The following is a 109,409-nucleotide window of genomic DNA, read 5'->3' as shown; positions in this document are numbered from 1 at the left end:
CAGAATTTCTAAAAGAGAAAAGGATGAGAAAACGGTAAGCACCAAGAAATTACTTTCATCCGAAACACTATAAGAAATACAGGGGGGGGAAATAACAGTGAGTGATTAGATACTGGAGACACAGATCTGATTTTTAAAGGGACAGATTGGTGTGAGAGCGCTTCCAACTGTAGTGATAATTTCAAAGGTGACCGGCAGCGCAGAGCACACGAAGGTGTTGGGTGGCACTGTGCTCATGCCCCCAGCTGAATGAGTTTCACTAAAGCAGAAACTGTAACTGCACGGTACCTCTGCCGTGTGGTCTGTCACAGAGTTAAGCAGAATATGCTGAAGATCTCCAGGGGCAGAGGCATGGGAGGAATGAAGGATATTCCTTACAAAGGGGCTTAGTTTTCTTAAAATGTGCCTTACTTTTCTTTTAAGGCTGTGTATTACATTCTTACACAGCAGAAACCCTGAGAATCGCAGAATTACATTGAGTTAGAAGGGACCTCAAAGTCCACTCAGCCCCAATCCTCTGCTGTGGGCAGGACTGCCACCCACCAGCACGGGCTGCCCAGGGCCCCATCCAGCCTACCCTTGAGTGTCTCCAGGGATGAGGGTCAGAAAGCCAGAGAGCAGGCTCTGAGTAACCCAGACTTTGGGAAGCTGAGATCATTCCGGAGAGCTCAGCCAAAAGCCGAGGCAGTGTATACTCTGGTAAACTGGACAGGCTGTGGTGTCTCAGAGGGCAGAGCGGAGGTCTGCCCTGCGACAGGGGGTTGGCAAAAGTGGCAGCACTGTGGGCAGCCGGGTGTTCCTGGTGAGTTGCTGGCAGCCCTGCCCTAAGGAGCAGCCCCCAGGCAGTATGGTGTGCACTAAGTGCCCTGTGACCATGGGGGCTTCCCTGTTCCACAGCACTGGAAACCAACCCCAGGCTGCTCCCAGGCTTTCTTTTGTGGAGAAATTACATTTTGAAGGCTGAGGGCTGGGGCCAACACTGGGGCTGCAGCCTGTCCTGGCTGTGGAACTGGACCCATGGGCCCTGCTCACCCCCCCACACTGCTGAACTTGGAATAGTAGAAGGGCGGGAATGGCAGGCCTACAGTTTTCCAAACTCCAGCAGACATTTTTCCATTAAGGCAAGCCATCCCAACAGAACTGCATTGCTTCATCTACAAGCACAGTGACAAACCCAACCTTTTCAGGCTTGCTGCTATTTATACTCCTAAGAACAATACCAATGCAATAAAACTTTCCTAGCAGAGTTAGAAGAGGCACTCTGTGGGAAGAGCAGCGCAGTTCCCAAAATTCACAGTTAAGAGACTTCGGTAACTTCAACAAAAACTTTTGTTTTGCGTAAGAAAAAGAACAAACTCTTACGAAACCACATTGGGTGACACCTCCTGGCTGAACCATGCTTCTCTCCCAGGGGAAGGCAGTTGCACAGTGATGGGTGTTTTCCTCTTGGATCTTGCAGCTGTTGTAGGAGATAATAGTGCCCATTGCTCCCTCACACAATTGCACAGGAGTTGCTCACACACCAAAAAAAGGGTTAACAATTTTGTTCACATCACAAACACTGGAGAAAAAAATGCACAAGAGATGCGTAAAGCATGAAAGACTTCTCACAAACGCAAGCACCCTTTGATACAAACCATGAACTTTGTGGTGGAGATGGTCCACCCATCACTTTCCAGCGCTGTAAGGGGAAAAAACGTGTCCAAGGTGGAGAATCAGCCCACATCCATCTAGAGGAAAGCTGGTTGTCAATCAAGGAACCGCTGAAGCTGTGTAAGAGATAATCTCATGTATATATGAGAGAGAGAAAGTAAATCATTCGGAACTGGCAGTGACAGTGAGCTTCATTCAGAGCAATGTCTCCCTTGAACACAGCACTTGGCTAAAGGGCAGACTGCACACCGCCTGGCTGATTAGTGCAGAATTATTTTAAGCCTATAGGGTGAAGGCTTTTCCAGGTGCTGCTGCAATCCATGGCTGCAGGTGCATTACCAGCAAGTGTGGCACCATGCACCTGTGAAAAACGCTGCAAAGAGCAGTACATAGCAGTCACTGGGAAAAAAAAAAATCTCCTATTAAACCTATGTAAAAGGCATGGAAACTGTGTGAGCCCCGCATGATGGATGGGCAAATAGCAATGTGTATTACATTGGCAAAAGTATCGATCTATGAAGCATAGGCAACCATTTTTAAATTGTATTTATACTTACAGCTGTGTATCTTAACTGCAGTCCCACTTTAGGGTTGATGAGTGCTGGAAGTGAAAGTGGGAAAATGGGGGTTGGGATAAATGCAAATGAAAAGGAAAGGGCTCCTCGGCTTCCCTGGGAAGCTGTGACCAGCAGAGATGCGCTGCCGATGGCCCCTGGCTCTGAGTCAGCTCTGCACTGCAGGAGGGGCCGCAGCAAAGCGCTTCCCTTCACAGAGGTGCTCTCAGAAGAAGTGAAAAGACAACAACCGCAACCAAGAGAAATGAGAGAGAGACTCTTTGCTGTGAAGCCTGTATGCTTTTCCAACTGGTCTAATAAAAACCGTGCCCTCCAATTTTCTCTCCCAAGAGAAGTGAGAAGTTTCTATGAACTTGACTCAGACTGTTTGGAAATTTGGCAGTGTCTGCAGATACCAGCCTGCCAGTGTGGAAAAGTAAGCTAAATAATTCTGCTAATGCCCTGAACACAGCACTGGGAAAATAGGCTCATTTTTTTTGTTGTTTTTTTTTTTTTCCCCTAAAATTTTGTTTTTCTCCCCTCAGGCGAGTAACTTCAAGCATCAACAGACACAAGGCAAAACTCACTGTAATAATACCTGAAGGCATCCTGGTCCTTACTTGTGTCAGTTTGAGATTAACAGAGCATTTCACACTTGGGTTGAAGGTAGGGCAGGGGAGCTCCAAAGCAATCCTAACCAAAGCCAAGATAAATCTTCCTGAAGAGCATCAAGGTAGAACTGCTCCACCTCCATTCCCAGAGGTGCCAAATGTTTCTTCCAGCTCCAGTGATTAATTACTTCATAAGAAGAATTTGTAACTTCTCGAAATGCCAACCAGAAAGCAAAAACAATGGTGTCTTCTTCTCTGCTCCCCCCAGCAAAAGAAAATAAAAATGCAAAACAACTACATCAAATGCACAGTCAGAGAATTAGAAATTGTTATGTGAGCTTCCATGTGGTTAATCTGTTTACAGAGATCAATTAAATTGTAGGTATTTTCCATTGCACCACTTAAAAATAATTTTAAAGCACTTGAGAAACAGGGTGGGGAAAAAAAGGACAAAAGAATAAAAAACTTTAAAACTTTAAAACTTTAAAAAAGATGAACCAATAAATCAAATCCAGATAAAGTACATACTGAAGCTCGGGAGAACTTGTATTCCGACCTTGACTGGTGCCTTGCTTTCAGAGGGCGGTTATTCTCAGAAGATACACTGGAGCCATACATTTCCCCTCTCAGAGCTACTCTGTACCTCTGATACCCTCTCAGAAAAACATGGGAGTGCATAGGAACAATAAATATACAATTTCTGGTGTATTTACATGACTGTGCTGCTCTCCTAAGTGCAGCTTCATAAACATCAACAAAACAGGCATCACACTCTTCTCTCTCACCATAGTCAAGCAGGTTAGAACAAAAGGCTTGTTCTCACCTTCCAAGAGTTTTACTTGTTTGTTTTCCTGTACGTTGAGCATTTTAACCAAACGTTTAACAGCAACCAAATCATTTCACGTGCCTGAGGAAATGCTTGGCACTGCTGGAGGCACAGGAACGTTTCCACCTTCCTCTTGAAGCAGCTTTGGCCCTAGACCAAGACAGAGGAGTGCTGCTGCTCCTCTCATTTGCACTGGTAGTCATGTTATCCAGGAGCCCACACTGCTGGCTCAGCATTTACAAGGCAACATCAAGTCCAGTCTTCCTGCCCTCAGCACCCTGTCTGCTCAACATAGGCAGAACTATGGACTCCAGTTGGGTTTATTCCATGTAGGTATCCTCCCAGTATAACAAACTTCCAGATGGATCTACAGCCTAACTCCCTGTCCCTCTCACCACCCTGATATCAGAATCTGGATTTACATCAGTCCTTCTGGTGGGGAACTGAAAATGAATTCAGAAGTAGATAAAGGGTATTTCGTTTCATTTTCCATGGGTGAAAATAGACTCTCGTTGTTCTCTGTTAACAAGAAAGTGTTGCATTGGCTAAGTAATTTACAAAACATTTTATAAAATGTTATAAGATATATTTGTGTTAATTAGTAGTGTACAACCAATATCCAATATGCATGGATTTCCTGCACATAAACTAAGTCACATAAGAGAATAGTCAGCATGCACCTAGGCCAAAGCACACCACCAGCACTGAACGTTGTAGGAAGTGATGGAAATCAAACTTTTGTATGTCTGTGGGATACTTCATTTTCTACAAATTGCCAGAACATAGTTCTGTGCTGAGCTGCTCTCTAGCAAGAAAGCCTCAATGCATGGGTAGGTGTTAGGCTGCCTGCAGTAGGGCTGAATCATAATTAGGTGACTCATTACAGTACAATAGAGAGACATCATCACTTGGCCTCCTCTCCCTATCTTCCATCTACCCCTAGGAGCATCCTCCAGAGGGTCATGCCAGGAGCAAAACGCCATCTCTAATTTCTGACAACACGCTAAACCTATATGTTCCCCACAGCACTAAAACCTTTCTCTTCCCATCTACACACAGGTCCTACAGACATAACCTGTGGGCCTCAATTAATGACAAATTCATGATATATAAAGAATATAAACATTGTTTATTAGAGAAATCTCTCTAATTTTAAATGCATGCAAACTACAGCTGAGCAAGTAAAAATAATGATAACCATTAAAAACAATGGAGTTACATACACTGCTTTTTCAAAATAAATGAGTAGTCAAGGCTTTTGGTTTTGGTACTTTCTGGTACACCAAAATGTCTGAAATTCTGACCCCTCTAAATCACTGAATCATTAAGATTGGAAAAGATTGATGATCTACTAAGATCATCAAGTCCAGCTATCAATCAGCTTCTTACAGTGCCATTAAAAATTCAACCCATGTTTTGAAGTAATAACTCAAAGATTTTGGTGATTATACCAAGCATCTGGATGAATTTGATAAAATAAAATAGTTAGCCTCCTCTTGTATTTCTGCATCTAAAAATCAACTCCTCTACTCCTCCTTTCATAGGGCAAAGATAGATCTTTTTATTTGGACAAGGGGCAGAGCACAGGAAGCCAACCAGCTCCAGAAAGAGCAGTGTGCAGCAGGTAGATTTTCAGCACAGTGACACCACTGAAACAACAGGAGTCATACAGCTTCTCTCTCCTGTGTTTTAGTTATTTCAAACAGGAAAACAAACCAAGGTTATTTGATTAAAGTCATTTTTTTTACTGGTTATAAGATAGTAGATAGATTTTTAGTAGATTTTGTTGGTTAATTAAATGTTCTCCATAGTTATCTCCACATAATACTGAATTTTTGACAGTGTATTTTAACTGGTTAATGACTTTGATATTAACATCTTTCTTACTAAAAAATAATTATCAGCCTGAGAGTATACCTCTGGATCCTCTCTCCCTTAAAGCAAACTGGGTGAAATCAGCATGGAGGCCTTAAATACAGTAATGCACTCACTAGGCTGGAATTACCTTCCTGAGACCACCTAAGGTAAGCCCTGACTCCAGAACAAGACTGGACTTTATCTGGGTCAGAACTGAGAGGCTGCCTAGCCCTACGAAGCCCATCAGCATTGATTTATTTTCTGTTCCCCTCTTCATTTCTCCCTTCTCATAACACTGACTCTGATCCAATACTATGCTCCCCCTCAGATAGCTCTGCTGGGTCACCAGTCTTAATATAAGGCAATTTAGGAGCACAACTGCTGTTCTGAAACTTACACATCTGTCTGACCAACTGAAAGCCAGCACAGATGCTCCCTGTGGGGCAGGAATGCCATTCTTGGTACCTCACCTCCACTGCCTTGCCCTCCTTGCTGGTCAAGTTCAGGTAATAATTGGTGGGTAAAGGTGGACAATCTTTATTTTTTTCTTAATTGGACAAATGTATACAGAGAGAATAGCTTTATTTTCCCTCTCTTATTTATATTATAAAACAGAAGGAGAAAGGAAGGTGGGACTTTGTGCCTTTGGGGAAATACGTTGATCTGCATGAGAAAGCACATCCCCAGGCTGTTCTCTCTATGCAAACAGGCTGAATAACCTGTCCAAACTATAAATACACAAGGCACAAAAATATAGCAGAAAGGGGAGTTGCCAAATATACTGCATCCTTTGGTCAACAGTGGTAGCATCTGTCTTCCCAATGACTTCTGAATATTATCACACGATTGCTCCATCACGTAAAAGTTTCCAGAATTCTTCAACACAGCAAACCATTGAACACTGTTCTCTTTCCACTGAAGTCAGTGGTAAATCTCTGAATGCAAACAGAAGTAATCTTGCTTTTGAGAAGGAAAACATTCATCGATAGCAAAAATATCCCTCTCTGGCACTCTGCTGAGATGAGGTTTTCTACTCAGAACTGAAGCAATACATTTTGCTCTTACAAATAGCAAACCCGCTGCTTCTCCTCCCCAAACATTTGCACATGCACATCTTGGCTTGTGCCTAAGCAATGAATAAAGTTGTAATTAAATGTAGAGCTTACATATAAAGCACGTTCACATGAAGTACATGCAGATTGAGGAACGAGTGGCTTGCTTGCTGATTTGAAAATACACTTACTGTAAGATTTCCAAAAGATGGTATTTAACATTGTCGTCATTAAAATGTCTGGATTTTTCAGCTGGATTTTTTAGATTGCTTGCCGTGATCACAGGTGTTCTTGTCCAGTTTCACACCTTGAATTACAAGCACAGTTGTTGCAAAAGCAAAAGGAGTATGACAGAATACAACACAATTAAAATCCTTAAAATAAACAAATGACATCATCTCTTGAAATTGGCAATGTCAGCAATGGAACACTAACTTCAAGAGGCACTCAGCTGACTCAGCTGCAGAGGAACACAGATATGCCAGACCATAACATCAAGTGTAGAAAATGTCATGGCTATATAATAGAAAAGGGGTAAAAAAAAAAACAACACACACACAAAAAAGGGTAGATGTGGCACAAAGGGACATGGTTTAATGGGCATGGCGGTGATGGTTAGAGTAGATGATCTTAGCATTTTTTTTTTCCAACCTTAATGATTTTATGATTCTGTGATCGTAACTAAATAACCTTCCAGCATGAAACAGCAGAGAGAACTGGCTGTGCCACCAGTGAAGGAGGCCAGAGCTGCCATGCCACATTCCCTACTCCAGAGTCTGTGTACTGAAAAGATAGTTAAGAAACAGAAAATATATGGATAACAACCAAAACACTCCCTGAATGCCTGGAGAACCTGAATCTTTTTGTAGCTCTGAGTTGAAGGTAGGAGATGAGTTGATCGCAGCCTCTATGTATCTATGAGATAACATTAGAGTAAAAAGATAATCCATAAATAAAATACTACCCAATTGCATCACTGAAAGCTGAAACTATTCAAAGTCAGAAGAAGGACAATTGAATGGAAAAATAGTAAGTACAAACACTTCCCAGAAGGTGCAGCGGGCAGCGTTGTCTTCTAAGCAGGACCTGTGCTCCTCTACACAGGTACATGCCAGCTCAACCAAAGCTGTGATTTTGATGCTGAAATTCCTGTGCAATATTCCATGGCCCCCACAACTCTGGTGATTGGAGACCTCTGGAGAGAGGTCTGTGCTCAATGGTTTAGAACCAAACTATAATCGGGAATGAAGGGATAACGATTAGATCATGTCCTGTCTAGTGTTACAGACTCCCAAGCTCAATTTGGTCACTCAAATGTTGCTTTAAGAGAATTATTTATCAATTTATATTCTTATTCTTTTAAACTATAGCTGTGTTATGGATAGAGCGTCATCAGTGCATATTTTTTTTGAATTGTTCATATTTTTTCAAAGATATTATGCAAGTACTGCAGAAAAAAGAATAAGTATCACTGAAAGATTTCTGGACATCCATAACACAGTGGATCTCAGACATATATTTTAAGCATCAGTAGAAAAACAGCAGTCAAATATCTCCATGTGAGCACTAACTGTAAAGATTTTCAGCTGCCTGATGTCCAAAGGCAGAAACATTTTCAAATTAGGGCTCACTTCACCAAATTTAATCTTCCAAACATAACTAAACAAATCACTGTTTGTAGCACATGATATCAGTGCAAAGCACAAATACACATTATTTCAATTTTTGGTGACGATGGGTTTGCAAATACACCCACGAGACCGAAGGCCGAAACCCATACTTAAGCAATCCTTCTACACATGGTTGTACCAGGACACAATATCCATAGTTTATCTGCAGAGACTCCTGGCTGGAGCTGTATTTAGCACTTCCTGCTGGGTGTATGGATTTGGGTCCTTGTCTGCTTTACACTCCATCAGATCACTCTAGGTGCCCTAAACTACGCTGATTTAAAGGTCATCACAAAAGTCATGCAGAAACAGCTGCCTGTTTTCTGGCTTTCATTTTAACCGAGGTTTTAATTCCTTCTCTATTAGTCATAAACCATGATATTAGCAAAATATCATAGATAATCCCATTCTGCCAAAACACTGCTGAGTTGTGGGAGAAAGAAACTACTTTTCGTAACTGGATGTGCTTTGAGCTTCCAGGAAGGGTAGGCAGTTCTTTAGTATAAAAAGCTGATAAGTGGGGAAAAAAAAATAGATTTCATAAAAACAAAACAAAACATTTACTTTTAACTATGAGGATAAAGACTGATTACTTGATTGCTAAATTGTCTTTGGGTCAGGCTGTGTGGTCATGGTTAGGAGCAGAGGAAAGCAGGAAGAGTTCTCACAGAAGTGCCAGAGCAGGAGCTGCCCTTCACCCAGTCCCAAAGACTATGAAAAAGAGGCACACAGATAGGAAAAATAGCTCTGATTCTACTCCTGCAGACTTTGGGTTAAGAACTGGCCAGGCTGCAAGCTGTAAAACAGCAGGAGCATTCCTTCTGCAAAGCCAGGGCTGCAGGGCGCTTGCAGGGGGATGGAAGAGGGAGACATTGCAGTTGCATAAGAAAAATAATAACCGTGCAAATTCAAGAGCAGTGCTTTTTGTACAGTCTGGATACAGGAGTATCCATGTACAAGGCAGTCTCCTCAAGTCTTCCCCCTCATAGAGGTAACATCAAAGGCACCTCCCAAATAGTACTTTTGCAAAGGATTATGCTTTTTTTCCTGAAATGTCTGCCTGCCTTACTTCAGCACAGACATTTCAAGCAGTTACCTTCGGTGATGCTATGGCCTGTGAAACACCTTGCAGAGAACACTTCTGCACTCCAAGATTTATGATACAGCATTTTGAAGACAATGACACACTACACGTGATCAAAGCAAGAAAATAGCCTTTTATTTTCTTTTCTCTCCTGTGAGAAAAAAACAGTCCCCCTGTGATCAACTGGAATGGACACAAGTATCACTCAGAAGGCAAAACTATGGGGGAATTCTATTAGAGAGGAGCTCTGTTTCTCACTTGGGAAAGGATATACAATAAAGTAGGAGAGGCCCCAGAGGCAGCAGCATTCAGCAGTCTCTCTGGGCCCAGAAAAGCCCACATTCCTGCAGGGACTAGGGGCACTGCACTTCCAGCACCTCACTGTGGACTTGTGTACACCCTTTAAAAACATCATTCCCGATACCAACACGCTTATCAGCATAACTCACTAACAGCATTTGCCTTCTGACAGACCCTTGCCCTCACTTTCACAGGTCTCCTTTAAAATACAAACACCACTATTGCCAGTAGACATGACTCACTCTGGCAGTACAATGCTCTGGAGCCCACATACCTGGATCCACAGCAGTTCTGATTGTGAAGCAGAGCTCCTCAAGGAGGACTTCAGTGCTCCTCCCCAGAGCCTTTGTGGGAGCTAGAGGAAGCGGTCACAGTGCATAACCAGCTATGGTCACAGCCTCAAAAGGTTTATGTGATAACAATCCTGTTGTCGACCATTCTTTCCTGCCCGGTAGCACAATGTGTCATTTTGAGTAAGTCACTGCATTTTGTGAACCTTAAATCATAATGTCTGTTTTGTTTAGCTTCATTCTTCTCTCTCTTCCTGTAAGACTGACACCACAGTAGCCAAACTCTGTGTTCCACTGAACAGATGATCTCCAAGTAGTGAAATCTGGTTCCAAATCACTGTACTGTAATTTCACAGCGCTAAGTATAGGTCAGATTCTGACTCCTCAGCATTTTTCAGAACCTTCTGTATTATTTTAACACCATACTTTTGTTACATGCAATCCAAGGCTCTGGTAGAATAAGAAGTTACAATTTCAACCCAAACTTCCCTGCAAATTGCTGGTTTACATACACACAGCCTGTTGCGAGGCTCGCAGATTTCTCTGTTAAGTACATCAACACTAGTTCAAAAGAAATAAAAAACAAAAACCTTCAATTACTTGTTTATTCTTTTTGTGCCGCTTCCAAGGTAGTGATGAGAAAAAGTATTTTTTTTTAAATAAAAAATAAAATAAAACAACAACAACAAAAAACAACCAAAAATGCCAACAAAGCAACAACTAACCTTAAGGATTTTCCAGTCATTACATCTACAGCTGAAGAGCTTGGGTTTTTCTATTCCCCCACTCCTTTGTATCACCAATCTGGGCTCTTACAGCTGATAGAAAAAATACTGTCAGTAGAATTGTAGAATCACTCAGGTTGGAAAAGACCTTAAAGATCATTGAGTCCAACCACAACCTAACCATACTGCCCTAACTCTAACAACCCTCCACTAAATCATGTTCCTGCGCACCACATTCAAACGGATTTTAAACACATCCACCTCCCTGGGGAGCCTATTCCAGTGTTTAACAACCCGTTCTGTAAAGAAGCTTTTCCTGATATCCGACCTAAACTTACCCTGGCTCAACTTAAGGCCATTTCCCCTCGTCCTGTCACCTGTCACCAGTGAGAAGAGACCAACCCCATTCTCACTGTAAGCACCTTTCAGATATTGGAAGAGACCAATAAGGTCTCCCATCAGCCTCCTTTTCCCCAGACTAAGCAGCCCGTTCCTTCAGTTGCTCTTTGTATGCCATATTCTCCATGCCCTTCACAAGCCCTGCTGCCCTTCTTTGGCTCTGCTCCAGCACCTCGATGTCCTTTCTGTACCGAGGTACCCAAAACTGAACACAGTACTCAAGGTAAGGCCTCACCAGTGCTGAGTGGGCAGGATGACTTCCCTAGTCCTGCTCACCACACCATTCCTGATACAGGCCAAGATGCCACTGGCCTTCTGGTCACCTGGGCACACTGCTGGCTCATATTCAGCCAACTGTCCATCAGTACACCAAGGTCCCTTTCCATCAGGCAGCTTTCCAGCCATTCCTTCCCAAGCCTGTAGTGTTGCCTGAGGTTATTGTGACCAAAATGCAGGACCTGACACTTGGCCCTGTTGAAACACACAGTTAACATCGGCCCACTGATCCAGTTTATCCAAGTCCCTCTGTAGTTCCTTTCTCCCCTCAGGCAGATCATCACTCCCTCCCAGTAGCCTGATGGCTTTGCAACTTGTCCAGGTTGGTCTGACCTTTGAGGGAAAGGCAGTTGAGATAGAAACACACACAGATTTGTATGCTTCAGGCTCTACCACTACGCTGTTGCATAGTGCGTGTCAGAGTTTCAAGCAGGCAGGAGGTTTTTGCTGTTGTGTTGGTGTTTTTTTTCTAATAATTTTTTCCCCCATCACTACCTTGGAATCAGCAGTGTTGTGAGGTGCCATAATTACCTCTTTGCTGCTCTGACACAACACCTCCCCACCAGCCCCGGCCTTCTGCCACCCTGCTAAGCCCATTTCATCTCATTGCTCACAGCACTCAAAAAGTACTTTGCTCCCCACTAAAATCAAATCAGTACTATTGGCACTATGATGACTAGTGGTCATTAAGTACTACACAGCACAGCAGGAAGTACACTCTAATGCACATCTATGGGAAAAAAAAAAACATACACAAAACAAACAGCTCCTAAAACAACTGTTGCTAAAAGCTCAGTTAAATATTCTTAACTTTACATTCTCATGTCTCATTTTAATTTACAAATCATATATATATTACATATATACATACACACAAACCTTTTTTTTTCCTTTTTTTTCTTGACCAGACAAATGGATAATATTGTATTTTTTGCCTTTGTTAAACATTTATGGGCTGAATTTATTAAAAACTTCATCAGAAGGTTCTCAATATACACATATTGCAAAGTGTATCAATGAAAGATTGAAACCCAGGATCCTTCCTCTTCACAGATGTGGGCTAAAGTGTTCTTTGTTACCACCATGACTTATTTGGGGTGGAAAAGCCTCAAGGAGAAGCCCCACAAACAGATCCTCTAAACAGCCAGGAATTGGCCTGTTTCTTGTACTTTCTTCAGCCAGTCAGCAGCCCCACACACTGGGCCATCACTACTGTCCCTTTAGAAAGGCCTCAAATCGTCAAGGCCCTATGCTGAAAAGCCCCTGTCCTGACTCCATCAAGAGGGACAAACAAAGGCCAGCCCAAATCTAGGTCTTCAAAAAACAAAATGGCCTTGACTTCTGCTCCAGTCCTCCTCTGATTTCACTCAGAACATACCGCTCCTGAAAAATATCATAATTGGGAAACCACGTAAAGTTCAGGGATCTGAGCACTTCCCTAAACTCGTAACAAAAGGATTCCACCAGATTACTAAGGTCTCAGGATACAAATGAAATTCATCATACAGAGAAGCTCCTACTTTCTTCCTCACAGAGCTGTGAAACAACAACAGAAAGGGTATTTTTATGGCTATGGAAAAGGACAATTTTAGAAGGCTATTCATAGAAGAGCAATTTTCAAAATTTGAGTCATGTGTGCTGGGTGACAGTCAACCACAACCCACTGCACAGAATAATGTTGTATACTGTATCCAGTACAAATTCAGTACAAACCTGTATATCCATATGCACTTTGTTGCCTGTTTTCAGGTGCAAATCCATCATCCTATCAGAGATGTGGAAATAAAAACAGAACAGCAGAACAACCAAACACTTCACTCCTGTGTCTGCCAGAAAAAAAACAGGATGAATGATCTTCTTCACCAAGAACAACTACTGCAAGATCGAGGCTATGACCCACTGAGTTCACAACTTATTGCGTTGATGGTGTCAAAGTGCTCCATCGCTGAATGCCTTTGACACTGAGTGAACGTTTGCTCCCAGTCTTGAACTCCTTACCTTGCAGAGCAACCACATAGTGAACCTAACTGTCCTTATTCTCAGAAAGAAAATTAACACAATGAATTGGCACAACTTTAAGGCAAAGCTAGTATGGCAGCCCAAACCTGTATGGGCTGCCAGATTAAGGCTGGATCTTTGTCCACACGGACTGCTACAGTGTGTCCAAAACTGAAGTTCATAAAAATCATGTTGAAGTGCACATCTTTCCAACTGTTGTACGAACAGAAGAAATCAGTGCAACAAGCAACAACAGCAAAAAAAAAAAAAAAAAAATCACCCCAAAACTCTTTTTTTCTCTGAATAAATCAAGAGCATATAATCCACTCTCCTCAATTTATATGGAGCAGAAGTAAATCCCAAAATAATCCCAAGATAAATTTTATATTACAAATATATTTAACAGATGCTATACACTTCAAACAGATTTGGAGAAGGTAATTTCCACACTTTACTGAAAAAAATAGACAACAAAATTGTGAAAGAAACTTCTACAAATGGAATCATGAAGATATTCTTGACTCATCTTAAGGCACTACGGACTCTCGCAAGGGCTGTTCCCACATTCATCTGCAAGGAAACCATTGAGAGATACACAAAAGGCTCTTTCCAATAATCCACCCACATTTTCTCACTGTAACTTCAGATTCCGCAGGTGCTGTGACACTTGATTTCATACAGTGTCATGGAGGGCAGCGGCTGATGTTCAAGTGTATCCTCTGCTTTAAATGAAAAATCTGCTTTTGCCTTGAGACCTGAAAATTAATTACCCCCTGTGCTTTTGCTGGGCTACTCAGGTGTGATCCTGCTCTTTTCCAGAGATACCACTGTGGGTCAGCAGTGGAAAAAAAACTTCTGTGTGAGTGGACAGCTGCTCATTGCTAAAGAGACCACTCCTGGAAAGATTAAGATTCACAGTTCTCTGCTTGATTTACAAACTAATTTATCAACTAATAAAAATCATGTAGATTGGGAACAAATATTCTAGCTTCTGTATGCTTAAAATTCTTCTTTCTCTATTTTACATAAAGACTACTTTAGCTAAAGACATCAAAACTAAGTATGACACAGAATAAGATTAATCTTGATGTGTTTTTGTCACCTTACAAAGACACTTTAAATCTACTTTTTAATAAGCATTTCTAATCTTCCCAGCTTCTTCAACCTAATTCTCTCTGACAACACAGCGGCTGGTCTCCATGATTGTATTTATGTATTCTTCATCTGGTTGAATAATAGCTGTCAGGGAACAGACAATGATATTTCTTGCTACTTCAGTGATGCTTTGTGGCACTGAAGTACTTGAAGAAAGAGACACAAAGGTTCTCCTCTTTTGCTAAGCTTCCGGAAGCTAATTTTGGGTTTCCAGTTCCTCTTTGCAGAGAGAACATTCAAGCTGATGTGAGTGTGGGTGGGAGCACGCACAATACAGATGGTAGGTAATATATTTAACCATCCTTTCTGCAAGCTGCTTCCTAATGTTCTCCCCTAAAGCAGAAAAGATGTGTCAGCTTGTGCCCATTCACCTTTTGCAGACAAAGGTCTACCCTACAGGCAGGGCTTGGGGCAGCTGAAGCAGTGGCCCACGCAGTGGCTCTGAGCGTAGTCAAGTCCTCTCTCATAAGCTCCAAGCAATTTTTTGGTTTGTTTCTGAGTAAAGACAAAAAGCTGTACTATCATTTGGACTTCCTGGATTATTCAGTTTGCAGCTTTCTTCCCATTCTTATTACCACAGACAGTTATTCTTCAGACTTCAGCATGCATTGCCAAAGAGCAAATGTCTTCTGCTTAAATATTAAAGGAAAACATATTCATGAGCCAGACCAGGACGAATCTTGAAAAACATGGGAGGGAAAGTGAACAGTGCTACTAGCAACTTTTTTTTTTTTTTAAATATAAGATTTTTAAATTATATACTCATAGGTTTGAAAACGTTACTTCGTTAAACAAAGCTACAACTGCAATCTGATTGTCTTATGCTAACAATCCTTGTATTTTCTAGGTATTTTTTTCTTCTATCAGAAATACCTCTATCAGTAGTACCAGAAAAGTTCTGTGTTTGCAGGCAGAGACATGCTTATAAAGGAACAGACACTGTGACTGAATATTTCTTCTTCAGAGTATTCTTAAAAATATCAATAAATGGGATAAATCCCCTTTGCCCTGAATACTTTCCTAATATTTGGAACAGGAACAAAATAATTGCAGCTGAGTTTACCCTAATCATTCAAAATTGCCAGAAGGAGAAGTACACCATCCATGGTCTAAATAGCAAGTTATGACATCATTTACTGTTCTTGTGGTATTCTACTCGAGAGAATACAAATTGTCTTTTGAAAATGAACATTTTGTTACTCTTTCTGGTTGTTTCTGGGTTTATAGAGCTCTTTATTGTTATGAAAGCACTTGGATTCTTTTATCTCTGAATTCAGTTGAATCACACAGAGAATTAAACAAATGCCCTGTTATCTGCATGCTTCACAAGCAACATCAGAGACACACACAAGCACAAAGATGTCTGAAAGCTGATGAGTTTCAGGTATTTATTCTTGCAACACTATGTTGCAACAGCATCTAGGATGGCTCTGCAGGTAGGCATCTCAACAGAGAATAATTACGCCTCACCCCACAGCAGCTTTGGTTATGATGCTTGTGTTTAATTGCAAACTGAAAAGGAAAGCTGCATGCTATACATTTAAGCATCACTTAGCACTGCAGGTATAGCTAAGAAACAAGGTCATCAGATGCTGATGTATAGCAAAACAAGAGCTTTCTGCTCTTTCCTCCCTCAAAAATCATCTGCTCCTAAAAACATCAAAAAGGTTCAACCAGAACTAAATAAAAGCAAAGCAAGTCTTTTCCAACATGATACCCAACAGCACAACTGATCTTTGAAACAGCCCAAATTAATGACCAGCTGCAAACATGTTTGGTCTTTCAAACATTTGCTAACAGACATGTTACATCCTCATCTTCCTCTGCTGTACCTTTTGACCTCTTGCTGCCAAGACTAAAAACTGTTTTGTGATTTCAAACTATTTTGGATGTCCAAAATCTAACCCTCATTTCTGATATCAAACATTTGCATGGAGTTCATGTGTAATGTAAGAAGGCTTAGACATGAAGTTTGGTGACATCATACACCCTGTTGATTATCAAGAACGATTGCCAAGGGGGAAGGTGCAGTGAAAAACAAAACAATCCACGCTACCACAGAATCTTTAAAGAGCTGTCTTACCCTGTGATTTTCAGCTCTTTGAAAAAGCAGGAAAGAACAGAGAGGCACCCCTGGTGTGTGGGTTAAGATAACTACAAAAGAACTATTCTTACCAAGTTCCTTCAGTAAAATGAAGAGTGCTTTGATTGCATTTTTTTTTTTTTTTTTTTTTTTTGCCTCGCTAATCTCACATACTGATGGATAATTTCAAACAGCCAAAATATTTCTTCTAAGAACACTGATTCATACATGTTAAATCCAGCTGGTTTTTTTTTGTGTGTGTGTGTTTTTTTTTTTTGTTTTTTTTTTTTTAGGTTCTTGACAACTATCAACATTTTCTTTAAATACTTGGAAACTGCATTATATGATTAGGAGTGCAAATATGTACATGAGAGAAAAGGCAGAAAGAGAGTGACTCCATTAAGAGCAGTTTAAAGAGGGGTATTTATGGCTCTACCCTCCCTCTCCTACTCCCCCCTCCCAGGGTCTACACGCTAAATACAAAACAAAACACAGAAATACCATAACACTTTCTGCCTAATCAAAGTATTAGCATCACTAATTGGTAGCATTACCATGGCTGGCACTGGTCTAAAGTAAATCTGATGGTTATTTAAGAAGAAAGGGTATGTAGAGTCCCAGCTTTGCACTCAGCACAATGGCAGTCACATGAAAACTGTAGCTGGGACCTCAACACACAAACATCCATACTGCAACTTACTTGCAGTCTGAGAGGTTTTCCATAGGTTATAACCACGCAGTTTTTCCTCCCTTGCTTTTGGGATCCAAATACATCAGCACGAGTCCCTTCCCACACTATGGAGACCTGCCTCTGTGCCAAAGGATAACTTAACATCTGTGTCATCCGAAATACAGAGTAAAGCAACCTGTTAGCCTTGTTTTCCTAAGGCTGGGGTCACAGAGGTAGGGAGAAGAGATCCAAGAGAGTTTCCATTAACAATATGAATATTAGCACAGGAACAGCAGAAGAGCTAAAATTCTCTTTGCTACTAGGGAGACATTCCAGCAATTTACATAAAGACAATACTTATGCTTATATAGACAGATTCTGAAAAGAAAAAAGAAAAAACAGAACTAGAAAAAAATGTACTCTTTAAAAGACCTTTAATTTGGTTGCGCAGTTACAATTCTGAAGTCCATCTTTGCTTAGATTGTTCCCAAACATTTCATAGTTCACCATGTAAACTGCATTCTCTATCAGTCTAGTGTACAAGAACCTTATAAAATACAAATTGAGTTTTTTCATCTGTACACTTTCCAGATTAGTTCATCAACATCAATTAAAAATGCAAATAGATTAATTGGCAAAAAAAGTGTTTGGTTACATTTTTAATATACTAGTACAAAATGGCACAAAAGAAAAAAAGGTCATTTTAAAGGCTACAAGCATCAGAATTCTTAAGCAGTTTGAGTAAGTTCAACTGATTAAGAACTTGTTTTCAAATACCACTGAACTTGGAATTTAATTTGTAATCTTTTCTTCAGATGTATGAAAGGCCTCACATACAAGTTTGGATCTGTTCATGGAAACTGAATCACAGCAGTTTCAGAACAGTAACAGTAATTCAAGTGCAGTTAGGAAGCTGGGAATTTCTATTCTTCCCAGTAAATTTAAGAATTCACAGACTAGAGCTTACTTTCATCTAGCCAAGCTCATTGATAAACACTTCAGATGCAAAGATACCAGGCATACGCACATAACACTTTATTTCTTAATGGAAAAACTCAAAGAAGAAATCCAAATAATTATATCATCCACCCTATCTACCTTTGCAGAGTCTTCCAGGCATAACCAGAGTTAACGCCAGATAGAGATATATGAAGCATCTCAAAGATTAGAGGCAAACTGAAGGCTTAATTTGAAGACTTCAGTTAAAAAGAGTTCACACTAACTTCACATCTATGTCTTAATTTTGAACCACCCATATCAAATGGGCAGGTAGGTGAGATGGAAGAGAAAAAGACAGAAAGACATTACTGGCTTAAAACTAAATTCCAACTTGTGAATTTATTGCCTCAAGCAACAATTCAGGAGTTTGTTTTGGCAACAACATTTAGCAGTATCGCAGTGATAATCCCATCCCACTCCCCCTTCCTTCAAAACAAGTTATCAAGATTTTGATTAATCTCCTAACCCTTAAAAGGATTTTAAGTTAAGTTAACGGAACAGTATATGATGCTGACTGGTTTTACTGGTAAGACAGCACTCACGTCCAAAAGAGCAGGCAGTTCTGGTATGACTGAGAAAGTTACTTCTCAAGTTAAAACAAAAGTCTCATAAAAAAAGTGAGTGTGATGAAGTACCGGAAAACCATCATTTTTACTGAGCTTCACAATGAGCAAACCATTACTGTAGAAGTTTCGTTTCATAATTTAAATATCAATTGCAAAGTTTTCTCTAGAGCCTTATCTTAGAAAAAGCCATAGGATGAATCCAAGAATCAATGCTCCAACAGCAAGTATACCAATGAGGATGCACATCTTCTTTCGGGATCTTTGCTGTAAGAAAGGAGAAAAAAAAGCTGATTGAAAACTGCATCACAAGATCAAAAAACAACTCAAATGTTTTTATGACCCTACTGCTTGTGAAATCTAAATAGTGTCCTTGCAAACAAGTCATATAAAGTTATTCACAGAAAGAATAATCCATGACTTAATTTTCTTGGTGTATTAATCAACAGAAGGATTTTAGTAGTATTTCCTGGCTCAAATAACAAACTAAGAATGCAGCAACATAATGAATGTATTTGAATAAAACACTAGGGAAAGAAAATATTTGAAAGCAGATGGCCTTGTACATAGGAAAATCAATCTGCACAGTAGAGGAGATAGAAATGACCTTCTCTGGAAAAAAAATTAAAAAGTGTAAATGTATATGCAGAAGCCCCAAAGAACTGCATTTTTAGACTTCTGCAAGATGGACTTTGCATCAACTCACAGTTACTTTGAAGACGTTTTTGTGAGGTTTATTACATTCAAATTGTTCTTAAAGAAAAACAAAACACAAAGAGAAATAAGTTCTAAGATGTCATTATAATACAGTGTAAGTTAAGACCATGTCCAAAACTTTCAGATCTCCCACAGAGGTTTGTAACTTAAAATACCAGAGCAACCACAACTAGGAACAGATTCTCATCCTTTATCTCAAGCAGCAAGAAAGGAAATAACACACTCTACTAGTGGTTTTGCAGGTTTTTGCTAGTAGCCAAAGAATAATTACATTCAAATCTTGGGAATCTAGTTCACAGCTCCAGAGGCAGAGCAAAGCTCTGCTCTCCTTTTAGCAAAGATTTATATCACTGCTTATGTTGTTTTTCCTGCGGGACTGCATCTGTGTCAGCTCCTCAATGGGGCAGTCCGGTCTCTGCCCAGTACCACGAAGACTATCAAGCTTCTTTCTTGTCTTAGATATTCTCTGCTGCTAGTTTTGCTGACTCACTTCTCCCATTTTCAAGCTGAGATTTCTGCCCCTTAGCTGTTTAATCACATTGCTTGCTAGCGCTCAATTTTTTATTAGGGTCCCCTTCTTCCTGCCAGATTGTCTCAATTCTACCAGATTGTTTCCCTACAACTCTTGATACTCCCAGTTTCTTCTTTTTTCATCTTGGAGCACCTTTTACCAACACCACATTAAAGTCAAACATTTTCTGTGTAACATTACTTAGGCAAGGTAATAGAATAAAGACATGGGCATCTTATTTCCTTATACACTTGATGATCATTTCTACAAGTATAAAGCAGTGGCAATAATGGGGGAAAGAAACAAAGCAGACAAGCCTAGCTTTTACCCCAACAGCTCTGCTCCACGAACACATCTCACAAGGCAAAGGGATAATGCATACTTCCACATTACGGAGTTGTGAGAGCACTAACCAAACCTAGTTCTCACTAGGATGCCTAAGCTTCTACCAGCTCCCTAAGCGGGTCAGAGCACAGATATATAGGACCAGCGGGAATGGTTTCAAGCTACAGCAGGGGAGATTCAAGCTGGACAATAGGAAGTACTACTTATCAGAAAGGGTGGTCAGGCACTGGAATGGACTGCCCAGGGAGGTGGTGGAGTCGCCGACCCTGGGGGTGTTCAAGGAAAGACTGGATGTTGTGTTGAGGGACATGGTTTAGTGGGAGCTATTGGTAATAGGTGAACGGTTGGACTGGATGATCTTTTAGGTCTTTTCCAACCTTGGTGATTCTATGATTCTATGATATTAAATGTTTTTTCAAGTACACAGAACAAAGCTGAGCTTTCAAGCAATGGCAAGTTCAAATCAATCCAACGACATGATCCTTCCTAACACAAGCAAACTCAGCTGAGTATTTGGTCTCTGCTGTGATATATATGAAACAGGAGCTCATAAAAAACTTGATAACCTTGAAGTTACTCATTCCTTCCTCTTCAAGATGAATCAGCGCAAAGGTTTTCATGTTAAATTTCAACCCCAAAACCGACACCTTCCAAAGAAAATTTTGACTGCTGCTATTTTTGTTTCTTCCTGAATTTTGTCAGTATCAAAATAGCCATCAGTCATACTTAATGGTGGGTTGTGCCAATTACTGCCACTTAGCATACAGTTTGACGACACGACCACTCTTTTTCCCTCCCACTTCTGAGATCAGCAAGCAATCTTTCAGACATTTTGTCATTGATTTATTAACCTGGCTACTGTTAATACACATAAGAGGATTAATTTTATTTTTTTTTTAAATCTAAGGACTAATTTTTACTAAAGAAGGAAGACTTATTACTAATAAGATTATATATAACAAGTGCCAAAAAATTAGAAAGAAGTGGCATTAAAAGGTCTTTTCAAAGGGGCTTTTCATCAAAAAGTTTGAGACTTTGAAATGCATTTTTTGCACCAGGGCAGTAATTAACAGAAGCTAGATATATTCAGTTTTGAGATGATTTTGTACAGTAAAAATTGATGCTGGTACAGCATCTTCCAAAGACTTCCATACTCTTCTAGTAATCTTTAAAGACTCACTCTTTACCTTTCCTTCTTGAGCTGTTAAAAGAACTCATTTTTGTTCTAAGTGAAAGTAAAATTCAAGGTGATCTGAAACAACCTAGATAGCTTTACATGAAAGCCAAAGCTTTCAGAACTTGCTTCTCTCCCTCCCCTCAAGGTGACCTAGCAATACCATCATAGTCTAGGACACACTTTCAAGAGAGTCTTCAAAACCCGAGAAAAAGTCAAATTCTGAACTGCTATATTAAATCAGGACTACTGAGACAGGACACTTAGACACATTGGCAGCAGACATTGACATTACCTGGTAGTTTGCTGCTCTTGCCAGCTGCTGGTTTGCTTGTTGCACATGTACATCAGCATTTTCCACGTTAGCTTCTATGCTATCTGTATTTTAAGAGGAAAGATTTCAAGCTTTCGTTAGTCATAAGCCAACCAAACGTTTGGAATACTGAAATACACTTGAAAGCAAGTGTGCCACCTGTCCCCTCAAAATGTTGATTTTTTTCATTCACACCCAAAGTTCCATACCATGCAATATGAAAGCTGACCTTTCCTATAGCTGAGTTCATTTCTGAAATGCCCAGGTGAAGTTCACGTCAGTAAGAATCCCTCTTGCTCTCAGCAGATGAGCCTTAAAAACTGACCAGAATAGAAACTTTCTCTCAGTAGTCTTCTGCTATTCAACTTGCTACTGACTGCCCTTTGCTCAGATTAATAAAAACAACAACTAAGATATACGAGATCAGAGGAAACAGATACAAAATACCCTAACAGGCAGAAATAGAATATGAACACACAATTCCAAAAACTACTGTTACATATTTTATACACCTTAAAAGGACATAATTAAACATACATTTAAACTATACTTCTAAAATTATCTTCACGGATCCCCAGCTACCTCAATCTACCTATATTAAGTTGCACCTGATTTGCTTTAGCATTAATATTCTCACTAGAGGAATTTTTCCAGCAAAACAAATTCTCTGCACCACTGCTCCCCAAAGACATGAAATAACTTTTCAGATAATATTTGAGTTGTGCTTACCTATCACATCGCCTTGCTCATGAATCATCATTCCTAAGTCTTTAAAAATTTCATTGATGTCCATAATATCAGACTGCAAGGAAACAATCATAATGTTATTTGACAGAGCATAACAAGGTATCTGAAATGCATCTAGAAATACTACTCATTTTCCTCCTGAATATACACTCTTCACCCTACAAGAAAAAGAGAACTTAATCTGGAAGACTTTTTTTGTACTGAGACAAAGTTTATTAAAATCAAACTAACTGAAGATGACTGTGCACGAGGCACAATTCACATCACTTCAAAAACAGGATCACTGCTGAAGGCTCTTCTACAAATAGACTTGCCTCAGTTTAAGTGATAGGGCAGGTTCATGCCAACTTAGCTTAATAGATACCAATTTAAACAAAATGAATAAAAGTATATGTACAAAGTGTTTTGCACTAGTTTTAGGAAACACATTGAACACACATAAAAGTCATAAGACACAAAATTTACAGAAGTGGCATTTATAATATGAAGCCAAGTCACTGAATCAGGATCACACTACCCTACTACTGTTTGGCAATGAAGTTATGTGTGTCACATTGCCACTGCATGTATGATCTCAACTAATAATTGATAAATACTTAGTTCATAAAATGTGCAACATATGGATGGCAAGGGAGAAATTATCACAACAGCATCTTTGTTGTTGATGGCAGAGATTGGATCCCAGGTTGGCTGGAAAAGCTCACTGTGTCTTCACAGAAGACTCCTGATGTCAGTATTTTATCACATGATATTGGGATATTTACAACTCAATGCTAAATGCTTTTAAATTTTGACGAACCCTTAATTATAGAAGTTTGAATAAAATAGTGTGCATCTCTATTTCCAAAAGAAGTATTCAGAAAAAAATAAAAAAAGAAGAAAATACTCTTACAAAATGAAGAAGCTGAATGATTGGGAATAGCTGGGTAGGAATGTACAGCCTCGCTTCAATTTATTTTTGAAAAAATAAAAAACAAATAATTGGCAACTTTTTCTTCAGAATATTTTCTTATACCTCACTGAAATCATCTGAGATTAAACACATCAAAACGTGACTTTCACACATTAGATTTCTAATGTACATTTAACATATCATGTAAAGACAGTATTTGTAGAGTTGAAGAAAAAACTACCCACAAACAATTCCTGGGCCCCCAGGATTTATGCTAATATAAAACAGTTTTTTTCTTTGGCAGCATTATGAGTATATTCTGAAATCTGCTGTATAACTGTTTATGCCTACCTCAAGCTGCCTAATGGAAGATTCCCTCTCCTCAATAAGACGGAGATCATCCTCTGTAATTTCTTCATCTTGCACTTGTGCTTGAGGTTGACTGTCAAAGAAAACCAACCAAAGACAGAATTGAACAGTTACCATAAGGAATAAATTAGAATATGAAGAATAAGATGACAGCCAAACATGTATGGCACAAAGTTTATCAGTTAACAAAGCACACATTTTTAGCTTTGCACGTCTAGCCAAGAGAGAAGACCTAACAATGCTATCTTTGATACAGAAAGCTGCTGCTATAGCAATCTGCACATAGCACTGAGTGAGCTCTTTGGAAATTCCAAGTAAGAATGTAAGGACAAAGTTTCATCTGAATTATGAAGTGCGGAGTTTAAACAGGCAAAAATAGGCTAACCAATATCAACAGAATCTGAGACTGAGATGCAGTTTTTGTGAGACTGAAAACAACAGGAGATCCCAGTAAACAATGAATCAATCACAGCTTAACCGTTTTACACTATACACAGGTTGGACTGTGTTTACCTAAGTTTGGGTGTCCCACAGCCCAGATATGGACTTCGGTCAGCTTAAGAAGATGTCTGAAGTATAGGGGAAAAAAAAAAAAACCGAGGAAGACAATGTGAAATGCTTGATTTTCACCCCAACTATCCCACTAAAAAGGCTCTTTTTCACTATTTCACTATGGAGGAAAGCTGACAAAAAACCAGCAACTCTTCCCTGTATCAATTTGTTTTTTTAAATTCTGAACTAGGTTAAATTTTAATAAGAAATTCAGCCTACCTGTCCCAGGAGACGAGTGTTCCTTCTTTGTAGCTGTCTTCAGGAGCACCACCCTACGTGATCGGTGTATGGAGAAAAAAATAAGGTAAAAATATCATGGACCAGAAAGGAGCACTGTCAGCATTTCTATAATGAGTAAATATTACAAGGTTCATAAGAAGTCAACTTCAAACTGAAACATGATTTAACATGTTTGCTCCTTGATTTTGCTTTTGCATGTATAAAGTTGAAATACACACAAAAACATTCAGCTCACTAAATGCCTGTTAAAATTTACAAGTACAGTGACATGTGTGCATTACTTGGCACAGAGTAGAAAGGCAAAATTGACACGCTAACATCTCAGCCTCCTCAGCGCTTCTCCACATCAATACTGCATAGATACCTGGCAAGTGATTCTTCCTGGTAGAAAAAGTCCTCATTTCTAAACGCCCAGAAAAACTATTTCAAGATCACTAAAAACTGCTTTTGTAAGATTAGTGTACAAACTCAGGCACGTTCTGTGCCTTTATGTGACAAAGGAGAAAAAAAACAAAAAAACAAAAAAACAGCTTTCAGGAGTTTTCATTACAATGTAATTCAGCCTTAACTATAAAATGAACTGTTAAAATCAGCTGTGCATGGAAGTAAGCAAAGAAAGCCACTATGCTCATAATCATATTTTACACTGCGATGTCTGGACTCAGATATCAACTCTTGTAAAAAGCATTACAAAGGCACGTTTGACACCACCACCACACCATAAACAGAGTATAATAGCACATTTTCCAGTACTTACAGATATCCTTGAGCTGGCTCTTACTCTGGCTACAAAGTCTTTTTCTTTCTCAGCAGCTTGCCTTTGCAGCCTCTGGAAATTTGTGAGCGCTGTGGTGAACTCCCCTACAAGTCGATCTTTCTGTATTTTCTTTTGACGCTATGGGAGAAGTTTTACCAAGTCAAATGAGATCAGGCTTTTCAAGACTCATCATTTCCAAACTACTCAATACTGAGGTATACATTATTTTATTTTATTTTATTTTCCAAATAGGTATAACAGAATACTGCCTACAAAACCACTTGCATGGACAAACCTTCCCTTTCCCCTGGGATTACATAACTGACACAATTTTAGAGATTTAAATAGGAAACCAATGTATTTAGTTCATTTAACAGCTGAAAATATGAAATGAGCAGGTCATATACAAGGCACCACGCACTGATACAGGGAAACCTGATTAGTAAATTTACTCTGTGGTTAAGTGTGAAACATCTCGATATTGCAAATTCTAAAATAAGCAAAGCAGAATGAATGAGGGGAATAGTGCTGAAAAACAAGAAATAAGCAGGGAAAAAGCTCTCCACATGTATTTTACATAAACACTGGAAATTCATATTGAACTGCAACCAGAAGTGGGCACACACCCCTTCCAAATCCTTAAAAACTGCTAGAAAAATACCTATTCTAACTTTCAAGTCTTTTTTTTTTTTTTTTCTTCTTTTTTTCTTTATCTTTTTTTTTTTCTTTTTTTTTTTTTGAGGAAGATGCCAAAGAAGAAATGGCAATACCAGGTACACCAGAAAGCCTCAATTTTATTTCCCTAAATATATCCATTATACCAACTCTGTCTTCCAAATTTGTGAAAGGCCATAACTTGCCATTCATCAACCCAACATCTGTGTATTTCATTGTCTTTGATGAAAATGCTCACGATAAAAGGATTAGAATTAAACAGTAAAATATCCCACTGTCAACTTTTCAGCGACAAGGCAAAGAATAAAAAACATCTTTGCCTCAACCAGAGGTTATATACTAAGACCAAGTTCTAACTCTATTAGAAGTTTACAACTTAACAGGCAGAGCCCATGTGGAACACAGCCTGCCATTTGAAATGTTTCAAGACAATACACTTTCCTAAGTGCTCCTTGCTAACAAGTCACAGATCAGACAAATTGTCCAAGTGGCTGCATTCATATTTTCTGGGGTCCTATTGCTTTTTCCTTATTTAAGTCATGGATTTCATTACTATAAGAAATCAAAGGACAGAAGTTGAGAGCAAGCTACTAACAACAGCTACTTTGCATGTAAACTCCTGCCTGTATTTCACACAAATCTGGGAAAGAAGCAGCACAGAGACTGCACAAATTGTTTCAGTAACAGCTCCTGTCCATTCCTCTTAAGAAAAGAAAAGCTTGTGGACAAGACATAGCATATATGCTGATCTGAGTTGTGCAGAATAAGTCTGATCTGCATAAGTTATCTGGACAGTGTGACAGATTTGGTCATCTGCCACATGGTTAAGGCAGGCAATAACTCCTGGCCACTGGAAGCACTCAGAGTGCCTGGTAAGTCAAACTCAGCAGCAGCATTGCTACAGATACTGAGTGCCGTAGCTGAGATCACAGGCACAATGTACTGTCTTGAGTCCTGCCTTCTCAGTCAAACTCAATCCTGATATTTAAAAACATCTTTGAAACAAGTCTGGGTTGCACAAAAATATACTTGTGTAGTAGTTGTCCCTGCCAAAATGTCCTGACTGACCAAACAGTGTTTACAAAGCCTGGTGCAGAGTACAAAAAATAGGCATACAGAACTGAAGTCACTCAAATACTCTACATGAGCCAACATGATAGTCAAACAAGCTACGTTCTTTGGTTTTATACCTGTTCACTTGTTGCAGGCAAAGATCCAAACTCTTTAATGTATTTGTCAGTTTCTTTGGCAAGCTGGTTTGTGTACTGCTGCTTCTGTTGCCTAAAATCAAATGCAAAGTTTCATTAGAGTCTGCTGGCTAATTTTGTTGAAGTTTCACCAGTTCTCAGAAACACAGTGGTATTAAACACTCACTGAAGTACACGGTGCCATCCTTCTACTGTTCTTCACTGCAAAAATATGACAACAGATCACCATGGATTCCAGATGATATGGACACTGAAGGAATGTTCCTCGGTGTGACAGCACAACTACTCACCTTTTCCACTTTTTTCTTTTTGAGATATTGTAATTGTTTCCCTAATACACAGCAACAAGGTCCCAATTACTGTGAATAAATAAAGATGCTTTTCCATCATTTTTTTTCAGGCTATCAATAATTGGAAAAAAACTTTCTCTTATTTTGTTTAAGAGTTCAGAATAACTGTGTAAGAGACCAAGCTTTTTCCTGTATGGAAGAACATTGGGCCTGAATATAATTCCATGAACATAATCCATGATAGGCCAATTTCTGATAGTCATGGGGAAGCTTATCCAAAGAGATTTATATTCTCCCATGATACAACAGCTCTGAACTTAGCAGGAAAGTTGAATTAATTGCTTAAAACCTTAATAACTGAAATTGTGCTTTAAAAAGACTTGTGCTCAGCAGCATTCCTATTTGCCCTTTATGTTTCTTTTTACTTCTGCTATTACCACATACTTCCATTATGAATTTCACTTTTATTTTTCTTCCTAGAATAACTCAATTTTTTTTAACCTATTTTTGCAGGCTGGAAAGCAGGTAGCAAGCAATCAACATAAATACTTGAACGTAATCAAATAACTCTCCCAGACAACTTCAAACATGAAAGGAAGGGCAAAACGTTCAGTGGAAAGATTACAGCTGAAAACCTTAAGGAAATTTATCACATTAGCACCTTCATAAATGGACTAGAATTCGCAACAGTTTCTAGCCTTTTTAGTTTTGAATTTTTGCTTAGATCTTGTTGTTACTGCATAACTCACATACGTTGATCTTGATGTATTCAATCTCCAGAATGACATCCACCATGGCTCATACCTGGCTACTGTTATGAGCCCCAAGCTCAGGTTATTATGAAGCAAGCTGGCTGTTCACACAAGATGAATACAATGCCTCTGGCTCAATACTCATCTCCTCCTACTACGCATTTTCATATTACTCTTACTGTGTGCAGCATTAGCCACAGTGAAGACTGACAACTTTCTCATCCACAGGGTTAACACAACACGTTTACTTGCATTTATGCTGCTGAGTTTTATGCAATAAATGAGGCTGATGTTAAAAAAAAATCATACTGGTTCATCAGACTGTGCTGAGAAGTGGAGAGATGCTGACTGGCCTAGTTATGAAAGTCCATCTTCAGGCAACTGAACTATAAAGCACAGCATCCCTGTTTGAATCTTATTTCACCTTGCTTTTTTTTTTTTGTAATTTGTTCTACAATATCATTGCCTACTGTAGCTTTCATTATTAAAAAGAGATTCCACTTTCTCCTCTGGTACTGTATCTCACAAAAAAAAAAAAAAAAAGACTCAATACATCCAATACATTATCTTGTGAAACTGATACAGTCAGATTTGAAGTTGACTGGAGAACGGGGTGAAGGGTTGAAGTAGTGTTTGTTATTTAAACAGCAATGTTGCTTTTTGGTCCTGTTGCTTTCCCTTTGCTGACATACAGCATAAGTTTTGTACATATATTGATCCTGTAGGCAATGTACATGTGTATGCCACCTGACTAGTGCACAAAGAGTATTCAAAATTAATTAAGAATGAAAAAAGGCTCCTCGACATGTATATTTCAAATATTTCCCTATACCTGCCTTTCTCAGTGAGGACAAGCACCTTGCCTAAGGGGAAAAAAAAAAAAACAACAACAACAACCCACATTTGATAATCTTCTTCCTGGAAACTGTCTGCAATGCAATGAAATTATTTTCATGTGAAATACTCACAGCTGTTGCCTCAACTCATGTGTGTCTTGTGGTGTTCCAAGCTGATTTAGTATTCTCTGTATTTCAGCAGCTGTTTGTGAAGAGGAAGAGAAAATTTAGTGGTGCACAGACATTTCCAACATAAGTTCATGTTCTTTTGCTTGACAATTCTAAAACAAAAACAGTTAACAGAATGATATCGAATACTTTTTTTTTTTTTTTAAATCTACTGAAAAGATTTCACTAAGACATTCCAGAACAATCTGTAAATGTTTTTGCCAATTCAAAAACAAAGCCTAGGATTTCTCGCAAAGCATGAGAATATATTCAAGTATCTGAGCAGAAACAGACAATTTAAAGGCTAGCATTTTAACGCAGTAAGTGTAAATTAGGCCTTTCTATTATCATACTGTAAATTAGAAGCACAATCATTTTCTGGTTTAATCATATTTTCTGCATGCCATTTTAAAAAGCCATATGAAGGCCTGATATGACACTATCACAAAAATATTTAAGAACCAGGGCAACAACAAAGCATTCATGGGCTTACCATACATTAAAATACCAAAAATCAGATTATCTAGATTTAAATTTTTAATTCTGAGATCCTTGTCGTCAGTATGTACATCCATTTTTAAAAGCAGAGAAACAAACCACTTCAGGGTTGTAAAAGTATTTCATAAAATAATTTTGAAATGCAAAAAAGCAACACTTGACCTAAGCTGCACGTTTGGTTTAGTAAACTGACTGTCACATGAGAAAGCAAGGGGAAAAGTGGACAGATACTTCAAGACATGCACTTTATCACACTATAAAACTAAAATTCTCTGCATGCTTCACGTTGGCTCAACAGTCTCACACCTTTTAAAAGTAAATAATATGTACACAAAATAATTTATTTTTGCTCAGCCTCAGGTAGGAGCCAACTGGTCTTCCTTGTACATGGTGTTCTTCCCAGGCAGACTGGTACAACATTCAGACAGTAGAAAACATAACAGTATAACAATATGCAGGATTCTTACTACACTGGCATACTACCCATTCTTCCAAATTCAGCTAAAATTACAGTAGAAGTCATTGTTTAATAATGGCAAAAACCACAAAGAATAGATACCATGGAAGAGATCTGTAACAGAAAGAATTTCAGTTACAATATGCAACTACTTAGCATGCAGATAAAACTAGAATTCCTAAGAACATTCTTACTAATAAGACTCCACTATCTGTATCCAGAGGTAACAGCCTTAAGTTGTGCCGGGGAAGTTCAGGTTGGATGTTAGGAAAAATATCCTCTCATAAAAAGAACAGGCTTCCTGAAGGTGTTCAAGAAAAGGGCAGATATGGCATTCAGGCACACAGTTTAGTGGACATGGTGGTGATGAATTGGTGTTGGTCTAGATCATTTTAGTGGTCTTTTCCAAACTCCATGATTATATGGCTATGATAAGAAGTCTCCAGTGAAACAGATATCAGACTTTCTACACTGATTTACACAGCATGGTGATCTTGATGACTGCTGTAGCCAATGACTTCTTTGCACATTCATGCAATGAAGATGTTAAAAAAAAATGGAAGAAGTTAGTCCTTGAGTCTTACATGAGATTAAAAAAATCAAGTATCTCAAGACAGAAGGCTTTGAAGGAGTCACGAGTTGCTAAAAATTTAGTCAGAGAAACAGGAACTGTAAGATGGGGTTTTGTGCAGCTTGTTCCTTATTCGAGTTGAAAAGCAACAAAACCTAAGTGAAAATTCTTCAATGCTTTCTACAGTTGAAACCTAATGCCAAGCATCACCTTTTCCCCGGGTGGAGGTCTGGTACTTGCAAGGGCCAAGAAGCTCTGTGCAGCCTCCTGGACCTCAATGCTCACGCACAGCAGCATGAGCCCAGACATGCAGAAGCAGCCACAAGTACCCATAAATAAATATTTTAGTTAATTAAACCCTTTTTTTTTTTTCTCCAGTGTAATACATCATTTTAAAATGAAATGTGTCTTTCCGTTATCTTTTGAATTCAGTGTTAGGTTTTAACATACACATAAAACTTCAGAATACTTTGCTTTCGGTTTTATTTGATCAAAGACACTCTCCTCTCTGATTCAAGAGCCAAGGTGTTCATTTATTCTTTAAGTATTTTTACAAGGAGAAAAAAAAAGCAACCTACAAGCACTCTGTTGAAATGTATTTTGCAGACAGAAAAGCATGCCTTACTGCCACCTAGAGACAGAGTTATTTAATTACAAACGAAGAAGTAAAAATGGTTTGACTTGCACTCAAAAAGCTCTTGGAAACAAAGTCTGTATTTAAAGTATTTTCATACCAGCTTATTTAGATACTTATCCTACTTCTAAAACTGAACACAAATAAACAATTGAGGGGAAATTAAAGCCAGCATAGCATAGCTGGACACTACATCATTCTATGTAGAGGGAAATTCATCCCAGTTCAAGAGTATTCAGTGCAAAATTAAAACACATCACAATGTCTGTAAGCAGCATAAAATAACAATGTGTTAGCAGGCTTTGAAATCTGATGGGGAAAAATAAAATAGAGAAAATATATATCCATATATGTCTCAAGGACTGAACTGGCACCAATTCTTCTGGGACTCCTTGAATTTGGCATTTTTTTCCTTAACTGTTCACAATAAATGTAACAGGAAAAAAAAAACAAACAGATCTTTCCTGTAGTTCTTCATTCACATGAACTACACAGGGCACTGAAAAAATGAAACACTTATTACTTACATAAGGTAATAGAAAGAAAAAAAAAAAAGAATAGTAAAAGTAAACTTTGCCAATAGTTTTCAGCAGCAGTCCTAGTGCCATCTTCATAAAAAAGACAAACGTCTTGTAGAGGCACTAAGCAAGTTAGTAAGAACAGGAATATAGAACATAAAGCAAAGAAACTGATCTTGCAAAATTTACAGTACATACCTGTAGGTCTACATCCTTTGTATTCCTTCACGTTAATAAAAACACGTGATTGCATATACAGGCTTAAATATACTAACGTATTTCCTATATATTCAGAGATCTTTTTTATTGCAGATTCTTTACTGTTGCGTCTACTCACAAAGAGATTTCATTTAAAACAATAATTAAGGAACTACCTAAACTGCAGATATTTATCCAGACTCACGAACTTACACAGATGTATTGCTAAAAGTACAATTTAGAATAGGTTTGAAGACAGTACCACCTGGAAGAAGGTAAAGCGTCTTGTTCCTTCAGACACACACACAGGCCTTATGAGAATTTGATTTAAAGCAAGTACTAACTTTGAAAACTTCTCAGATAAAAGTTAACATCCTTCCCCTTCCCCAACAGAAAAGCACGGTGGCCACAGCCCCACTTCTTGGATTCACAGAATGATAAAGGTTGAAAAAGACCTCTAAGGTCATCAAGTCCAACCACCAAGCATCCCCATCATGCCCACCGAACCATGTCCCTCTTAGAGCATGTGACTTAAGGGCAGAAAACACAAATCTGTTTGAAGTTGGTCCCTTTTTAAGCAGCTGAAGGAAGGCACACTGCTGCAGTCCACGATCAATGCCATCCTGAGCTCCCCGAGAGTTAGAAACACCTCTGCTCTCTCCCTCCACAGCACCAGCTGAGAAGCACATGGTGGCCAGTCTTTGCACTGAAGAGGGAGAGTAAAACTGCTGGAAACCTAGGAATACTTTTTGTAAGACAGAGGCCCCTACATTCTCAACTTCATTGATGATCACAGCATTTATAATGTCCCCCGTTTCACCAGCTTTCTACCTCATGCAGGGAATTAAGGCTGGTAAATCAATGCATCTGGCTGCTTGTTAGATGCCTCCCAATTCATCAGCAATGACACTCAAGTGTCCCAGAGAGCTGACAGCACAGGCCTAAATCACAAAGCCACAAATACACTGATAATCATCAGAAGTCAAAGATCAGAACACAGTTTTGACAGGTTCCTAGGTGACCTCATCCCTTAAGGTTTTCCTTTCCTCACTTCCTGATTCTTCCCGCTTCCCACACCCTGTAGCAATGACAAGGGACTATGAAAACAGGAGTAGCACTGCTGCCAGAGGTCCTCTCTGCTCTTCTGGGCGTTACCAATCCCACAACAGAGCCTGAACTTGCGTGTGATTTTAAGCTCTTTCAGTGCAAAGTCTGACACTGTAGCTCAGGTTCCACAGGCATGCAGAAGTAGCTGCTGGACTTTGCTCCAGAGCTGCAGAAGTATACACACTGTGTGTGCACAGATATTTTTCAGTCCTCAGAGGTACACTAACTGCTCAGGCCATCTCTGCAGTGGAGGTCAAAGTAGATGTTTGTACTGGTAAGAAGACTTTCATTTCTTTCTGCAGCATTCCTAATCTGTACCACATAATATGTAACTATCAGCTGTTGAAAGCTATTTGGCTGCTCTCTGAGCAGTCACGTGCACAAGAACAGGTTAGACATGGTTAATGATGAGCTAGAGAAACAATTAAGATCTAACCTGAATACCTAAGGAGAGAATTAGTTAAGAGCCAGTTTGTGTTTGCTTTTACTATCCCAAACAGGGGATCCATTTACAGGCAGTGGATGCTCTAAGTAAGGGGAGAAATAAATAAATATAAATAAATAAATAAATAAATAAATAAATAAATAAATAAATAAAAGGGGCACAGAAAAGCCCTACAATGCTGCCTAATATAAAAGGGCCTCATTTTCTCTACAAGAGTTGTAGGAATAGTGAGATTTATGGTGGAAATACTTACTTTTAAAGAAAAATAAAAGTAGGGGTATTTAAGAAACATGCTCTTGTCAGATCTGCAGTATACAATATTTATTTCATATTTAAAAACATATTTGAAATATTGGATCACATGCTACCTGGAGTAGGTCATCCATCTTCTCTGGTAGGGGTCAGAGATGTCCAAATACCACATTAATTCTTAGCATGATAAAAGGGAAACTGAGAATGGTCTTGATTCAGAACACTGGCCCGTAACTCCAGTTACAAGAGAGATGCTTTCCCAAGTTACTATCGGCCAACTTCCTATATCAATCTCCCTTCAGCTTTATGTTATTCAGTTTAATATTCATAAAACCAAACCTTAAAACCTTCGGTTGGCCACGGTCATCTTCAGCTCATTGCAGCTTCACAGCTGAAGAGTGAGGTGAACCAACACACAGCCCAAACTGTTCATAAAAAGAGGCCACAACACAGAAGTATGAAATTCAAGAAAAAGTATTTATTCAGCACTGCTGATTGCCTCCTTGCAGCCTGGAACTCTCTTCTATTCAGATCACACAAGATGGCATTATAGCCATGGAGCAACAATTTCCTTCTGTAGTGCAGTCCAAGCCAGAACAATCCTATCACCCTATTTCATAGAGTTGTTGTCAAATGCTTCCACAGGAAATGCATGGGCGTGCATGGAAAAAGCACCAGCAACAAGCAACAAACAGGAGGTACCATACTACAAAGAGGATGACAACCAGACAAGCTGGACAGGCAAGTACAATGAACTCAGTATTGCACAACAGCAACACCCGAGACTCATCACAGAAAGAGGGAGTACAGTTCCAACCAGCAATTACAGCTGCTCATCATTATTTGCTGCAATGCTGAGGGGTCATCCACCCCACCACTGTGTTTTGCTGAAAAAGAGGCAGACATGGTCTCAGTCACTGCATAATGCTCAGAGATCTAAATTCAGTAGGACTACAACTAATTATGGAGATTTAAAGTCACTGGTTTTCAGTCAGTATTCTAGCTTCAGAGCCTAAACAAAATAAACAGAACCAGCAAAGAATTCCTCTGTACACACCAAAAGAAATGCCTGTTCCACACAAGGCTTCAACTCAGCTACAGTTTCATGTGGCAAATAAGCACCGTATAGAACAGCAGAACACTTACCTTTCAGCACACTTTGTCAAAGACTTTATGCACATTGTCATTGGTTGGGTAACTACAAAGAAATCACCCACTCGTTTCAGATGAGTCAAGAAACAGCACATCTAGTTACAGACTGTGCAGATCCAATTAGACCCAGAGTCTCTTCAGAGCAGGTTATTGGAACAGAAGAATTTTTTGTAAAAATGACACCAGTTCAGTCCATTTAGTTTTTGTCTGGGGACAACAGACCTCCTCAATTTATTCAAATTCCATTCAGTGTGTTTTCTTTCTGTGCTTTTGACTGATGCTGCACAAGACATTCCTGGAGTAACACTGTTTAAAAGCTTACATACAACAATATAGCACAGTGGCAATAAAATCAGCATATCAAGAGTTTTCTGTACAAGCCTAAGTACCTCTTTAAAACTATCAGTATAGTTCACATTCACTAAAGATTTTAAACAAATCATAACACTGATGTGCCATACACCTTGCTATCCCTGCTTTAACAAGAGTAATAGTTCACCAGAACAAATAAATCAGGATACCACCAGCCAAAGTTGTTCCAATCTAATAAAAAGCAACCCCGCCCCTCCAAGAGAGTACCCAACTGCCATTTTCTAAGAGCCCAGTGATTTAGTTTCAGATGATTAAAAAAATAAGTGCAATACATCAGTGTAGAGGAACAGTACCTTAAGTATTTATGTAATAAAAAGAGAAATGGGAGACTTGATTGGTACAAAAAGCAGGAAAACTAAGTCTCATACCCTTTTCCGTTGGGTTTTATTAAAGCTTCCTAATTTCTTAATGGAATCGTGCCTGCAAGTAACCAGAAAGAAATACAGGTAGCAATGTCTGGAGTTGAGGATCTGCCTTCAATTTTTTCAGTTCAACTGTAATCATTTTATGCTAGTGTACTACCATTTCTAGTGGTTCATACAAAGAAGCTGTCAAGTGGGATTGAAGTACTGCTTGTTCTTCTAATGTGGATGTAGAGGACGTTAAATGCATGTTAAGGGCATAATAACTGATCATATGATCAATTGTTACAGCTCAGCTGAGGGGAAGTCATTAAGCCATTTTGCGCTCATATCCTAAATTCTCCCTGGCTGCTCCCTGAAACCCAAACTCAGAACATTTATCTACAGAACAACTTCTGTTTTGTAAGCAGTGCATGATTCTTTAGAGCACAATAGCTGCACAAACACCATAAAACCAATCCACCCAAGCAAAGAAATTTTGTTCGTTATGAGGTGAGGCCAGTAAGACAGGAAGCTTAATCAGGCACTGACATGGAAGCAAAGACATGCAACATCACTGACTGGTCAACACAAGAAAGTAGCTATCACTCAGGGATACACTTGCTGTCAACCACTGACCTGGGCTTATTTGAAGTTTTTACGGGAGAGCAGCATATTGCATGTGAGCTTTAAGTATGTGATTGAAGGCTTCCTGGATAATCAAACTGCCATGCACTATCCTGTTTTCCTGACTACAAGGAGGACAATCCAACAGAATGAATGAGGTATTTGAACTACTTTAGTGAGCCTCCTGAAATTAACTCTAGACACGGGAAAGAGCATGATGATCCCTGTAGAAGAAAGACATGGAACTGCTGGAGCAGGCCCAGAGGAGGGTCGCAGAGATAATCAGAGGGTTGGAGCACCTCTCCTATGAAGAAAGACTGAGAGAGCTGGGCTTGTTCAGCCAGGAGAAGAGAAGGCTCTGGGGAGACCGCACAGCTCTGTCAGTATATAACTCACGAGAAAGACTTTTTACCAGGACGTGGAGGGTGAGGATGAGGGACAACGATTTTAAAGTGGAAGAGAGTAGATTTAGGTTGGATATAAGGAAAATAGTTTTCCACCAAGAGATGAGACAGGGAACAAGGTTTTGTTCAGAAAAATTGTGAATTCCTGGAAATGTTCACATCCGGGTTGGATGAGGCTTTGAGCAATCCAGCCTAATGAAGGACATCCCTATCTACAGACTAGATGAATTTTGAAGTCCTTTCCAACCCAATCTCTTCAGAGATTCTGGCAGAACTCTGACCAGATCCCTTCTCATCTCTGCTGCAAATGGAGGTTGTTCTGCAAAAATTATCTTGTCTGGATGAGACCATATATGTGTTCCACCACCAAAATAAACAGTTGTTCAGACAAAATTGTATATGTCTCCACTGGTCATCAGGCTATTTGCAATTGCACAGTGATTTTATAATTACCACTTAAATTTCTAACAATACTACTGTTACAGTCTCATCAAGCTCTACTTGCTTTAAAACCACACCTGTACAAAACCACACTTGAAATGGAAACAAAATAGATTCTGTTTTCATACAGGATGTGACTTTAACACCTCAGTGATCCCACTTACCATTCTACCATCATTACTTGGCAATACTAGTCTTCTTAAGAATATTCACACAAGTCTGTTAGAGATATAAACATGGCAGCAGATGTATTTCTCACGAATGTTTCAGATCATAAAGGGCACGTATCAGAAATCTAGTATCCCTCAAGACTCAACTTATGTTTATGATTTTCTACAGTTACAAAAATTGAAAGGAAAAGTCATACGATAGATGTAATTCAGCTCTGATTTTAACAACATTCAGTGAAGATATCAGCTTACAGAATGCTTGGGATTCATCAGAAATTGGACAAACTTGCTGTCACAGGAGAGGTATCACATGACAGAAGTATCACAGAAGTGATCTCTGCTGGTCGAAGCTGACCTTCAGGGAACGCGTTCTTTATGAATAGATGTCTGTGCTACCTTAACAAACAGAAAATAAGGAGTTGGCAGAAAGCAGTGGTCCTTATGAGAAAGTCTCTGTTAAAGCCAGACAGACTCTCCCTAGCCATATGCAGATTTTGCCTACTGAATTATCATAACATATTTTTAAAATAATCTTCTAGTTTGCAGAGCACATGCTCCTCCAGCTAGGCTGACTTTCAGCATCCACAAACAAGTCAAATACACTATCACTGACCTTGCCAGAAGTAAGCAAGGGTAAATTATGACATTGAACTGACTTTGCAGACATCATTGGGCAAAAGCTTGCCACGTGACCTTTACAAACTGGAGAACTGGGAGGGAGAGAGGGACAGTGGAGAAATATGAATGCTTCAGATGAGTCATAGTGCATTCTGTAACTGCATGGTTACAGTTTGTAAACCAGAAGACCCCTTAAACACTAAAACTGGGCATGCTTTATCAACACCAGACTTTGTTCTGCGTTCTCTATCAAAATGCAACACATTGCTATACTGCTTCTCAACCAACAGCTCCTAACTCCAGGCTTCAGATGTCAGTGGAGATGCAGTAATTATCTACGTAGCTTGCACTCTTGTTCTTCTTTAGAGGATTACAGAGACTTTGGTAGCTCAGTGCAAAAACAAACAAAAAGAATAAGGAGCAAAGTGAAACAAAGGCAATGACCCCCACACAGGAGAAAGACTTGAGAAGAACATGGGGGTAGGAAAAGAAAAAGAAAAAAAAACACAACAAAAACACAGTGAACTATTTAATCTTGCAGAGCTCTTGTCACAGATTCACAAGTCAAATCTTTCCAGCTGAGTAGAAGGGGGTCCTATTATCCTAACCATATATTTCCTACTCTTACAGCTGTGAAATCATCCTTTTAAACGAACACGACCTCTATTCTATTCCCTGCTGGGCACAACCTTTCAAACAAACTGTTTTCCCTCGTCTTGATACACACAAAGTACTAATTCTTTAAAATACAGAAACCAGACAGATTTCCAATAATTCTTCGCCCTCATCTTTACATTTGCAGGAAGTCTGAAATTAACATACTCTAAAGCTTTTTGTTTTACTTATTTTATTCTAATCTTTCCATTTTCTGGATTTTCTCTTGTATAATTCACTGCATGCTCCTTAAACAAAAATAAATAAAATCACAATGTGCACCCAAATGCTCTCATCTTACATGGCATTCCCTAGCATAGTAAAAGAACATGCCCGGCAGAAAAGTTTCTAAGGAGACAGGCCTTTGTTTGCCATTAAGAAATATTTTTTGTTAGCTCATCTGATTTCTGTGCATTACTCTTTCCTTGCCTATCTAGATGCAGTAAATAAGTGACCAACAGGAAGTATTTGAGTAATGCCTTCCTTGAGGATGCAACAAGTTATAGCAGCTTTCATTATGCTACCATAATACCAGTGAGTGCGTGACCTATGAAACCAAGTTCTGGGACTACCGTTCCTTTGACAAATACTGATTAAAATAACTTGATAACAGGTTCTCTATCTGCAAAATCCAGACGTGTTGGAGCTCTATAGACCGTGTCATTTTTATATACCATTCTCCATGCTCCTTTTCTTCATATTTAGAAAGTTAAGGACAGAGCTCAACCATCGGTATATTTATATTTCAAAAATTCCACACAAGGTGTGTAATCTAAGTTTTCTAAACAGATAAAGGCTGACCTGGAATGAAAATCATACTCACTTAGGACCAGATACCAGACAGAGGGACTTTCAAGTCTGAACCATAAATTGTGCTCTAGTAACACAGCAATTTAGCAGCTAAGCAGTGCCAAAGTGCACTACAGGCTTGTTTGTTCTTCTCGTTTAAATGTGAGATTTCCCTAGCTGTTCACAGTTCTGTTTCTCTCCCCAGATAACACAGATTCAAGATCAAAACAGCAGAGCATGGCTTGCAGGCACATGAGTATGTGCAGTGCAGCTGACAACACTGATGCTTAACACAGAACACTACAGCTCATTTAGGCATAGTGGTTCATGTCCCTCAAGTTTCATACTGATGCTCATTGAAAAGTCAGGCAAACTCTGAAAACATGAGGAATAAACAGGTCTAAGAGCCCAATTCTGACTCTCCTACTGCTACCGAGCACTGGATATCAAGTACAGCTTTAACTTTTGCAATCCCAGTGGCTCAGTGTTGCAGTTTCAATAAAAGAAGAAATGCTCCAGGATGGCTCCCAAGATCTCAGCTCATAGGTAACTTCAACAGGCCAGAAAGTAGGCTCCACTCGCCAGATAATATTAAAATTGTTTGTTTCTATAGAAGTATTGGAAATGAAAAATAGAACAAGAATACTTGTTTTTAAAGAACAGCTGAATTTTTTTTTTTTATCCCCCATAGAACAGTCTAGACTTTGGGATCCTTAGCACATCTAACGTGTGTTCCTGACTTAAATTTCCAAGAGACCTTATATTTTTGAGATCTTAAAAATCACCTATCCAACACTCTCTTCCCTCCAAAGCTCTGCCAGTCTATTACTATTACAGACAGCACTGACTGTTCAGTTTACCAGGGGTTCATCCAAGGCAGAATGGATCTACAACTCTTAGCATGCCTTCATCTGCACGGCTGGATCAACAGACAAATAAAATCTGTTCTTTAAGAGAGTGCTAAGCCATCCCAGCTTTTACCTGATATAAATGGTGCTCTCTATTAACACAGAACAGCTCAAAACAAAACCAATATTCACTGTAAGTGACTGCATTATTGGTCTGCTTAACCAGCATAGAACTTTGTCAGCCAATAGCAGTGGATTAAAGAACAAGGAAAGAAGCAAGGATCACGAGTACTAACATAACAGCAGCATCACATGGGTGGCATTATAAAATGCTTGATATTTCATGTATGCTTTTTACCTTGTGTATATATGGCATTTAAAACCACTTCACAAGGAATCAAATCAAATTTATTACTTTTGGCAGGGCTACATAATTCATCTTTGAAGTTGAAAAGTACAGCAGTAACATTTTAATTCCAAGCAATGTTGTTTCCTATAAAAATTCTGTATCATGAAACCTCTAAAGTAGAGTACTGTCTAATTCAGGAAGTTAATCTGTATTCTTCCACAAGTTAAAGGGACAGCTTCTAGCTGGAAGAACCAGTTTCCTTTCAATTAATCTGTATCTCATCTATATCTGTGTAGAACTATTCAGCTTGCATGTTAACAGAAGTGTGAATTAATTTCAAGGGACTTCCCATAATATACCAGTAGTCTGAAACAAAATTCTCTCCCACTTCATTAATCTCGTTCTGAAAACCAGAGAATCTCCACAACTTCAGGCACTGGAATAATGGAGGTAATTCAAATACATTGCTCCATCTCATAAATACTAAGAACTTCTGTACAGAAGTGCAAAAATGAAGCCAACAGCTTGGAAGCAAGATTGTGGATTCAGGGTCAAGATTCCAATTTCTCTCTCCCTCCCCCTCTAAACAAGATCATAAAGGCATGTAATAGACACCTACTCAGCAGGTGAGCAGCTCTGCAGTTCCCTAAGCTTGCAGGCTTCTCCCCATCTGACCTGGAAGTTCCTATGGTTTGTAACCTTCCAACAAAAAAACAAACAGCTCCTGAGCATGGGAACAAAATAGTTAGAAAGTGGCCAAGCACTTAGAGAGGTCTATCCAGGAAACATGCTCACACTCACAGAACCCAGGTCCTCATAAAATCTACCAGAGGAGAATGGACTACAACAGTAAAATTCTGTAGGATCTAGAGGAAAGAAAGTGTGGAATCCAGTTGTGCACCTAATGGTTCCTAAAAAATCATGTGGTTAGACTTTTTGAAGCCTGATCTGGTTTTGAAGCCATGCAGCAGTGTAGATAACATCTGGACTCAGGTCTTGGAAAGGCAGAAGCACCTCTCTATTGCTCACTTAGCCATCTAAACTTCAAAAAGGAGGAATGAACTGCAGGTAACCACTGTAGCATGTCACCTTCTAACTACATCTTGCCAGCTTTCTTTTAGTAAGTCATACTGATCACAAGGAGAAAGGAAACACGGTAGAAGCAAGAAAGTAGATGGAAGAGGCAGGATGAGACTACAGACTTACTGAGCACAAGGTGGTTAATTATGTTCAGTGACAGTGTTCACAATACTCCGGTTTCAACTACTGATCTCACTTCATGGTTTCACCTAACAACAGAAACTTCCATCTCAGTGTCTGTCTGTCTGTCTGTCATCAGCCTGTCTGCCACAGGCTGCCAGCCTGGCTGTTGATGGCCAACTCCCTTACGATGAAAAGGATTCTTTGCATGATTTGAGAAATCAATTTATATTTGCTGTTCATATAAAATAAACCTATGGAAATATAATGGAAAACAGAGAGAAGGGAAAACGACTGAGAAGCTTAACTGCCCAAACTTACCCCTAACCTGAACATCTCAGTTAGGTGGCTAAAATATCAGGTGGGATGAATCTAAGCACGGGTATATTAACACTTGCATAATCTTATTTACATATCTAATATGTACTTCCAAGGGCAAGCTGCATGGCCACAGCTTCTACCCCTGATAAGCAATGAAAGCTCCAGCAAATATTTCATGCAATCTTTGCTCAGCAAACACTCCAACCCACAATCTTAAGGTGCCACATAACTGACCAGGACAAACTTGGCTTATTTCCAGCGGCCATCTTACTAACTATTCATTCATTCTGTGATACAGCACTTCTCCCAGACACATCACACTTAACCACACATCTGAAGGACTCAGCCTGCTGCGTGGTATGCCACAAACCTGTCAACTGGGCAGCTGAGGTCAAAGAGCTCATTACCATGAATGAACCTGCGAAACTAATCCAGAACACAGACACTGAAGTTTTATATTAACACGCATAAATTCAACTTACAGCATTGTGTGATCTTCTGGATGTTAGAAGTTATGCGCTGGGCTAGTTGATTAGGATCCACCAAGCCGGCACTGTACGACATGGCTGGACAGATTTGCTGTCAAAGTCATCCACGATGGGAATGGTCTCCACCTATTAAAGACACCTAAACCCCCCCACAAAGAAAACAGAATTATGTCCTGGTCATTGGCTTACAGAAGTCTTCATCATCATAAAAAAAAATATACAAGGAAAGATTTTAAAAACCCTTCACATACTACCGTTTACTCTCTTCTACAACAGAGTATTTCAAAGAAGAGTTCAAGTATAAAGAAAGTATTAAATAAGAATGTGACAATACAATAACTCATTATTAGGTTTATTAATAAGTATAGGTTAAAATCTGCAATTACACTACAGCAGCTACATCACAGAAACGACTACCTTTGTTAAAGCTCTAACATTTTCCACAGTAAAAAAAAAAAAAAAGTATGCATTCTCATTACAGAAAGTGTTGAACATTTATTCTGTGACTACCAAATCCTCTAATGAATTATGCCCACAACCAATTGTAGGGCTATTTCCAAACCATGTATCACTTATATTACCGATAGAACCTAGCATATTAAATTGCTGGGAAAAACAGTGACACTTTCTCATATGGTATCGGAATGAAAGAGGCACCTTACATCCTCCAAATACCAATGATTTTTAACTGCAGTTTCAACTGAATTCTGTGAACTACCATTTTATACTGCTTCAGCTGGTATATTTCTAAACATAAATTCATTTCTCTACAACTTGGGTATATGAATGAGTTTGTAGATGTGTTTTTTTTTTTTTTTTCTTTTGCACCTAGAACTATCATATCTTATTTTAAGAGGCCAAAATTGCCAAAATTCAGTAACACAAATATGCTCGCAAATGCACTTGCTCTGAAAGAACACATACATAATTATAAAGTATATAGTAACTATTGGAAATGTCTTAGTTTACTTTCCATCATCACAGAGCAACTTCCAGTCCAAGTTCAAAGATATCCAAATTAACATGACATAGCTATGGATACATGTGCAAATGAAAACTGGTAACGCGTCTGTTCTGCAGTGAGAATGCAGACAAATCGAGTATACGTGCATCCCACACAATGCCACGATTTCCATGCTTAGTTTTATCTCATCCTTTGCAATCCCCTGCACTTCACATTAAAGGGTTCAATGTTTTAACATCACCAGTTCCCCCATTTCCAATGTTTGACCCAAACTGTGCGATGTTCTCTTTTCCTAGGCCACTCAATAAGAGATACTGCTAAATCCTGTTCGGAGGCACCAGGCCTTGAAGTGCCTCCCAGTAAATAAACAATCTGATGGCAGATGAGGAGACACATATTTGCATTCTTCAGCTTGCTTCACAATCACTGGCAGGTCATTCTGCCTCTCTGCAATATACTTCCTATCTTAGTCTGTTGCACATGCAGATGCAAGTTATTTTGGGTCACAGATGAAATCCTGAAGTCAGACAGCTTAAATCCCACTTCGCTGGATCAAGGTTAGCACAACAATCCTTGATCTCTTTGGAAAGTCTAGGCAATATTGCACTGAACTGGTATTTTCAATGTAAAATTTACATTAAGTAAATGGCTCCACAGCTTACAAAAGAAATTGCGTCATTTTAGTGGGAAATACAATCACAGGCATAAAATGAAAAGATTTCAGTTTAAAAAACAGAAGAATACTCAAAACTGTTGACACTGCTTTTTCCTTTCAGATGTTATTTCTAAACATGTCAGTATCATGCCAGCACTGGCTAAAAATACTTTTTAGTTAAATATTATATTTAATGTTAGAAGTTAAACATTAAAATGCAGTTGCTGAGCGGAAGAGCCAGCAAGAAACCAATCATCTCGGGTAAAAGGCTGCAGAACTGAAACAGTCCTTCACGCTGTTTTTTCCCTTTGCATTTGTATTCACTCACAGCTGCACATAACACTTTTTTTTTTTTTCAAGCATTTAAGTGTTCACAAAAGCAAAGTGCTTGACTTTCTTGTTGTCCTGGAACTTAATACAGCTGACTTTCAGATATCTTTAAACAAGTTGCACTGCACTTCAATGAGGAAGCTGCCTCAAATGTACTGGTTGTATAATAGACAAAACTTTGAGCTTTTCAACTTTCTAGCTATATAGCTGGGCAGCCAAACATAATAGATAATGAGAAGATGTTCAGATGATAAAATCGCAAAGTTCACATGCTATACTCTAGCACATGTGGTCTTCTGTAATGAGTTAACCTCACCCTATCAACAGAAGGCAAGAAGAGAATAATTTCAGCTGTGATCGTATCACACTGCAGAGTGCTGAGTCTATAACACACTCGTAACTGAAGGTACAACAGTCAGCACTGCTGCAGAAATCATTTAGTCCCCATTCTAAGAACACTCCAAAAAGATAAAAGCTGATGCGATTCATGAGCATTTCCTAAATTGAACTTTTTATTTGGAAAGTTTTCAGCTTCTAGACATCACCAAACAGCTTCTGTATTAGACATACAACATCAGGTGCCAAGAAAATCTTTCTAACGGTGTAACTGTGTACATAGTTAAAATGCTAACTTTTTTTTTTTTTTTTCAATTTCTGAAGTTGCTTCTTTGGGAAGTTCACTTGGTTGTTTAAAGAATTAAAGTGAAATGAAGGAGTGTGGTTTTGGCAAGGAACAACATACTTCTTTTAATTAGAACTTAAACTTCTTTTAATTACAGTCAAGTCATAGGATAGCAATGTAAATTCATAGCTGCCTTATCCCATACAAATTCTTCCATCAGCTATGATATTCCAGAGCACATTGATAGCACAAATTGGTGCAGGGTTAAGTTCCGGTCTCTGACTAGTCCAGGTAACAGACTGGAAAGAGGGGTAAGCAGTCAGCCATCAGCTTTCATCAATTCCCAATCACAGAGCAGCCCAAAGAAAAGGAAATTTTTGTATCTGAAACAAGCGAAAGACCAACCCACTCTCTCCGACAACAACAAAAACACACACATACAAAAAAAAGAAAACCAAAAAGGGAAGTACGAGTTTCTTCCTCATTCTAGTTAAATCAGCTCTGATGTCTAAAGAGAATGAGCACTCCAGATGTACACCCTTCACTTGTCAGCCTGGAGTCACTTGCTCTCTGAAAATCTAGACAGCTGCACCCTGGAAGCCAAGGGGAGCTCTGCTAAGAGCAAGGTCAGGCAACCAGCCACTGGGGAACAAAACAGACGTGCACCAAGCATTTCCTTTCAGACAAAGCCAACAGGAGCATTCATTAAGACCCCACATTTCCATAGAAATTATCCCTTTTCAGTTCCACAGTATTTAACTTCTCCATCATGCAACACTTTGACATTACTGCCTGCATGACTTTTTAAATGGGAACTAATGATGATATGCTGCAGTTTGAGGAAGTACGTTTTGCATTCAAACTAGAACAGATCTGCATTTGTAGTAGCACTCAGTTCTTCTCAAAGTTTCAGCCTGGTGCAAGCTTTTGATTTTAACTCTCATCTTCTGCTTGCCAACATGGTTTGAGACTGAGACCACATCTAGAGGTAACTCAGCTTGTCAAATTACTGAAAAAGGTCCACCAAAGAACTGAGTCTATTGACAGGAGGGGGAAAAAAAAAAAAAAAAAAGAAAAAAAAAAAGAGCACATAATACTTGCATGAAGCCAGATCTCTCTGTACATATAGAAAATCTAAAGAACTCAAGAGATCAATATGCATTTTTCCTAACTTCTCTATTAATGAATTACTGTCCATCACAGTCACTCTGATATCCTAAGTAAATAAGGAACTTCAGTTTCAACTTGCTTTCTTGCTTTCCTTCATCAAGCATGGAAACAATTTGCTTTTCCCTTGGCTGTTTCCAGTAAGGTTGCTGCTGACTGCAGAGGCCAGTTTCCGCTGACCAGACAAGGCCGTGGAACTCTACAACCAAGCAGCTCTCTGATGCCATCCCTGAAAGCTCCCTTGAGACAAAAAGATGAGATGTGACAACACAGCATGGCCTGGATCTCAGCAGCCATCATCTAACTACATTGCAGGTGCTGGTCGGTTACAGTTAACAGACATCTAATCCATTTGGTATTTTCTCATTGAGACATTCTATGATTTTTTCCTTCTCCTATAAAAACTGCCAATACACAACATCAAGACAAAGAACACTTAAGTAAGAATTTTACTATTTAAGGAATATTTATATGAATCCTCAGCTTTTGGTAAGCAAAAATTATATACTGCATTCCAGAGAAATGCTTGAAAATTTAAATCTGATTGGAATTAGGATTTTGTGCCTTTAAATATCCAGAGACAAGTCATGTGGTTTTCTTGGACATGCTTTTTTTTTTTTTTAAATAAAGCTTCTTCAAAACAATTTCTAAATATGACCTCCTTTGTAATATAATCTCTGCCATATATATATGTATATATATCCTTCAAATAGGGTAAAAACACAATCAAAAATGACGATGTAAGTATTAGAAAGATTCTACTCTCATTCCCCCCAAAAAACATCAGCCAGCCACAATACTAACTATTGAAGATTTGCATCACAATGATTAGTAAGATTTCTGCAAGTTGACATTGCTCTGTCCGCCTCATCTGAGTAGGTTTTGCCAACCAGCTTCTGAGATGAGACAAGGTGTCAAAGTGCTTTTACAGAGTGGCTCCAGCTCCCATTCTAAGGCAGCTCAAAACAAATCATCAGACATCAGCTGTTGCTCACCTTAGCAGCAAGTAATAAAATTAAACTTTAAGAAATCAAAGCTTCTGGAACAAGGGAGAGTCTGCACACCATAAGGTAACTACTTCTCTGCTACTGCACCAAAGACATTATCACAACTGACTCATACAGGCAAGAATTAAATCTGCCACTGTTTTCTCCAGTGGGGTGGGGGAGGTAAGTTTTGTTTGGTTATATCCTTTCTCCCCCAGTTTAATTAAGGCCAAAACATATTACGAATAACACCATACTTTCCACTTCTGTGCTTTACAGCTCCAGATGGGCTGGAACCCTGATCTGCAAAGGCACTCCATGGGCTTCTATAATACAGAAACAACTATGGGGCATAACAGACACGCGAACAGAACAGCAACATGATTTCCTCCCTGCCTGTTTAAAAGAAATGAAATTTAAACTATTCCAATTTTTTTTTTTTTAATTATTTTTTTTCAAATCAGCTTCAGGTAAAACTAAGCCTAAATCCAAAGTGGGAAGAAATCAAGCAAAGTTTATTTTAAAACTTTATTTGCTCTAATGCAGGAACACTAAGAAGAAATCAAAAGGTAATTTTCTATTCCACTCTGCCCAATCGCCTTGGCCTTGCCTCATTAGTTGTGTTGAAGTGCATCAAAACTGAACTTACATCACACAAAGACTAGATGATTTTTTAAGAAGAAATAAGAATTGTTAAGACTGTGTAACTGGTCAGTGTCATCTCCTTAGAAAAGATTTCTCAACAAAGATGTAACTTGAACATTACATTCGCAGTTATGCATTAGAAGTGCTCAGTATGTAAAACTGAACTGTGGAAATATGAAATGTGATTAGGCCTAACGGACAACCAATGCTCCCTCAACACACATGGCTAACAAGGAATATACTTATCGCTATCCAACTCATTCTCACTGATAATTACATTAAGCAACAGTAGAATGTGCCTTTTGCAAGCCTAACAACACAGGTTTTCAAGGAAATGCCTTCACAAAGAGAACCATGCCTCCGAGTAAGAAACAGGAGATGAACATTGGGAACCGGCCCATCAGAATATGGCAATGACAATGACTAAATTACAGGTCTTCATTTTTCCAGAGCTTCTCTTTGGTGTAAGCCATCAAGATAAGTATTACTATTTTTTTTTTTTTTTTTTGTACAGGGGTACAAAAGATGCCTATTCCAAAGGAACAGAAATACAACAGCTCAACAGAGCACCCAGCACCAGTTTCCTCTAATTTTAAGAAATTTCAACTTTTTACGTTCCTCCTTTCTATTAACAGCATTCATGTGAAACCCCAGGCTCACAGCAAGAGGCCTGCAGGGCAACACCACTCCCAGCTTCTGCTTTGCCCCTTCCTCGGAGAAAGTCAGAATACACGGGCACATGAGCTGCGGCATTAAGTACCTCCCGATTTTAGCGTTAAGCTCTGATGAAGACAAACGCAGTGCCTCGCGTTTCACGCCTGGCAGAGCCAAACCCTCCACTTCCCCCACAGCTTCACCGAGCGCCCACTTCTCAGGCAGCAGCAAGTCACTCCACAGGAAAGGCAGCGATAACGCCGGGCCCCAAGCCCAGGCTCTATTTGCACAGGCGATTTGCAGCCTCCCTTCCCGCAGCCAGCACACCTCGCTCCCCTCACACCTCCAACACCACGAGCGCTCTGAATGCAGCGCAGCTCAACTCCCTGCGCTCAAACTGCACTTAAGCCGCCACAGCACACCGGCTCGAGGCCTCGGAGCAGCACGGCAGCGCCCGGCAGAAAGCCAGGGGGATGTCACGGCGGGAGAGGCACGACCGGCAGCACCCTGCCACCCCGGGGCCGGGCAGCCTCCACCCGACCGCGGGGCACCCCCGGCAGCACCGCTCCCCCGGCACGGCTCCCCCGCCTTCAGCTGCCCAGCTCAGCCTTAGGCCCCGCCGAGGCCCTACCGTGCCGCCTTCTGACAGCCCCTGTTCGGCCACCGCCCCGCCCGCCCCATCCCTCGGAGGCCACCCGAGCGTGGAAGCGGGAAAGAAGCGGTCGCCCCGATCCGCTCCCGCCGCCCTTACCCGGCTCCGGGGTACCTCCTCACACCGGACGCGGCGGTGCCGATGACAGGGAGGCCGGCTTTCCGAGGGAGGGCCGGGGCCTGGCCGCCCGGCACCGCCCCGTCCTGTCATGGGGCGGGGGCCGCGCCGTGACGGCGGAGGCGTGGGGAGGAGGGGCCGCGAGGCTGGGCCGGGCCGGGCGGGGGAGGGCTGCGGAGCCCAGAGCCACGGACGGAGGGCGCTGTCGGGTGGGAGGGCTCGGGGTGGGGCGGGTGTGGGCTTCGAGCCGCGGCCTCCAGTCGGCGGCGAGGTTTCAGGGGGTCGTTAAGGTTAGAAAGATCGGAAAGACCGCTGTGATCATCTGGTGCGACCGTCAGCCCACCGCCTTCGTACCGCCAAACCGCTTCACGCAGTGCCACATCCATGTGGTTCTTGAACGCATCCAGAGACGGTGATTCAACCACCTCCCTGGGAAGCCTGTTCCAATGTATCACCACTCTTTCTAAGAAATATTTCCTTATATCCAACCTAAGCTTCCTCCACAACTTAAATACACTGAAATACAATGAAATACAGTGCCATTATATGAATGTCCTTTTTGACCTTCTGTTTTGGTCATCATCTCTAAATGGAAGTAGAAACTTCTAAGTAAATTGAAGGAATGGGAGATTATAAACATATTTAAAGATGTCTGGTGAAATATCTGGAACAAAAGTTGCATGAGGAGTGGCTGAGAGAACTGAGACTGTTTAGTCTGGTGAAGAGGATGCTCAGAGGCAATCCTGTCACTCCCTACAACAACCTGAAAGAAGATTGTAGCAAGGTGGGAGTCAGTCACTTCTCTCCCTTAACAGCAGTAGGATGAGAAGTGATGGCCTTAAGTTGTACCAGGTGAAGTTCAAGTTGGATATTAGGAAACATTTCTTCTCAGAAAGAGTGGTGAGGTGTTGGAACAGGCTGCCCAGGGAGGGGTGGAGTCCCCATCCCCGGAGGTGTTCAAGAAACACATGGATGTGGCATTTAGGGGCATAATTTAGTGGGCATGGTAGAGATGAGTTGAAGGTTGGACTACATGACCTTACTGTTTCTTTCTAACCTTATTGATTCTGTGATTGTATGCCTAAAAACCACTGGTGAAGGGGGAGGCAGAGCTAGCAGTTGGACATGGGGGGACCTGGTCTCTCCTAACCCAGTTACTTGGGAGCATGGGATAGATGAACTTCTAAGGCCTTCTTCACAGCAGCTGCAAATGCTCCTGAATCCTGCTCCATTTTTAAAAGGGAAAAATCACAGGATCATGTGTTCCCCAGTGCCTTGCAGGCTGGGATGCTTAACTTCTGAGATTAAATTAAATACTGCAGAGTAAACCCTGTTTATGGGTGGCTGGGAATGCTGTCTCTTCTGCAACACCCAGCCTGGACAAAGGAAGTTGGGAAGAGTGATCGTCTTCCCCTTGAGTTGCCTCACAGGCAGGAGTGTTTATTTTTGCTCTGTCATGGATCTTGGTCATTGCTATGATTTGAAAATGACTAGAGTAGAGGAAACTCTCATAACGTGGTAACCAAATAGCTCTAGTAGAAAAATCCAAGAAAACTCAAACACAATGCAGTGAAGTAAAAAGCCTAAAGATTAACCATTACGTAGATGATTTTTATATTTTTCAAAGCATGCTCAAATGAGAGAGGACTTTTGTGGTTTAATTTAGCAGGCAGCTCAGCACCACACAGCCTTTTGCTTATTCCCTTCCTCCTCGTAGTGGTATGGGGGAGAGAACTGGAAAAAGAGAAAAGTAGAACTCATGGGTTGAAATAAAAACTATTTATCAAAGCAGAAAAGGAAGAGATAAATAAAATATATAATTACAATGTAAGTGATGTACAGTGAAATTGGTTCACCATCCACCCGCTGATGCCCAGCTAGTCCCCAAGTAGTGGCAGCCCCCTTGTCCAACTCCTCTCAGTTTTGTAGTTTTTTCACATGATGTCTGTTGTATGGTATGGAATTTCTCTTTGAACAGTTTAGGTCAGCTGCCTTGGTTCTGTCCCCTCCCAGCTCCCTGTGCCCCCAGCCCCTTTGCTGGCAGAACAGTACGAGAGGCTGAAAAACTGAAACATTACTGTCTCTGTACAGAACTGCCCAGCAACAATTGAAACATCGCTGTGTTGGGTTTTTTTCTCCTAAATCCATAACACAACATCATATAAAACACTGAAGAAAATCAAATCTGTCCCAATCAGGACAACAACATAGCCTTCAAAACTGGCATAGCTACATAAATTTATATTAATAGATGCTTGGAGATATCCAGCCTTACATTTATAAATTAAAGTTGTTAAGAAAAAGCATTCTGATATGCCTATTTTCTAACTTGATATGGGAATGTTTACCTCTTTATTCTAAATTTAGTATGTTATTTAGATTAGCAATGATCTTAATGCAGCTACGTGCATGGGAAAATTTTCCTTCCACCGTTGAACAGTGGAGTTAATCCAGGATTATCCCACTAGATGGTGCACTAATGAGAGGTTAATGCACTTCCTTTCTGTATTAAGGCCTTGCCTTGATTTTTACATCCAAGTTTTGATTATAAAATCTTTGACTGAGCAAAGCCACTCATACTTTTAGGAGCCTCAGCTAGGCTCACTGTCAGTTTTCCCTCAGAAAACAATGATTTCAAATAAGTACTTCCAATTTAAAAGTAAAAGAAAGAAATGCCCTGTTATTCTTCCCGTTATTGCCCCCATTACTCTTACTGAGTACTTTATCTGCAGATTGCCACTTTTTTTTTAGCTTGCAGATAACACATTCATCGATCAGTATTCATTCTCACTCTTTGGAAATAGGTTAGCTGAATGATCGTCTAGAGACACTGGGTGTTCTATGGACAAAATGCTTGTTCTCACATGCTGTTAGCTCATTTAGCATCTACCTTTCATTGTTAAATATCTAGAAAAGCTTGTGATATTATTCTTTAATGTAACTGGTTCCTACAAATATCTTACAGCCCGGAAAGGAAACTGGATTATTAAACAAATTTTTCATTAAAATGTTGTCTTACTATGAAAATATTTAAATAGCCTCTTTAATATAGTAATCTAAGTAAGATGCAGTTAAGACAAGAGCCAGAGAGTCCAATTTTTGATCAGGTTCTCCTAAGAGCACAAAATATCCTTAAAACAGCACTAGGAAAATGTGCTTTGTTTTACAGTTAAAAGAGCAGTGTTATTTCGGTTTTTTCATTATTTCCTTTCTAATAAATAATACTGTTTTTGATCATTTGTAATATATGGGCAGGAGTTCTAAAGAAGCTGCCTTTAAGTGTAGTATTCAGAGATGCTGGAAAGGAGCGCTGCTAGAAAATTTAATCTATAAATTCATGCCATCAGCATATTTCTAAACCTCATCTGTGTTACTTAGGAATTGAGCTCTGAACCATATGATCATCCAATTGCAGACTACATTACACAAAATGGGGAAAGCTCTGGAAAAAGAAAAGGAGAAATATTGAGACTGTGGTATGTGTAGATTTGGCAGAGAGAGTACTCTGGATATTCAGCAGATATCACTTAAGATACTCTGGATATTCATTGACTCTGAAAATCAGCATTTTATATCTCTGCTATTGTATGTAAAATTGAACTAATGGAGTATCACTTCAAAAACATTCTGTTTATATTCCCTGTGGTATCTGATATTTGAAAGAGTTCGAAATTAGACCAAGACCAACACTGTGTGATTTGGAAATGAAATTCTTTCCTGCTCTCCCAGTGCCTGAGCCAATGCTCTGCTCCACCTTCCTGACTCCTTCCCGGAGTCTTCTTGCTTTGCAGGCCCAACCTACGAGCACATGTAGCCAGCAAGGCGTTGTCCCTGAGTGCGGATGATGAGTACATGGTGGCACAGGCATTGGAGTTGCTGGTGAAACCGGGGCTGGGCAGTCACTCCTAACCAGCTCTGCATGCCTGTGTGATGCATAACAGCACAATAATGCAGAAATCCATCCCTATCCTCATACTCCTTACAAGTGTCTTCTCTCCCAGGCATGAGTGGTGCGTAATTTACCTTATGGGCAAATCTCATTCTTGGCTATTGCATTTCACTTGTGCACCATTGACATTAGATATGGAGAGCCATGCTGCCCGTATTTGCTACAAATGGCAAATTGTCTAGCAAGGCTTCTCAGCCAGTGCTTGATGCGTTCCACGGAGTGAAGAATTGGATTTACTGTTGTTATTGCTATTTGCAGATTTAATTCAGCTGTCCACTTCAAAACCTGAAATAGGATTAAGTTCCTATTACACCAGATGCTGTTCCACGTTATGGCAGATGACTATTTCAAGCCTTAACAAGCTAGTGGGTGAATTACTTTGCAGAATGGCTAAAAAATTGTTTAAAAAACTGTTTTGAAAATTTGCAGGTTAATTAGATTTGTACTTACTTGCCAGCAGCAGTAATTGTCGTATAGTATATATTTTAAATAACAATAGAAAAAGTCTATTCCCAACATGGATGTTTTTTAAAAGAATAAAAGAAAATGAGGCTTTCTAACAACTTATTTAAATCTTTCTTTGCCTTTCTGTCAAATTCTCAAAAATCACAATATGCTTTATCTGTACAAGAGAAGTGAGCTGAAATTATTCTTGCAAATCCTGGTCTTTAATTAAGAGGTTCCTGGAAATAAAAAGTCCTTCTCCCCTCAGGCAGACCACTTCAACATGATGAAGATTTATACAGGGCATAAAAATAAATGTCAGTATTTTGTTCAGATAAAGAAATACAAATCGATGGAAGAACATATATTAAAAAGAAATAAAATCTATGGATTTTGAGGCCAGCAACTAGATCTGATAGAATTAATATCTTTTCACTTTGAAAATGGTTAATTGTTGAGCAACTGATCTCCACCATTTTACAGCTCATCATCCCCATTATCATTTTACAATTCATATTTACCTTCATTGCTTTTTGAAACCACGGAGAAAAATGCACAAAAGAGTTATGACAGAATTTGTCTACATAAACATCAAAGGTAAGGAGTAAGAGGAGGAGTTATAAAGATGATGAAAGCATGACTTACAATTGCTACAAAATGCAGTGACAGAAGAACAGGAAAGCAATTATGGCTGCTTCCAGACCCGTCTCACCTGTTTGCCCTAGCTCTGTATGTGCCTCTCTCCATTGTCCCCAACCTGTTTAACCAAAAAGAAGATCTAGCAACAGTAACCTAATGTGATGTGCTAATCCTTCTACTGTAACCTAGAAAGTGATAACCATCAGGGGAACAATGCTCATCCTCTTCCATAGAAGAAAACTATGAAGATAGATTATGCAATGGGACTCCAAAAAGAAGTGGCCAATTGAATATGTTTATGATGCGTGCCCTCTTGAGTCTATTGAGGATTGGTAGAAAATATCTCAAATAACAACTGGAAACTCAGTGGAAGCTCCCTTTCTCTATTGCTTTGGCTGTAGTGAGTTCAAGAGAAAAAGCTGTCAGTGAAAGGTGTTTTTAAGATATCCATATGACACAATTCGGTTTGAGGCTTGCAGATTTCTACATAACTAAATGTCTAGACTTCTGTAAGATGCCATTGCTTATGCTAAATATCCAAACAAGGACATCTAGTGCTATTTTAGATACCCAGGTATGTCCCACCTGGCTCTATGCCTCCGCTTCCTCTGAGCTGAATGCTAGTCCTTTGTACTCATCTCAGGTTCCCTAAGGCATCTTTGGTGCCACCAGGCAGCTGATTCATATTCTAGAAATTTACTGACTACAGGCAGAGCTTAGACAGCCATTCTGGTTATAACTATAATCAGTTTAGACACTGTAATCATAGACACCTATGCACATTAAATTTAAGAGCCTTCATCTTGAAACTCAAGCCACGATCTAAGACTTTAAATATATAGATTTCATACATATTTCTGTGATATTGTGTCACCTGTATTTGCCTAAGAATCTGATTCTGCTTTTCTTTCTTTAGCCTGGTCGCTGGCTTTGGTATGCTATGCTAACTGTACAAAGTCTATAGATGTAGGCAGTAGGGTGTGAGGTTTTTACCTTTTCCTACAGAATGAGTAGACAGAAGAACAGTAGAAAAGTCTTTGTATTCCATCCTAAGAAACAATGAAGATTAATACAACAAACGGGGGGAGTATCAGACACTCAGAGAAGGATGCGATAGAGAGTGACACTCTTAACTACAGACATAGGGCTTCGTAAATGTCTTAGCTTAAAAACATTGACTGTTTATTGTCACTCTCCAGGACAACCCCGAGAAGAACTCTTAGGTACTCTTCTCCTTCCTCTGTAAAGCTTGAGCTTTGATTATTTTGAATACCAATATATATATATATTTCTGACTGGGGTGTTACGAGTATTGACAAACAGTAAAAAGTTTTGAAATAATCAGATGTCAGAACAGGTTACAAAATCCTAAAGCAATAACTCATTTTTGCTAGTTGAGGAAACTCTTGCCATGCAGAAATCTTAACAATATGATAAAAAAAGAGCAAAAGGAGTTTTGCCATTTAGTTTATTACATACATAGTTAAAATATATAGGTGCTACAACAATCGCTTTATTGCCCTGATTTCCTACAGAGTATCAGTTGTGAAATTCCTCTCTTTTCTTCTTGGTGGGATTGATTCAATTGCCTACTGAATTTAGTAAAAAATTAATCACTCTTTTCAGAAAATTGTTGGGTCTCTTCTGGTCTCTTGCTATTAGTTACATCCTTTATGTAGCTGTCTCTTCTTCTTTCAATGTTTGTCATATAGAAAATATGCAGCTGAATATAAGATGAAATGACATTCTTTAGAAGACAATAATAATTCAAACAACATTGAAACCTAATAATAGTTTCACATGCCATTAACAGAATAAAATGATGAATTATTACAGTCATTATTTGGATGCCTATTAATTATTTATAAAAGATTTACTATTGCTTGCTACACTTTTTTCTTGATAAAATGGTCATAACATTGAGGTAGAAAATAACTCCATTATGTATAGTACAAAATTTTACCATTCAGCTTGCTGCTTCCTGAACAGAGTTCACAGCTGTCTACAGATCTAAAATTGGCCTATGAAATCACATAAACATAAACATAGCTGAAGAAATCTAAGAAATTGCACTGACACTTTATGTGCAGTTCAAGTATTTAAGCATATGTTATGTCTGTAAGCAGACTCACTTCTTTGGGATCAATCAATCAAACACAAAAGCATGAGGAATCTTAGGGAAAAGAACGACAGCAAAGAAAAAAAAAACACTAAAATTATTAACAGTTTGAATACTCCATGTAACTCCTTTCCTCCCTCTGTCCCCTTCTTCTACTTCCTTTACACAGTAGGAATGGAAAAGATACAAAGAAGGACAGTAAGATTAAAGGTATGGAGCAGTCACTTTGCACATTCTGACTAAACAGGTATCTTTATTCCATGGGTTTGAAGAGATTCTACCAAGGAATTTAGGATGCATTTCCCATACGTAACATCTGGCTCAGTAGCAGGTTAGGAAAATCAAGTTAAAAGTATCAGATTGACATTTCTTTTCCTCTGCTATTGGCCACTACCATAGTTTAGGATTTTGTCTTGCCTGTATACTTTTTTGTACTTAAAAATTAGCATACACCCTTTGTAACTTACTAAATCAACATCATCTACTTTGTTTATTAAAAAACCAAATAAACAACTGTCTGTTCAAAAGGTATCGTGAGAGACAGGCAGCTATTTTTTCAGAAACAGTATGGATGGTGTCCTGTTTTGCAGCTGACTATAGACAAGTTTCAAACACTTGTCACATCACATAGCAAAGTCAAGACTAACAAGGCGTGTGTGCTGAGATAAATGTTGTGGACAATTATTCACAGAACAGCGTGCCTATTTAAACCTGAGATTTGCCCAAGCCAGTTGTTTTAGGAAAAATAAAAAACTACCTAGCTGGATGATCCATAATATTCATGAGGAATGCCTAAACATAGGCTAAAATATTTTCCATGGTTCATAAGAAGGGTCTGGTCATTATTGGTACAAGTCTACTCTTGATGTCCTGGAACAAAAGATCCCCTGAGTTAAGACTAGTTTCACAGCTTTCCTGAACCAATGATAGGAAAATACATAGATCAAGGGATTGCAGGCAGAATTAAAGTATGCAAACCAAATGAGGATGTCAAATAGGACTGGAGGAGTGATGAAATTCAGAAGGCTGTCTACCATGGTGTCAATAGTAAAGGGCAGCCAGCACAGGAGATAGATTCCTACAGCTACCCCAAGAGTCTTTGCTGCTCTCCTTTCACTTCTGGATGCTCCTCTGTGTAGGTGAGCCCCAAAACTTTTATTCATGTTGTTTATCAATCTGGCTTGCTTGTTAGCAACAGTAAATATTTTTACATATAAAGCTATCATTATGAGGCAAGGGAAGAAGAATACTGGGAAATTCAACCACCCCCAGAGCTTATTGAACAGCAGCTGGCAGCTACCAACGCAGGGTACATCTTGCAAAAAATGGCCCAGCCCTTCTGCAATCTCTTTAGTGTACAGGAAGACAGAGGTGTAGACCACGGGGACTGCCCACCCCACCCCAATGCACATGCAGGCCACTCTTAGAGTAAACTTGGTGGGGTAGAGCAAAGGGTGACAGATCGCACAGTGCCGATCTATGGAAATGAAACACAGGTGAAATATGGAGGTCAGGCAAAAGAGTGTGTCCAGAAAGGTGTGCAGTTTACAGAAATCATCTCCAAAATACCAGCAACTCTCTACAGACCGGATAGTGCTGAAGGGCAGCACGGTCAATCCCAGGAGCATGTCAGCCAAGGCAAGGGAGAGGAGCAGAAAGTTGGTGGGAGTGTGCAGGGCTTGGAAATGGGAAACAACGACGACAACGAGTAGGTTCCCCAGCACTGTAATGAGCATGCCTAAGGCACAGGCCAGGTAAATGGCCAGCTGCACCCCAAAGGGATGCAGGGTTCTATGACAGGAGCCGTTCACCTCATAGCACAAGGCGATGAGCATCCCCTTCTCCGCACTACGACCCTGGGCTGAGCCCATGGCAGGCCCTGTGCCTGCTCGGGTTAGGCACAAGCCTGGAAAAGGATTCAGCTTCCAGTGGAGCTGCCAAATGACTACCTGCAAAAAGGTGTTCAAAAGGCAGATTAGAAGGAGAGATGCCTTTTAATCAAATATTTTTATTAAAACTATTGAACAGTTTGCATAACTCAAGTGAAAAAAAATGAGCCTATAATATCACTTTTGTATCTCCTGAAGCTTCAGATCAGCGTGTTCAATTTTAGTTGCAACAATTTTCCTGCATTTTTGACTTGATTTTCTGTCATCTGATACTGTGAGTAGTGTAGGGAATGCGGCAAATCTGTGTAAGTAATAACCAAAGTGAAGTTCTGCCATAGAAGGAAAAATACTGCTGAGTAACAGGCATTGTGAGCCAAAGCTCATGGAATATTTTAAAGCTGACTCCAATATCATAGCACACTGATTCTTGTGAATTTCCCTGGAAAGGAAGTTCCAATTTAGTTGTGAATCTTTTTATTAAATAGAAACTGAGAAGTGATTTTTATAAAGTAACATCTCACTGCAAAAGTAAAACCTGCATGGCACACTTCTCAGGCTACATTTCCTAGCTATGGGCATATACATGGATATCTGGTGAGGTGATGACAAATACTCAGCGAGACAAACACAAGTATTACTGTATGTCCTAAAGATTGCCACTGTTTTATATTTGTGACATTGCTATTTAAGCTTTACATTTAAGTTATTTAAGTTTTAAATTGAGCTGTACCGAATACAAGATATCAGTGGATTATAATGGGTTGTTTTAGTAATCTGGAATTACTAAATCAAATAATTGAATGGCATAGTTTTTAACAGCTATAGTTAAAAACATCATATTCTCCTCAGTGTATTCTTTTTTCTTAAAATGACTGCTGTAATAGCTGGATAATATTGTCACCTTTCCCATCCTTCCTAGCATCAACAAAGCTCTTAAATTGGGAATACTTACAGTGAAATAGCTCTTTCCATGCTACGGGAGCTGTACTGCAGTGTATTGAAATCCTTTTCCAAGTACATCCATTGTCTGAGTGGAAAATGTGAGATCAGTCAACGCCTTATATAAGCCAGATGGAGTGTCCCTGTAGGTGGCTATTATACCTTAGGGGCATAGCGGGACTGTTGTGTATTTGGCAAAAATTGCCATTTTCTGAAAAGCTGTTCAAGCACACAAATGCTCAGCTGCTGTTGAATCTCTGAAGATTTATCTCAAGATTAGTATCTGTATTTTCTTTCTCAGCATGCTTCTGAAAGAAGATGCAGCTAATGCTAGCTCATCCTGGGGTGTCAGTGACCCTCACCCCATGGAGGCCTCCATGACCAATGTGGACATTAAAAATCCCAGTGCATTAAAGTATAAATTAGGCATAGTTCAGTGAAGGACTGCACTACCCTGGACATATTTCAAAGAGATATGTTTCTCCTTTTCCTATGTCCATGTTTTAATAAACGAGCATTTATATTTAGATCGTTAGAACCTTTTGATAGCTTTAATATTACCAATAGCTTTTTTGTACTCTGTGTTCTAGTATTCCCATTAATTTTCATTCTTCCTATATTTTATATGTAATAGATTCCATTCTCACTCAATTGCTTTGTCATTCAAATTCTAAGTGAATTTGAATCATGAACTTGTCAAAATACCCATCAGCTAGCTAACTATCATGGTGCTTCTGAAGTGATTATTGCCACCTTGAAAGAGACTGATGTGTAACAGAACAATCTCAGTTTGCCCTTCCTGCACACATAATTTGCTTGATGTCTGGTTGCATGGAAGATCTCATGATTAAGAAAAGGCTCAGACAGTGGCAATTTATGCCTTTATAGCTTGAAACAGGAAGAGATTATCAACATGTATCAACTCTGAAGGTAAGAATGCTATCATAAAATGAAAAATGCCAATCATTCTCAAAATGTTTCTTCCCTTTCCTCTTCCTCTTTCAGACAAAATTGCTGGATATAATCTCAAACTGAGTTTTTGTTGAAAGTACTACATAGCCTAGTAGTCAGCAGAAAAAAAGCCCACAAAAAATGTAGGAGGAAAAGTGTACTATCTGGCATAGTTCAAACTCCTGCAGTGAAGACATGGATAGACCAAGATCTTTTTTATTGAAACTGCTGTACTTGGGCTCTAAGTTTTTCTAGGTAACCTCTAAGTCTGAACTCCTTAAAATAGAACAAGGCAGTTTCAATGGATTATGGACTAGGACAGCCATCATCATTGCCTCTATGCTGTGAATTTTTTTCTCACAGTTTCAAAAAGAATGAGTCCGGTATCCTTAAACAGAAAATAAAGAATGAGAAGGTGATAGGCTTGCTAAAATGGCCTACGCTGCACTGCTGAACCTAAAACTCCAATCTTCTGTCTGTAATGGAACCTATTCTCCTTTGTAATGGCGAGAAGTGGTTGTCTGTGAAGAAGTCTGCATACCATGTATGAATGTTTCATCATTACTGCAGACTTTGCTGAAATGTACGTTGTGTAAATTCTCACCCAATGCAGTCTAAAATCGTACTAAGGTGCCATTCACTGCAGAAAGGGGTCTCCACTGGGTACCACATATATCTCTTCTCTCCTGGACTGAGGACTTCACGTTTGGATGCAGTACTCCAGGTGAATTCTCACCACTGGTGAGAGGGGAAGGATCACTTCCCTCAGCCTGCTGGCCACGCTTCTCTTAAGGCAGCCCAGAATGTGATTGGCTTTCTGGGCTGCAAGGACACATCGCTGGCTCATGTCCAGGTTTCCATCCACTATTACCCCCAGGTCTTTTTTTTTTGGCAGGGCTGCTCTCAATCCTTTCATCCCTCAGTCTGTATTGGTAATGGGGAGATCTTTGTTAAAGACATTATAGATGGGATACTGACTATGGAGCATTAATTTTGGAAATACTATGGCAGTATCTCAAGGAAATTGCCGTTTGGATTTTTGTGTTGTTGCTCATCTCCAAAACATACCTCTGTGCCTCTAGATCCCCTGTTATGCCAGTGATCTGGTGCTAAACACCTCCTAAATGCTCTACACTATTAAGGCACAAAATAAAAATCAGCAGAGATCTTGTAAAATTAAATCCATCTATATATTACAAAATGTTCACGTGGTGTTTTTGAAACCTAAGGATTCAATTTTATTTTATTTTTGTCCCTGTATAAACAAAAGCAAAATACAAATGTCAGTGTTTTTCTTTAAAACTGCTTTTGCGGTTGGACTCCACAAGGGGGAAGGAAACCCTTTCACACAGTTTAGTTGGGATGTGACACAAACGATGGAAAAAAGAGACACACACATACTACTGCTTCCACTCCCTCCGAGGCAATGTTAGCTCCTGCTGGAATCATTCCCAGATAAAAAAAAAAAAAAAAATAGAAGCCCCAATGCTTCTGGTTGCTGTCCCAAGGAAAGGAACAGCCTCACAGAATTTGCAATAAAACATGAAAAAATGTGTAAAGGGCTAACGTTTTTCAGAGGAAAAGGTTACCATGATACTTATAGAGAGGAAGTCTTGAAGAGATCTGCACTGCTTACATCCAAATATAAATGTGTACCTCATAGAATTTAATGTGGTGAGTGTTATAGCAAAAACTGCAGATACTCCAGTTCACCTCCAGACTACCAGGCATGGTCTGCAAAAACCACCTATTACTCTGCAACCCCCGATTTCATGCAGAACATTGCTTGGTTTAGCACCAGGTTTTACATTTGTGTTGTTTATGAGCAGGTGGAACAGCAAACAGCACTGTATCCTGCAAGCCCCTCCCTGTGATAGATCTGCAAGATACCTTGTCCGGAAAAACTACTCCAGTAGTCCAGATCCAGCTGCAGGCAGACTAAGCAGATACTCCTTCAACATCCAAAGGCATACGCCAAACGCACCCAAGGACATGAGACACTGAAGCCCCACAGATAGCTACAAGTCATTTTCTGAGGATTTGCAGTGGAAGAGATGTAGGTGTAATATATTGGGCTGACTGTGAACTGTTTACACGCTATGTTAAAGAAGTCCAGAAATTATTACTTAAAATGTCTTTGACTGCATCATGTGTCACCAGCTAGGTATCTAATATATAGAAAAATTTTCAGAAATGCTTTAATGCAGAACCACAAACTTAATTGGATACCTACCATGAACACATTCCTGTTGAAGTAGCAGGAGGAATTAACACACACCTGCCCAATAGTTGAGTACAGTGGTGATCACTTATGACTGCAAACATTGTGAAGATCCTTTTAAAGGATATGTGGTTAGCTTTCAACATAAATCCTTCATGGACTTCCACCTGTGCTGTCTGCAGATGCTCATTTTTATTTTCACATAGAGACTGACTGATCTGATGGCACAGAATTTCCTTTAAAGCAACCACATTGAACCATATGCAAGCATGGCCTGGTACATCTGGTTGTGACACCGCTTCTGTAGTCTCCCCTATCATCTGTCATGAAACTCTCTCTGCTGACAGCAGCACACTGAGGATGCTACATATCCCTTCAAGCACTGCAAATTTCAATGGATTAATCTCCAAAGGAGCGGCAGAAAGTCTCTGCATCTTCTGATGTCATTCTAGACAGTACCCTGGCCAGTAAGCCATTGTGTAAAATGCCTTTACACTTTACCAGAGCTGCTCCAGAGCTGGCCCTCAGGAAAGAACTGCAGCAGCAGAATAAGATTGAGTCTAGACAAACATGAGTCAATAGCATGAGATCTAGGCATCAGGTTTGTGTTATGTTAAAGAGATCCAGGTTTCCAGAGCCAAGCCATTGGCCATAAGCAACCTGTGGCTCAGCATCCTTGCTCTCCCTGAGCACCACTTCCGCTGTCTTGGTATTTCATTTAGAGGTCTTCATTGGTCTCTGGACACATACTGAGCAGTGAAATGGACAATTTGTTATCCAGCTTACAGGTGCCTAAGTTTTTTCTGGCACCCAGACCTGCTCTGTTCTCTGCTCTGACTCTTCAGCTACTGACAATGGTGCACAAAGAGAGCATTTGCATCCACTGCCTCGTGGTTTTTTTGTTTTTCTTATTAGAAAGTGAGTCTTACACACCATCCCAGACAAGCCTGTGACCTTCCGTCTCTTTGCTGCCTCAAGTGTTTAATAGTGGGGCTGAAATTGGGGTTTACCAGATCCAAACTAGAATGTATTCAGGTTATCAAAAGATCATTAAAAGATTCCAGCAAAAGAAAATGAACAGCCATTGCTGCTGTGCCATACCAGTACAGCTGTGATAAACCAAAAAGTGAATAAACACGAGGGTTGCTTTTTGGTAGTGCTTAAAATGGTGAGAGCCAGTAGCGGACTGATGGCTATCCAACATTGGGTTTTAGCAACAATTTGGGGCTTATAAATACTTCTACAATATGTCACAAGGTTAGATTGTATGATTCATACTAGCATTTAATCAGCATTTAATCATTAGTCAATTTAATGTAATGATTCAGTGAAATTTACTACAATCAAATACATCAACTTAGTTAAAAGTTCAAGTATGGCAAGGCTCACATGAAACTTACAAACAGGGTATTTCCAAGGGAGATTTCTGAGTTCAGTTTCATGCCCAAGGATCTTCCTATCTGGTAAGCTAGTCACAGTGGGGTTCTTCACTTAGGGCAGAATTTATAAGATCTTGAGATAATTAAGTTTAATCAGAAATCTTTCAATTTCTGGCTAGAATTCAGGTGAATCAATCTTGGAATCTTCTCCTACCTGTACAGTTCTGGTACTCTCAGGCTGTACATTTCTGGTGCCTTTCAGGTCAGGCTAAAAGGAGCTTGAGTTTCAGTTATGGTCAGGGAGTGCCTGATCATCCAAACTCACTGCACTTGAAAGGTAAAAGCACAGTGGTGGCTTACACTGAGACTGTAGAGTGGTATGGTGAGTCTGCACCACCACAGAGCCACAGCTAGAGGCTTCAGTTCCATTTTCAGGTTTGCTGGAGTGAATCTTGTGTGAGTTCTTGGCTGGAATATTCTGTAGCACGTGGAGCCTGACGTGGAAGCTAAGAAAGCACAGGGATGTACATAAAGTGTGAGTAGCACTCTCATTCCTGTGTACTATGCTTATGGGGGATAAATGCTGCAAATCTGATTCCACTGATTTCAAAGGAAAAGAGCAACTTTGAGCCAAAATTACACTGAAATTCTATAAATTGGTAATTACAGCAGATAATATACATCTATACACTAATGCCTTAGTCACAAAAGGTTGGAAATACTATAACTATACTGGTTTGGGATGTATTCAGTTTAGGAAATTATTGATGGTGAACCTCAAGAAAGGCTTGCTGCATGCATGCAGAATTAGATGAAATATTGTGTTTATAGACTGTATACTTCCTGAAATAGCTCATTCAGAGATTCTAGAAAAATTTAACTTCTCAAACAGAATCAAGGCAGAAAGAGTCAGCAGGGGTGGCAACAAAATACCAAAATATAAAGTGTCTGATTTTATTAAGGGAATATTTGATAATTCTACAGTACTGAATTGTGAGATTCATATTGTACATTTCAGATAATTTACTGAATTATGAATACCAAGTAGTCATTGTTAAATCTTCACCTTTAGAACTGGTGTCAGTTGTAGAATCTACAATATACTACTGTGACTAATCTTCAGATGAAAGTTTTGTTGTACGAAGTTGAGGGTTAAATATTTTGCCTGTTACAATATATTTAAAAGCTTTCCGAAACCATGGGTAGAAAAAGCCATATATTAATGGGTTACAGGTAGAATTTAAGTAACCAAACCAGTTTAGAGCATCAAACAAAGGGGAAGGAATAGAGAAATTTAAAAATGGATCAAGTAGGATTGCAAAAAAGCAAGGAAACCAGCATACAAAGAAAGCCAACATAACAACACTCAAAGTTTTGGCAGCTTTCTTGTCTTTACTCTTAGAAAGTTCATTTTTCATATCACTTTTTCTGTGCTTGTGTGTCTGGCTCAACACATGTACGTGCTTTTGGGAGACTACAAAAATTTTAATGTAGATCCCTAACATAATACAAGCAGGAGCAAATAGACCAACTGTAAATAAAACAATCCCCCACGCTTTGTTGAACACAATAGGGCACAAGCTAGAGCATTTGACCAAGCTTTCATAGCCCCCGATTCCAGAAGCATAAGCTTCCGAGAAAACAAGACCAAAAGCAAATGCAGCTGGCACTGACCAACACACTGCTGTTATTTGTTTTATGGCAGCCATGGTCATTGTGCTGGCATAATGCAGAGGGTGGCAGATTGCATAAAAACGATCCACTGCAATGGAACAAAGATGAAAAATGGAAACCAAGCAGAGCATCAGGTCAAAACTGTAATGAATTTTGCAGAACATCATCCCAAAATACCAGCAGTTCTCCACAGATCTCACCATGCTGTAGGGCATTATGGCAAAGCCCAACAGGAAATCTGTGACAGCCATGGATAAGATGAGAAAATTGGTCGGAGAATGAAGCTGTTTGAAATACAAGATGGAAAAAATAATGGCCATATTCCCTGAGACAGTGAGAAGGAAGGCTGCAGTTATGGAGAAATACAATACCCCTCGTACTCTTGGTGACCTAGAGCTGTCAGAACAGGACCTATTTCCAAACTCAGAGCAGTCAGTAAAATCTCTTGAGATGTTCATGGAAAACATAATAATCCTTTATCAATTTTTCTACTAGGTATGTACTTCCATAAGTAGATATAATTTTCACGAATTTCCAAAAGGTTCCATGTCCTAATGTGAGAAGACAAGACAAAGTTAGACAAGAGCATGAATAAATTACAGAGGGGAATGCAATAATTCAGAGACACATTTTCTCTTGGCTTAGTTGTTGCAAATAATATATAAAAAAGCAGTTGAAAGGAAGCTTAATTATCTTCTAAATTAACTGAACTATAATACAGCATCAAATGTACTTTATGCATTCTTTTGTATCTAGATTACTTTGTAAAATATTTTGATTGTCTTTCAAATAGATGTTAATATCACTCATTCTAAAACATTAGAAGAAAAAGATGCGTAGACAGAGAAACCCAGGTTCACTTCAGTCTCCAAATACTGTACAGGATTTTTTTGTCTCTTCAATCCTAGAACACTGATGTTTTCTAAAGGAGAAACACTATGTCATCACATCAGCTTTCCTGGAGATTTCAGTTGGTGGGCTATATTCTAAGCTCATTTAGTGAATCAAAAATCAGCTGCCAGCTCCCCCTTTTCAAATTATTAATCATTCTAAACTCACCTTTTGTGGATTATAAAGTATTAACAGTGAAATCAGTTTCAATGCTTGTTTTGAGTTATTATAGTTTCAGTATCTAGAAGGGTTCAGCCTTGGCTTGTTTCCTGAAGTAAACTGTGGTCCAGCTGTAATAAATACATATGAAGTCACTGAATTTTCCAATGGGTATCACCTTGAAATGAAGAAAATGCAGAAAGAGAGCACCAAAATATTTAAATAGTCATCTGTTTTATAGACTAATACTACCTGAATCTGTTTTAGTATCATCAGTAGATTCTTTAAGTAGATGTTTTCTTGCTTTGTTATTGTTCTGCAGTATTGCAATGTCTGTAAAAGGCAGACCATCTTTATACCATGGTTCAGTTTAGTGAAATGTAGGAAATTATTTTTCTTTTATGGCTTAATACTTAATTCCCAGGAGTTTTTAAGTTAAAAATATTTGTATAATTCAGGGATTTAAATCAACAGGAGATAAACATAGCCAAGTATCTGAAATCCCAAGACCATTATTTCTCTTTTCTCCATTCATTTACCGTCATGCATTACTGAACTGCTTTGGTGAGTTAAGGTAAATATAAGCCTTATTAAAACTAGTCTTTAAAAAGTGATACTAAAGTTTAAGATGAAGGGAAGATGTAATGTTTTTTCATCTACTGTATCAGAAAATGCTCCTTAACTTTCATTTTTAAATAATTACTATTTCTAATGAAACTTAGAAATAAAATATGTAATAAATTTAAGATTATCATCTTGTAACTTAATGACTGGGAACAGCACTGTCTCTCATGCTAGTTGTAGCAGTAGCTTTTGTACAAGGTAGAAGAGGAACTTCCCCATACTTTAGCAAACAATAAAGATGTATAAAAAGAAGCGTTATTTTAGAACAATTTATCATCTGTTATTGGACAACTTCCCATTTAAAAAGAAATAAAACCCAACAAAAGAAGTATTTATTTTCTTACAAGAAAAGACAAAACTAATTCACTACTTATATGAATAAATTGAGTCTCCTGAGGTCAGAGGAGGATATTTAGATGTTGATGCTGAGTGAAACTTGTATGGATGAATGGAAGATTCAGCATATGGAGGATGGATTCTTATTGACTAATACAGTACGTCATGAAAAGAGGGCAGAAAATGGACATTGTTTTTAAAATTAAATAAGGAAAATGTTAGGACATTTAATGGAGTTTACCTTTTTGACAGTTGTTTTAAAAGGCAAATAAATGAGGGAACGTTCTGCTGATAATAAAATGCAAGTACAAAACAGAATCATTTATTAACTCCAAAAATAATAATTTCTTTTTCATTGCGTACAGTAGAAATATTTTATTTTTGAGTTCTGATAGGATTTTTGTGACAAGCATATCTAGAAACCCTTTTTTAAGTAATTGAGAAATAGGCAAGCTTCACATAGTTGGTCTTTTGTTGAATTTACTAAAATATAAGCCTGCAGAAAACTATGCAGACCAAATTATATTAGATTTCCAACAAATTAGGCTATGCTTCAAAAACCATTACCTTCAGGAAGCAGTGTTCCATGCACCTCACTAGTGGTTCTCTTTTCAGCATGGTGCAGCAGACTGCAATGGTGGAACAGTTTGATATATTTCAGAAATGAGATGTTTAACAACAACTAACAAATTACAGGAATTGAAACCTTTATGAAACAATCTGTTTAACTGGGTTGAAGGAAGGTTGCTGAATGGATCTTAGAAGCTGTCTTTGAGAACTAATCATACTGGTTACTGCAGAATGGCACTGGCAGTGTGGAGAGAAAATTGTGTAGCCATGATTTTCATTGATAGCACAATCTAAATATTGCCTGTTTTGCTTCATCTTGCACTTTGTTATTTCCTTGATGTTCTTAAATGTTGATTGGTTCCAATAAAGCACTGTGAAGATGAACCTCTCTTATTACCCTGAGATGACTTCAGTGAAGTGGAAATCACAACAAAGAAGCATAAAATATCATCTCAAATTTTCTCAAATGACTGCTTTCTCAGTACCTGTTGGTAACTGAGAAAGTACAGAGTATAAGGTACACTACACTCCGTTTTTCAGTTCTCTCTCCTTAACTGATGGATATCTTTTAGTCAGTATGCTGTGACTACTTGATGCTTAAGGAGAATAACTTCTCTTATATCTATGAGAAATAAAAAGTCCATATATCTAGAGGGGTTATGGAGTTCTCATTGCCTAAATTGCTTGCAGATCTGATCTCTTAGGAAATTAATTTGTTTTACAAAGGCTAGTGCATACATCACACAAATATTTTCAATTATCTATGCACAACATTTGATTTAAAGTGAAGGTTATGAAGATCATGAAGAACAAAAAATGTTTTAAACAAACTTAAAAGAAAAGAAGGAAATTGAATTTAGTTGGAAATAACTAATTTAATGAGGCTAAATAACACTATGTAAGAATTAGTAAGTATGATAGGAATTAAATTTCATAAAATAACAGGAGCCCAGGATAATTGACATTGGAAGAAACTTCTGAAGGTCACCGCGTCCAGCTGTCCTGTTCAAGAAGTACTATCTAGAGATGGTTGACCAGAGCTGTGCTTAAATCCAAGCACGAAGATATTTACAGTAAATATTCTCCACAGTCTTCTGGGCAATCTGTCCCTTTTCTTGGTCACCCCCACAATTAAAAAGTGTTTCCTGATGTTCAGATGGAACACATTGTGTTTCAATTTGTGCTCGTTGTCTCATTTCCCAGCCCCTTAATCATTGTGACCCTTCATTGGACTGTATTCACTTCGTTCATGCCTTTCTTGTACAGAGGATTAGAGAAATGGACCCAGTACTCCAGGTGCCACTCTAGGTTGCAACATTACCCCTCTTCTGTCACTCTCCACAATTTTGTATCATTTACGAACTTGCTGAGGGCACTCTATAATCCAGATCACTAATGAACATGTGAAACAAACACTGACTCCTGTTTAGACTTTGAGCCACTGATCACCATCCAACCTCTTGGCCATTCTCTCAATATTCAATCTGTTCTTTCAACCAACTATGCTTATCCAGTCCATATCTCAGCAGCTGGTATTTGAAGAACTAATGGGATACAGTGCCAAGACTGTACTCAAGTCAGGGCAGACAATATATGCTGCTATCTACCAAGTCAGTCATTTCACATCACAGATATTTATCAAATTTGGGCCATGCCTAATGGAAAAAACTTACTCAAAAAGAGATTAGAGCCAGGCATAGTCTTTTTCTGTATTAGGTCATTGGATGATGCAGTTAGACTAAAGACTGTAGATAACTAAGATGATCAGAAAAAATGTTCAAGCAAAAGCCTTTTGTGGAACACTAAATATCTCGTGTTTGACTGTATCTAGCATTTCTGTTCTTCTCATCTATGTTGAATGAGTATTTATGTAATGTATGTAAGAAACGTACAGTGTGTACAGCCTGGATGACTTAATGATCTAGGGAAAGCCATACACTTTGCAGAATTTACACAGTTTGAGAGCTTATTTTTTTTCTGTTAGAAAACTGCACTAACACACTTTTTCATCTAGCTGTTAAGAATGCTCCATTTTGGAGCGATACTTTCATTGTGAGGTTTCTGGAAGGGTTCTGCTTGGGTAGTCAGCACTCATCTTTTCCCCTGTGCCACTTCTGGTGACCAAGGGGCAGGCCATGAGGCTTAGCTGGAGCTGGGACCACTGTGCATTGGGCCAAATGAGGTTGCAATTCACAGGCTGCAATAATGTGTCAAAACAACCAAAACACAAGCTACAGCTACCAAGACAGAGGCAACAGGTGACTCTATATCCTAGACTTACTGCAAGAAACCTGTCACTTCTGTTTAAAGCATGAGAGGAGGTAGCATTGCAAACTATTTTCACTGGCAAAATGAATAGACCTGGGTTTACCAACAAAACAGATCCTTTCATAATGCTGAAATAATTGCTTTGCAGAAGTTTTCAGGGAAGTTAAAACATATGAAATCACCCACTGGAGATTCATTTGCTTTGGAAAAAGTAGACATCTGGGAAGTGTTAAATAAGGTCACTAATTAAATGTGTTGATAAGTAGTTTAACAATACCCTTTGCACTTCATTTACATGATGTCACTTTGTAGTCAGGTACATTCTACATCACTAAAGCTAACTGATAATCTGATTGGACAACAGCAAGAGGTATTTTTTTCTGCTCTTCTAGTTTATCAAAAACTCAGGTTTAAATAGAGACCCCATGGTCTCATTAACACCTCTCACTTGTATGTCCCTTTCACACTGAGAAATAACCTTGTGCTACCTGTGACTAGAGCTAATGAGAGAAAGTAACGTGGGACTTCATTAAAGTTGCTCTGTCAGAGAAGACACTCTGTAAACAGAAGGCAAGGAGGCACTTTGGGAAAGTGACACCTTTGGGTAACAGGATACCAGAGGAAAAAAAAAGTTATTTCTGAAATTTTCTGAGCTGGGTTGTGCACAGAATTGACTTATAGGTCAAGTATGAAGAGAAGTGACTTCTAGATATTGATGAAGGTCACCAGAGAGTGGAAATCCCTTGTTACTTTTGCAATTTATTAGTGTTGGTGACATCTTGGCCAGACTAGCTTTTAGGAGAGCTGTTGGATTACACAGTGAAAAATTCTTCTACCATTTCCATAACTTGTCTGTGATGGTTCTGTGCAGCCATGATGTTTTATGATCTTCTGCACAATGTTCATGGGATGGCTAAGGTGATCCTAAGCGAAGGTCTCTCTTTCTGCACTCCCTGGTAAGTCAAGATTACCTACTAGCTGCTCACAGTTTGTGACCTGCTTCACTTTCAGTTTGCTCTAGGGCAAGACCTCAGGGAACTTCATGTGTGCCTCTGGGACTCAACAATCCACCTGTCCCACCACCTTCTCCCACCTGCAGCTATTCAGGCAAACCTCTAATAGTAGCTCTATGGACCACTACCTAGATCCAATGACTCGTTTCAGGGTTCTTGCTAGTCAAAAGTTGGTCCTTAGAATTTGTCTAACTGCTAGTTTCAGAAAACTGGCCTCGATGCAATTTTTTTGGTGTCCCAAGAACACACCCACTTTTCCATAATGTGAGATCCATCTATGCCAAGTAGTCTTCATCTAAGCTATCTAAAAACTGTATCAAAATTGCCTAAAACTTTATGCTAGAGACTAGAATCACAGAATCACAGAATTGTAGGGGTTGGAAGGGACCTCTAGAGATCATCGAGACCAACCCCCCTGCCAAAGCAGGTTCCCTACACCAGGTCGCACAGGTAGGTGTCCAGGCGAGACTTGAATATCTCCAGAGAAGGAGACTCCACAACCTCCCTGGGCAGCCTGTTCCAGTGCTCCGTCACCCTCACCGTGAAGAAGTTCTTACACACATTCATGCGAAACTTCCTATGCTGCAGCTTATGTCCGTTTCCCCTCGTCCTGTCTCCACGTACCACTGAAAAGAGACTGGCCTCACCGCTATGGCCGCCACACCTCAGATATTTATGAACCTGGATCAGGTCCCCTCTCAGTCGTCTTTTCTCAAGGCTAAACAGACCCAGTTCACTTAGCCTTTCTTCATAGGGGAGATGCTCCAGGCCCTTCACCATCTTTGTGGCCCTCCGCTGGACTCTTTCCAAGAGATCCCTGTCTTTTTTGTACTGGGGAGCCCAGAACTGGACACAGTACTCCAGATGAGGCCTTACCAGGGCAGAGTAGAGGGGGAGGATCACTTCCCTCGACCTGCTGGACACGCTCTTCTTAATGCACCCCAGAATGCCATTGGCCTTTTTGGCCACGAGGGCACACTGCTGGCTCATGGCCAACCTGTCGTCCACCAGGACGCCCAGGTCCCTCTCTGCAGAGCTCCTCTCCAGCAGCTCATCCCCCAGCCTGTATTGGTGAATGCAATTATTCCTCCCTAGGTGTAAGACCCTACACTTGCTTTTGTTGAACCTCATCTGGTTTCTTACTGCCCAGCTCTCCAGCCTGTCCAGGTCTCGCTGAATGGCAGCACAGCCTTCAAGCATGTCAGCCAATCCTCCCAACTTCGTATCATCAGCAAACTTGCTGAGGGTTGCCACTATACCCTCATCAAGGTCATTGATGAAGATGTTGAACAAGACCGGACCCAGCACAGACCCCTGGGGGACACCACTGGTTACAGGTCTCCAGCCAGACTCTGCACCAACTAGACCACTAGTCTGCAACCACTAGAAGATCCTTCTTGTTAGTAAGAAAAGAAGCATCTACAGTGGCAATTAATCTCACCTAAAAATGGATAAGGTGGTGAGATAAAATACCCTTGAAGGTAACGGTTTTTCTACAGTGAGCATAAAAAGAGCTGCAAATGACTAAAGTAGATAAAAGTACTGCTTTTGAGATGTCTAAATTTAGATTTAGATTACCATCAGCCTTCATAAGTGTTGGACAGTCATCTAGAAGCCAATGATTACCAGCGAAAAGCAAGATAAACAGATGAGATCATACTTTTGTCAGTTAAAGACTCAGAGGAGTAACATTTCAGTTGCCTTAGGCTGAGGAGGTTATTTATAAACCTATTATAAAATCACAATTTATAACAACCCCCTACACAAAAATAAGAGGAAAGAACAAATTAGAACATGGCATAAAAGGGAAAGATGAAGAAAGGTTCAAGCTGTGGTCTGTGTGCACATTTTTAAGAGTTGCAAATAGAAGGCTGTCTCTGGTGTTGCCACACATTCTTGAGGTTTTTATACAGTGGATGAAGGGGAAAAGGCAATGTCCCCTTTTGCTTCTTGAAAGGACTACAGTAACATATGCTGAATTTATTAAATATACATAGAAACTCTCAGATGGTCAACATTCCTCATGTGGAAACACCACTTGCCTGCAGAGCCCTGTAGAGAAGGACTTGAGGGTCCTGGTAGATGAAAAACTGAACTCGAGCCAGCAGTGTGCTCTTGCAGCTCGGAAAGCAAATGGTATCCTGGGCTCCATCAGAAGGGTGGCCAGCAGGGACAGGGAGGTGACTGTCCCTCTCTACTCTGCCCTTGTGAGGCCCCATCTAGAGGACTGTGTCCAGGTCTGGGTCTCCCTGTACAGGAAAAACGCAGAGCTGTTGGAGGGGGTCCAGAGGAGGGCCACTAAGATGATCAGAGGGCTGGAGCACCTTCCCTAAGAAGACAGGCTGAAGAAGCTGGGCTAGTTCAGCCTGGAAAAGAGAAGTCTGTGAAGAGATTTCATTGCAACCTTCCAGTATTTAAAAGGGGATTATAAAAAGGAGAGGAATCAACTTTTTACTCAGGTAGATAGTGATAGAACAAGGGGGAAAGGTTTTAAGCTCAAGGAGGGAAGGTTTAGATTGGGCATCAGGGGGAAGCTCTTCACAGAGAGAGTGGTGAGGTGCTGGAACAGGCTGCCCAGAGAGGCTGTGGATGCTCCATTCTTGGAGGTGTTCAAGACTAGGTTGGATGGGGCCCTGGGCAACCTGATCTAGTACTAGATCTGGAGGTTGGTGGCCCTGCCTGTGGCAGGGGGGTTGGAAATTGATGATCCTTGGTGTCCCTTCCAACAAAAGCCATTCTATGATTCAATCTATAACACTACCAAAAGAAAGAAGATATCACCTGGCAGCAGTTGTGAAACTGCCATTTCAAGAGAGATCAATATATCTGAATGATCACACCGTTCACTTCAGAAAGCAACATGAAACATAAGAAAATGAACTGCATCAGGATGACCTCAATGGGATGAAGAGAAAGAGAACTATGCATTCATTTCTTGGAAAGGTAGATTTTTTAAATGCAAATACTTTATTTCTCTGAGATAAAGTATTAAAGTAGTCATGTTGTCACAATTAAGAATTATCTTCCACAGTACAAAGCTGATATGTTGCATATTTCAGTCATCGTTCCTTTTTTTTTATCATTTTGGAGTGTACTAACTTACACAATGACATTGTAAAGGGGTCTCAGACTCTGTTGGTTGTTTTTTTGCTCTGCTGAAATGTAGTATCACTGAACTCTTATGCTCTAAGTGCAGAATGCAACAGTGCTCTAAGAGCACAAAAAAAGAAGATACACATAGAGTGTGTGCTTACCCCAGCAACACAAATGGACAACATTTACAGTTGAGCATAGCTCTTACTTCAACATCAAAGCATCAATTTCACCATAGCACTTCTCAGGTACTAATCTTTTACTGTCCATTTCCAGAATTAGTCCATGCTCCAACCAGATGTCACAGGATTAGGCCAGAAGTGTTATTCCCTTCTGTTTGGTGATACGTTAATTCTAGAAAAGCCAGGTTGTAGGCAAAAAAAAAAAAAAATTAGAGAAAATTACAGCCTGTGGGCCTTCTTCAGCTGGTAACCATGTTTTATTTTTTGACTTATTTGCCTGAGTTCTGATGTGGTTGGTGGATGTCCATTTGCCTCTTTCAAATGTGAGCATATTTTACATTGAATTCATTGAATTTTCATTATGAAAGTATCATTTTCAGGCAATGTCAGATTCAGAATTGCTTTTCATTTCTTATGACATGTTTTCCATATCTTAGATTTTATTTAAAATATTTTTGTCTTCAATAAGTGGCAAAGCCTGTAAGTGATAAACACAAAAGTGAGAAACACTAATTGAAATGTAAAGAGAAGGAACAGCATGGCTTCTCCTTGTCCCATCCTCCCTCCTTGGAGTGTATTGACATGGCTGTGTATTAGGATACTCTGACTTCTGCACACATACTGAAGGGGAGGGAAAAACATAAAAATTTTGGGATTTTACTCAAAAACATCTAAAAATTCAAAAGGCTTTTCCATTAGTTCTAGAGGATGGCAAATATACAGAATTTTTTTTTTTTTTAATCTGTTGTTTAGGAATCACTTCCTAATGAAGAAAAGCAGTTAATAAATTGCTCCATATATGTCATATGAATAGCTAAAATCAAAACACTACATACCTACAATTCCCAGTCTAGAATGAAAGGAGACAAAACAAAATAGTCACTTATCTGCTTGAACCAAATTTGATAAGTGAGCAAACAAATAGGTGTTTTTTTCTGTCGTTTCCAGCTCCTGCCTCCTGGAGTTGCAGGCAAATATCAATGCTGTTAAGCCAGCCATGTAAAGGATGTTACTCTAAAAATAACTGAGTCCTTGACAAGTCCTGTTGAAAAATATTTCCAAACAGAATAGTCTTTAACGCCCTGCGAAACCACATGTAAAAAAATGCATAAACAATGGGATTAAATGCAGAATTTAAATAACCAAACCAAACCAAAGCGTCAATGAGAATAGGAGGTGCTGCATAATTCATAAATGGGTCAGTTGCTGTAAAGAAGAAGAATGGGCTCCAGCATATGAGAAATACTCCCATTATTATGCATAATGTCTTTGCAGCTTTTCTTTCTCTGCAGAATGAGATGTGCTTTGTTTCATATCTTTTCTTCCTTTTGCTAACTGCATCAATGGATCTTGCTTGCCTTTTGGCTATAGAGTATATTTTCCTGTAGATGAACAGCATAACTAATCCAGGGATGTAAAAAGACACTATGGAGGTGATGACACCTGAAGTTTCACTAAAGAAGACCAAGCATCCTCCTGCACAATGGATGTGATTATAAATCTCTTTTGCCCCTAGCAAATTTAACTCTAGAAAGATCATCCCAAAAGCAAAAGCAGCAGGGACAGTCCAACTTACCAATATCATGACCAGGATAACAAAAGCATTTATCTTTGATTTGTACCTGAGAGGGTCACACACAGCATAGTAACGATCAATGGATATGAAGGAAAGATGGAAGATGGAAGTCGTGCTCAGCATAATGTCCGTGCTTGTGTGAATCTTGCAGAAGAAGTCCCCAAAATACCAGCAGTGTTCAACAGAGCGCACCATGCTGCAAGGCATGATGAAGAATCCCAGCAAAAAGTCAGCCGTAGCCATGGAAGTTATCAGGAAGTTGGTAGGCGTGTGGAGCTGCTTAAAATGTGATATTGAGATGATAACCAGTAGATTTCCAATCACTGTGGTCAGAATAATGCAAACCATGAAGATATACATAGAAATACGGATACTGTTTGACCAATTGCTCTTCACACAAGAGCCATTTACAGATTCACAGCAGAGCTGCATCCTTACTGAGGGATCAAATCCACGCTGCTATGTGGTACAGACTTGTCCTAGTGCTGAAGTGCACTTACAGCTGTTTCCTCTTTTTGTTGTGAAGGAAGCTGCAAGAAGAAATAAAGAGACAATCATAAACACCTTCAACTAGTTGAATGTATACGAAAATCACATTTCTTACTTTACAAGGGATGATTTTGTAACTGAACTTTTAACAGAATTAGTTTTTTTTCATTAGACTTCCCTCAAAGCATGTATCTCATTTGATAAAATAAACTATACAACTGAGGGTCCCCACACCAGAATAGCACTCCATCCTGTCCTCACAGTGGCAGCTGGACCTGCTGTTCACCTGGCAAAGCCAAAATGTTTCCTTGAGCCCCTGGTTTTCAGACACATGGCACTGCCTGGCCAGATCAAGTCATTCTGTAAAATCTTGCAGGATCGAGCTGTAAGCAGGCATGTAAGAAAAGAAATCTGAGTGGAGAAATGAAGTTTTCTGACCTTGTACTGCTAAAATGTAATTGAATAGCCTGACTAATCTGAAGCATTAGCTTAGCTGCTATTTAAGCAAACATCTTTACTGTCAGGCTCTGGTTTATTTCAGTGGTAGTAGTTTAGAATTATAGAATCATAGAAGCACCAAGGTACGAAAAGACCTCCAAGATCATCCAGTCCATCATCCACTTACCACCAATATTTCCCCACATCTAAACATCTAAAGATTTCTCGAACACATTTAGCATCACTACGCATAATTGCTGTGATAATACTGTGTTAGCGAAGGACAGATACAGGGAATTGTTTTCTGAACATTTATCTGCTTCTTTATTAGCATCTTTGGGGTGCAAATATTGCTGTTCTCTTGTGTGTGTAATAACTCATCTGTTTTGCAAGGCTATTATTTCTGCAAAAGCATTTCATGAAAGTACTTTAGCACTTGGCAAGCAGCGTTCATCGTGGTTTCCTTTAATTAAGAGAAAAATTTTATTATCATGAAAAATAAAGAATATTATCCTATTATGTTCAATAGCACTAGCATTATGATTTTAAGTCTGAAAAGTACAGCAATTCAGACACCACTAAAATGAAAATACGAAGAAGCATACTTTTAAAAACCTGCCCTCCTATCTTTATCTCCTGACACTAAGTAGAAGTCTGCTCCTGTTGCTCATTTGTTCTCTGCTCAGTCAGTGGCACACTTTCCTTTTAAACATGATCTCAAAACACAGGTGAGCCTCTTCATCATCATAACTACTCTGGATAGCATGAATTTAAGATGACTGGCACTCAATCCAGAGCAGCCTCCAGGGTCCCCAGCATATTGCTTGATAACTATTGTGTTATTATGTGCAATGAATGGAGTTCTTGGCCCTCTGTTTCAATGTGAACAGAAGCTTTAACTATTTATTTTGTCATCTAATCGTCTTTGCTTAACCTTATTTATAGATACATTGAATTCATCTGGAATATGTTTACTTGCTTAATTAAGCACTGTGATCATTTTGTGAGCAGCTCAAGATTAACCAGGAGGCAAACAAAAATCATCAAGTAATCTCTCTTCTGTAAGTTCCTAAAATATAGCAAATATCTACAGGTGGTTTAAAGCAGCATGCAACATTACATTGAAAAGGTATACCACACACAGATTGCCATGACGTGCATTTGTCAGCCTAGTTGTGCTTACACTACTGAGCAAACAGGTCTAATCTGACAGCCTAATCACTTTACAGCTATTTGCAAAATACAGCTAGTAAAAAGGTGTCTAAAGTAAACTCCTAATATTGATTGCACTGGAGTCACTGATGAGGGTCATTAATTTCATGCTCCACAAAGGACCACACAATCCTTTGAAACAGGGGTGTTACTGGGCATCAAAAACTGGTAATGTGGGTAGCATTAGCTAAAGCCCACTCATGCTGGGTGTCTCAGGGAGATACACAACAACATAGGTTAAGATGCCAACTTGCTAACTGTACTCCATGAAGTTGTTTAGCTGCTTCATTATGTTATGTCCACAAAAATCTAAACAAACTTCCTTTATTTTCCTTGAGGACTAGGGTGTTATAGTTTAAGGATTTGCTTGCTACAGAAAGAGTTCACTAACTAAGAAAAAATGCACAGTGTGATCTGGAAAAGCAACTCAGATTTCAGGAGCAGCTACCTGGCATCAATCAGCCAAACTCCTCCATCCTCCAGCATCCCAGTGCCATCACAATCAGGGCAGAGGCTGGAAGGCCTATCTATGCTCCGAGCAACTCAACTCTGCTCCTTTTGTTTTTGACTTACTACCTAGACAGAAAAAAGTTTCTCATTTCCATATGGCTCATTTTAAAAACTGGGTCTCTCTAAGGATAGCCATGCTAGGAAAACCAACTGCTTGAGGCTATAATATACCCTCGTGGCTGAAGAGAATTTTTGAAAGTATTCAACTCCACTTGTCATTTATGAAGTTCTCAGGGGAAAAAAACATAAATATTTTTTTCTTATGTTTCCATTTTTATGTTGGAAATATGCACAAATTCCCAGTGAGTCATCAATTCAAAACAAGTATTTCACAAGCTGGGTTAAATGAAAAGATGTACCAACTACTAAACTGAATGCTATTGCTGCAAACTTGATGTAATTCCACTGCGGACAATCTGAAGTTAGACCAGATTTATAGCAAAGGAATTTAAAGAAGAACGGATGAGTTGATTAACCTCTAGATATATTTCCATAGTGTATAACCAAAGCATCATTATTCCTTGCCAATAGCTGTTTATACAGAGAAACATGACATTCGTGCAATTTCCTAAAGTGCAGTTTTTAAGATCAACCCCCAAAACAATATAAATGCAACTCTCTGAGATGCACACAGGAGAAAGAGAATCCAGCAAGACAAAAATCTTTCTGCAACAAAGCAAAACACATTCAACTAAAACAAAGAAACCCTCTGCACAGGGAGGGTTGTAAATACTCCATAGCCCTGCTATTAGCAGACACTGCTCCCACTGACTGCAGCAGCAGGAGGCTCCCCAGAGAGACCTTTAGCTCGGGACTCTCCCCAGAAGGGCCAATGAATTCCCTGAGCCACTGTGTATGAGTGAAGCAGGCCCTCTGTGCCTCTCTGCCATCCCTGAGCACCCAGCAGTCCCACAACAGTGAACTCATGACCATGGCCAATTTGTAGATGGCCTCCAAACACCACCTCCACTGCAAAGGCAAATGGAGGAGGGAGATAGGAAGCACACAGGATCCAGCCAGACCACTCTATGTCATCACAGCCTTGGAACAGCTCCACAGCTTTGCTCTGAATTCACAGCTGTGACTGAAGAGAATTTTGTCCCCTAGCTGTGTTATTTGTTCTGGAGTTGAGAATGAGCAGCTTTTTAAATGATCCTCTGAGCCATCACCAAAATCTGATTGCTGTTGATGCTGTTGCTGTTACAGAATGAACGCAGGATAACTGCTATCCTAAGTGCTCACAGTGGAAAATTCATTTTTGAAACAAATCAAATTCCTAATCTAGCAAGTTAGCAGCTCCCTGTAAATGAGAAAGTGAAATGCAGAGACTGTACCTGCTCAGGAGCTACTTCCTCATGACAAACTGGTGCAGCCTGCAGATACAGCACAATTGTGACTCATCCCATGCAGAGCCCACGGCTTGGCAGCTGTCTGCTTTGGTTTGCCTCTGGATTGCAGCCTGATGGAAAAATCTCATCTAGAGAATGACGTAGATACTTGCTATTCAGAAAAGATAAGCAAGCAATACATCTTGTCTGTCACAAGCCAGTTGCATATGCAAAGATGAACACATCTGAATTAAGTTAAAGTCAGGCTCATGTAAAGATGAATTAAAAAAAAAAAAAAAAAAACATGAAAAAACCGTGTTTATTATGTTCAAAGTCTAGATTAACAGCACTAAGCTGTCACTATGGTAGTCTGATATTTTCCATTTCAGGGCCCTACTTTCAATTTTGCTAAACTTTGTCAAACTTTAGCAATTGCAATTATCTCAGGAAATGTGACCTGTCTATCCCAGACCGGGTATTTTCAAAAAAATTCAGTCTTGATACTTCAACAGTATCAAGACAAGCAAAAAAAGATGCTGTTTCTTCCTGTTTGAAAACTTCTGTTTATCCTGTATTTACAGTGATCTGGTTTCAATATGCTTTGTAGCAGACACTTAATAGATGTTGATTGCCTATTTGTATCTTTTTTGCCATCCCAGAGGAACTATACCTAAGTATGGTCAAATTATAAATCATCAGTGATCAAATCACAACTTGCTCATTTTTAAAGCTCGTTTACAAGCATCTGCATCTTCTAACAGCAAGAGTTTCAGTATTGCTGTGGAGCCCAAGGAAGAGAGTCCAGTAAGAAGTAATTCCAAGAGAGAGGACACATTTTGGGTTAGTTTCCATGTATCAGCTAGTGAGTTGCACCGATGGAAAGTCAGCTCCTGCTCCTCTGAGGTTTCTCTGAGTCCCGAGCAGGACATGCACAGCTCAGATCACAACATCTATGTGCTCGCTTGGGTTAGGAGGTAGGAGAGTGTGGGACTGGCAAAGTGGCAGAGAGAACATGAGGCTGAACAGAGGGGAAAACTCACAGTAAAATTCTGGTCTGAAGGTGGCTGCTACACTGAAAGCCACTAAAAAATAAAATTGCCCATAAAGGCATACACATCAATAAGCAAATCACGTGGAGCTCTGTTCTCACACATAGTCTCTGTTGCCTTTCACAAATGCTGGATTTGACTATGATTGATGCATACTGTTTGCCTAGAAACAATAAGTAAATTTGAACATTTCTAATTGCTCATGTGCAAGCCCAAAAGTCTGCACTGTACTGTAAGCTATTTTTATTGGTGGATGGGAAGCTGGACATGAGCCAGCAAAGTGCCCTTGTAGCCCAGAAAGCCAACCATACCCTGGGCTGTATCAAAAGAAGCATGGCCAGGAGGGTAAGAGAGGTGATCCTGCTCCTCTACTCTGTGCTGTTGAGGCCTCATCTGGAGTACTGCATCCAGATTTGGAGTCCTCCACTCAGGAGAGACACAGACTTGTCGGGGCGCATCCAGAGGAGGGCTGCAAAGATGATCTCAGGGATGGAAACCTCTCCTATGAGGACAGGCTGAGAGAGCTGGGGCTGTTCAATCTGGAGAAGAGAAGGCTCCAGGGAGACCAAATAGTGGCCTCTCAGGATATAAAGGGGAACAGACTCCTTAGCAAGGTCTGCTGTGAAAGGATAAGGGGAAATGGCTTCAAACTAAAGGAAGAGAGATTTATGTTGAAGAAAGTTTCTTACGGTAAGGGTGGTGAGGCAATGGAACAAGTTACCAGAGAGGTGGTGGATGCCTCATCCCTGGAGACATTCAAGGTCAGCATGTAGGGGCTCTGAGCACCCTGGTCTAGCTGTAGATGTCTCTGTTCATTGCAGGGGTGTTGGACCAGATGATCTTTAAAGGTCGCTTCCAACTAAAATTATTCTATTATTCTGCTTCAACAGTTGCTTGCTGCTGCAGGAAGTAGCTGCACTGTGCATGAGTAAAGTGACACTGCAGGTGCAGCAGTCCAGCCTGTACAGAAACTACCAGCCAAAGCCTGCACCCTTTCATGTACACCATTTGCTGCCTCATCTCAGGAAGACACACCTAGAAAGTGTGACTTTTCACCAGAAGAGCTTTATTAATCTCCTCAGCAGCTGCATTTAAATATGCTTTTTGAATGTTCAAATGGGAGATAAGGGCCCAGTGGATTCAGTTTGAACGTATTATCTGTTAGCAAGTTCCTGCTTACTAGTCATTTGCACAATACCAGTGAGACTGGATGTTAGGAAAAGGAGTTTTAGCTACTTAGACATGTCTCTTGTAGGTGATGGCTGGTGAAAAGAAAACAATGTCTCTTTTTTTCTTTTTCTTCCTTTCTTTAGTATTTTCCCTCCCTCCCTCCCTTCCTCTTTTCCTTCCTTCCCTCCCTCCATCCTTTCCCTCCCTCCCCTCCTTTCTGTCCCCCCTTCCTTCCTTCCCTCCCTCCTTCCTTCCCTCCCTCCCCCCCTCTCCCTTCCCTCTGTTCCCTCCCTCCCTCCTTCTTCCCCTCCCTCTCTTCCTCCTTCCCTTCCTCCCTCCCTCCCTCCTTTCTCTCCCTCCCTCCCTCCCTTCCTCTCTTCCTCCCTTTCCTGTAGGCCATTTTGTTCTGAACTGCAGTCTTTACTGTTTCTCATTTCTGAATCTTGTAAGCCTTGCTGTCCTGAGTGTCTACATGAACTAATGCCCAAATTGGAGCTTTGTGAAGGTCTCTTTTCTCCTGTCCATTCTTTCTATCGTTCTCTATCCATGTGATACCTCTATTGCCATATATTTTTAGGTAGGTTATTCCATACCAGTTTTTCTGAAGCTTTCACTAAACATCTTTTTCATTTTCTGAGTGCATGAGAGGAGCTGATTTTTATAAGTAGCCAGCAATTACAGCTGCAGCCAGTAATAATGATGCTTTGAATATATAAAGTATTTTTGTAATACGAAATATTCTGGCATCTTAAGTTAACCATCTTAATTAGTGTCTACAGTAAACATCAGTTTATTTGCGCTTCATCTTCTCTTCTACGTGAGAGGATAGACTTTACTCCTTTGTTTATGGAAGTGCTACTATGGCAAATGTTCATAAGATATCAAGATACCATCTAATGCTAAGCATTAGAAAATCAAGTAGAGTTATGGTTTGCAGCCTTAGTGAAAGAAGAGCAGTGATGTATAAGAAAATACTCAGCAGAAAACAACTGGCACTGTAAAAATCCCTTGATAAAACCCAAGTGTAATTACAACAGTAAGTGTTGTAGGAAACCCAGTTGAGAGAGTTTGCATGTCTACTTTTCATTTAGTCTAATGCTGAACTTGGAAGAATCTCTTCAAGCAGAGGCTAATGTTAATGTGAATAAAGAATTTAAAATGTCTAGTCTAGTAACATCAAAGAAAAGCTCAGGAAGTCTTCAGCAAAATGAATTTTTAAGCCTGTTGCTTACCAATATGAATGATCAGACTTAAGCTTTTTGTTTGTTTTAAAACTCTAGCTCTAATAAATAAAGCCATCTGATACTCTCGAGGTACAGCTAAATGACATCTGTTATGAAAGGCACCACACATGTCCTTTCACCTACAGGTGCCAAAGCTTTCTATCTTTCAGGCTAGCTACCAGGAAGTACATCATCATCCATTAACGGCTATACTTCAACAGATTGCTATTCCATTTTATATCAGTGTAAACATGTTTGATTTCTGCTCGGACACACATAATTATTTTTACAAACAGTAAGTTTCAATGAATGAATTATAAAGAGCTTTCACAAATTAAAATCACAGAATATTCTGAGTAGGAAGAAACACACAATGATCATTGAGCCCAACCCCTGGTTCTGGATATAACCACCCAAAATTCAAACCTTATGTCTGAGAGAGGTGCCCAAATGCTTCTTGAACTATATGGAGCTTTATGAACCATTATTTATAAGAACTGCCCTGGTTAGAAACCAGAACCTCCAACCGTGGCCAGACCCAGTCAGGTGATGTGAGGGTTACCTTGAAGCATGAACTGAAAAGAAAAGAGAGCTCAACTATCTGAAATCAAAATTAAATGCAGGAAGTCTGACTCTGCAGGTACATGATCAGCAGATGTAAACTGATGTACCAACATTGATTTTAGTAGTAATATAGTAACTTCACTGTCCCCATTTGTCCTTACCAGATCTCATTGAAAAGTGCAGTAGTTTAAGATATTTGGCTCTTGGTACAGACAAACCGAAAGTAGGAGAGACAGGTGTTAGATAACAACAATTAGATAAAGCAGAACTAAATGCTATGGGGAGAACTTAGGACGGTCTCCAACAAGGACTGGGGAGTATATTCTAAAAAACATCTAAAATAGCAAGGATGTAGGCCTAAAGTTCATACTATTATTTTTGCTCAACAAATAATGCTTGCTGAAATAACAGCAGGCACTTTACTTTCCATAGGTCTAGACAAACCTGCTGTGAGAAAGATAAGCCTGGTAATAAGCAGTTCTGTTCAATCAAAACATCTTGTCTGTATTCATCTCTAGCTTTAGAAAGATTTTTATAAATTCCGTGTCCATTTGGAGTGCACAAAATACTCAGGATTTAAAGAACCAGAAACCAGTAAAGTGACTTCTCTTCTCAGAACGACATTGTGTGTGGGGGGGGAAGGATGGGACAAGAATTAAAAAGTAATCCTATTGATGCCAACCACTGAAAAAAAAGGCTTTAATCAAGAGATTTGACTGTGGCAAGAAAAAGAAAATTCAAATTACATTCATATGCTGCTCTTGGCTGCTCTTTTCACTATATGGGTCTGACAATTGACTCCAGTGAAAACCAACAGACCTATGTGGTCAACAGAACGACACCACAAACCTTCAAAACCAGCACATTTGTATTTGTTTGCCCTTCCAAAACTGCTGCTCAATACAGGTAAGAGGCCCCTGGAGTGTACTAGACTGGCATGGGGAGCAGAGATGAACTCCCACTCATCAGCATGGCCTTCTGTGTCTTGAAATTCAGGACTCCATACCTGTTACACAACCAATTGACATGTAGGATTAGTACTGCCACTGGGAAGTCATACTCTCTCTTGACCAAGATTTGTTTGATGGGTGTTCTGGGTTACAACCACAGGCCAGGCAAGAAAAGGGTGAGGTGCTGGAGAAGCTACTGGGAAGCACAACCTTGAGGCCCTGCATGTTTGAATAACTGCTCCCAAGTTGCATGGTCGCTCCTCTGCTTATAGGCTCAGCTGTTTTCTTTCCAGGATGAAACAAAGCCTCAAAGAATTCTCCAAAGCTGGGTACTGAGAAGAAACAGTACAAGGAAAACAAGAACTCATACGGTTACAAAAAATTTTGGATAATGAATGTTGGTGAGCTTGAGGTGGGAAGCCACAGAGTATTTATGTGCCATATTTAGGGCAAATGGATGCTAAACATGGTATGGTACATGCCGCATGCCAGGAATGTGAAGAACAGTACATGCAAAAGACTGTGGGATTAACATTAAAGCAGGGATCACACTAAAGCATATGTGGTCGAACAAGGCCTGTTTGCTGCAAAACGTGGTAGATACATGCCAGCCCAGGGCTACCAAGTTTCATGTGCCATCACTAGAAGTTCCAGATAATGCCCATTTCTTACACTATGTATGGTTAAAACTGTCTCAGATATTAAAACATTGCCTATTTCCTACATTTTCACAGTTTTGAAGAAATTTTCCAAATATCCAGGGGAATATTTTGATGTACTACATTTATAAGGTAAGTCTGATCTGAAATGCATTGGACCTAGCATGTGTATGCCATACATGCAAAGCAGTGCAGGACTGTAGAACTGAAGGTTCTTTATGGAGCAGACTCACTGTCTGTGTGGATCATGAAAAACTGCATGGAGATTGCACCTAAAACCATTTCAAATCTGTTTTTTGTTTCATTATATAGTAGCTTGGTCAGAATGTGGCCAAGTCCCACTGAGTATTAGGAAGGCCTTGGTGAATGGCACGTAAGGCTGAGGGACACAGACAATTAGTGCTCCTCCAGTCTGAAAAACAGGAAGAGGCAGAAGGGACAGAGAAACTTCTTTGGGGAAGATTTGTTCAGAAGAAAAGTGGCCAACTTCACATTCCACACATCTCAGCATCAGTCTTATGACTAAGATTATTCTGGCAACCTATGTTATATTTTTGAAAAATATAATAATTTCTAATCAGATTTCATATGACAGAGTATAACAAATGCACTGGCTCAAGCACTAGTACAGTGGTGTACTGTTGATCTAGATCCACAACAGAGTGACCACTGATCTTCTAAATAAACTCATCTGCCCCGGCTACTAAGCAGAAGAAAAAGGCATGAATGATACAGGATAACTGCTACAAATCATGAGAAGCTTATGGATCACTGTGGGAAATCCTCATCCTGTCAATGCTGAGTGATTAACATTTATGGAGTTACATTACAGGAAGCTTCGCAGGGGATGAGGCAGGTCCTTTTCATAATGCCTCCCAAAAAGCGTCACTGTTAAGACTGGTTTTGATGTGCCATTCTTACTTTGCAGACGTCCATCAGACAGTACCTAGTTGAATAGAGAAACGAAGATACTAATATCCAATAGCAGAGTAGCACTACTGCATGGTACAGAGAAGATAGGTCTCTGAAGTCAAATAACTTGATGCGGTATTTTTTAAAGACAATCATGAGAATTAAAAGAATGTGAATCCTCTATCTTGCCCATGGAAATACTCTTGCACTTCAGGCACTGGAATAGAGCTCAGACAATCAAAATCTCAGGCTGCAATTGCCCACCCACATTTCCAGAAAGTCTTTAGAACTCCCTCCAGCTCCATTTTTGTAAGAAAGATCATTTCTCTATCTCTTAAGAAAGTGAGAGGGGCAGTAACTGTTTTGCTATGTTCTCATTAGTTACACATACATAGTGACACATGTTATATACCTGACTGGGGCAGCAATTTTTTTGTTTGCTTGTTTTAAATTGTAGCCCACTAAATCATTTTCAGATGAAAGTAAAGAGAAGTGAAGTCTAATGGCCATATGTTGCTTTTCTTAGTTTCTTTTGACCTTTCTACAGGTCAAATTCTTATAACTGTTCTATGCTGACTATGAATATCTACAAACAGCTCCAGAGTGTGCCATTACCTCAAATTCCCCAGGGGCCAGCTGCACACCGCTGTACAAGACTTCTGGAAAGACGTAGTTAGTGTCAAACGTGCCACTGAGGGAGAACTTGGCAAACTTGGTCTGTGCAGTCTCTGCTGGCTGCCCACACGTGCTCAGGTCTGTGCTCTTACACTTGAGCAGCGTGCATATCTGTGGGGAAGAGGACACAGAAAAGTAAAATACAGTAAGCTTTCATACTCAAGAGCTGTGTTTAATAGCAAGAAAACTTCTTGTGATGCAGAAACAAATGAATGTTTCGGAATGATTCATTAATTTTGGCATATAGCTACACTAATCCCTACTGAACAAATTACCTGCCAATGGTATTTTATGACAGAGCCATGAAGCCCGTCAAATGCGCCCAGTACATAAACTTCATCTTTACTTTTATTTGACATCTGGTAGGTCAAATGACAGCAGAGGTCTTTTTGACAGACCGTATGATTTCCAGCTTTGTGCTTGAGTTCACTGAAAGTGAATATATCCCGCCGGACAGCGCCTGGAAAAGTCTTATTTTCTCTTGAGTAGTTTTTGACACTTGTAGCATATGAGCTCCAGTTGACTGCAGCAGGGTAGTTAGGAGAAAGACGGGGTCGTGCGCTCAGCTCGGCTACCAGGAGACGTCCCTCCTTTGTCTTGCTGTTATAGTAGTACATGGCCGGCCCGTGGGGCGTGAACAGCCCGCTGCCTGCAAACAACATGCATGGAACCCAGTGTCACCATTACCTGATGGGCGAGCCACCAAGGGTGCCTCATGGGCGTGCTGTGTGTAAACATGAAGCAGTCTTCAGTCAATACATTAACCAGAATTGTGGAAGAATTTTAAAGGAGAGAGCCGCTAAACTACACTTCGCAGTGTAAAAAAGTGACCTAAAATTCAGAGTTTTTTTGTGCTTCACTGGATCTTGAATATGAGCCTCCAAAGGCAATTTCACACAAGCTCATCTTTTTTAAAAAAAAACAAAAAACTTTATATTAATTTTTATATAAATTAGTGCTCTGCAAGAAACGTATTTGCCAAAGAAGGTGCCCCTGGGCATAATTACTTTTCAAAGAAGGAAACGTAAAGCTGTGGACAAAACTCAGTGCACTTAGGACAGACAAAAATGTTCCTTTGTGGCTTTCATTTCTGCTTTGGGAAATAGTTACAGATAACAAGTATGGCAGTGTTTTCTCAGTTTACTGAAAAAAAATTGCAGTAGCTATCTGTTCAGATCAAGCCAAAACATACAATTTCTAATTCTTGAGCAGGAACAAAAACCTGAATGTTTTATTCAACACAAAACAGAAATCCTACTTTTTTGTTTTTAGCTCTGTTTAAAATACTTTTTTCTCCATTTGATTCTTGAGTAAGTTTTAAACAAAAAAATTCTGCTTCTAAGAAAGAGGGTGAATATTTAGCTGAATGTTTGTGCCATTTCTAAAGGAAAAATGTCACTTCTGAAATATCAAAATTTCATTTTGTGGACTTTGTGATTTTAGCTCTCCCTGAACTTACAACATTGTATTGCCTGAACCAGTTTACTCCATCCAATACAACACAAAGAATATTTTTACTCTTCTAGACATACTAGTTTCCAGAGATTTCATGATTTTTAAATTTTTCCCAGTTCTGAATCCTGTAATACGAAGACAATTCCTCCTTACAAAAAGCAACTCACCTGTCATAGACATGATGGTATTGTGAGTATTTGCTGACAGTAAATTGACTCCCATGCCCATAGCCCATGCAGAGTGAAACTCCACAGCAGTCAGAAAGGGCAAGACATTCATCCAGGCTGTTGGGAAAAGCACTGTGTCTACCTGTAGCTCGCTCACCAGCACTACGGCAGGCTCCCGGAAAAGGATGTCAAAGCAAGTGAAAATGCCAAACTTTCCAAAGGGAGTCTCAAAGGTGATGAATTCTGGCTCTTTTGGATAATTAAACTGAGTTTCTTGTCTAAACAGGTTGTACTGCAGGCAAAGAAAAAGACACATTAGGAAATAAAAATAAGGCAAGATTACAAAATGCCACTTTAGTGTCTGAGATTAAAGCAAAACTGAGAGTTGAGATTCTTTCAGGTCAAAGTGGGCATCTGTCTCTCAAAATTCCTTTCACAGTCATTAGAGATCTCCTGAAAAGGCTCAGTGAAGATAGGGAGCAAAAATAAGTAAAATCCTCATCCCAGAGGTCTACTGAGCAGGGATGGACATGTTCCTGCTGCCTACTGGCAGCAGTGTCAAGCCAGGGCTTTCTGCTACAGTCTGCCAAGACATCACTTGGGAGAAGTCTAGCCTGGTCAAAACTACACCAAAGACTATCTAACATTTACTGAATACATCACTGCTTCATTCTAGTTTGCTAGCCTGGAGGTGTTTGATAGTCAGCATGCCCTCTGCAGCCACAGTGCTCGCGGGAATAGCTCTTAAATATTGCCAAGTGCTTGTCTGCTTTTTCCTCTAACTGCAAGAGCCCTGCATTGGATTGTCCTGGGCTGTCCTGTCATTCTAGAATAATCTAAAATTATTCTATAAACCTCTGAAATTGTGTCCTAGAGATAAAAAATATTTTGACAGTTAGTTACAGTGTGATGACAAAGCTCTTCTTTACCTTGTGGTAACGAGCCACCAGTTTCCCTTCTGTGTCAAAGACAACGTCAGTGTTGTACTGGTAGCGACCGTCACTCGGGCACTTGGGATCACTGGAATTACATGGCTTCTTGTCCCCAATATTTGCAACTACATAGATGGAGTTGTTCTTGGCCATGCAGCTGAGTCGTTCCTGCACTGGTGCTCGACCAAATCTAATAATTTTTGATAAAAAGGAAAAAAATATATAGAATAGAGAACGGCTTGGGTTGGAAGGGACCATAAAGATACCTAGCTATGAACATACAAAGCTATGGACAATTTTAGAAACCAAGGGAGAGAATAAATCAATATACAGATTTAAAGTTAAAACAAACATCAATTTTTAGGGAAATCTAATTCTCAACTTCAAAAGACTTTTTTTAAGACTCTTCACTCTGTTTAAGGCTGTAAGTCATTGGTAAAGAGTGGTCACAACTTTTACAGACCTGAGGACTCTTGAAATCTCCCTTAATAAAACCCAGAACAGAAGAACACAAAAGCTTGGCTTAGAGATGACCCTGGTCCCTTCTGTATCCCCTCCCACTCCACCTTTGTAAGACAGACATTCACAGTAGCCCAGTGTGCCACAGCAGACTGTGCAAGCAGTTAGATCTCTAACAGACCGTTATTTCAGATCCAGAGAAATATTTTGTGCAATTTGATTTAGAAATCACCCCAGACATGTGAGCTAAGTTCTGAATCATCTTGTTTCATCTGCGCTGAAGCCATGATAATTTACTAGCTTACAGTAACAGAAGTAACAGAAGATTTTCTCACGTAGTCTGAAATGATAAGCTTTTTACATGTTCTCAAAATAATGATGTTGCCAAAATTTCCTCATTTTCCTCCTTTTTTAATTTTCAAAATTAAGGCAGACTCAAAAGCTTTTTACCTTGCATATTCCAATTACCGTTTACGTAAGGGTTCTTTCTGATGCATTACACTTATACAGTACCTTGATTTTTGAGAGATTTTAAAAATCAGCAGTTCTCAGGCATTTATTAGGAGCAACTCATGACTCCACGAGGCACCAGTTTGAAACCACACAAACACCACAAAAAGAATCACCTTGTGGGATCAGTGCAGGGAATCCAGTTCACTTCTGGATCAGGAATATCCTCCAGGTAGGGGTAAATGGTTTCCCTCGTGAAAACCCAGCCATAAATGCCATCCTCGGGAGTCACAATGATGTGGGCACCCTGGCAGAACAGGCTCCATTAAGAAAGCACCCCCAGGATGGTCAATGGAAACAGAAAACACCAATTAACAACACTCTCAATCCATTTCATACCTGCTTGGCTGCTTCCTTGACAGCTCCTTCCAGAACATCCATGTTTCTGTTCATCAGGGCCAAAGCATCATCAGGAGAAACCTTGTGAATGGTGCGTGGCAGGATGACAGCGTGCTCATACACGGCTGCAATGAAGGTGTCCAAGGCCAGGGCCTGCAGGACTGCCAGGGCAAGCACTGCAGCACGCACCAGGGTCTGGGAAGGGGCCATGGCTGCTGTCTTGTTGCTACTGGTGCAGGCATGGGAATATAAAGCAGATAGAAAGAGGAGGAGTAAAGATTGTAACAAGCCTGTTTTGGAAGTAAGCTCCTATTGCATAAGATGGGGAAGTACAATCTGTACACACTGCAATACAAACTAACCCTTAAATTGTTCTGACCTTTCTGCCTAGAGCTAAAATATTCACTTGTTTTGTGAAAATAAATTAACATAACATTTTTTATTTTTGCTATTTTATTAAAAGCATGTTTTTGCACAATGAGCAATTTCAAATTGATCATACAGAACAATTTTTATTCCTCACAACGAGCAATGTTTTGCAGAATATTTTGGAAAGGCACATTTCTACTATAGTTCCAAATGCTTCAAAAAAATTCTCATGTTCCAACTTGAGGTATGTCTCTGAGGAAAGAACGTAATCTTGCTATTCATACTGACTACTCAGCAAAACATCAAGGAATAGACTCGTCACACTGACAGTATCTTCACTGTGCAGTTCCACTCAGAACTCTTATTTTTGTCCAGCAACAAGGTCTTATCAGGAGAAGCAGGCATTTCTCTGCCCTGTGACATGCGCACATTGTGCTTGTAGGCAGCTGTGATATAGCTGTCCAGGGCCCAGGCAGTAGGAGCAGACAGCACCAAAACCACAGCAGAGATGTGAGCCCTGAAAAGCCTCATACCTGAAGACTGAAGTCACCCAAGAGGATAGGCGCAAGAACAGTAAGGAAGGTCTTGCAGAAACCTGTGAATTCCCTGAGTTCTAGGAAGCCGACACCGTTTCCTGAAACTCTCCGAACATCAAAGGCTAGAGAGCTGTGAGCATTGAGCAATTCTGTCCGCTGTGCTGCAGCTGAAGAAACACATCGCCTGCCAGACTAATGAACTATTCAGGCATAGCATTCAAAGCAAACCCAGATTTCAGGAGTCCGGGAAATGACAGCAGAGACCGGAACTGACACATTCCTGGAGAACTGCTGGGTGCAGGCAAAGCTGCAGGCCGTCAGTGCTGCCATCTGGGCACAGCCCAGCTACTCCCGGCTCATGTCCCACCTTGCAGCATGGATGCCAGCCTGGGCAGGCCTGCACACTGCTCACCATCTGAGCTCTGAGGATCTCTCTTCCCTAGAAAAGAGATCTCTGCTAGAGAAGAGTCATGCCTGGGAGCTGTAACTTCTACATTTTGCCTGTTGCACTCTGCTATGGTGAGATCTACAGACCATTCCGTTGGAAGTCTTGAAGATTAAGTTACATATGCACATAAGTCCCTTCTATCTGGTTGCTGTGGTTTCTTACCTTCTTCATTTCCGAATTAGCTGTCAGGTATAGAAATACGATTTTTTTGCTACACTGACCTGGAAGAACAGTTTATTGCAGACATCTTTATGCATAGTGAGTTGGTATGCATACGAATGGGTACATTTGCAGAGGATTTCATTCTGTATGCCTGCCTCACTTCACACAGCAACATATTTCATGATTATAATTGCTATGCAATCTTTGTAACAAAAAGAATTTAATGGTTTATTCCAGTCTTCTGTGAGAAAGTATTTGACTTAGAAATATATTTATCCAGACAGCAAGAGCCTAGAATCAAATCCAGAATTCAAGGCACTTGCCTGTCTTAGCTAATGGACTTGTATCATCAGGGAGCAACTCTGAAGGAACTGCCTTCCAGTCCTTCTGGATCGCTGTTGCACTGCAAGATGAAACCTCCTTGTACACCATTGCATCCTTTAAATCCAGGTCCTTCCCCAGGAGAGAGCTGCAAGCGTGACCCAGAAGGTTTCCAGGGGACAAAAACAGTATGCATTATTTGTCCACCTGGGAAGCGGATGAGGCTGAATAATCCCTTGCGAGATTGAGACCTGTCTGTAGTCAGGCAACCACTGACTCTAAGAGTGAACAAGATTTTTATAGAGGGTGGCTCCAGCAGCACTGATGCTGAGATTCCATGAGTCAGAGGACGTGGTGCAGGGGTGGGAAGATGGGTTTCTGATATAACATAATAGTGTGGATGTGCTTAGCACATGTGAATATTTATTTGCATTTAAAAGCATGAGGGTTCACACAGCACTCATCAATGACAATCAGTGTTGGAGTCTGGATAGTATTTGCATTTCTGACTTCTCACCATCTCCACAACGAAAGAACCAGGAATGGTGCCTTTGAGCAAAAAAGAAAGAGGTATTGGGACTAGCAAGGGTGTCTGACCTCTTTTAAAAGACATAGCCATATGGAGAGAAGCACAGAGAGAGACAGATTGATACACTGAAGGAAGGTTACCAGGGTCCTGCAGCAGCAGCAAGGCACAGGTCACTAAGGAGGAAGAAGCAAAGACATAAACATACCCTTCTCATGGAGTAGCTGATCTCCCAGTCCCAACAGAATTTGCAGGGCAGTACCACCCAGCATTATCATGAAAAAGCAAAGATAAGGCTTATTTCACATACTCCAGCATTACATGACCAGAAAGAAATCAAGAAGAGGGAAGGAAGAAGCTGTTACATGAAACTAGGCACTTGGTGACCTCATTACTGGCTACAGACAGCTCCAGCACTGCATATGGTACAATCAGAAGCCCTTAACAAACTCTTGTTTGTTCTGGCAAGCAGAATATACCAAGATTTCAGTCTCAAGTTGTTCAACAGAGATTTCAGAGAAGTGATCACTCAAAGTCAGCTGTGTACAAAAAGAAGCATCAGGTTTTGCTTCAGAGTTGACGTGTTGATTGGAATTCCTGCTCTGTCTTCACAATGCACTGTTCTGTGCTGCAACATGCCACACAATGTGTGTTGATAACATAAAGACAACAAAACCAAAACAGCACAAATAGGAGAAAAAAAAATCACGTCTAATTGTGGTTAAAAAAAAAAAAAAAAAAGACCTGTATAGTCAGCATTAGTAGTTGCACACCAGAGAAGAAGAATTATTGAGCTTTTTTTGTATAAACCTGCCATTTATCATATTTCTTACTGCTTTATCTACTGGTCTCAAAATAATTTGCAATTATAAAATTCGCAGTTATTTTAAGAAGAATTTATCCTCTGGCCAAAAATACAGGTTTTCTGAGGGCTAGAAAATTCAAAATACAGAAAATAGAGAGAAATACAACTGCTAATTTGTATTAATAAAAGACTACTAATATTGTAATATAGAAATAGTTCTCAATAAATAGTATCAATAATGTTACTGCATTTTTATTAATCGGAACGCATTAAGAAGTTTGTGCAACAGTAAGAAACATAATCCTGATTATTTTGGTAGAGAATAATGCATCTCATTTGGACATAGGATTGTTAGTGTACACCTTCAGTTATGGTAACATCATAGGGAGGCTGTCGGTTGTGGATCTTGTTTCAGAGAATCCTTTTCATACCACCGTCCAAAAAGCGTCACAGTGACAACTGGTTTTGTTGGTGGTGTCTTACTTATCAAACGCCCATCCTTCAATACCTGATTGGAAAAAGTAACAGAAGGATATAGTTAGAGGAACACTAATATGAACAGGTGAAGAGCTCAGAAAGATATCTGAAACAAGAAGGTACATCAGACCATACCACTTACATCAACTATTGACTTCATTAAACGGTATCAAATATGTCTGATTATCACTACAAGCGAGTTCACTTTGTTGTGACAGTTTATGCCATTACTAGTCCACAGAGACTCTAGCATGAAGCAGCTCCAGAGTGTGCCATTACCTCAAATTCCCCAGGGGCCAGCTGCACACCACTGTACAAGACTTCTGGAAAGACGTAGTTAGTGCCAAACGTGCCACTGAGGGAGAACATGGCAAACTTGGTCTGCGCAGACTCCACTGGCTGCCCACATGTGCTCAGGTCTGTGCTCTTACACTTGAGCAGTGTGCATATCTGTCAGGAAGGCAAAAAGGAAACATACTGAGCAAAAGGGAAACATTCAGTTATGAAAGTCTTGTGTCATTAAACCTAATATGCATTGGAGTAGACTGTCACAGAATCTCTTCCATAGCTTATTCGTTCATCCCTTGACCTAATTGTAAGGTATACTAGACTTGCACTTTAATAGTTAGAAATAACATGTTTCTAATGTAAGCATTGCCAGAGCACCTTACTTTGTCCCTGCAGACCAGTGGGACTTCCACTAATTCTTCCAGCTTCCAATTTTCTTGTTTAAAGATTCCCTTCTCACAAGTCTTAATAAGACTTAACAAGTTTGTGAATGGAAATTTTGTGCAAATGAAACAAAGCCCTCCTCCTCAAAGGTACATTGTGCAACTGTACACATTAATGATAAGTGTGCATGCTGCTAATGATACTTCAGTAGGAGGCCTGACAGTCTGTGAGAATTCTGAATTAGATATTCTCCATCCAGCTACTGTTGAATACTGGAGGATTGCACATCTACTTTTGGGTCCATCAGTGCAGGAGACCTGGACATTCTGGGAAGAATTCAATGTAGGGTCATCAAGATGATGAAAGGACTGAAGTATCTTTCCTATGATGAAAGACTGAGAACTGGAACTGGTCATCCTCGAGAAGAGGAAGCTCAAGAGAGATCTCATCAATGTCTATAAATAAAAGAAGGTGCAAAGAGTATGGATCAAGCCTATTCACTGGTGTCCAGTGCCAGGAAAAGAGGCAATGGGTACAAACTAGAACATAAGAGGTTGCATCAGAACATCAAGAAGAACTTCTTTACTGTACAGGTGATGGTGTACTGAATCAGGATGCCCAGAGAGGCTGTGGAGTCTACCTCTTTAGAGATCTTCAAATCCAGCTGGACATCTTCAAATCAGAGGAAAATGAGAATTTGTGGTAGCCTAAGCTTCCTCAACAAAGGGAGCAGAGAGACAGGCACTGATCTCTGTTCTCTGGTGACAATGATAGGACTCGAGGCGATATTATGAAGCTGTGTCGGGGGAGGGTCAGGCTGGGAAAAATTTCTTCGCTCAGAGAGCGGTTGAGTATTGGCACAGGCTCCCCAGGGCACTGGTGATGGCCCCAAGCTGCCAGAATTCAAGCAGTGTTTGGACAATGCTCTCAGCTGTAGAGTTTGAATTTTGGGTGGTCCTGTGTGGAGCCAGGAGTTGGAATCAATGATTTCTGCGGGCCCCATCCAGCTTGAGATATTCTATGATCCTGTGTTTCTATGACATGCTACTGGGCAACCTCCTCCAAGTGACCATGCTTGAGTAGGGAGTTAAGACCAGGTGACCTTCAGAGGTACCTTTCAATCTCAACCATTCCATGATTCTGTAATATATGACCATGTAGTGAAGTCAGCATCCTTTGTCACAGTTTTGTACTAGTAGCTGCAGCACAGAAAGTAAAGTAAGAAAGGTAATGCTTTCCTTTTGTCCTCACAGTCAATTCTCCAGCTTAAAGCTAATCGATGTTTATGGACACTACGAAGAAATGTGAAATAGGACTAGTGAAGATTCAAAGGGCACTGGATGGCTATACTGGCAGGTGATGGAAGCATTTGTAGATTCCTATCGGATACTGGGGAACGGAAAAAGGATATTTGCAAACAACAGAAATACCATTTTTTAACAAATATGGTTTCCTACTGAAACACAAATATGCAAACAAATAATCTACTTCTCTCAATATGTTCTATAGAAATAAAAAAAATGCCAAAGAAAAAATAAAGTAGAAATTTGTCTTCTCTAGAAAATTCAGTACCTGTGGAGATCACCTAGCAGCTTCAACAGTCACTGAAATACATTTTCCAAGTGAACTCACCAAGAAGTAATTATATTCAATCTATCTTCTTAAATGTATTAGAGAACTATTTGCTGGCTAAGACCTCCCTGCATATTCTGGAGTCAATAGCAGCTGGTATGTGAAGGTCTTGCTGGAAGAGAGAACTAGCTAACTAAAAGATTAATCTGGTACAATAACTTAATTATGAAGGTAGGGAAGGTTTTCCAATATGGCTTTAGGCAAACTCAGTCAGGATGCAACTCACTGTCTTCCCAAACAGTTGACAAATTTCCAGTAAAAGTTGTATGCAATTTCAGTAAAATCTGCTATGATTTGAGAGTTAACAACCTTGTGAATCTAAATTATCTGAGCATTTCAGAGAGATAGATGATCTACTGATCTTTTTTAACAGGAGATATTTGATGAAGATACAGAGAAGATTCAGAACACTTATTGCAGATACTCAGAACAGAGGACCTAAATTTAGCTCCCTACATAGCCAACATTGTATGCTTAAAAAAAAAAAGAGAGTGGCCTCTGAGAATTAAAAGAAATTTAGGAACTTCTCTTCTAAATATCTTGGATTTAATGGCGAATGGAACTTGGCCATTTTAGCAACTACTGCCTATCGCTACCAAACAGAATACTGAAGAAAATCATCGTTCTTCCCCCACCCCATGGAACTGAAGGTTTCTCTCTGTAAATAAGCTTCCTAAAATAAATAACATGCCTCAAAGAATTATTACCTGCAGATAGTACTGTCCTTCAACAACATGAAGCCCATCGAAAGCACCTAGCACATAAACTTCATCATCTCGTTTCTCTGCCATCTTGTAGCTCAAGTGGCAGCGAAGGTCTTTCTGGCAAACGGTGACACTCCCCTCAGGCTTAGAGAGCTCAGTGAAAGTGAACTGATCATGAAAGATGAGTCCACTGAAGTCATTTTCATCTGGTAAGCAGCTTTCTACGTTTGAAGCATATGAGCTCCAGCTGACAGCAGGAGGGAAGGCAGTAGAAAGGCGAGGGTGTGAATCTAGTTCAGCAATAAGGAGATGCCCATCCTCAGTCTTCATATTGTAGTAATATGCTCTGGCTCCATCTGGTGCATAAATACCGCTCCCTGTGGAGAGTGGAATTTTTAATCTAAAATAGTTCAAACATTTCATATTGCCCTTTCAATTATTTTCATTGCTAGCTTGTCCAGTATTGTATAAACATTACAGAATTTTTATTCTCTCTAAATGTAACCATTAGCTACTCGGTAGTCAGAGATCAGGTTTTTGAAAAAGGTAGCATTTGTTTCACTGCATGAGGTCTGTTTGGTGTAGCTGAAAGGCAGAGTGTCACCTTACGGTACTGCATTTAGCACCCCTCAGTTCTCTTCTGCATGCAGCAGAGTTGCTTGAACATTCCTTCGTTCTTGGCAAGTTGATGTAAAAGGATTAACCACTGAGTGAAACCATTTAAAACACCATATAGACAAGTATCACAAGTCCATTCTGATGGGCACCAGAAGGGATAGCATCTGTCCAGCCCAGCTTATACCAGATGAAGACTCCTCCAAATATGGGAAATTCACATCAGACCACTCCTAAGTGATGGAGAAAAATCAAAGAAAATCTGTAATGCTAATCACTGAGGAACTCAGGTAGAAGTGGTAGTACTTCACAATTTGTTTGGAAACAAAGAAAGATAGGGAACTCCCAGGAAGCTAAGGAAAAGAAAGCATCACAAGTCTTATGTGGTGTGATAGGGAAAGAGTTTACCAAGTTTAAAATTCGGAGACTAAATCCTTCCAAATAAACACTTAATATTTCTTTGCATTATGTTCTTTGCAGAACAGGGAATTAAGATTCATAGTTAAAAAGATTTTTCAAAGGAATTAAAATTAATTACCTGTCATTGACATGATGGTGTTATGAGTATTGGAAGCTAGGAAGTTGACTCCCATGCCCATAGCCCATGCAGAGTGAAACTCCACAGCAGTCAGAAATGGCAAGACGTTCATCCAGGCAGTTGGGAAAAGCACCGTGTCCACCTGTAGCTCACTCACCAGCACTACGGCAGGCTCCCGGAAAAGGATGTCAAAGCAAGTGAAAATGCCAAACTTCCCAAAGGGAGTCTCAAAGGTGATGATTTCTGGCTCCTTTGGGTAATTAAAATAACTTGCTTCAGACATAAACAGATTGTACTGCAAGGGAAAGAATAATAAGAGAAACCAGTTAAAGGTACTTGATGCAGAAACTTGGAGTCATTTTGCAAAACTGTTCAGAATGACCAGAGAAAGTTTTTAATCAGTGATAGAATGCTTCACATGTAGGAAATCAAGCTGGAATACTATGATCACCATAGTGCCCCAAAGATGGATATGGGAAAATATATGTTGCCTTGGCACCTAAATAGAAAAAAAAATCTAGCTATCTGCTATTCTGTGTCAGCCACCCACAGCTCCCATAAAAATAATCTCTCCACCCTCTTCACTTTAAGTTTAAAATACTGCTGAATCCGAAGACACACTTCAGAGAAATAATAATGGAAGAGAATCTCAGAGCAACTGTTGGTTTGGTGACCTCGACGTGGAGATGCATGTATGAACAGGAAGCACAGCAGTATCAATAGGAAGCACAAGACAGCACAGCAAAAAAAAAAAAAAAAAAAGAGAAAATAGAGGCTTTGGTGACAGGGAAGAGGTTCATGATCTCAACTGACAGAAAAATCCAAGTGTATGACCCTTTCAGCTCTGCAACATTTTCATTTGTCCTCTGGGATCCTTTTAACTAAGAGAGCCCTTTAATATACAGGCAACTTAGAGAATAAACACAGGTAAACGAGCCAGAAAGCGAGTTCAAATTTACTGAACTTGGTGCTTAGCTCCTGCACCATGCCTAGCTGTCACACAGGGTTCAGCCTCAGTATTGGCGGCGTCTCTCTGACCCAGTATGCTCACAAACAAGTATCTTGGCATCGCCTGCAAAGAATTAGTTGAAGTACTGGGTTCAAAGAACATTAAGTAAACAACTGACTTCAGTCTAGCCACAGCAGCATGATATCAGGCACCCAGCCCCGAACAACTTAGAAGAACCTCACAGGAAAGTACATGGAACTGAAAATATATGTTTTCATGAGGTGCAAATGTTTCAGGGTACTCTTCTTGTTTTACACTCAGCATAGGTTTATAATTCCAGTTATGCAAAAACTGTGCCGAAAATGTGCTTAAACATCATAACAAAAAAATAATAGGAAAGGGCTTTTTTCCCTTAAATCAGACTGTGCACATAAGACGGCATGCAGATGAACATTTTAAAATGCTGGAACATGAAGGAATAGACTGATGAAAAGCTGGCATTGAAAACTAGAGCTGTTCAAGCAGCAGGGTTTCCACTAAATAGCAGTTAACAAACTGAGGCAGTGAATCATCTAGTCTGTTTTTAGAAACAGGACAGCAAATACAAACTTAGTGTCAATGCTTCACAGCAGCAGAAAGATTCTATTAAATTAAAAGCAGAAATCCATAAGAGATAAGTATGTGTCATGGGACAATTATTGGCATTAAACTGTCTTGCCAAATAGAGACATTTTGGAAGGTTTGGAAGGCCACTTCTTACCTTGTGGTAACGAGCCACCAGTTTCCCTTCTGAGTCAAAGACAACGTCAGTGTTGTACTGGTAGCAACCGTCACTCGGGCACTTGGGATCACTGGAATTACATGGCTTCTTGTCCCCAATATTTGCAACTACATAGATGGAATTGTTCCTGGCCATGCAGCTGAGTCGTTCCTGCACTGGTGCCCGACCAAATCTAACATGTTTCAGACCAGAAAAAAAGAAAAAGGTACTTAAGAAAATACATACTGCCAGTGGTGTCCATCACAGGAGCACTGCAGGCACACAGGCAGCACCTCTGTCCCAGCTGTCATGGCAGGGCAGGCAAACATATAGGGTGGCCGTAGAGGAGGACTGTCATGCCAGATACATAGGTAGTACAGAGGAAAAAGGCACTTAAAGACTGTGATGGTAGGCACTATAGTCCAGCAAGGCTGCTAATGAAAAACCTGACTTAAGACAATGTAGAGATACACAAATCACCTTCACAAAACTTAACTGTGTAAAGAACTGAACAGTCATTGAAAAAGACTCCTTATATTTCAGTTGCTTATGTCCCAACAAGAAGGTGAACATCCTGCAGTTCTCTCAGCACACATCACCCAGTGCAAATATTCCTCTTTTAACTACTGAGGAACGTCCTCACAGAGGTCACATTATGGTCTTAGCACCGCCTTTTTGGGTAGGTGCAGAACACTGTGGTGCAAGAGTCAGACCACATCTGTAGTTCTATGGCTGAGCACTTAGCTCATACTGTATGGGTCTGAAGTCCGGTGCTCACCTACACGTAATCATGTCCCTGGTCTACAGGACAAAAGATCTATCGATTAGGAATTTATCTTATCGCAGCTGTGGAAAAAAAGAGACTAAAACATTCTGGGTTTGTATCACTCACAGATTTAAACTTTGACTAGTGATCTCATCACCTCTGTCACTAGCTTTTCAGAAAGCTTTTGGCTTTTCACAAAAATTGTATGTGGGCTCTTATATGGCCATAACATTTGTAAAAAACAAAACCAACAATAAACAAATAGACAAAACAAATAAAAGCCTAGTACTACAGATTTCCAAACAGTTCAACTCAAGATAGCATGAAAATAAAAAAAACAGAATGAGAATTAGCCTATTGCAGCATCAAATCTTTTTCCAAATGCAACAAAACCCATATGTTTTTGCCACATTCAGCAACCCAAATTCTGTATGTGGTCTGAATTTCTCCTTAAGGTATCTATTTCAAAAAGTATCTTCTAAAAGTATCTTTTTTTCTCTTGTCAATTTTATGATGCAATCAACCTTCACATCATACTGAAACATGAAATAGAAATGTACCCTGATGTAAAATGCATTAGCTGTGCTTAGACATTTGTTGGGAGCTCATGACTCCACGAGGCACCAGTTTGAAACCACACAAACACCACAAAAAGAATCACCTTGTGGGATCAGTGCAGGGAATCCAGTTCACTTCTGGATCAGGAATATCCTCCAGGTAGGGGTAAATGGTTTCCCTCGTGAAAACCCAGCCATAAATGCCATCCTCGGGAGTCACAATGATGTGGGCACCCTGGCAGAACAGGCTCCATTAAGAAAGCACCCCCAGGATGGTCAATGGAAACAGAAAACACCAATTAACAACACTCTCAATCCATTTCATACCTGCTTGGCTGCTTCCTTGACAGCTCCTTCCAGAACATCCATGTTTCTGTTCATCAGGGCCAAAGCATCGTCGGGAGAAACCTTGTGAACGGTGCGTGGCAGGATGACAGCGTGCTCATACACGGCTGCAATGAAGGTGTCCAAGGCCAGGGCCTGCAGGACTGCCAGGGCAAGCACTGCAGCACGCACCAGGGTCTGGGAAGGGGCCATGGCTGCTGTCTTGCAGTTTCTTGAATGCTCTGAGTCACAGAGAAATGGTGAAAAGGGAACATACACAGAGAATAAAAGAGGGTCAAAGTTTAACTTTAATGTGGGAGGGAAGAAGTGCGGCCTGTTAAAGCAGTACCTTGGAATCAAGAGTCTCTGGTGACATACAGGAAAGTTCAACGTCATAAGGTGAGGATGTTGCAACTCGGAATAAAAGCTGGCAGAGGACACAGGCAGTCACAAAACAGTGGGTAGTGCCAAGTGTAATAATGCCAATATTTAAGTAAGTTATTAAGCATATGACTAGAAAAAGCCATCCAAATTTTCTCTTACATTGTTTCTATCACTGATTACAGCACACTTCTGCCATTTACATTGGCTTAAGCCTTATACACAGAGGCCTGCACAGATCACCAGGCCCTGCAGCATGCCTGTTCCACAATTTACCCTTCCTACCCCCAAGGACATTCTGTTTATTGATCAGAGAGCGCTTCCTTTTTAATTTTTAACTTCAGTTCAAATGCCTTTTTGCATAACATTTTTTTAACGTTCTAATAGTGGCAGCATTCTCATTTGGAAATGATTACTTAACAAAAGGTTTGCTGAGTGGAAAGCAGAGCAGGGTGCCTGCCACCATTGTAGAGGCATCTCAAGAAAGATATAAATGCTCTGGGTGAATGCAAGCAGCACAGAGCGATGTGCAAGAACAAGTGCTTTCAAGCATTAGAAACACCAATGCACATCTGCTGATGTTCATCACTAGGTACTTCTCTAGGTAAAATGTCAGATACAACATGCTCATTCAGGAACCTTGAACGTAAGCCCTTGAAGGGCTGCAACAGAGATTTCAGTGATAAGCAAAGTAACATAGTTTGGAAGGCTTTTTTGTTGTTGTTATATATAAAAGGAAATACAGATTGTGTCACAATAGCCACAATGAGCCCTAAGTCTAAGGAGGAAGTGGTAAATGCTCCCCTGTTTAGCAAGAGCCAAGAAAACATTCAACCCACACAGATGACCATCCTGGCAGGGTGTGCACTGGCCTACAAGACTGAAGTCACCTTGCCAGGATGGGGTTTCTGCAGTAAGGCTGGATGTCTGCTGCTGTGCCAGCTGGCACCACCACCAACTGCCTGCAGAACTGGGAGCTCACCCAGGAAGAAGGGACTAGCCCAGGTTAAGAAAATAAACAACATAAATCTACTGAGTAAAATCCTGTAAAACTACAGCAGTCCAGGCCACAACCAATGTAAGAAGATGGTTATCCTGGAGTTCCTTCTATTTTTCACACCTCTGTTCTCCCACTTTCCCCAATTCCTGCTACTACGTGAGGACAGAATTTACATGATTACTTACCTTTGTGAGAGACGACACAATTTGGTGCCAAATCAGCTCAGCTGTAGGGACAGTCTGCCTTCACACCATGGTCCTGCTCCTTTTCTTGAACTAAGAGAAACTGCTTGGAAAATGACTCTTCATTTGAAAGGTTAATCGTTCTGTGGAAAAACTTCCGAGAACAAACATTCCTTCAACCAGGCAATCACTGCAGAGCAGCAGGAACAGGCTGAGCTCAGTAGCCCCTCCTATTTTAACTAGTGCACGTAGTTGTGGTGTTGCTCTGAAACAGGATACTGTGTCCTGTGGTATAAATACACATGCAGAGATACTGTACTCTTCACAACAACTAGTGTCTTTTCCACCTCCACTATATCAATTGCACAAGGTTACTATTTAATACAGCTACAAAGTAAAATCTTATTTTTACCACATCATTTTGTTCAATGCAAAGCATTTTACACCCTGTAAGTCTAATTTTTTTTAATTATTATTTTGAGCAGATTAAATGCGAACAATGTTGATTTCTTTTTTTTTTCCCCCAAAACAAACCTGAAAAATAAGCTGTAGAGTTTACTTCATATAAAAATCTTAGCCAGTGCACACAAAGTAATCCAGTGCACCCTCTTGGCCTACACATGGTAAGTGCATCTGTTCATGCTGTTAGCTTGTGCCAACACCTGCATGCAGCCTTGACACATCAGTATCAGCAACCATTTCTTCTGGGAGACTGATACATCCTGTGAAATTGCTCCTTTCATCTTCCTGCTTCTCTGACATCTTGCAACTCAGGTGGCAACAAAGGTCCTTCTGGCAAATGGAATGATTTCCTTCAGGTTGAGTTCAGTGAAAAATAAGAGAATGTGGCAAACAACTATGCTGAAATAATTCTCATTTGGTGGAAACTGTCTGATATTGCTGTCATACAACTTCCAGTCAACAGCAGAAAGATAGTTAGGAGATAGACAAGGGCACAAACTCTGTTCTGTCACCAGAAGGTGACTATTTTCTGTTTCTGTATTATAATAATATGCTCTCAAACCATTTGGGGTATAAACACACACACACACACAAAACCAGTAAGCTTTTGATTTGAAAGAAAGCACAAGTAAGCAGACTTTTCTAGCTAAACATGTCTACTGGACTGTTCTGAAACTAAATCAGGTATTCACAGACTACAGTTCTAATTTAAAGCTTTTTTGCTATCAATGGGAAGTAAAAGAAACTCTGATGTTTCTTGTACTTTAAGTCACAAAATTAGTACACCATGCTGTAAGATAGGATTTAAGTGGTTGAAGATGTACATTTCTTCTTAAGTTTAGCTTCACTTGAAATCTACTAGCTCCACTAGAAAAAAAGAGTGCTTCTCATTAAAGTGAACATTAATGTTGTTGAGTAAAAAACATTACCCGTAAAGAAATTAAATTACCAAAAGTCACATCCTGATGCAAGTTCTTCACGTAAATGTATCTTTAGAGCCAAGAGTAAAAACTATAAACAATATGAGTTGTCTGGCTTACAGTCATCAATTACTGAATATATATAGCTTGTACTTGCTTTCATTTCAAAGGCAAAATTTAGGGATACTTTTTGGAAGCGCTAGTAAGTTTCTCTCATTCCAAAAACATTAAATCTGCGCTTTACTTCTACCACCCTTTCAGGAAAACTGTAATAGCAAAGAGCCTGCAAAGAGAACTTCCTGGAATTTACAAGACTCTCAAGAGCGTTGCTTAGCACTATGTTTCCACCTAGTGGAGAAAAAAAGTTTGGGCCTTAACATGAACAAAACATTGATGAGCACCACCGCAGTGCGAGTCAGAAGATGAAGAACCAATCACACACATGAAATCTCAGGAATGATCACTTTAAAAGGCACTAAAGGTACTGCAGCTATCTTAAACATTTCTGAGTTGCTATATATCACATTTTGATTTCCTCTTTATTGGTAGAAGTCTTAATCCTGTTTACATGTGTATGCATGCCCAAAAGGTATAGGTATTTCAGCTCAGGACAACTGAGTTACGAATATATAAATGTTTTCCTTCTGAACGAGATAAATATCATATTATCTTTTGTATCCAAAGAAGAGTTGTGTGCATTTGCTGAAAGAAAGTTGACATGCATTCCCATAGCCGAGTGAAACTGGATCACCAACAAAAGTCAGAGAGTTATTAACAGAAGCAGTTGAAAATAAAATGTTGACAATCTGAAATGTGCTCACCAAAACCATAGCTGGATTATGAGAGAGTATGTCTGCACAACTGAAAATGCCTAAGTATCCAAAAGATGTACTGAAAGTCAAAAATTCTGGATCCTTTGGGCAACTAAAATGTTTCTCTGTCACAAAAAGGCTATACTGTTTGTTGACAGAAAAGTACAAAAAAATAGAAAAGGAATCAAATGGTTGGAATCAATAATATTATAGTATTCATTCAGTTAAATACAAGTAATTGAGACTGTTTTGTGAACACGTTACTTAATTTTGAAAAGGAAAATTCAAACCATTGCAAGAGGAATTAAGCACAAATATCTGTGATTCTGATTTACAGAAGTGAAAGAGATTTCTACTTAGCAGAAATTCAGGATGTTAAATTTTTAATGCTTCATGCTACTTCCTACTGATAAACACTAAAAATAGATGGTCCTAAGAGTTTTAATTAAATTTCATTTCATTATTTGCTATTAATGAAAGAATAGCAGGAGTGAAGGTATCTTAAGGGAGTGCCTTTTACTTGCTGATGTCTGCTAAATAATAAGTCTATGTACAAGTACACCTAAGCCTGAGAAGAAAGCCTTTATTCCACATTTCTCATTACCCACGGATCATCCAGTTCCTGAATTTCATAGAGTTGTTGCACCTTATGATAATGAGCCACCAGTTTCCCTTCTGAATCAAAGACAATGTTGGTATTGTACTGGTAGTAACCATCACACTTGGTCACCTTGGATCACTGAACTTATATGCCTTCTTGTTCCCCATATTCACAACCACGTAGATGGAGTTAATTCCTTGCCAGGCAGCTCAGTCTTTTCTGTACTGGTTAGGGGGCAAATCTAATCACCACGAAAGGAAGGAAATAAGACATCAAAAACAGTTAATCAGTATAAATGCTAAAACTAAAATTAAAGACCACTAAAACAATCAGTTTAAGTTAGTTGCTCTTCATACAATTGTTTTCCATTGTTCAACAGGAAGCAGCGGTTTTGTGTTTCAAAGCTTAGAATGCTGAAACTCTAGCTTTATCTTAAATCAAATAATTGAGGAACACAGCAGTTTCCTCATAGTGAAAGTTAATCTTTGCACCTTCTAGTTCTCTTTTTTGCTCCTGTCCTTTAGAACAACGATGTGACCTTGACATCTGAGATGATCTTAGCATTCTGCTTTAGTTCTTGGTTCAGCTGCTATCATGATGTTTCTTCTACATTGTGTTCCATTATCTTTCATAAATTCACAGAATCTTAGTGTCATCTGGCTGGAAAAGACTTTCAGGATCATCATGTCCAGCCATCAACCTGACCTACCAAGTCTCACCAATAAACTCAGTGCACCAATCACACATCTGTTCAACACTTGAACAGCTCATTGCTATGCTTGACCACCCTTTTCCACGAAGGAATACTTCCTCATGTCCAGTCTAAACATCCTCTAGCGCAACTTGAGACTGTTTCCTCTTGTTCTATTGCACGTTACCTGAGGAAAGAAGAGAGACACCATTCTTATAGCAACCTCCTTTCAGGCTGCTGCTCCTTGTAAACCACTAAAAATGGTACAATTTATTAAGGAAAAATAAAACTTGAGCTTCCTTCTCTTTATAATGCTGTAATGTCAAAAAGAACTGGGTCAGAACAATATCACACTCTAATTTGAAGGAAGTAAACTATGTTAACATTATAAAATGGCCATTATTTCTCTTATATAAATCTTGACTTTCATGAGCATACTAATACACACACAGAATTAAAGTGAAAAAGATTTACAGAAAAAAAATTATTAAGGAAGTTGTCTGAATATCTATGGCAACTAACAATGTCTAACTTCTCTTCCCCTAACAGTTGCCCCAAGACATTTTAAATGATAAGCATAAGCAATCCTCAATGCAGTTGTTTTTCCCAACTGTACTGTTCCCCTTCTATAGCAAAGACTTAACTTTAAGAATCAGTACATGGAATGCAGTCCACCTGGGGGTCTGGAATATTTTCAAGATAAGCATATACTGTTCTCCTCAAGAAGACCCAGCTGCAAATACCATCTTCAGGAGTCACAACAATACAGGCACCCTAGTATTGACACAGAAAAACAAAAGACATCATCTCCCTCCCTCCTGTAGCTGACAGGCATTTACCAAAATGAATGGCTCTAATTAAGTCATAATACCTATCTGGCTGCTTCGTTGACGGCCACTTCCAAAATATCCATATTTCTGCCATCAGCAACAAGGCCTCCTCAGGAGAAGCAGGCATTTCTCTGTCCTCTGACAAGCGCACACTGTTTGTAGGCAGCTGTGACATAGCTGTCCGAGGCCCAGGCAGTAGGAGCAGACAGCACCAAAACCACAGCAAAGACATGAGACCTCAAAAGCCCCAGACCTGAAACCTGAAGTCATCCAAGAGGAGGACAGGGGCAAGCAAAGACAGGGAACTTTAATAAGGAAGGTCTTGCAGGAACTTGTGAATTCCTTGAAGTGCTAGGAAGTCGACACCATGCAACACAATCCCCGTGTCCGAAAAACCTCACAAAGGTCAGAGAGTTGTGAGCATTGAGCAATCTGCATTACACCACTGATAAAGAAGTCACTGCTGTGCTGCAATTGAAGAAACACACTGCCAGCCAGATTAGCGAACTATTCAAGCATATCATTGCTGTGGGAAGATAGGATAATGTAAGCCCAGGTCATAGCAGAAGAAAGCCAATTTGAGAAACCTGAGCAAAAACCAGCACACGCACATCTAGTAGGGCGTGGGCAGGGGACTGGCCCTGAGGTCAGCACTGCTGTTTGGATGCTAATGGTGCCACCACCAGCTCAACACTGCTCCAAACGAGTTTACTTATGCCTCATATTTATTCACAACTTCAGACTGTACAACCGCGCTAATAAAGCAAACTGGGTATTTAGATCTGCCATTGAATTAGAGAAGAACAGCACCAGATATGGGAGCACTCAGTTTCCCATAGGAGATTCCACTGCTCA

General features: G+C 39.8%; 6 protein-coding genes across 7 annotated transcripts; all 6 read right to left on the bottom strand.

Moving 5' to 3' along the window:
* Window positions 1-17,620: 17,620 nt before the first annotated feature.
* STX7 (syntaxin 7) lies at window positions 17,621-49,695 on the bottom strand. The gene is made up of 10 exons (XM_085217281.1): window positions 49,540-49,695; window positions 42,760-42,904; window positions 29,276-29,345; window positions 27,248-27,338; window positions 25,383-25,520; window positions 24,605-24,657; window positions 23,816-23,906; window positions 22,555-22,627; window positions 21,808-21,890; window positions 17,621-19,032 (listed from the first exon to the last, which is right to left on the bottom strand). The coding sequence occupies exons 2-10, from the start codon at window positions 42,839-42,841 to the stop codon at window positions 18,940-18,942; spliced, it is 774 nt and encodes a 257-aa protein (XP_085073407.1). The 5' UTR covers window positions 42,842-42,904; window positions 49,540-49,695; the 3' UTR covers window positions 17,621-18,939.
* A 7,855-nt stretch (window positions 49,696-57,550) lies between these two features.
* On the bottom strand, window positions 57,551-58,579 carry LOC100543042 (trace amine-associated receptor 5). Its single transcript, XM_085218496.1, has one exon. It carries the CDS (start codon window positions 58,577-58,579, stop codon window positions 57,551-57,553), a length of 1,029 nt encoding a protein of 342 aa, XP_085074622.1.
* Window positions 58,580-65,039: 6,460 nt separating this feature from the next.
* On the bottom strand, window positions 65,040-67,490 carry TAAR2 (trace amine associated receptor 2). Its single transcript, XM_010707374.4, has 2 exons — window positions 66,821-67,490; window positions 65,040-66,312 (listed from the first exon to the last, which is right to left on the bottom strand). The coding sequence occupies exon 2, from the start codon at window positions 66,226-66,228 to the stop codon at window positions 65,200-65,202; it is 1,029 nt and encodes a 342-aa protein (XP_010705676.1). The 5' UTR covers window positions 66,229-66,312; window positions 66,821-67,490; the 3' UTR covers window positions 65,040-65,199.
* A 7,019-nt stretch (window positions 67,491-74,509) lies between these two features.
* On the bottom strand, window positions 74,510-82,823 carry TAAR1 (trace amine associated receptor 1). The gene is made up of 2 exons (XM_019613007.2): window positions 80,457-82,823; window positions 74,510-77,003 (listed from the first exon to the last, which is right to left on the bottom strand). Exon 2 carries the CDS (start codon window positions 76,903-76,905, stop codon window positions 75,907-75,909), a length of 999 nt encoding a protein of 332 aa, XP_019468552.1. The 5' UTR covers window positions 76,906-77,003; window positions 80,457-82,823; the 3' UTR covers window positions 74,510-75,906.
* Window positions 82,824-85,127: 2,304 nt separating this feature from the next.
* Window positions 85,128-91,819, bottom strand: LOC100541961 (pantetheinase-like). The gene is made up of 7 exons (XM_003204200.5): window positions 91,515-91,819; window positions 91,292-91,422; window positions 90,204-90,396; window positions 89,275-89,566; window positions 87,928-88,301; window positions 87,593-87,763; window positions 85,128-87,011 (listed from the first exon to the last, which is right to left on the bottom strand). Exons 1-7 carry the CDS (start codon window positions 91,722-91,724, stop codon window positions 86,892-86,894), a joined length of 1,491 nt encoding a protein of 496 aa, XP_003204248.1. The 5' UTR covers window positions 91,725-91,819; the 3' UTR covers window positions 85,128-86,891.
* Window positions 91,820-93,753: 1,934 nt separating this feature from the next.
* LOC100542733 (pantetheinase-like) lies at window positions 93,754-104,460 on the bottom strand. Of its 2 annotated transcripts, XM_085217279.1 has the most exons (9): window positions 104,242-104,460; window positions 103,025-103,102; window positions 102,679-102,917; window positions 102,456-102,586; window positions 101,029-101,221; window positions 99,320-99,614; window positions 98,170-98,543; window positions 95,438-95,608; window positions 93,754-95,189 (listed from the first exon to the last, which is right to left on the bottom strand). In XM_085217279.1, exons 3-9 carry the CDS (start codon window positions 102,886-102,888, stop codon window positions 95,061-95,063), a joined length of 1,503 nt encoding a protein of 500 aa, XP_085073405.1. In that variant the 5' UTR covers window positions 102,889-102,917; window positions 103,025-103,102; window positions 104,242-104,460; the 3' UTR covers window positions 93,754-95,060. The 2 variants fall into 2 exon arrangements, with proteins under 2 accessions (XP_085073405.1, XP_010705679.1); XM_010707377.4 differs by lacking the exon at window positions 103,025-103,102.
* Window positions 104,461-109,409: the final 4,949 nt, after the last annotated feature.

Source organism: Meleagris gallopavo, chromosome 2, assembly GCF_905368555.1.
Source record: "Meleagris gallopavo chromosome 2, MGAL_WU_HG_1.1, whole genome shotgun sequence".
Taxonomy (NCBI): domain Eukaryota; kingdom Metazoa; phylum Chordata; class Aves; order Galliformes; family Phasianidae; genus Meleagris; species Meleagris gallopavo.
The sequence above is the reverse complement of the archived record's forward strand: the minus strand, read 5'-3'. Positions and strand labels throughout refer to the sequence as shown.

Bases quoted from the DNA above. Each gene is read 5' to 3' on its own strand.
- TAAR1 (XM_019613007.2), bottom strand. From the start codon at position 76,905: ATGCAGCTCTGCTGTGAATCTGTAAATGGCTCTTGTGTGAAGAGCAAT.
- LOC100541961 (XM_003204200.5), bottom strand. From the start codon at position 91,724: ATGGCCCCTTCCCAGACCCTGGTGCGTGCTGCAGTGCTTGCCCTGGCA. The intron at 89,567-90,203 runs GTAAAGAAGAGC...CTTTGCCTGCAG, and splicing joins TGGTGGCTCGTTACCACAAG to TACAACCTGTTTAGACAAGA. The intron at 87,764-87,927 runs GTAATTTGTTCA...TCTTCCCCACAG, and splicing joins TCATAAAATACCATTGGCAG to ATATGCACGCTGCTCAAGTG.
- LOC100543042 (XM_085218496.1), bottom strand. From the start codon at position 58,579: ATGGGCTCAGCCCAGGGTCGTAGTGCGGAGAAGGGGATGCTCATCGCC.
- TAAR2 (XM_010707374.4), bottom strand. From the start codon at position 66,228: ATGTTTTCCATGAACATCTCAAGAGATTTTACTGACTGCTCTGAGTTT.
- STX7 (XM_085217281.1), bottom strand. From the start codon at position 42,841: ATGTCGTACAGTGCCGGCTTGGTGGATCCTAATCAACTAGCCCAGCGC. The intron at 29,346-42,759 runs GTAAGTTGAATT...CTTCACAAACAG, and splicing joins CCAGAAGATCACACAATGCT to CTGCTGAAATACAGAGAATA. The intron at 21,891-22,554 runs GTAAGCACAACT...CTTAAAATACAG, and splicing joins TGAGCAAGGCGATGTGATAG to ATAGCATAGAAGCTAACGTG.
- LOC100542733 (XM_085217279.1), bottom strand. From the start codon at position 102,888: ATGGCCCCTTCCCAGACCCTGGTGCGTGCTGCAGTGCTTGCCCTGGCA. The intron at 99,615-101,028 runs GTAAGAAGTGGC...TTTCCCTTGCAG, and splicing joins TGGTGGCTCGTTACCACAAG to TACAATCTGTTTATGTCTGA. The intron at 95,609-98,169 runs GTAATAATTCTT...CCTTCCTGACAG, and splicing joins AAGGACAGTACTATCTGCAG to ATATGCACACTGCTCAAGTG.